Source organism: Lytechinus pictus, chromosome 7 (assembly GCF_037042905.1).
Source record: "Lytechinus pictus isolate F3 Inbred chromosome 7, Lp3.0, whole genome shotgun sequence".
Taxonomy (NCBI): Eukaryota; Metazoa; Echinodermata; class Echinoidea; order Temnopleuroida; family Toxopneustidae; genus Lytechinus; species Lytechinus pictus.
In genome coordinates, this window is record NC_087251.1 from 36,463,243 (window position 1) to 36,579,271 (window position 116,029).

The following is a 116,029-nucleotide window of genomic DNA, read 5'->3' on the forward strand; positions in this document are numbered from 1 at the left end:
AACCGGTAATGTATGATTGCCCTAAGTAGTTTATTATGGTCTGCTTTGAGTTCAAGGCATACAAAATTAGAAGGATGAGGCAATGTAAGGTACTGAGGGTTTATTTCTGATTCGTCCAATGCCGATTCGTCCAATTGCCTACTGGTCTACTATCATATGGTCTACCATCAGTTCATCCACTATCCACATGGTCTCATTGCCAACTCACCATTTTGTCTGATAACCAGTTGGTCCAATAGCCATTTAGTTCATTTGGTCTAATTGGACTAAGTGTTAATTGTGCAAAATGAATGAAAATTAAATGGATATTAGACCAACTGGTTATAAGACGAAATGGTCATAGACGAAATGGTGATTAGACGAAGTGATTGGACCAAATGGTTTGTAGACGAACTGTTGATGGACGGAATGGCATTAGACTAAATGAAAGTAGACCATGTGGTGAGTGGACAAGTTGGCAGTAGACGAATTGGCAGTTTACCAATGCTGAGCATGCCCCAAACTTTACTAACCTTGCCTGACATATCAAGTGTTTGTGATGACAATGTGGATTTTCCCCGAGTAACATTGTCACAAGGATTGTGATTAGGCAGTGTGCAGGTAATGCTTGCAAAAACTCTGTGAATGGCACTGCTCCTCTCTACCTCTTGAAAGAACCGAGCCATTATCAATAGGTCTTTGTTTCACAAAGAGTGAAGTGTGACTTAGAGTCATTCTTAAATGCCGATGCATACCTACGTAACATGCAATCTTATTGACTAATAAGGAGAAGCGTGCGTCCTCTAGTTAAGATTTGACCAATCGACGATGCGTTTTATACCCGCACACAACTGGGAATTTACATGAGACTCATACATGTAAGTCACACCTAAATCTTTGTGAAACACTCCCCAGATTATTATGACGTAAGTTACATAGCAGTCCGCTAGCAAACATGCAAATGGAAAAGTCAGTATTTTTCAAAGACCTATACTGTTAACCTTGGATCCAACAATGGAGTTTTCATCACTTGTTTGGGGATGGTTGAAAGAACTGCTAACCAACAAATGATGTGTTAGGAAACGGTTCTATTTAAGGACCTTCTCCTCCTCTTACACCATTGCTTTCACACTCTCGTAATCCATCGGCTTTGTACCTTGCTTCCTCTGCCTGGAGTAGCAGATCTCTTAAAGGTTCCATTTCAAGAAAACAGGTTGTATGAAGTAGCAGATCTCTTTCAGGTTCATGTTGAAGGGAAAAATACTGTAAATCGACATGTTTTTCTTTTCTTTCGCTTCAAGTTCATATTCACAATCTTATAAAAATACAGAAACACAGATAAATAGCAGAAACACCCACTAAAAGGATAGAAACAATTGGAAAAAGAAATACTTATAAAGTAGTATTAAAAATCATTCAAAATGCTTTCAAAATAAAGTCAAGAGTACAACAGAATCATAATACAAGAATGAGAGGAGATATCAAATGAGTCACATTGCAATATATTTGAAACATGATAATGGTAAACTAAAATTAGTAAATGTTCACTTAAAGTCTATTTGATGAATAGAATTGCATAGTCATATTTTGTATCATGATTATCAATTGCTGGTATTGAATCTAATTTCATAAATCTACAAATCATAAATATATCGCAAGTTGATAAAAGAAACGCATTATTAACTCAAGTTTTTTGTGGAGCTACTTTATGGATTTCTAAGTAGTATATGACAAAATATATAATTCATTGCGTGTTGTGTCATCGTATTAAGCTGATTCAAGATTCTTTTAATCCATATCACTATTTGGAAAAATGAAAACTTATATGTAGGCCTATTTGATGTATTGCCAATGCTCTGTGTGCATGCATCTAATTCTTAATCCTGGAGGAGTGAATTAAGTATGATCGATGAATCAAATACTTCACTCCTACAAAATAAAACACACAAACACCCCCACCCTGTCACGCTAATTTGCACATTTTTTTTTTATATTAGTACTACTCTAACATAATTATTTCTGTCTTATTGGACTAAAAACAATTGAAAATTACCTACATTTATTTTACATATAACTAACTTATGAAGCAATGACCACTGATATGAATTCCCTTTCCATGATTTACCCTTGTTTTGTCAATGAAAAGACTTTACTACATTAAAAAAAATTTTGGAGTTCATTCAAATCTATGGCATTTTCCGCTAACCACAATCCGGGCCAGAAGTTAATGGCATAATTACCTGTGCAGACATTAAGTGGTATTTATTGGCTTCCCACTGATCTAGTTCCTAAATTAACAGTAGATGCCATGACCAATATCAACTACAAATTTGACATTCTGGTGTTATATTTTGTTACTTATTCCAGTCAAAAGTTTATGTTAATGGGTTTTCCCTATATTGTTATATATTTTCCATGAGAATAGACTGAGTATGGTTACCTATTTATAGATGCAAGAGTCATGAAATTGACTCTAAAAGTGTGATCTTCTTACTGGAAAGAGAGAAGTTTTTCATACTCTGATGTTGTATAAAAAAAATGAGAATCTGAGATTTCTTTGTAACATTCCTATGGAATAGTTTACTCTTAATTTCTAGTGATTTCAATAAATCCAGAGTGGCTGTCGGTGAATAGTGTCCAACCAAATATTGGATCTTGAGTCCCAGGGACCTATTTTTAGATTTCAAAGGATTTGAATTCAAATCAGCAATGTTAAAAAACATATCTAAGGGTCGGCTTGGTCAATGTTCACAGCAGCTGTGGATTAATTTTAAATCCTTGTCAATTAGAGTGTAATAATTCTGTAGGATTTACATGTACCTTAATTAGTGCTAAGCAGAAACTATGGCATATAAAGCATTAATCCATTAATAATAAATTTTGTAGGGAACTTTGCATTGCATTACCATGAAGAAGGCCTTATCAATTTCTTGTGTCTGTTATCTAAAATGAAACCTGGGTAAAAGTTTTATCAGACCTTGATTAAGTAAGATGCATTGTCATCATCTAGCTAGACTAGCTCAGATAAGTAAAGTATTGTAGAGTTTCCTCACTTGTCATCATGTCGCTTCCATTGCCATGGTAACATGATATTACAGGTGAAAGATCGTTCATGTCTTCTCTAATACCTCCAGGTTCCAGAATGATCCCAATGTGATATCCTTTAAACCTTTCTCTATTTTTACCTTTGCGATATTCTAATATTTTCAGAAATCATTTCTATTGTTCTTTTGCAATCATGGTTAAAGTGATGTTTACCAGATCTTTGTTTTTTATGATTTAAAGTAATTATAAAATACAATGAAATCAGTACATAAATATAAATATTAAAAAAATAACCTTCATTCCCTTCACCAATCAAGACATACAAATCACAATTGCATAAAGTTATATAGGATATGAATTTAATCGATTCATGTTTTTTTATAAAAAATGAAAATGCCTCTCTATAAGTAGTTGAAGTTGTCCAATTGACATACAATTTATAAAGACAGTCACCTTTACCTTGAAAAATTATCATCAATTATCAATCCTTCAACAAAAAGTAGAGAGAGAAAGATAAACAACTTCTGGCTAAAAAGATGGCAGACGTAGTGCTTGAGATAGTTGCCATTGCAGATTCAAGATTTAGATCTACATGGCCAGACAAGCAGACATTTTAAGGATTAAATATCTTGTTGGTAGACACCCTGGTATCAGCATCTCAGTATCATCTAATCCCAGATGAGTGATGTTTTCATGGTTAACTATCTCCACATCCAATCTAGTCTATTACTTGATGAAAGAAGGGTCTCATCTGGACTGGATCGTAGTTCAGTGTACCTGAACTCATCATGTTGTAGTTTTTAATTATGTTTTGTTATGAATTATAAAGAGCATTTCATAGAACATATAGTTAGAGTTTCTCACTGACAGCTGTTATAAGCTACTGAATCCTTGCATCTGATTGGCTCAGAGCACATTTTTGTGAAGATCACTGACAAGACTCTTCATGAAATGTACCAGTTTTAGGTTGGGATAGTTGGTTAAAATCTAAATAGTCATTAGCCATTATCTATCAATCTTTTTTTTAAAGGAGATTATTCAGCCGTCAAATTCACTCACGAAAATTGTTTCTTGAAAAAAATTGTCCTAGTTTCATTTTTAAAATAATTTAGGAAATTGATATAGTATTATTGATAGAAGTACAGCAGTGTAAGTAGAGCTAGGTTGTAGTAGTAGAAGTAGTAGTAGTAGTAGTAGAAGTAGTAGTAGTAGTAGTAGTAGTAGTAGTAGTAGTGGCGGTGATGGTGGTATTACACTCTAAAAACACCTCAAATGTTTTCCCAACCTTTTCAAATTGTTTATACCCAACCTTTCAGCGGAATCCAACATTCAAGTGTTGGGTCGAACTATTTAAAGGGGTAAATGCAACATTAAGAGGCTGTTCTCACTACGTTCCTAAAACTAGTTTACTGGGAACCGGTTCAGAAAGCCAGTTTGGAAGATTGCTTTGCTAGCGTTCTCACTTGATCACACGAAAGTGGTTTTCAAAATCACTTCACGTATAGCGCTCTTGTTGCTATGGAAACGCTCTCAGTGGGGAGACACGTTTCGCGCGAAATTCGAAACCGCAGCATAGGCATTCTACACCTGTCGTGTGGAGTAGCGCGCTCAAAATGTGCGAAGATCGCTTCCCGAGGAACGGTTGTGTCCTCACTTACGCTAAAACCACTTTTCCGATGCGAAGCGATCTTGAAAACTACATCGCGAGGTGGTCTTCCAAACTGGTTTGGAAGAGCGCTTCCAAGAGCGCTTCGACCGTTCTCACTTAGCGTTAAACTAGTTTCCACTAAACTAGTTTCCACTAAACTAGTTTAAGGAACTGAGTGAGAACAGCCTCTAAGACAAGGTTGTGATTCCTCCATGCTTTCAAATGTTGATTGAACATTTCATTTTTAGAGGGTAGTAGAAGTAGTAGTAGTAGTAGTAGTAGTAGTAGTAGTAGTAGTAGTAGTAGTAGTAGTAGTAGTAGTAGAAGTAGTAGCAGTAGTAAATGTACAAGTAGATGCAAATCTCGATTTAGAAGCAGTAGTTCAGTTGAAGTAGAAGTTGAAAGAGAGCTAGAAGTAGTACCAGTTATGATGTATTACTTCTGTCCTTCAATTTTGTTAAGTATCATTACTGTCAATGCATTTTTATTCCGATGTGATGGTCAAGAGATTCAAACCATGTAAGAATAGATACTCATCGTTTCTCATTGATTCCCTATGTCATGATTGCTAAGATGCGTGTCTCCATCAAGGCAGACATCCCTGCAGTGCATAATCCCTGATGAAAGCCTCTTCCATGGTGACCAAAATCCTGTACATTCCCAACAAATATTAGTGATGTGTTGTATGTTTAGCTCTATCCTTGTGTGTGACATTCAACATTTAATCTGAAGTGAGTTATTAGAGGGGTGTATATTGAAAAAAAATACCAAGAGATTTTTCAAATGAAAATATTTGGATTTGAAGATCCACTTGTAAGACAAGAAGGTATTCTCAATATTATGTTTTGTTTTATGAGTTTGTATTTGGTGATTATTTTCATTTTATTAAGGAGATATTTTCAGGGATTTTATAGTCAGTAATAATGGATAAATGAAATGCCATTTTTTTGTATGGCAATGCATGAGGGAAATCTCCCTTTATATTCTATTGTTTGTTTGTTTTATTTCCGTCATAAAAAAATACATAACAATATATATACATGTAAAGAGATACAAGAAGTAACATATACATACATAATGAAATAAATTCTAAACATTGATTTTAAAAAAGAAAAGAAAAAATTAATGATTGAAAACATGTTAAGAAAGTTAAAAGATCAAACTTAAGACAAAAGACTGCTGGATAACCCATATTCAGCTGCACACCAATTATATGTGCGGCTGGTCTTCCATGGGGACCAAATAAAAGAGAGAGAGAGAGTCATAGGGAGAGGAACATGAGAACAGGAAAAAAAGACAAAAGAGGGAAAGGAAGGAAGAAAGAAAAGAAAAGGTAGACAAAAGAAAGAAAGAAGGAAAGGAGAAAAAAAATCACTATCAGTTTATCACTATCATGATTTAGTGTGTTTTGTCCTCTTTCACTTTGCAATATAATGCTAAGAAATGTTAATTGATGACATTAATTGTACATTTGGGATGATGGGGGATGTGGGTCATTTGTATGTAACATAAATCTCTGCTTAGAATACAGTTAGAAATGTCCCTACTCTGTAAAACAGAATACAATTTCTGGTCAGAGATGGGGAGGGGGTGTATAATACTGCAAGGGGCTCCTCAGTTTTGCCTGATGTAAACATTGAGTGTTTGGAAGTTGTTATCACTGGTAATGCCATCATTGGCACACACATGTCTAGGCTGTCATGTTACCTCGTTCTTGACACGGGAGATCGTTGGTGGGAATTGACAAGTCCTCTATAACATTCATTCAATCATGTCCGCGCACAATCTTCCCACATACCCGAATGGAGCGTTGATGGAGGAGTTATTCAATTACTCTTGATGTCTTCTTGGAACGTTTATGTCGGGTAAAGGGTTACAAATTGATGCACTAACATCTTCAAATTCAATATAAGAAATGTCTTCCTGTATACAAGCATAACAAAGCACCGTGGAGGAGTTATTCAATTATGACCACAGTCATACCAAGGTAAGCAACTTCAGACTGAACAAAGCTGTTATATTATTTTGAATCGCACTTGATCAGGCGGTTTGGAGTCTGTTCTTTATGGTTACTATAGTGTTGCATTATTCTTCATGTCTACTTAAAAATACAGGTAGTATAGAAGAAGAAGCAGGTGCATAAGATAATTAAAGAAAAGTACATGAACCTGGATGCTATAAGTTCATATTCATGGTGTTCAGATTTAGTTTGGGGAAGAAACTATGCATTCTTCATACCACCCACATTTATAAGATAAAGAGAAACTGTTGATAATTGAGTCTCAGAATATGTTTTTTTTTTTGTGAAAAAAAAAAAATAGGTTGGTGGCGGGGTCATTGCAGATAGAAGATTAACTTTTATTCCAGGGGATTCTGAAAAACGGGGGAGGGGGAGTTGGGATGAGGAAGAGCTTTCGGTACTCCCCCCCCCCTCCCAACATAAAAATGTGCATTGGGAGAGGGGGGGTTTGGCTGGGTTGGGATGAGGAGGAGCTTTCGGTACTCCCCCCCTCCCAACATAAAAATGTGCATGGAGAGAGGGGAGGGGGGTGCCAAAAGCACCTCCTCATCCCAACCCACCCCTCTCCCCATGCACATTTTTATGTTTGATGCTCATGGACAATAGCAATATGTTAACAAATTAAAGAAAATGTCACATGTTTTGGGAGTCTGTTCTCCCAGTTCCATTTTAGAAGTCTTCCGTGCCACCTGCATTTTCTTTAAAAAATCTAGGATAGTCCCTAATCATTGAAATAATTGTGCAATTTCAATTTTTTTATTTTTTAAACCGAAACCCCCCCCCCCCCATACAATAGAATAACACACACACCAACAAAAAAAAATCTGTGACCCACTCTAAAAGCTGAAGCATGGGAACTGTCTTCAGTTAAAAAGGGAACCACATGCCCTGGACTTACCAAATACCCCTAAATACTTATCTTTGTTCATACTAGTAAAGACCTGTAGAAGGTGGAAAAAAAGGTTTCATACTGGAGCTAGCATGTTAAATGTGCAAGGTAGCCGAGATTTGACCTTGTTTTTCGCACCTTTATTCCTATGAAGCGTTTTGTACAGTTCCAGCCTAAAAGTGCAAGCCAACAATTTCATGTTCTCATTCAAACTACATATAAGTTGATTTCAATATCTAATAGAATTAGGTTACCCTCTCACACAACCTGAAAGTGCTCCCTGTTCGAACGTTGAGAGTTGTTTATCTGCCAGTACCCTGAGATGTAGGCTGCAAATGAATTGACTTGAATGTGTGTTATCATGACCATTATATCATTAAATTGCCTCTCGTGTTACATGTACTTTTCTTTCAATGTGTAAGGCTTGGGGTTAGTATGTAGGACAAAAAAAAATCAGTCTGTTCATTTTATATGGAACTATGGACAGGGTTCCTTTACCTGGGATGTTCTGTGGAGTGTTTCATTGGAACATATTTCACAACTAATGTTGTTTTGGGCATATCACATGCATGGAGTTCAGGAGCCTTTTACAGTTGTCAGTTAAAGTCACAGACTATTTCTTCATGAAATGATCCCCTGTTCTGTTCATAACACAAAATCCCTGCAAATTTTTTTAAAATCCAGATTGATAATACATTACCTGCTGGAAAGAGCACTGTGCCACACAGTGGGTTCACAGTGTGTTCACATAATGGATTATGTGAAAATGTGATCCACACTTTTAAAATAGCCAAATTTACAGTGTGGAGTTAATTTGATACTGTTTTGACCTCTGATGTATGAATTTTCACCATGTGTCTTAAAAGCATGTTCACATAGTGGACTATGTGAACATACATGTATGATCCACACTGTTAAAATGCTCAAATGTTACTGTGAAAATAGCATCACACTGGACACCTCTACAGTTTGAGTGTTCCCACAGTGTTCACATATTGGACTCCATGAATATGCCATTCCTGCTGTTAAAATGCTCAAATTTAACACAGTGTGGACACTCTACTGTGTGAGTGTTCACAGTGAGTTCACATATTGGACATAGGGGACTATGGGAAAATTCTATTCACTACATTAGAGTGCTCATGTTAACAGTGTGATAATGATTTACACTGTTAATATTGTTCAAATTTAACATTGTAAAGATAATTTCACACCCTGGACACCTCCACAGTGTGAGTGTACATAGTGTGTTCACATTGTAGATCATGTGCAGATGTGATTTACACTTAAAATGCTCAAATGTAATAGTGTGATTTTACACCATGTTCCACACTCTAAACACACTGTGGGACCCTCAAACAGAAACTGTGGGACATTGTTCTTTCCAGTGTGGTTATATCATGTACCAGTATTTTAGACTGGGGTGAAACTGAAATATTTTACTGCAGTCACACCGACAAAACTGACTCCCAACCGAACAATGATATACCATTTAAAATAGCTCAATAGCTTTAATCTATCTAGTCTGTTTTGTTGGTAATGTTTTAGCATGAAGTTTTGCAGTAGGGTGAATGAGTAGAATTGGAAGTTTTTTCTTCTATTTCATTAAGGAAAAAAAGGGTTGAGGTGGGGGTGGCGAGTTTGTATCAGACTTGACCTGCACTTCCGATGGCTTTGTCTTCTGGCTGATAGCGACAAGATGAGGATAGGTCCCGGTGATATTATCAAGCAGCTGTACATGCCAGACGCTTAGACTAGTGCCAAGGGACTTCATACTATATCATCCTAGCTGGTAGGCTTCTTCATGAAACTTTTGAAAGGACAGTGCTCTTGACCAGGAATACTTTCAAGAGCCTTTTCTATTCAATTTTTATGTGACAGATATCCCTTTGTAACAGAATCGGATTGGTCCACTGCTTTTGCAGCCAAGTGACAGATCTATAAAAAAATATATATATACTATATTTTCTCTTTTTACATGTACACTAAACAAATTGCAGTGTTCCAATGTGTATCATCCAAACAAGAAAAAAGGTCACTATGATTAAAAAAAAAAAACATGGAGCTAGCTCCATAAAAATACTAAGCATTTTGTTCATTTGGCTATTTCATTTTTCATCTAGCTTTTTAAAATCATAATCATATAATAAGTAGGCAGACAGTCATCAATCTGATTTTGACAGTGTTTGAGTTTTGAGATGTGTTTTGAAAGTTGCTTTGTTATTGAAAAATTATTGCATGTAACAACAAAGTTTGCAGGCAGATCTTAAATGAAAATAGTCTAAAATAAAATGTACTGGTATGTCTTACACATTGACCTATTTCACCATTTCATGAAACTAAAAATATTTCATGTTGATTTTGGAAAGGAGAATGAATCCTACCAAAGCATTTAGTTGTTGGGGAAAACAAATACTCATTCAACAGAAGGGTCTGTAATTTGAGACTATGAAAATTTCCACTCTGTCCATAGCACCTGTCAGTCAATCTGTGCTATTTACTACCACTGGAATGTGGCAAAGCAGTGAGCGCAATCATGGTAATACCAACTTCTAACCAATCATGTGAAGTGACAGAAAGAAAGAAATATGTGTATAGTCTTCTTCATCAGACCCTTTTTTTACTTACTTTCCACTTTGATAAAAATATATAATTTCAAAAAGATTTGATGCTATCAATCAACAATGCTTGGCCCATTTATCATTTTTCACTCCAAAATTTTGACATAAAATACCCAAATTTAATTTATTTGAATCATAGTTGTGTCTGTCTACCAAATTTGTAAAATTTTGCTTGCTAAAATTATCAAATGTTCATGCTTATTACTATGTAAGCTATTAGCTTTATGCGAGTCAAAATATAGTCAAACAAATGAATACCTGAGAATATAGGAAAGAAAATACAGCACAATGATTTTTTTTTCAAAATGACTTTATAGTATGCAGTTATGATGTTCATTTTTGCTAGTAATTACATGATTGAGAATTATGAGTAAAGGAGAAAAAAAATGATACCACTGTAAACAAAAGAATTTTTCTTTAAAACCTATCACACTGCACGTGTTTAGATCCCATTTCACACAGAAGCCATGAAAGTATCACATTTAGGATAAAAGGATGATTGATTATGACAAGAATCCATGAATTTGACAGATATGACACTCTAGAGTAAGCAAGTCTGGCCTTAAAATAGAAAGGTCACTCTTATAAAAAGATAGTAACAGTCCACATTCATACAGTTATTTTGTAATAGTGAGGTAGAAAACATTACACGTGTACGTCATGTTTAGTTTTTGTGAAAATCTGATTATGTTGGATATTCCATCTGGTTCTTTGTGACAAGAGGTTGGCGTCTCTAATGTGTGCCTACATGAATTCAAGTGATGATAAGATTTATCCATCTAACAATGACTTCCAATTTAAAAAAAATAAATGATCTTTATATTCACCAAATATTTTTATTGGATTCAGGTAGGAGGAATTTTTTTTCCATTGCGAAAATGAAGTTGAAAACTATACATGGAAGAATAGACAGTCAAATTGATAAACAGCTGGCAATTTTAGAATAGTAATGCAATGTAGTAATGTAAACTTCAGAACGGTTACATTTAAAGAGAGATCAATGTTTCAACAGGACATTGGTTAACATCTATCCGACTTCATACACGTAAAAGCAGAACCCACTATAATTTTATATTCTTCTAAAAACTTACAAATATGTTTTTCGTCCGTCGCAAGCATTTCAGTCCGTTGCCCAAACTTTCATTATCATTGTTTGGCAAATGTTTGTAAGATGGAATTTCATCTGAGTATGTGGGTGAAAATGCTGCTGTTGATGTTCTGAAAGATGAGAGGGGGTGGAATATATTTGATCTTCTTGATGACATAAGAGGGCCTGAGATGGAGAAGTTTGTAGGACAGCAATCCATAGACAGGAACATGAAATGAGTGAACAAAGTTGTGATGTTATAGAATATGACATTGGTCTAACAAAATACAGTTTATATTCACTTTGTCTATAAGCAGTTGGTCTGATTTTCAGATAGTGTTATACCACATGGCCTAAACCCATTGGCCCGAATTCACAAAGGTGGTTTTGAAAACCCACGGTTGAATCCATGGTTTATGCAGATTTCCTGTATAAATTACGCTTAATTTATCACGTATTGGGCGCGTGTATAAAAAATGTCCAATGCTGATGCGCGCTTTTGTCACAGTGCGCCAAATTGACGCCTGTTACCGTGGTTATCCACGCTATTTTATTCATGAGTCCACTGTTTTTATTCATGAGTCCACTCGTCGAACAGTGGACTCCTGAATAAAATAGCGTATCTAACCATGGTAACAGGCGTCAGTTTGGCGCACTGTGCCAAAAGCTCGCATCAGCATTGGACATTTTTTATACACACGCCCGATACGCGCTAAATTAAGTGTAATTTATACAGGAAATCTGCATAAACCATGGATTCAACCGTGGGTTTTCAAAACCACCTTTGTGAATTTGGGCCATTTTGTCTAATAGTCTCATAAACAGGTGGTCTAATTTCCACTTCATCTAATTCTTAATTTTTACTTTGTCAAAAAATGGTTCATAAACTGTTTTCATCTAGTTATAAAGACTAAGTTGTGTTAGACCAAGTAGATATTAGACAAAGTGGGTATGTCCTAACTAAGAATGAGATAAAATGGTAAATGGGCTTAAATGTTAAAGACAGTAGTTTGCAGCAAACAATTATTTTATGAGAAAGTCTTTTAAATCAAGGTTAATTGTCCAAATATTTTCATACATCTAGATCTGGTGCATTCATGTAAACTTGTCTTTTTAAAAATCATGAAATTTTAGCTCAACATCGATAATTCTGATGATCATTAACATAGGAAAGCATATGTGGAAATGTGTACTAATATCGCTTCGAAAAATATACCGACATTTGATGGAATCCCTTGCTTATTTTGCTCATTTCTCAGCAATTACGCATTTTCTTCCAGAGCTAGATTTGGCACATAATTTTCATTTATACATACAAACACTTTGGTGGTTATTTCATTGGATTCTGTTCAAACTCATTTTGAGATCGTTACCACAAATGGTATTTATCTTTAATCGCAATTAGACCAAATGGTAAGTAGATGAACTGGTTGTAAATGAACTTGGATGAGATCAAACAGAAAGTATAGATAAAATGGCCATAGACCAAGTAGCAATCTAACCAACAGACTACGCCCACTTAGTGATTTCTACCATTTAATGTATTTGATTCCAAATAAGTCTTGTACGAAACTTGTATTTGTGTTTGACGATGTAAGCTCTGAAAAAGTCCAAACTGTTTTAAATTGTTTATTTTTCACTTTCACACTGATCCATGCTTTTTATATTTTTACTTTTGTTTTCATATACTTTCAATCTTATTTTCAGTTGCTGACCCAGGGTAGGAACCATGGAATTGAATACTCTTACTACGTTCCAAATGGAGTAGGTCCAGATGAACCAGATTCCTATTCCTGGACCTATACCCCTTATTCTGACTGCTCCAGAGAATGCGGAGGGGGTAAGTTCTTATTCCTTCTCTCCAGTGTTGTAGCTAGATCATTTTATATGCTGGGCAAAATGTAAACAGCAAAGCATAACAAGCAAAGTGTACCGAGTGAAGCGCTCACCCCTTATTGCCAGGGGGGTCCAAGGTTTTAGGACTTCTAGAGATACTACAATCGTCAAATTGAGGGGTAAGTTTTGTAATTTTTCAAATGGCCCCATTGAGCTATTTTTCCCCAACTTTTTCAAGCAATTTAGAGGGAATTTGTGCCGGATAGCGACATTTTTTTTTACTACCAGTGCTGGGTGCAAATTAATAGCATGGGCTGGCCTGCCTGGCGTAGCCAAGCATAGCTTCAAAACTGCTTCTCTTTATTACATACTTTATTGACTCTACCCACATATACATGTAGTGAACCTGAATTATGAAAAAATTTGCATTATATGATGAAATATACTTGTTTGAATGCCACATAAAGAAGCATAAAGTATAAACATGTAAAGAAAAAAGTATGTTTAATCAATTAATCAAATGAAAATGAATCTGGGCGGTATCAACCCATGATAGGGATATGAACAATCTTGCAAAATGCCAAATAGCTTTAAATTTAGGTTCATTGCCATTACAGAGCTGAAAATAGCTAGAGTCAAATATAACACATATGTATTATTAAATCTATTACAAAGTTGTGAAATGTTAAATGTCATGCATAACCAACAGAATTGAAGAAAAGAGGAATTGAGCTTTAATAATAGTGATCTTGTCCGAGTTGAGTAAAAATAAAGAAGCGAAAAGAGCAATTCTTGTATGAGAGGCAAGCCACTGGGACTTTCAATTAAAAAGTTTAATGATTTAAGAATCCCATTAAGAACAATACAAAGTAGAAAGCTAAATGACTCTTTAGAAAAGTTTTAATTGAAATAATAGCAGTTAAAATAACTAACTTGAATTACAAAACACAATTCTGAATAATGAAATGGTAATAAGATCAGAAACCAGCTAGGAAAATTTTTCACTCAGGAGACTCAACTCCGAATATCTTTGCATCTTCTTGGCATTGAACTGCTGGTTTTATGAAGCCGATGACAGAGCTTTATTTTCGTTTAATGAGGAGTTGGTCATTTTATTCTCCCACCTGTGTTTTCTTTAGTAAACCGAGACCAGTCCTACCACTATGGTGGCACCCTACATCCAGGTGCGATGAAAAATTGACATGATGAGTCCAGAGAGGGTAGTTAGGTGGGCATTTTCTCCCATGACAGTTGCTCCTCCCTTGATTTCTGTGAACATGTAAGATGGGGGATGGGGTTGTCATAGGGTTTTTGGTTCAAAATAATGTAAGGATTAGGATTTAGGTTTGAAGTTAGGATTAATGTCTAATGTGTAGCTATTTAGGAGAAACAAATGTCATGGACCCCCTAGATAGGGATGGATGCATGCTTCCTGGGTCTATATATTTTGGCAGAAGATATTGGGGGAAAGGGAGATTGATTGATTTTTACAGAGGTGTGCCATTGAAACTGTCAAAACTTTTCTCTATTTGGGGGGGGGGGGCATATAGGGGGGGGGGGAGCCATTTTCAGTTGCTTCAGTGATGACATTGGTGAAATATCTATCCTGGATGGAAAAATTACAAATGACAAAAATTTTATCTTATTTTTAGGGTAATGTCAAACCGAACCCATCCTCTTACCTTTATGCTTAAACAATACCGCAAGCAATATTTCTTCAATATTTTTTCAAAAAAAGTCACTGATAAGTAGCTCAACCCATATTTACTGATACTGTGTGAGATGACACCAACTGGTGTGTTGGCTCAGTTGGTAGAGCGTCTGTCTCACAACCGGGAGGTCGGGGGTTCAAACCCCGGCCGCTTCAGACCAAAAGACGTTAAAAGATGGGAGTTGCTGCTACCCTGTTTGGCATTCAACAATTAAAGGGATAGAGCCTCGTTGATCTGGTGCTGCACAGCGGCTGCCGGGCCCATGATCAATTGGGCAAAACAAATTTTTGGATTATATCATTTCTGGTCTCTATTTCGAACAATAAAAAATATGGATCTTTTTTTAAAGATGGATGAATAACAATCTCTGCCCCTTTGAATATATGAAATATGAATGAAGCTGTCTCAGATCATGACTAAAAGTCCAAAATTCTTCAATGATTCTTTTGTATTAAAAAAAATTCTGATTGATACCAGTAAATGAAATGAAGAAGCAAAAGCTGTTACCTTTTACTTCAAAGAAGCAAATGATTGAAATCTATTAAAAGCTCAACGTTGTTCTTTACTTTGGATTTATCTGCCCCTCTAATACCAATGACATCGACTCCAAACTGACCAATGGCATGTCACATGTAATAACATAATAGTTCTTGTCAGCCTGGAGTCAAATTTCCAGTGTGACTGTAGTATATAAGATTAGTAATAAAATATATTTTGTGTACAAGTTTTCTCTGTATGAGGTTAAAAATACAGCTATGAAATAAAAATGGAAAATTTCTTCCCACAACCACCATCCTTGGTTGTAGACGTGTTTACAAGGATTCACCCTTCTTTTTTTAAGCAGACTCCTTGTGAGTAGCTTAAGACCTCAGGTGTGTTACACTTATCCCATAGGCATATCCACCTTAATGGGCATTTGATCTCCCGTAAACTTGAAGAGATTTATAGAGGTTATAGGTCAAATACTACCCAGGTTCCCCAGTGGCCCAATGGTAGACTCTCATGTCTGATGAAAGGCAAGTTGCCGAGGACAATGTTCTGAGCAGTTTAAAAAAGCACTTTCCTGTTTCTTTCTGATTTTTTTTTATTGACAAGTATGATTTTCTTTCAGTGATGAAGGCAGACAAAGTAACAAAAAATATGTGTTTGCCTCCATTTTGATTCTTCTCAGCTATTTGAACCATCTATCTACACTTTTTGTGAAATAGCACCCCAAAAATGGAATATATTTCACTACTATTCTTCTTTATTTATTTATTTATTTATTTATCTATTTATTATTTATTTATTTATCTGTCTATCTATTTACTTATTTATTTATTTATTTATTCATTCATTCATTTATTTATCTTACAAATTACACAAAACTCCTTATTTGATTTTTCTGAAAATTGGATACACAATCATTAAGCTTTGTTCCAAATATTTTTTTTTAAATTTTCTGTTAAACATTTGGTAAGGCCATAGAGCAGGAAATAATTTTTCAAGTTCATATTTATTGAAGAGTCTAGAGGCCCATTTCTAAAAACTTGTTATGGTAATAAATTTGCAATTAACTTTTCAAAGCTACCAAAATCCTTAAATTTGATTGGCTGATACTAAAATTGTTATAGGAATGGTGCATAAATTATTTGAACAAGTCTTTATGGAACAGGGCCTCAATTGGATTCTCATATGATGATTTGAAACTGTTCGCCTATATTTTTGATCAGGTTTCCAGACAAGGACAGTAACCTGTACACGTTCTGGTGACTTTGAAGCAGTACCGACCTACCTGTGTGACCCCGCCCTGAAACCAAGCAACAACAGGACGTGCAATGCAGAGGCCTGCCCTCCAGTGTAAGTTATTTCCCACTCTTAAAAATCAATCTCCAATGACTTTATTAAGAAATGGAAATATAGTGAAACCTGTCTGTAGTGACTAACCAAGTGAAATACCAAATGTGGCCCTTATGGGCAGGTGGCTGCTATTAACAGGTTCTTATTCACACAAAATTATCGTGTTAAACAAAGTTTAAATGTAGAATTCTTGGCGCAAGGATTTGATTCAGAGACAGATCATATAATTTAGGATAACTCTGTTTGTCTCTAACAGTTGGAATTAATATTGTTCTATCATTGTCAAAACCACATTTTCTCCTTACTTTTTCATTATTCATTTGTTGATTTCTTATTTGGTTTTGTTATTCTATAAATTACCTGACCCATAGCTTTTACAATAACCCATGACCTAGATTCCTTTATCCTTTTAAGATCCAAAATTCTTAGATCATATCCCCTAAATGTTTATCAGCTTGCTTTCAAAGTATCACCTCAATGTCATCTTCTTGTCAGCATTCTAGTTTTATATTCGTTTATTTTGTTGTCGTCTTTATCTCCAACTCATTTTTCTATATTTATGGTCATGTATATTTTTCACTGGATCATCCAAGTTTGTAATGTGCCATATGATGGGGGCCAGTGCATCGAAATAAAGATGTCGTAGCCCCTTTATAGGTTCGAACTTTGTAATACCAGCATCCTACACCCCCCGAAGTATACAAACTCCTCAAATCTTTTGAATCGCCTTGATAAAATGTTTATCCAGGAGTTACGTGTGACATTCCAGCCCGTCCCATCCTAAGGCTTGAAAACTGAAAATGTCAAAATATATCCTATTTTTGTCACCTTGTCTACAAACAACGGTGTTTATGTGGCTTATCTCGTTCATCAGTATCTAAACTTGGCATTCCATAGACGGGGATGATCTTGGTTAAACTGGACAGACATCCCTGGAAGCGTGGATTATGGAGCCAGTATCAAAATTGAAGTTGACATGAAATGATGTATATTTTTCATAATATTTTTTTTTTCATTTTTGGGCATACCATTGCACAGGTATGATGATTGTATTCATGGACAATGGATGAAACATTTCTACACCGATAATTTTTTGTTGTGGGATAGCTACCCTTCCATCTCATTGCTTATGAATTGTGTTCAGGAAAAAGACCATGTGAATGCATCAACATTATTTTATCATAATATTAAGATCATGTTTTTAATTGAAAACATTGCATTTATGCTATTTAATACTTTATAATAGAATGAGATCAAGAATCCAACCTTTTAAATGATCACATTGGAAATTTGTTTGTATGGTACAAAATATGCAAACACACCAATAAAATGAAATACAGGATGGAAAATGTATGTTGCAAATTTATTTTTCTATGAAAAAAATCAAAAAAAATCTTTTTAAATGACATCGAGCAATTTTAGTTCATTTCATTTAATATCCCTCATATTTTTCTACAGTAAATTCTTAAGGCTTATTTTTCAAAATATCATAAAAAATGTTTTTGTTTACTTTCTGTATATATTCAAAATACATAATACACTGAAATTCAGATTGTATAAATGATGTAGAAAACATTGGAATTGTTGTGTTTGAATATGTTGAATCAGAGTCTACATTATCCAAACTTGTCCAATATTCCACTGACTATTGCTCTGAGTTGATCAGATGACCACACTCTCAACTTGAACTTCAGGTGTGGGAACACATGCTCCAAACTCATTCTAGCTGAATGTCCGAACTATAGATAGACAAGTGACAATTCTATGTCAAGCGGAAAGGCTCAAATGATTTCCTGACATAAATCTACCGTGTCATGTTGGAGGATTCACAGGTAAACTGACAGCGGTAACAAATGTTCTCAGCTCTTGTATGATGCCCATCAAACTCACCATGACACATGGAAATGTATCTCCCCAACCATGGCATTGTTTTATAATTGATCAAATAAAAACAATGTGTAGATTTTGATGGAGTTTTACCTATCAGGTGCAACATCCATAATGAAAATTAATGAAGGAATTCATAAAACGATTAAGCCTCTAAGTTAGGGATGAATATTGGGGTTTTGAGGTCTATCATTGTTGTCTAAATTTTTACTTTTAGTTTATTTCCATAACGAGCCTAAAGAATATACTGCAGAATATTATAAGTGATTAAAGAAAATGAACTAAAATTGTCATATTTCAATTGAAATATAGCTAACTATCTAAAGAGACATTGCATAATTCAAAAGAAAAAAAAACAGAAAAATTTATTGAATGTTTTTAAAATCATAAGGTGATCTAAAATCTAACAAGGATTTTGGGGTCTAATTACTATGTGGTATATGTTTGTTTAATACCCAATATTTAGTGGGTATTGTCTAACTTCCAGTTCATCTAATTCTCACTTTATCTAGTTATTATTTTTTAACTTTTGTCAGATTAATTTTATTGGGTATTTTCTAATGCCAATTTAGTCTAATGCCCAGTTGGTGTTATTTCCACTTTTTGTACAAATAATTTTTTACTTTTTGTCAAATTTGATATTGATTCATAATCATTTCATCTAACCGTATAGATTAAGTGTATTTTGTCTAATACCCAAGTGGGTATTAGACAAAATAGGCATAGTCTAACTGGAAATTGGAAGAAATGGTAAATGGGCAAGTAGACCAGTTGGGTAGTAGACACATTGGTTGTAGACGAAATAGGATTAGACCATGTGGGAGGAGACCAAATGGAAAGTAGAAGAAGCAGGTGTACTTCAATCCTCAATTTACTGAAGTGTATGGCCCATATTCTGAACTTGGGTTTAAATTAAACCCTGGTTTAAAGTTGCGGTTTAACTATGGAGAGCCAATTGGAGCACAAATCCCTTACAGTACACATTCAATTTAGTAACTCATGTGGCACCCGAATCGTTCATAATTGTCTGGGAATGATAACTGAAGTATTTTTCTTCGTTATGAAAGCAAAATGAAACAAAATAGTAAACATAAAAAATATACGATATAAACAAAATTTTTGAATTTTTGGCTCCCCATAATTCTAGTACAGAGTTAGACCATGGCCTTAGTTAAACCTGACTTCAGAATACTGGCCTTTGGGTTTATCTCCACTCTCTTTAGCAATGTCAGGGTTAAAAATGGCAATCTTTCCTGACATTCCACATATGCATTCTTCATCAGTTTCTGTCTGGCTGTGTACTTGACATAATTTATTTGATGAGAATTAGCAATCTGTACCTGTAGAACAACTATTTACACAAAGTAATTGGTCCCACCTTTCAAACCGTGTCTGGTATCACTATTACAAGTTGAATGAGGAAAGCAGATTGACAAATAGTATCTGATATGTTCTCTAATGATTTCAACAAAGTATGAAACATATCGTAGCTTGCTTTGCATATACTGTTGACTCTTAGAAAGAAGGTGGCAGATTCAGACACAGTTATCCATGGGATTCTTTTAATTTTATAAATGTTGTACAATTTATATCTTTTTTGCACCTCTTTATTCTTTTGGTATCAAATATGAAAATTACATTAAAGTCACACATTGAATTCATGTTATTGTGCATGTGTGTTATTGATGTTCTTAAAAGCAATGGTTGTTTCAAGTTATAACACAACATTTTTGACCGATATTTACCTTTGTGGAAGATTTTTATTATTTATCTATGTACTGCGCTTTCCCCAAGATGGCCCAAACTGCTTACAAGAAGCATGATAAGAAAACGAAAAATGTAACAAATATAAGAGTGAAACTTTCAATCTTAAAACTCTGGATTGGAAAATAGAAATGTTTTAAGTGACTTTTCAAAATGAAGGGACAGATACTCTCCTGTATATTCCAATGTTCTTTCAGGTTAACTCGAACATAGCATGAAATGTGTATCATTTATGGCTAAGTTTGATGTAGAGAAGTTCCATTGTCATCATGATCAGCAAGAATTATGCATTCTGAAGTCTTGAATGTTAAAGGAAGAGATATATGGTATCTTATCAGGGGCTAAACGACATTTTCTTTCTTCTACAACAAACGCATCCAATTTGTAGCCATTTATATTTTGTCTCGCGGAAGGTGAGGTTTTTTCTGACATTGTGCGCATACCTGGGACTAAGTAGTGGGGTTAACTGGGGATGAATAGTAGAGCCTTATTGATTGACAGGAGACATGCACACAAACAAGTCTTATGCCATCTTGTCAACAGAAGTGTGAGTTTCAGACATGATATCGATGACCTCCGCCTATTCATGCAACGACGTCCGAGAATGAGAAGAAGTTTATTCATTAATGTTGTGCCTTGGATTCCTGTGTAAAAGTAGAATTGAAGATGATATTGGCTTAATTGTACAGCACAGTATCGTTACACTATTATTCTGATCGAATAATGAATGGAGCTAATTGTTACAAATATATTCCTCTATGCGATTATGAATATTCTAAAAGTAAAAGAAAGAAGAATCCCATTGTCACAGAGATTCAGTTTGAAGACAATAATACAGTATTATTTTTCATCATTGTTTTTAGCTAATGGTGAATGGAGCTTTTTGTTTACAAGACAATGATGATGAGTATATTTTCATAACAATGTTAGTAGATGGAACTATTCGTTGATAAGTTGCATTTATTGGCATAATTTTTTAATGAAAAATATCATATGATTTCTAATGAAAGTTTGTTGATACACATGCACTGTATGTTCTCATATTATCCACCTAGATAATAAAACTTACTGACAGCTATAATTTCATTTCACTATCATGTTATTATTTTTTTTTCAAAATGCCTTCAAACACAATATACCCCACCAAGAAAAAAATTATTTTAGAAAGGGGAAGGAAGTTTACGTCACAGCAACAAATCCTTTTTATTTCATTGCTGCAATGTATAAAACACATGTAAGATATACTTGGAGAGAATATGCTGATGTTCCAACAGACTTGATGAAAACTCAACATTTGTATGCATATATGTATTTTGTTATAATACCACTTTATTATTATCTTTTTTTTAAAGGAATGCACAATTGAATATTTGTTTCCTTCTTTGTGACATTTTTCTTTCTTTTAGATGGTACATCGGAGACTGGAGTCCATGTTCTCAATCATGTGACGAGGGTTCCCAGGTCAGGCAGGTCTACTGTAGTCAGCTGTTGGAGAACGGACGCAGGGAAGCAGTGGAGGAGGTGTACTGCCTAGCCATTCTAGGATACAAGCCTGAGTACCAGCAAGAATGCATTGTCCAGCAATGTCCACATTGGGTGGCTGGAGAGTGGTCAGAGGTGAGTAGTAGGCAGCGTAGGAAGTACATGAGGGAGACGGGCGATTTCGCCCTCATAAAAGCCCAAATAGCCCCTAAAATTCACCCAAAATGCATGCTTTGGGGCGACCATTCTTTCTAGAGTCTCCCCAAGATCTGTTCCAAAAAATATTCAATATTATTTAGAAAAATCAATATTCTAACTGGCAGAAGAATAATATTTGCTTTTACTGCACAATTACTTTTTACCCCTAAAAGTAGCCCTTCAAATAAAAGAAATATTCAATTGGAAGAGTAACTGCATTTGTTAGAAATCACACATATAAAAACAAGGAATATTGGTCAACAGATTGATATTTGTTAAATGGTCAAGGGCATCCCTTATTTCCATTTCAAAATAAATGAGCCACAAAATTGTCACAAAAGATACAATGTGTTCAAGTCCAGTAAATGAGGTTGAATGAAATAGTTCAATGGATAGATAAAATCAAACTAGGACAACAGATATAATTGAATGACTTTATAATTATAGCCTTTTCTTGATGTTTGCATTATTGGAATCGCCACTTGGTCAAGCTAGAGAAGATAAAAGACCATTACATTGAAAAAAAAAATTGATACAGAGGTTTCTATTTCCAATTTCATTGTTCATCTTGATTTTTTGATAAAAATTACTATTGACACATATCTGTACATGTATTTTGATACATGACTAGATTTTGATACATGAAAAATGCATTTTCCTTTAATATCTAGAAACATTCTAATGTTGTCCCGTGTATTTTGTTGATTATCATTTAAACTGCTGTATTAATTGAAAAGGTATTGCAGAGGAACTTGTGACAGGAAGGAAATTATGCTTGCACCATTTGCATTTCACGGTATTTGGGGTGGGGGACTTGGCCCACTTTTTCCTCAAGTACAGCTATACGTCCGATTTTGAAGAAAAGATCTTATTTCTGCATGAATATTTGTTTACTTGAAGTGTTGCCTCGTATAGATTAATATACATATGTCAATGGGTATGATATTGGCACAAGTTCATGTATTGTTCACTGTTTATTATTTCACATTGAGGACTAAAGGTATTTTCTACATTTGCCTCTCTCTACCCAGGTTTAGAAAGTGGGTACCTGGAAGGAAGGAATTCCTTGATGCTTGAAAACTTGATCATGGTAGCTTTGCTAAAGCCAGGATATGAGTATGAAGCTCTATAGGGAAAATTATATTAATCACAGATATAAATGTTGCATATTGTAATATCATATTCATTATTATTATAATTGGTAGTGTTCGGTAGAGTGTGGTGATGGTACTCAAGCGAGGCGGATCCACTGCATGGCGGATCTACCGGAGACAGACTCTTCCTGTGATGCCTATGATAGACCAGAAGAGGAACAAGAATGTAACCTAGGTCCTTGTGATGGAGTGGAATGGATGACATCAGAATGGACACCGGTATGTTAGTAGCAGTAGGAGCAGTAGTAGGAGTAGTAGTAGTAGTAGTAGTGGTAGTGGTAGTAGTAGTAGTAGTAGTAGTAGTAGGAGTAGTAGTGGTAGTAGTAGTAGTATAGTAGTAGGAGTAGTAGTAGTAGTAGTAGTAGTAGTAGTAGTGGTAGTGGTAGTGGTAGTGGTAGTAATAGTAGTAGTTGTACTGCTGGTAGTAGCTGGTCTAAATCATTCTTCATCAGAGTATTGATCCCTAATTGAATTGCAATTATTATAGAATGTCTACATTAAATATTCTTTGCTCCTTTTTTATGCGTAAAATATCTAAGATTCTAGTAATCTAGCAGTTTTGGTTTCATTGATAGTAACTTCCCACCAATCGATTAAAGCTTTAAGATGAGGGTGGGTTTTGATATTCACATTTCTCATAAAGCATTCTTATATTATAAATGCACATAATATGGGTGTTTCTTTCCTTATACACAATTCTAATTTCTTCACTATTTCACTGGGTATTTTTTCATTACTATAAGAATATAACAAAGCTGATGGCTATATATTCTAATGGCATTGTCAGTAGACTATATTGTTTAATTCTCTCAGCTCCAATTAGGTTTCCAAAACTTTGCAAATTGCTTTTCAGACCTTTAAGCCAAGGAAATATATTTTATCCTTTATCCTCATCTTCATCCTCAAATTACTATCACTCCCAAATCCTGCAATGCGCTTACCCTAAGCCCATGTCTTCAGAAAAAAATTGAAAGTCTTCATTCCTCTATTTCAATTTACAATATCATTATTGTTATCAATACTTTACCTTAATATTCCTCTTGCTTATATCTATGGCAGTGTGCAGGTCTGTGCGGTCTTGGTATCAAATCTCGTCAGCTCTTCTGCGCTACCAGGGCTGGTACTGTCTTTGATAAAGATCTTTGTGAGATGTCTGCCATGCCTGATATGACATCAGCTTGTCCTCTTCAAGAAGAGTGTGGACCTAGATGGATGGCTTCTCACTGGAGTGAGGTATGTAGATAAATTAATGCAGTTGTAATTCCTGTTTTATATTAAATGTGGAGTAATCGATAGAAGAATACTGCAATTCATTTTATATCAGTTATTTCATGAATAAATAGGTAATTCATAAGTAGGTTAAATTATGATAAAATTGTTGCTGAGGAATATTATCAGAAATTTATGGCTTCTAAAATCCTAATAGTTCGTTATTAAAAATATATGTAATAATAAATGAAAATAATTTAATAATTCCAAATGTGGTTTTGCAAAAATACCTTTCTTGAAAATATGTACTCTTATTCATTAATACAAAAGTATTTTTACGACTATTATTTTTAAAAATACTACTTTATCAAATCTGCATAGTTGTAAAAATTAGCAGGAGCTGAATAGAGTTGATAAAAGGAATAATGAATAATCAGTTAGAGTAATGTTCCCTTGCTTTATAGATAAATGAAGATAATTTAGGGGAAATAGGTGTCAACAGATGGAGCCATTTCACCTTTCAAAACAGATAAAATTTCAGTATCAACCACAAACCTGTCATTCATTCCTAATCCTTCACCTTCTTTCACAGTGTTCTGCTACGTGTGGTGGGGGCGTGCACTCTCGAATGGTGTTCTGTGCCGATGTAACCGAGGACTCCATGGTGCAGGTTGAGGATTCAGACTGCAACCCAATGACCAAGTTTGAGACAGAGGAGATGTGCAACACTGAACTGTGCTCTGATGACTATGTCTGGTTTTTAGGACCATGGGGGCAGGTGAGATGAAGAGATCAAAATTATGAATTTTACTTTGTCATTATCCTTGGTGGAAAAGGACACAGTGGTGTTTCACAGTGTGCTAATAATGGACAATGTGGACATGTGAATCAAACTGTTAAACTTGAGCATGCTAAGGGTGTGGAACATACTGTATTTCTATGCAGTCCACTATGTGAATACACTGAACACTCGCATAGTAGAAATTCCAGTTTGGAATTATCTTCACACTGTTTAATTTAATCTTCACATTTAATCTTCACATAATTTAATCTTCACATAGACAACTCTGTGAACACACTGTAAACACAATAAGAACACACTAAAGAAACCAGACACACTATACACACTAAAAACCCACTGTGAACACACTTAACACACTAAGAACACACTGAAGAAACTAGACACACTAAGAACACATTGTGAAGAAACTGGACACACTGAACACACTAAGAACACACTGTGGACACACTGTGAACACACTGTGAACACACTAAGAACTCATTGTGAAGAAACTGAACACACTAAGATCACCCTGTTAACACTCTGTGAACACTAAGAACACATTGTGAAGAAACTGGACACACTGAACACACTAAGATCACACTGTTGACACACTAAGAACACATTGTGAAGAAACTGGACACACTGAACACACTTAGATCACACTGTGAACGCACTGAACACACTAAGAACACATTGTGAAGAAACTGGACACACTGAACACACTAAGATCACACTGGACACACTTCGAACACACTGAACACATTGTGAAGAAACTGGACACACTGAACACACTAAGATCACACTGTTGACACACTGTGAACACACTAAGAACACATTGCTAAGAATACACTTTGAATTCACTAAGAACACACTGTGGACACACTTAATACACTGAACACACTGTAGAAATACCAAGAACACACTGTGAACACACCTTGACAATTTTCTGTCCAATAGGGGTTATATTCATTTTTATTACTTTTATCATTGTTATTGTTCTGTTTGATGATACCAGTTGATTGGTACCAATACCTGGAAGTTGAAAAGCAAAATGAATTGCTCTAAGCATTTTAGATTAGTAATCAGAGATGTGCAATTTCACCACTCCACCAGTGCCCCCATTATGAAATAATAATATTCAGTGATTTCTTGATATGCAAAGTTGTGAGTCATCTCTAGTTAAAGCCTCCATTTTACATCCTATCCAAGGGACATATATTTTTAATCCATAGTATCTGCATCTTCAATACAGTAGAGGCCTGCTCAAACATAAAGTGGATTCCAATTCAATCCAATCTATAGAGTATTTGTTTTAGCGCCTTTTCCTTGCAGTTACAAAGCGCTTTACAATTTTCTCCACTAGGTATCAGTCATCCATTTGCCTAGATTAATTTATTCATTGTCGATATATTTAAAATTATTATTTAGATGTAGGGTTTAAGTGGCACAGATAATTCTTGATGTCTTGCAAGGTTGTTTCAAAGAGACAAAATACTACAACTGATTTTAACGTGCATGCCTATGATAACCATCCAATATTGAAAATACTGGATGACATGAATATTTTGCCCCGCACACAAGATTATCATTGGTTAATAAATGATTGTGCGCATGAAGCTATTGTTACGTCACAATGAAATTGCATTGCGTAGTTGCCAGGAGGTGTGGTAAAGGAGCGTCATTTTATTGAATTCAAATGCTCTTGCACTATACGCTAGCGCATCTTAAATACAGCGATTTCTTTTTTTCAAATGACAATACTCAGGCGCCATGCTCATGATTTACAGGATTGCCGTTAATGATGGTTAGTAAAAACAATTTTTTTTGCTTCATTTCTTTATGTTTAGCTTTGTGAGGGTATCTTAATATAATGATAATATTGGATGACCAATTTTCGTGGGATGCATAGAAATATTGTTACTCGCTGAAGAACAATATTGGATTTGTCTCTGACTCATCCAATATTGTTCTTCAGCTCGTACAATATTTCTTCGCATCCCACTCAAGGCCATCCAATATTCCCTAAGTATGAGTTTGCCAAAAAGAGTTGGTAATGTGTATAGAATCTAACTTTTTACCCCTATTTTCAAGATACCATGATGTTGTTGATCCACGTAATCTTAACATTGTTAATTTTCTTTATAACAGTGCTCCAGACCATGCGGAGTAGGTTCCAGGACTCGAGTCCTAGTCTGTATGAAAGGAGAGATTCCCCAGATCCCGTCCCTGTGTGAGGACTCCATACGACCTGTCAGTGAAGAGCAATGCAACACTACACCGTGCACTACAGGTAAATAGGAACCTGTGTTAGCAGCTACCTCTCTACAGTAGCCACCTGTCTATAGTGACCACTGAAACTGACTCCTGTGTCCCGAATTTACAAAAGAGGTTTAAACCAGGAGGGGGGAAAAACTGTGGAGTAGATGCAAGTTTTATGTATGATTATGCTTAATTATTGGACCTTTCTCAGAGCACAGGCTAAATCAAGTTCAGTTGTGTAAATGATATCTGCAAAGTTCATGGTTCTGTACTTTCTCTTGGGGTGTTTCACAAAGGGTTCAGTGTGACTTAGAGTCATGCTTAAACGCCAGTGCATACATGTCATTCAACGCGTGGTCTGATTAATGGAAATGCTGTAGTGCGCGTCCCATGTACGTGATCTGGGGGGTGTTTCACAAAGATTTAAGTATGACTTAAGTCGCACTTAAATGCTGACACGTACAAGATATGCAACGCGCAATCTCATTGATCAATACGCAGTAGTGTGCGTCCTCTTTGCATGATGTGATGTCATGCCGTTTATACCGCACGCAAATAGACATTTAAGTGCGACTCTATGTCATACTTCAATCTTTGTGAAACACCTCGCTGATCAATGTGGTGATGCGCTATATACCGCATGCAACTGAAATTTAAATACGACTCTTAAGTTACACTTAAATCTTTGTGAAACACCCCCCTGGTTTAAACATTTTTTTAATATGGGCCATTTTGTGCATAAGAACCTGTTTATAGCAGTCACCTGTCTTTATAGGCCACTTTTTGTGTTTCCCATGGGTGGTTACTATAGACAGGTTTCACTGTAATCAAATCCTTATTTAACTACCTCAGATCATCTATTCTCATCCTATTTTGTTAAAGTTTGTTAATGTGATCAATGAAACATGAGCCTCGACCACAAAAGTTTTTATCAATGACAATAAAATACAGGGAAATAATACTTGCAACCTTATAGTAAACAACCTCAGTGACATAGTCTCATCCTATTTGTATTCAACATTTGTTAGTTTGATAAATGAAACATGGTCCTATTCAGCAAAAGTTGTTATCAATGACGGGATATGTAATCTTTGGTGTTGATTAGTTGAAAAGCATTTTTACTTTGGTAACTTCATTGAATGACAATTGCCAAGTCATTAATAGCAAGTTTTGTATAAAGGCGTCCAAGGCCGTGTTTCACTTGCCAGCAACCATTTACAAGCTACTGTAATAAGCCATTGAACTCCTTAATTCAATTGACCAGTCGCAAATATTTTTTACAGATGTCTGGCAATTGTTACTGATAACAAGATTATTTGAATAATAAAAAAAAAATGGTCCCAAGATATTGTTAAAAATTGTCTAGTTTGTATATTTCAGACCTTTTCTTATTATATATTATCTGAACTTGTTTCACACTCTTTATGAATGTACTTCATTCTATTTCTCCCACAAAAGCTTTCATACAAATCTAATGATTAAATATTTTTTCTTCTCTGTGTCACAAAGTTATGTATATATGAATGATGCATTAGAAATATATTTCTGGAAATTTATACTATATTTTAAATATTTGAACCATTAGGTTTAGATAGAGTGGCTATAATATTGCAATGCTTATTGAAACGTTTATAAATTTTTGTTGTTGTTAATCTCTTTTTTATCTCTCATAGGAGGGAACCGATCACGTAGAAAGAGAAAGAGAAAAAGGATTATTCTCAAAAAATCTTCACAGCCTTGAAAATTTCTTTCTCAAAGTTGATTTAAAAAAAAAATTATTTATAATTTTCAATATATGGAATTGGTTTTTGTGGTTTTGGTTGGTACCTTTTCCCTAACTCCCTGGTTGTGATTGTTGTTGAATTTTAATATTTTTTGAATTATTTGTTCAAAGAGCTTTACTTTTTTCCATCTATTTAATTTATTGTTAAAACTAAAAAATCAATCGTAGAGGGTATTCATGTACAATAATATTTGCATTTTCTATATTTTTAAACTTAAATAAAAAAAATATTTATTTTTTATTTCATTTTTGAGGTGATGGAGTGGGGGTCTTATGGAATTGATCATACGCTAAGTTTTTAATTATTTAGCAAAAATGGACATAATTTCACCTTGTAAATTCCTTTTGACTCTACGTTTATAAGGGAAATTTTGTGGCAACAAACTTCTATTCACATGACTACTAAATATGATCTACTCAAATAAAAAGGAATCAAAATAGGAATAATTATTTAGTATGTGTATCTTCAAAATAAAGAAGAATTAGTTGATAGAACTCATCAATAAAGTTCACCTCAATCATAATACTTTCTTTGCCTTGATGCATGAGAATTAAGATTCCCCCTTCTACTATTTGAAGTGTATTATATTATTTACATGTTTACACTTCTAATTATATAATCATCTTTTCCATTATGACAATATTTTAATATACATGTATATTCAAAGGTTATTATTAAACTTTGTGTGACTTCAAATATTCTAGACAAGAGAATAGATTACTCTATATTAGAGTAGATGTGGAATGTATATATTTTTGTTGTTCTGATTGTTCTGATCTGATTTAAAACAATGGAGCATGATTTAATTTTCATCAATAATAATATTTTTTTTCAGAGTATTTGGTGATCAAGAATATATGGTTCATTAGTATGCCGTTGAGTGCCAATGATATATTCTTGATTGTGAAACTTTAATTTAGTATAATGCGTGCCAAAATGAAAAAGAGTTCATTATTAGATTAATGTAAGCCTTTCAGTAGAAAATGAAATAAATTGAGCCATAATTTAATTCTGTTTACTTTTTCATCATCAGATCAAGTATCTCTCTTTTTAATATTGTTAATTACTCTCTGAAATGTCTCAATGTGAAATAGATGTGATTGTCACAATGGAAGAATTGGAAACAGTAGGAACATTGATAACAACAAAAGAAACTGAAGAAAATATATTCGCAACATCTGAGATGATGATCACAACTGAAGATGCAACTGAAGAAGTGATTATATCTACAGGAGAAACTGTGACCGTCTTCGAAGCTACAGATGTCGCAACTGAAGAAATCACTAAAGATGTGACAATTGAAGAAGAAGGAGAAGGTACTGCATTTGCCACAGATGTAGTGACTGTCAAAGGGGATGAAACAATGAGCTTTACAGAAGTTACAGAAGTTCCGGTGACAATCGAGATAGAGGTATTCGACCCTGAAACCACCACACCTACATCTAAGATGCTTCACGGTGAAACGGAAGGACTCATAACCAGTATGGCTAACCCTGAGATGGCCACAGTAATCAGTTCTGAAGCAATCCAAACAACACTGCCTGCTACATCAGGTATTCCTCTCACCACCTTGGCCAAAGTCCTCACCACAAATATACCCTACACCACGAGCACCAACAGCACCCAACTGCAGAAGAAGTCTGATCAATTAGATCTTAGTTCTGATGATTCTTTATCAGTTGAAGTTGTTTCATCTAAAAGTGAAATTTCTTCAATCAATGCGGTCGGTCCGTCATCATCTCGTGATGAAAATATCTTGAATGATGGTAAGATATGGAAGACAAATTAATAATGTTGCAGCAGCACTCGCACTGGTAGTTTTGCACCTAACACTGTAATGAACACTCCATTCGTGAGCAGAAACTAAAACTTACAGGTTATCAGCATGTTGGCTTTTAAGTCTCCTTTTTATGATTTGGGGAACAATTAATCATTCCACATTTTCTGATTTCTTATGCACAGACTATTTACTCACTTTTTCTTTTGTTTCATATCTTGTTTCATTTTTAAAACCTTAATACCTGCTAATTATTGAAAAAAATTATGTTTCAGGGGAGATTGATTTATTTGTATGAGGCTAGATTATTTTCTGGGTATAAGTTTAGCAAAACTAATTTGATGATTATTTTAATTCTTCATTTCTGTATGCAGACTTAGCAATAAGTGCTTTTATGAACGTGGTTGTAAAATTTTGAAGATTTTTTCTCCTCAATCAATTTAGAAAAAGAGAGGGAGGGGAAGAGAAATAGACTGGGAGAAAGAGAGAGAGGGAGAGGAGGGGATAGAAAGTTGTTATTTCTATTGACTCAGTCATTCTCTTTGCACATTTGTACACCTTTGTATGATATTTCTACGGTATTTGATCATCTTAATAATTAAGACACATTTACATTAGCTGTAAGCTATCAATCTACCTTTGGAGTTTTTTATTCTGATTTTGTCTTAATGGTTTATGGTCACAACTTATTATTTCTACAGTATTTGATCATTTTAATTATTAATACATGTAGCTGTAAGCTATCAATCTAATTCTTTGAGTCTTTTTATTTTTATTTTGTCTTAATGGTTAATGGTCACTTAATTCATATGCACTGATAATTTAAATGTATGTGTGTCATAATGGCCAGTGGTTCTTAATTTTTACTATCATTGACATACCAATTCTTATTTCTCTCACTTCAACTATAACATGTATATCAATCACTAGAATATAATTTTATCTCATTAACCATTCTTATTTAATTGACTTTAGTATTTTTCTTTTGATTATTTTATCTTGTATCAGATTTTTTCACCCAACATCTCCATTTCAGTCTCATGTCATATAATATTTTATTGCCCAGATACATATCAACAATTATGACTGATGTCATTTTATTTTATGTATTAGTTTTACATGTTAATATGTGTATATTTAGCTTTGGACTATTGCATGAATGAATCAAACTTATTTGAGTATTTAAGTACTATTTTCATTGCTGATATAAGCTATGTGATCTTTACAAATAAAGGAACTTGTAGATCCCTCATCAAAATTGTCCTAATATTTCATTGTATTTTGTGTTACATATCAAGAAAGTTCTTTTTAGATTCAAGGTTAGACTTAATTATCTTCTAAAATTTCACAAATTAATATGTTGTTTTCTTTTAAGATTATTCCAAAGTTTTATTTCGCATTTGAGAAAAATTATGTGATAATAATAAAAGAGTCACTAATCTCATTGAAGTAGTGAATATCTACTTTTAGATATATATGACAGGCAGCATTGATGATATAAAAAATTCATTGAATATTCCTGTTATGCCCTCTGAAATCAGGGCCCTGTCTTACAAATAGTTGTGATAAATCAATCTCAAATTGTGATTGATCCAAGCTTCCTATCTCTCATGTACACAATTCAAAATCAGTCTCAATTTGATTTTAATGTGTTACAACTCTCTGTTAAATGAGGCCCTGGGCCCCGTCTTACAAAGAGTTACAATTGATCCAATCAATCGTAACTCTATGAAAATCCATCAGTGTCATAATTTTTTCTACTGGAAATTTTCAAAATGTCGTTTGTAAACAAAGGAGAACATACCAAATTGTCAAGAAATCAATGAATTTATGGACATACATTCATATCTAGAATTTTTTTTGAACAAACATGCATTTTATATGTTGACATTGCTGGCCGCCCATAGTTGCAGTTGATCGGATCAATCGCAAATCGCAACTCTTTGTAAGATGGGGCCCTGCTGTTTTGTTGTTTTTATGTTACATTGTATTTTTAATGTACCATAAAAATGTTGTCTTGTCTTCCAGTATTATTGTTATTATACTTTCTGTACGTACATGTAAATGGCTGTCCTGTTCTCCCCCTTCAGACATTCTTGAAGAAACAGAAACTTCTGTGAGTTGTGAAGATAGTGAGTTTAGATGTTGTCCTGACGGCGTAACAGCCGCTTCAGGGCCGTTCATGGAAGGGTGTAGGTAAGTTAGTGGTTATAGGGGGGTACATTCCGTTGCAGCATTTATTGGCAAATGCAAGCGCCTACCTCCGCTTTCATTGTTATGTCATATCACCTCCACTGCATGCACTTTAATGAGGAAGTTAACCCCGACAATGAAGGTGTTTGAATAAAAAATGAAAATTATAGGCGAAGGTTTGATGAAAATCCGTGAAAGAATTAGAGAATTATGAATTTTATTCTTTTTTTTGGAGGGGGTCAAACCTTCCCATATGTCATGTGATATAAATTTTTTTAATTCCCATTTTTAACGGTATATGGTCACTAAAATATTTTTTAGCATAATCAGGTATGAAATGATGTATGATGATATAACAAATTCCCAAGTTTTCCGAGAAAATGGCAATTTATGGAATTAATTCCAATGGGGGAACTACTCACATGTAACGTCATAAAATCAAAACTTTAAACATTTTTATCTCTGTTAGTCTATGATGGATTTCACCGAATCTTCACCAATATGTTTCTTTGTTTTTTTGCTTTTATTTAAACCAACTTTATGTTGGGGTGAACTTTCCATTTAATAATCAAAGCTGGCTGTATGTTCACCATTATGCACATATATCGCTCATATCATGAAACTACAATTATCCCATTTTGACCCATCACATACTGCTACAGATGTAATATTCTGATAATCAACTTCATTGAATCGATGGTGTTTTAATCGTGATTTATTCCACTTTGGAACTTAGGAGGGAACTATATATTTCTTTCAAAGGGGGAAATCTTCAGAAAAATGGACTTATAATTGGCACAATATACTCATGCTTACATCTGTTTGTGTTTTTAGTTTGTCAATGGTGCAGGATTGGTTATTCGGGGCGTCTTGGTTGTGTGATTCTTTAAGAGTATTGCATTCTCAAATTTCTCATTTTCATTAACATCTTTCATTAATTACAACAACATTTCTCAAGTATAATCTTGACAGGATACTAGTTTAATTTGAGGAATCGATAAATGGATTTAATCCTATATTCATGATAGAAAAATTAATAAAATATAAGATAATGAATCTATCCTTCTTAAATCGTGCAAAAATCCATCACAATGAATCTAGCTTCACTTGAATGAAAAATTATTTCTGTTTTAAATATATTTCCTCTGTTGTATTTTTATTTCATATATCTGTGTTTATTTCTTATCTGACATTTGTGCAGTCGGTCAGTTCAGTTTTGTTGCTGTCATTTTCTATACACCCATGTTCATGTTTCATGTTCTCTTGTTTATTCCTAACCACACAATATTTAGCCAGAGATATAAAGAAAATTACCAAACTGAAAGTAAATCCCAATGCATGAAAATTCAATGTTTATAGTTTTCAGTTGTCCAATTTATCCACCTATGGTCTGAATTCACAGTGGGTTTTATCTTTAATGATTTCTCTCCAGTAATATGTTTCTTTTAAACTCTTTAAAATTGTGCTTACATTGATTTACATTTCCCTTTTTTGAATTCTGGCCAATGTGTTCATGTTTTGAATGTTGTTGTTTTGTTTGTATTGTAAACCCATATCATATTCTCTGCTGCTTCATCCTGCTGTATCTATACATGCATCTCATATGGAACATGTGTAAGTTTTTTTTCTCTTTAATCTTTATCATTTTCTTTGATCAATTTGAAGTAGCTTGGCACATTGAAGAAGGACTAAACATTACCTGTCCCAACAAAGAAAGTGCAGTGAATGATGATTTTGATGAATTTTAGTTCATTAATTGACAGTTTGAAACCTTTTTAATATAGCCTTTCATTAAAAAAAAACAATTATGTGTTGCTGTTTTTTTCTTCTTTTGGGGACATTTTCTGTGCTTCTTCATTATAAAGCTACCATAGAATTGTAAAAAAGAACACTTTGACTTAATATACTTTCCTGAAAACATGTAATAATAATTTCATTGCACCATTTTGGCAATCTTATTATTAGGTCTATTAATGAATAATAGATAGATAAACACAGGTCAATAGATATAACAGTCAAGTGAAATATGTTTTTATCTAATTTGTAAATTGATATATACACATATTAGAAAGCCAGAATGAGTTAAAAAGTTTTATTTTATTTCAAGTTTCATTGCTTCTCCATCATACTACAATAACTTCATTAAAAACTAAAAGCATTTCATTTAATGATGTCACAATCAGTCTAATTTGTCATGTTTTTAGAATAGTATGTTTAAGATCAGGAATTTTTTTCCAAATAAACATATTGATTTTTTTTTACTCTACAATTAATTCAATATTACAAGACAAATGAAATATTTGATAGATAATTGATAATAGCATTGTTTGTGGTGAATATTTGATGCAATTAAAAAAATTAAAAGTGAGTTGTTAAAGTTTATTTGGGAGATAATTGATCATGTTTATGGTGAATAAAATGGGGGAGGGAGGCGGGGTAATATTATAAGATTATAATTGATGCAATTACGAAACTAAGAGAAAGGGGGGGGGGCAGGAATTAAGGATAATATTTTTTGTTGTAGTATTCTTGTGGACTTAATTTTGATTTTCTACATTACAGAGACTGTGAGCAGACACTGTTCAAGTGTTGCCCCAATGGAATCACCCCGGCCAAGGGAGAAGACTACGCTGGCTGTGAGGAGCTCAAGGAGCTAGTAGGTGGAGAAGGGGAGAGTATCGGGTGTGACTTCACTGAGTTCAGCTGTTGCCCCGATGGTGAAACTGCTGCTGCCGGACCAAACTATGAAGGATGTGACATTGATCCCATCGAAGGTAATAATCACATTCATCTGTTAAGGCCCACTAATTGTGGATATTGTTTATATTTGTTCTTGAAATGGATAATAGTAATAATATTCAACATTTATATAGAGTTTGATATTAAAAAAAATGTGCTCCACACTATTACCATGGGATTCTGGTATTCATTCTCAACAGGAACTAATTAACTTACCCTGGGTGGAGGGTGGCAAATTTTAATTAATGCCTTGTCAATTAACACAAGGATTCGAACCCCGGACCTTTTGGTTTAAATTCCTTATACCTACCTTTGATCCACATGGTGGCAGCGGTGGGATAATGAACCTATGTCATCAAAATTAATGGTTGTATTTCATCTCTTTTTTTCTGTTGTTTCACTCTGTTTCTTTTGATAAATTAAATTTTGTTAAATTTGAATAATGAACATGGCTTATGCTTTTCTTCTCATGTATTAATCTTTCATTAAATTTCTTTATGTGTTTTACGTCATCAGAAAATGATTGAATATCATCTTTTTTTTTTCTTTGTCTCTTTGTTTATTTATTTTTTCTAAATTTACTTTATTTAGCTTTTTCATAGTGAATATTGTTTTTTTTTTATTCATGTTGTTATAATGACTGTTTATAATCTTTATCTTCTTGGTTTGACTTAATTTCTATTATATGAATTAAATGTGTTCAACTTTGAATAGTTAGCACAGCTTCATCTATTCTTCTCAAAATTGACTTATATTGATTTTCCTAATGTCTCTTTTACACTACCACTTCGCATCATCAGACCGTTGTTCTCTGAAGAGTGACCCTGGTACTTGCCGAGCTTGGATAGTCAAATACTACTTCGACTCCAACTATGGTCAGTGTATCCAATTCTGGTATGGAGGCTGCGGAGGTAACGTTAATCTCTTTGATACCTACGAAGAATGCAAGGAAGAATGTGTTGGTGATGACGAGCGACTCACACAAGAAGGTGAGTTGGATCGATAAGCCAGTTCGTAGTTCCGCTCTGCGCATGATCAGAAGATTCTGCGCATGATCAGAGGAAGGTCATTTGTACTAAAGTGACAGGGTGGTTTAAAATTGATGTCTTTGATGTCTTGATTATTCATATATTCTTTTGAATTGTGTTTTTCATTTGCATCCACAAAAACAACTATGCGTCCACGAAGGACTGGTATTTCACAGTTTCCCAAATACATTGTACAACATGCTATAATATGCATTCAAAGTAGAAATGCAACGAATACCTTCATACAGTGTTCATTGATGTGCTATTCTCCATCCTGCTATGTAAGGCATGCTTACGTAATATCTTGCTTTAAAATCTCCCTATCACAATGAAAGAAATGAAAGGTCATTTGACCAAAATTGTCCATGAAGTAACTACGAACTGGTCAATTTACTTTGACTGGGATCATTTACACCAAAATCAATTTTCAGTGGTTGTATTATGGCTGGGGTGTTACAATATAAGATTTTTGAGGGGAGCTCAGTAATTGCTGTATTTTAGAAATATGTCAATGGCGGGAACCTCATGTTGTCTACTTAAGCAGTCTGCTAATTCCTGTTGAAAACTCTATTACTTACTTACATTGATCTTTTCGGTAAAATTTGATTAATTTTTCTAACACAATGTTTTCATCATTATATCATGCAGAATTTTCAAGTTATGATTATAATTCATTAAGTATATCAGAGGTATAAGTTTATAGTAAAAAATCAAATATGTTAGAAGTGTTTAAAATGATATTAATTTTTATTGATAGGACATGATGTGCAAACCACAACAGGTATTTTTTCATCATTTTAAATGTGATCAATTTCGATGTGGTGGACATTTGATATAGAGAGATAAGAAATTACATCTTATATTCCCCTCAGACCTCTGTATTCTGCCAGCTGATCCTGGCCCATGCAAGGGCACATTCAGTAACTACTTCTATAATGACAGGACTGGCAGATGTGAGACCTTCAAGTATGGAGGCTGCCGTGGTAACAAGAACCGCTTCAGAACCGAGGCAGACTGTGAAATTGCTTGCGGAACATTCCACGATGGTATGTAACTGTAAACTCATCATAATTCCTTGGTGCAGTGATATGGGCTGGTTTCATAAAGACTTACTCCTGTGGTAACTTTGCCATTATGGTAACTACCATGAAAACCTTGACTGTGATTGGTTGCTGAGCCCTGTTACCATAGAAGTTGACATACTTGCAAAGTTACCATAGTAACTCTTTTTAAAATGAGTCCCACATTTATAAAGCTTAAATCATTGGCATAACTGTGGATAGTCCAACATGACACAATTATTTTCTCAATCTTGTCTTTTCAGCACTATTAAAAACTGTCTACCAGTGATAAATGCAATAATTTTTCTTTCCCATAAAAAAGTTGCGACTTTGGCCCTGTGACAGAAAAGTTTGCAATCAATCACAAAATGTCACTGGCCAATCAAGATCATTTTTTCCCCATTGATAACCAAAACATCTGTCAAACTGTTACGAATTTGTAATTGATCACAAATCTTTTATATTACAGGGTCCAGAAAATCCAATTAATAATGGAAGAGAACAATTTAGAGAGAGATGTTGTTTCAATTTGATACCATTTCTTCTCTTTTTTTACAAAGGACATTGTACAAATTTCCTGAAGAACAAATTATGACATTGATGGATTTCCATATACGTGGGGTTGATCGGATCAATCATAACTCTTTGAAAGACGGGGCCCTGTTGTATATTAACATCTACCATAGATAGTGATCTTGTTTATTTGTTTATTGGATAAATAAATAGATGGAATAGAATTATCAAAGTCGATTACTTCCAAATATATGACAGAATAATTAAGATCTGCTTTGAGTATCACACAGATGATATGGAAATATTAGCCACTTACGTCACATATTTTTGTTTTGCTTTTTGTGTATGGATGTATGTGTCTCTACAATACAAAACTAGTGAAACCTCAGGAAAACAGCTTTGCTCTAATATATGTGCATGTTTTTTAAATATATTTTTCAAACTCAAGCAATTGAATAATTCATTCCATTATCTGGCTATTTATACCCAGATTATATTGTCTATGATTCTGGCTAATAGGTACTCATTAGCATTATCATTAATTTGACCATTAAAAAAAGATATACATACATGGAAATGATATGAGAAAAGCAAGATGAGACATGACATGTGGGCCAAGGTTCACAAGGAGAAATTCTTCCCTTTTGCATGAGGTCTCCTTAAATGCTGCTTTGAGGGATAAAATTTCATATTTCCATTAGTATAATTAATATAAATAATCATATTTGTTTGTATTTAGATCCATGCAGTCTTCAGGCAGAGTATGGGGACTGCAGGGACTCTCACGTCAGGTGGTTCTTCAATGCCGACACTCGAATGTGTGAAGATTTTGAGTATTCTGGTTGCCGTGGTAACCAAAATCGGTTCATGGACAAGCAGTCGTGTGAGGAAGGATGCAATGCCAATCTTATAGACCATGTTGTGCCGATTACTAAGTATGGTAAGTCAAACTATTTTCAAAGCTTTATTTATGAATATGCTTGTATTTGCTTTAGAATTTAATATCATGTTTTACAAAAAGTGTTCCTTTATTTTGAAAAACTGACTAAATTATTTTGAAAACAGGTTGTACGCAAATTTAGGAGTGACAATTATTCCATGGCAACTCATATTCTAAAGATATCTTATGCACAAAGATGTTAAAAACAAGAAGGTAGATGAACAAAGAAGGTAGTTGAGAGAATAATACTGCATGTATTACTAACTTTGTTTCTGTTTCTGTTATGGTAACTCCTGTAGGAACTCAGCAGACAGCTATTCGCTGGTATGATTCCAAGCTAGTATATAGCCATTTCAAAGGTTATGTCTGATCAGATTTAGCTGATAGATGATCAGATATTGTGGCTCACCTTGTAGACAACAGAAATTACTCTTTGAGTCTTTTTATCAAATTGGAGACAATGGCATAGTTGGGATTCAAACTCACAACCTTGTAATTAAGAGTCTAATGCTCTAACCACTATACCACACCACCCGCGTGACTCAAAAGTGCTCTGCCGATTTAAAGATCACCAAATTATCAGCTTTTGATAAAAGAAAATGGTGTGTAACTAGTTTTCAACCTCTGTTCTTAATTACAGAGCAGTGTAGTGTAGCTGCAGATCCAGGAAACTGCTTTGCCTACTTCCCCATGTGGGCATATGATGTAACAGAAGGTAAATGCAAGGACTTTGTGTATGGTGGTTGTCAAGGCAACAACAACAAATTTGAGACTGAGCTGGCTTGCCAGGAAGCGTGTTATGTTGAAGGTATGGGATATTTTTTTATCACAATTTCAATTTTGGAATTTAAAAAAATGCAAAGAGAAATGGCTTTTTACACATTCACAATGCTGTAATAATTTGATGTGGCAATGTGAATATTTTGCCTTGAAGATGTGATTGTGAGATCTTAAATATGTTTTTAAAAATACATATTTTACAGGGGCGGATCCAGCTTTTTATAAAGGGGGGGGTTGGGGTGGTATGCGAGGGAGCGTAGCGACCGAGTCCAAGCGAGCGGAGCGAGCGAGGGGGGAGGGTGTGGGAGGGGGGTGTCCCCCCTCCCACAGTAGGGATTTAAAAAAATGGTTTTTTTTGGGGGGGGTTGCAACCCCCCCAACCCCCCCTCTAGATCCGCTTCTGTTTTAACACCTTACTATGAATCCTTTGCTAACCATAGAATCTCTGTTGATTAAGAAAAAATATGGTTATTATGTGACACTTTGTAAAGATATCATCAGCAATTTCAAATTTACATAATAATACAGTCAATATGGCATTTTCATAACCACCCACTCTTCTATACCATCTTCCCATTTTCCCGAACCTCACAACAACCAGGCAAGACACTTTGCGAGCGTCTGCGTGCCCTCCATGAGGCATCGGGGGTGCTTGACCAACCCCAGTGTAAGTTTGATGGTAGCTTTGAACCCCTCCAGTGCCCCCCTCGGAGCGGTGATTGTTGGTGTGTGACAGACCTTGGGGAAGAGATTGATGGCAGCAGAATCACCAGACAGCTTCACACACTCAGGCTTGACTGCTCAGGTATTCATTTATTTGTTTAATCTATTAAATTTCCAAATTAAAGAAATATTATAGAAAATACATATCAAACTTCCATCATTTTACTTTGTGGAGGTGTCATTAAAAGCAGAAGCTTTACATAGGTGACTCCTCTTATATACACACCCCAACCCTCTCCCATCTTGGGAAAAAAATATACATTTTGAGAGTAGTCATAAAAAAATCACCCACTAATGTGACTTTTCAATTGACGATTGTAAAAATATGAAGTTGCAAAAGTGAATTAGATGCAGTTTGAAAATAAATATAAAAACAAGCAAAGCTAAGCACACTTTAGATAATTGTATCATTAATGTTTTACTTTTGTTCCATTCATGATTATCCATGAACTTAAGAATTCAAGCCAAAATCATTGAAATTTTTTTTTGTCCAAGTGACTCTCTTGCAGTTCAAGTCATTGTTAAGGCTTGAAATCCGATGATTTTTTAAGAATTTGATATATTCAACTAGAAATATTATCAATAATATAAAGATATATAAAGAATGGATGAGAATTATGACTACTTTCATATCTACTGCTGATACCATACAACTTTATTTTGTTAGGATATATTTTTTATACACATCATTTCTTTGCCATATCTTTAATAGTTCTTCTAATACTCAGTTATAAATGATATACCTACCTTAAATACTCTTTGATATAAGTAAAATATAATGCGAGTGGAACATAAGTTACAGTACTACTACTGAGAGTAATGTTAATCAAAACTATAAAAGTGACAATGTTATTATTGATGATGGTGATAACAGTAAATATGTATTCATATACATTTTCAATTATAGTAATAAACATAACATATATATTATGAACTTTTGAAAATTTATGACCAATTTCATATCTACTACTGATATCATAATGATGTACCCTGCAAGTCATATGAGGAATAGAAGCTATCAATTGTAAATCCTTTATTTATTAGATACTATAGTAACAGTCAGACACCTGTGCTTCTCGGCCAATTAAAACCAAGGAAAGTTGCCTAATCTGGGGGGTGTTTCTCAAAGATTTAAGTATGACTTAGAGTCGCACTTAAACGCCTAGTTGAGTGCGGTATGAAAGGCTTGACAACAGTGGTCAGATTGTGCCATGAGGATGTGCACTACTTCGTATCAATCAATAAGATCGCGTGTTGCATATTTTAAAGCGTCGGCATTTGAGTGCGTTTCTTAGTCATACTTAAATCTTTGTGAAACACCCCCCCTTGAAAATCTTTAACCCAACAGATATTAATGAAACACCTCTCTCCTCAATGAAATCATTAATCCACCTTCCTTACACTCTATATGCATTCCCTAAATTCAGTCTATCCAGACAGCGCTGGCAACTCTCGGCCGACCATCAGAACGACCACTGTAGACATGGCTGAGCTGACCCTATGCCAGCAGGATCAGCGTACAGCTCAGGGTAGCTATGTTCCTCAATGCACCGAGAGTGGAGACTATGAACCCATGCAGTGTTATGGATCTAACAATGATTACTGTTGGTGTGTCAATGAGAACGGCGAGGAACTGGACTTCACCAGGACGCTCCCGGAACAGGATAGACCAAGCTGTCAAGGTAGGTGTCCTAGACATTTTGTATCTGAAAATGGGTTTGGGGATGAATAGAACTATATTTTCCTCAGGTTAGTTCCTCAAGGAGCAGTTATAAATTAGGGGTCATTTACTCTAGATATCTCATGCGACTTGATCTTCAACCAATCCAATTTGTGTCTTTATTGAGCTAGTATCTGTTTGTATGTTTGTTTTATAAAGCTGTTAGTACAGTTACAAACTACTTCACATGTGACCGGAACATGTTATTAGGTGCTATGCCAGCTCCAAAGGGATGTATCATTTACCGCAAAAAGGATCACCGGTCGTATGCTCAGTTTTTCGTAAGTTAAGGCCCTGTCACATTGTTCCGGGCAAGAGTTTTGGGTAAGTTGCGGGTTATTGCCCGCTACTCACGCACAACAAAGTTTTGAACTTGTCCAAAACTTTTCTGATTGCAAATCGGACTTGCGTTCGCTTCTTTGGGAAACTGCGCGTGAGATGCATGCGATATACTGTCAATGCGGGCGACATTCGGATAGCAAAAATAGTTACTTGCTTGCACGAAGCGATGTGACAGAGCCTTTACGTATGGATTTATGAAACACATTCCTTGGCTATAAATAAAAAGCATCAATTATAACCCGTAACTTTCCGACTTCTCTTACTCCTACAGGTATCCTAGACTCTGTATGCTTCACCACATACAGGATGATCAAAGAAGGTACCCAATCTTCAGAATACATGCCGCAGTGTACGCCTCAAGGTCTGTTTGCCAAGCTGCAGTGTCAGACAGAGAGAGGCTGTCTCTGTGTGAATGAATCCAGTGGGTCTGTCCTGTTTGCAGTGGATGTTGACCCTGAGATGGCCACACCTAGGTCCTGCGATGGGATAAGTACCAGAGGTGGGTAAAGGCCAATCTCCATGGCCCAAATTTACAAAGGTGGTTTTGAAAACCCACGGTTGAGTCCATGGTTTATGCAGATTTCCTGTATAAATTACGCTTATTTTACCGTGTATATTAAATAATGGCAAAAAGAAGCTGCTGAAAACTGCTTATCTAATAAAAGAGAGCCAATGGAGTAAATTAGAAAGTCAAAAGGGGCCTAAGCTTTCGATCCTAGCAGAATCTTCGTCGGAGGCAAAATAATGTCTAATGCTGATGCGCGCTATTGTCACAATGCGCCAAATTGACGCCTTTGCCATGGTTAAGTACGCTAATTTATTCATGAGTCCACTGTTTTGAATTAACGAGTCCACCCTTCAAACAGTGGACTCATGAATAAAATAGCGTATCTAACCCATGGTAACAGGCGTCAATTTGGCGCACTGTGACAAAAGCGCGCATCAGCATTGGAATTTTTTATACACGCGCCATATACGCGCTAAATTAAGCGTAACTTATACAGGAAATCTGCATAAACCATGGATTCAACCGTGGGTTTTCAAGACCACCTTTGTGAATTCGGGCCATATGTTTTCTCAGGCTATATACAGTCTCACCAAGGGAACTGACTCCATACTGACTGATTATAAGCCATTTGAAATAGCTTTGACTAGTCTGGGTTGGTTTTGTTGGTGTACCTGTTGTATTAGAAATAAGCAATATTGCAGGATCTCTTCTTGAATTGAAATGAATTGGTTTATATAAAAACAACATAAAACAGGCAACCCGAAGGTTGAAAATGTTCAGTTTACAAACATAAATCAAGAAATAATGTAATTATCCAAAGTTAGACACAATTCATGAATCAAGTGTAGTTTTACAAATTATTTCAATGCTAATAAAATGAAAGTTACTCCTGATAAAAGATTTTTTTACAATAAATGGATAATTCATCAGTTTTCCACTATCATTTTTGATTTATTAGAAAAATATAGAAATAGAGTGAATTAGATAATCAGAGAAATAGCAAAAATATGAATGGTCTGTTAAAGCAAACACAAATTATGTGATTGGTTTAATAAACAGAATATAAATGGAATAAGAATTTATAGAATATTTCAATTTGAGTGAATTAAGAACATGCTCATCAAATAAAAAGTTTTGAAAAAGCTGTATTCTGATTATTGGGTCAACCAGTGATAAGGGTGAAAGAGACAAAGTTGAGACTAATATGAAAACAAAGATTGCACATAACACTTGTATTGCTTATTCCCCCCCCCCCTCCCACTTTTTGCCTTCAGTCCTGACGATCTGTCAGATCCATCAACAGGAAAGCCTTGCTACGAGCGGCGAGGCTGAGAACCGTTACATCCCTGATTGCACCTCAGACGGTTCCTACGCACCTATCCAGTGTTATGAAGGCCAGGCAAGGTACTGCTGGTGTGTCAACGAAGCAGGAGAGGAGATACCAGGAACCAGAAGGAGGGGTGAAGAACCAGACTGCACAGTTGGTAAAAGATTCATTTTTAGTTTTGGTAAATCCCCTAAGAGTGAGTGTCACTATTCAAATTCTTTACTAGATCATCCGATTGTGTATATGCCCTCAAATGGATTGTGATGTTGAGGATGTACAGTATAATAGAAATGTGTTTCATTGAAAGAAATTTGTGATTTCGCGCAAAAAATGACCTACCCAATCAAAATTAAGTGTGTAAAGTTCTCAAGCATAGAATGAGCTAAAAATGTCAGGATATAGTGTTGTATGTACCTTTATAATATCAAATTACTGTATTTGTAAGGTAAGTGCTCAGAGGGCTATTTTGAAAAAAAAAAAATATTACTGAGAGAGGATGCCAGATATGAAACAATTAATGGCCTCTACACTCTTGTAAGATTGGAATGTCAGATGATACTGGAGTATAATTCACATTATTGTCCCATTACCAAAGCTTTTTACAGGCTTTAAAGGAGAAACTTTTCATCAGTGAAATTCTTCATAATTTATGTAAAAATATCTAAATTGGTCTACAATTTGACTGTTTTCTGTGCAAATTCTCAAAATTGGTAAGCAGTAGTGATCACCCCCAACTGTGAAGATTCCCTCGTGTGGTTGTAATCGTGAAGACATAAAGCTGAAATATGTTACTCGATATTTTGTTTATAAAAATTATCAATTTATTTTTTATGCAGAGACCGTAGAACCTACGGAAGCAGTGACCGAGAAGACCTCGGCAGCAGCGACACCAACCATAGCAAACACAGCATTAGAGGCGACGACCACCATCATCACCACCCAGGCATCTATCATCGATGTCAATGATGTAATTATCATAGGAGAAGAAGGGACGTTAGAGGGAGAGGAGGAGGTTTCAGAAGAGATACCGGAAGAGGAAGACTGTACTGATAGTTCAAATTGTCAAGGTCGGTTCCTGAACCAAATAATTTCAATTTATTTCTATATTTCCTTTATGAAATATAAAAATACATACATACGTGCAGAAAAATAGAAATATTAAGTTGATTAAAGCAATTTATTTGTGAGATATTATATGTGAATGAAAATAATGAGCCAGAAATATATTCAAATATGATTGGTACTGCTTAAGCATCTCACTTGGCTGATGGGAACTTTCAAAGCAATTGAAACTCATAGAATCCCGCCTTGAATTCCCTTGAATTCCTCTAGTAGACTGTTGGACAACATGTTATATAATTTTTAAAGAGATAAAAAAAATGTATATTTCAATTATTTTCATAAGAGTTTTTTTTAAGACCGATTTTTGGGCATCCTCACACTTCTTTAAAATCCTCCTTTCTCCATGCACCCAAGGTACTTCCTCAGCAAGCATAGGCCCAAGTCAATCCCCAATCTCTGCCACACCTGGAGACATGGTGGTTCTGACTTGTGAGGCAACGGGATCCCCACCCCCAACCATCTCATGGAGGAGATTTGATCAGGATGTCAGTGAGTTTGACGACCGGAGGTTCCAGATCGGCGAGGATGGGGTCTTAACCATCCTCCACGCCAAGGTCAGCGATTCAGGACCGTTCGTCTGTGTGGCTGATAATGGTGTCGGAGAACCAGATACAGCAAATTTTGAGATAACAGTTTCAGGTGAGAGAGAACAATGCTTGGTTGCAATCAACAAGTTCAATGTGTGTTTGAAAATGTGGTTATTTTTTCATAAAAAGAGATTTCAACAAGAAGAGAGAGTTAACTCACAACAATCTACATACTGTGTTTTCACCATTGTGAGTGCATTTATCTTTTTAAGGCCCGTATTCTCAAGAGGTTTCATTTTTAATATAGTACCAAACCATGGTTTATGCGAATTTGTTATATTATCGTGCTTCATTCAAGCATGAGTTTGGCACCCTTTGTGAAAAGGGTGTATTTATAAGTGTAACTATGTACACAAAATATATAGTCCATGGTTTTGTACCATGCTACAATTGAAACCTCTTTGGAAAAAAATGGGCCTAACTTTTTGTATTCTTTTCATAGTTATTATGAAGAATAGGTTTCATACATAGATAAATAGGATAAAAGCACATTCTGATATATTGGCTCTGTTTTTGCTGAAACTTCTTCATTCATTTCCTACTTTTTTTCTTCTCAGACCGTTCTCGACCTCCTAGGAGGCGTGGTGGACATCGCCAATCTCGCATTAAGGTCCGGGAAGGCAAGACCGTCAGCATGAACTGCAGAGCCAAGGGCAACCCTCTCCCAACCATCACCTGGGAGTTCCAAGGGTTAGAACTCTCCGACATTGAGAACAGGATCACTAAAGGAGATGGAGGACTACTCAGGATCAGTGATGTCAACCTAGCGGACATGGGCACCTACAAGTGTACTGCTAGGAACATGTATGGCATTATACAGATGAGAGTCTTTACTCTTATTGTAGAAGGTGAGATGGAATATAGTCAACCTTACCAAAGTCGAATCTGTTGGGACTGAAGAAAGAGTTTTGACCTCAAAAAATTCACAAGCGTTGAATATGAAGAGAAGATGACTTGGAAAGATGTTATGATTATTTGACTTTTTTTTTACTCTAATAGCCAAGATTGAGTGTATGTTTAGCAACAAATTGCACTTTCATTTCTTCTAAATTTGAATTTTTTATTTGATGGAAATTTGTTTAAGGGATAATTTCCAGGTAATCATGCGAGTGATGTCTTGTCCAAATCCCAGCCCTCCTTTAGCCTATGAAATCCCACCACCACAGCATGTCAAGGGAAAGGCGATCCCATATGTTAAATGTTGTGCATTGGCCACCATGATTTTGTTCTCTTGGACATTTGACATGTTTAGATCCAAGGTTTCCTCAATCCACTAACGATATCACTTTTTTCTTTCTTATTTCAGCTGAAGTTGCAATAGTGGATCCTCCCATCAGCCAACAAGTTACCGAGGGTGATACCGTCAACCTTCTTTGCGGAACCACAGGATCGCCTAAACCTAATGTTATGTGGAATCGTAATGATGCTCCTTTACCCAATACCAATCGATTCATCATAGGTTCAACTAATGATCTCACAATAAGAGGTAGGAGTTTTCTTTGTATCTGTTATGTAGAGGTGATCCCTATTTGAAGAAAAACAGTGTCCCACACTGTTTACAGTGTGGAACAAAGTATGGAGTGTGTTCACAGTGTGGCAGACAATGTGAGGTAACCTTTAGCCTGTTTGATTTAAGCATTTTAAAAGTGTGGATCACATTTTTCACCTTGTCCACTATTTGGACACACTGTGAACACTCAGTGTTGAGATGTTCATTGCATGAAATCATCACCACGCTTTAAAATTTTAGCATTTTAACTGTGAGTTGCATCATCACATAGTCCACTATGTGACCACACCATCAAATTTATCTCACACTGTGTACACAGTGCAAAAGTCAATTGGACACTGTGGACTTCACATAGTCCACTATTTGACCACACTGTAAAATTTACCTCACACTGTGTCCACTGTGTGACCACACTAAAATTTACCTCACACTGTCACTGTGTCCACTATGTGACCACACTTTAAAATTTACCTCACATTGTGTCCACTATGTGACCACTCTATGAAATTTACCTCACACTGTGTCCACTATGTCACCACACTATAAAATTTATCTCACACTGTGTACTCAGTGCAAAAGTCAATTTGACCCTGTTGACTACGTAGTTGTGTCCACAGTTTGAAATTAATTTTACAGTGTAAAATTCATAAATCACATCTTTCCATACTTCATTATGTGAACACACTGTCATTTCCAACAGCGTAATGTAGAGCAGTGACAGAGACTTCAGCTCTAAAACTAAAAATTGTCACTTTTTTTCTCTCCCATTTAGACATAAAACAAACAGATGCTGGTAAATACTCATGTACAGCAGCAAATGGAATCAGTACAAGAACAGCAAATGCAGTGATTTCTGTATCAGGTAAATCAATTTAGTTAATATTTATCATTAATAAGTTGGTATTGGTAGAATGAATTATAGAATATAATTTTTCAAGTTATAAACTTAATTTGCACATTTCTATTTTGAAAGTTGCATCAGAAGTCATTTATCAATATTTATTGTCAACTTCTCCACCATAATCATCACTGCCACCACCACATCAACATCATTACCATTATAATCATCACTGCTATCATCTCCATTATCATCATTACCACCATCAAAATCATCAACATCACCACCATCATTATCATCATCATTCATCACCATCATCACCACCACCATCATGTCTATTATCATCACCACTGCCATCATCTTCTCCATTAATCTTCATCATCCAAACCATCGTCGTCGTCATCACCAACATCATCTACCATAACCCTAAACACCATAATCACACTTTATACAACCAGAAACTTTACAGGTTGGAAGAAGTATAATCCCCTTCCCCCTTCTTTCTTTCCCCCCTTTACTCAGGTGCTGAGGTTGATCCAAATTGTCAAGACCAGCCACAGTACGTATCCTGTCAGCTCATTGTTATAGCAAAGCTTTGCTCGACGTATCCATACGGCAAGTTCTGTTGTAGAACATGTCGAGACAATGGCATGCTACCACTCACCACTGCTACGCCTTGAATGTATAAGGAGGAGCTGATTTTTACCATTTTGCCAACCAAGACCACTCCAGATATCTTCATATTTTTTAAAGGATTCTTATAATTTAGGTACCTCTTGTTTAATCTCAGTTATTATCCTAAGAGAAAAGTTTAAAAAACTTCTCATTTGAAAAGAAAGTTAAATTTTGTTATGTCCTTTATTTTTTGACTTGGTCAAGACCCCCCAAATTATTCATAATCTGAGGAGAATCAAATCATTTTATGTGAAATTTAAATTCCATCCATAATCTTTTACCATTTTATGTTCTTCGAAGTTGTGAGTCAGTAAATATTTTAAATGAAGAGCACAAATCATTTTGGATTTTAATGTTCTTAACAGTTTATTTCTTTTAAACTGTTTTTGTTTTTGTTTTTAATCACATTACACCAAGAAACAATATGAGGTACTTATCAATATATTGCAATATGAAATTATTTGTGGACGATTGTTAAAAACCAGTATGCCATTCACCATATTTGTGCTTCCAAATGTTTGGAAGTCATGGATCTGATTTTCTAACTTAATATTTTTCTATTCATAAAGGTTGGTAATATCTGACATTTACTAGAAGATTGTTAATAATCTCAGTGCTATAAGCTTACTGCACAACTTATGACCAGGGTCCTGTTAAAAAAAAAACTTATGATAAAATATAGCAGTGTAAATGCACTGAAATCATTCAATGTGATTGTGAACTAGTGATAGAAATTGTGCATTTGTTATTATAACAAGTCTTTGTGAAGCAGGGTCCTGTCTTGCCTGTGATTGGTATGCGACTGAAGGGGGGGGGGGGGTATATAAACAGGCATGAGACTTGATACTACATGTACATTAATGATTCGACTAATGTGTCTGATAGTTTTACAAGTATGAAATCATACCAATCCTGGGCCCCGTCTACAAAGAGTTACGATTGATCCGATCAATCTTAACTCTATGGAAATCCATCAGTGTCATAATTTTTTTCTACGAAAAAAATGCACAATGACCTTTGTATGCAGAGAGAAGCACAGTGAATTTTCAAGAAAACAATGAATGCATGAATGTACATGTACATCATAGAAAATATTTGGAAAAAACATGCATTTTATATGTTGACTTTGCTGGCTTTCCATAGTTGCGATTGATCGGATCAATCGTAACTCTTTGTAAGACGATGCCCTGGAAGTTGGGTGGATAGCCAATAATTGTTATGAAACTCACAAGCTGAAAGGACAGTATGTCACATCACCTCCTCCATTTAGTAGCAGTAAAAGGGGGAGCATTTCATGAAAGAAATGGTGATTTGTGGTTTCAAATTTGCTCTGAGCCAATCGTATGCAATGGTTTCGGTAGCTTGTAACTGTCAGTGAAAATCCCCAACAAAACTTGTTATGGATACTCCCCAAATATCAACAAAGGGATCTGATAATGACAAAATATGGAAGTAAAGGCGGTGTGAATGCAAGAATGCAATTCTTAAGATGAACCCCTCCATTGTCTTTCAGTTCCTCAACTCTTTCAGGCCTAGAAATCATTTTTTTTTTTTACATTTTGTAAGCACAATGGATTGTATATTTGAACAAAACATTCGCAAATGATCCTGAATATGCATTAGAAAACAACATAGTCCACTTATCTTGTCATGAAATATTTCAGCATATGTGCTTCTAGAATGATTTATGTTATACAATTTCGATTTTAAGATACAACATATTTATAAGCTTAATTTTAATATTAGTTTCACGACAGTCTTAGAAAGTTGATGTACATATATATTTTTGTGTTAATTGATTGTTGTGATTAGCCTTTGAGCCTCTTAAACATTTTTTTGTTTACATTTTTAATTTCTATTGGTAATTGTTTTGAAATTATTATGGCATAGCCCAATTCTTTTGTATATAACACCCGTGGTATTAATACTCCTTATTTATAAATATATATATTTCAGTGGGTGCTTTTTGTATGTTTCAACTTGTGTGTCTATGAGGTTAAATGTTGATATGTTATACATGATATTATCATTGTTTCTTAAAGTGATCATAAAGATTCATTCATTCAGTTATTGCAAATAAGTTGCAAAAAAAACTTTTCAAGGTTTACTCTGCATTTATTTTGTATTTTGGTAGTTTGTAGTTATATTTTGAGAGAAGAGTATCTTGTACTTTCCACAATGGTGCTAAATGATTTGCTGCATTTGTATATGCCAAAGTGTACTGCAACAGCAAATTATATACTACTATTTTACACATTACTTGGTTGTATTTGTGTAGTCATAAGCCTGACAATCTGCAGAGCATATAACTTTTTAATACTTTCATAGATTTGATGACCAAATGTAGATTAATCTTGAATTATGGTTAGACTTTGTATTCATTGATTGCAAGAGCATATTTTGTGGCTTGAATGTTTGTTTGGGGAGGTGGCTGTATAGAATTTCAAAAGAATTAAACAAATCAGTGTTAAAACTTCTCTAAAATGTAACTTCATAGCTGGAAAAAATGCATGAAATACATTCACAATATATTGTAAGTCGATATTTCAGCGTGTTTTTCTTTATACACAAATTTTTTAAGAATATGGGACCAACGTAAGGACATTTTTCACGCATCTTAAGTATATGTTTAAAAGTTTACGTGTTACCTACTGACTATGCATTTGTTCATTCTATTACATGTAGCTACTGGAATGTTATAGCAATAAGTGCACTTTACAAGACTGTATTGCTGCCTGAGGTGTACCTGATTTGTCAACATTTCAGCAACTTTATACCGTCATATGGATCTACTTTTTATGCATATGTACATTCATGCTGCACTTTGCTACAGGGATTTTTGAACTTATTTGTTTTTGTAACAAACACTGTTTATTACAACATTCTACATACAGTACATGTAATAATCCAAGCACCAACTTGATTTTGATGTAACAAAGCCCCCCAAAATTGTACATTATCAAGAAGAGAAGATCATCTGTATACATATACTGGCTAAGGGTATTGTTTATCGTCATCTATTTGCATGTAGCAATGGTCCCAAAATAGCACTACACTACCCACATTTTCAAATAAAACTTGATGTGTTCACTCATGATGCATATTCATCAAGTTAGATATCAAATTTTATTGTTTAATGTCATCAATTTACTCTTGCAATTGTTTGTCATGGAATCTAACAGGGTCCCATCTTACAAAGAGTTATATCTATGGAAATTCATATGTGTCATAATTTTTTCTACAGGAAATATACACAATGTCCTTTGAAAACAAAAGAGAAGCACAGTGAATTTACAAGAAAACAATGAATGCATGTATATACATAATAGAAAATATTTTGAACAGACATGCTTAATAGATGTTGATGTTGCTGGCCGTCCATAGTTGTGATTGATCGGATCAATCACAACTCTTTGTAAAATGGGAACCTGATCAAGTAGTTTGTTCTACTTTTTTTTTCTAAGAATTTATTTACAGCATAATTAATGTAAATACTCCCAAATTTACAGGAAGTCTGAGTCATTTTGTACTCACTTGCATGTATTATCAATTTGGAATATTCTGATTGAAAAGGTGCATTTATTTATATATTGTAAGTGAAATTATGAGCTATTTTTGGAGCTGGAGAAAAAAAAATCTTTGTTTATTGTGTAATTCAGTATCCACATCTTTTTATATTCTTGAATTAATTCAAAACAAGTATTTCTATATAAAGTAGATTTCTCTGTATGAGTTTTGAGGGGGAAAAAGTCCATATTTCACAACATACAAGTACATGAGAATTGTATATTTTTATGCTTTTTGTAATACTCCCTTTTTATGTATGGTTTTGTTTCAATATATCAGCCTACATCGGTATAAACTAATAACTGCCTTCCATAATGTATGCCTATTCTTACAAACTGATTGATTCTTTACTTGCATAACACAATATTTTTTTTTTCTGTACTGAAAGTATTTCCTCTTTTTCTTGAAAGTAACAACTAGAATAGGAATACATACATTTCTTCTTGATATCAAGTATATACTCAGTGTATCCAAGTAATACTGTTGCTAGTTTGCTACACACTTTTCCTGATAAGGGCCATTCTTGGTCACGTGTGTGACACAAATCATCAAAAAATCATGACTTAAATAAGCTACAAATCTAGTGATTTATAACTAATTATGATCACTTTAAAAGTTTAGTTTCATTTTGAAATTCACAGGAATTTACAAATGAAATTAAACTTTCTAAATCATGCTTCTGTGTGAAATCACACATGTGACCCACTTCTTTTGACCTCTGACCTTGAACCTGCATATTGGAGACAGCAAAAATTATTTTCAAATGATAGCTGACTAAACATGTTAATGTTATATAACCTTTGAATTACTAAATCTTTAAAAAATTTAGAGTCAAGTCAAGATTTGTCATAATTTTGGTCACACACGTGATCAAGAATGGCCCATAAAGCAATTATTTTACTGATGAGCATTTGCTGGTTTTAATTGACATGGACTGATGTTTGAAATTAATGCCGGGATATTACAGTCAACAGTTTTAATCGGGTTAGGATAAATATCCTCTTCAAATGGTGCTTGTAACTCAGAAAGTTTTAAGATTTATACATACTATGCAGGCCACGCTAAGAAAAAAGAAATGTTGATACATACTTACATGTAACTGTACAAATAAAAGGAAGTCAAATAACTGTAAGATTTACATATATATTTTATTATCTTTTCGTTCTGCCAATTTTTTAATACAAATTGCATCATGATGAAGATAAGACTTTATCTGAAACTTTTGTCCCATACACTTTTTATTCTTGTCAATCATCATCGTTAGGAACCTTACCAAAAGTCAGTGCTGCGCCTTCTAGCAAAAATACTGCTTCAATGGTGCTAAGCGTATAGAGGCTTACCTACATTCCCCATAATTATGTCTATTGTGAAATGTGAAGATTGCCACCGGAAAAAAAACATGTGGATGATTCCCGCCAAGAAGGCGTGGCTCTGACTTTTGGGAAGATGCCTCAGAAGGACCAAGTTTCTCAAAGTGGGCCAACATTTGAAAGACCAGAGTCTTCCATTTAATACTTTAAACACTTGTAAGTCAACAGAAATTTATTGACAATCTTGAGAATAAAAATTTGCATTTGTATAAACTTGATTTCACTTTGTTTTCTTGTTCTTGTGTTTCGCATATTTATCAATATTTTTTGGGGGTGATTCAAGCTTCTTTGATAAATGCTTTGCACTGAGCATCCTTCCATTTCAAGAAAAATACATTCATGTGAAACCCAATAAAACTTTAATAAAGCTACCTTCTCTGATACTGCAAATATATGAAATCTCCCTACATTATATTTATTCTGGACCTGAAATTTATGCCTCCATTATCGCCAGACTCGAGTGTGTTACACACCTTACTTCTCAAATTGTAAACTATTGACCTATGTGACCTCTGACATTGTGCCCCCAAAATTAAAAACAGATCAGTACAAGTGCTTTATTACATGAGCAAATTTTGGAGTTGATCATTCAAACGGTTACGCCCTTTCTTCATGACAGTTTCTTGACCTGGGACTATTGTTAACCCTATATCATCCTTAATACTAGTTTTTCCTAATCCTGGAATAGTGGTAGCCATTTGTGAGTGTTTATCACTGATTTGACAACAGCGCTGGCTCTGTTGCCCCTAGGGCACACATCGAGCCCATCCTTGGCTTGGCAGAGTTCTGTTCTCACAATAACTCTTAATCTTGGCATTTCACGCTAAACACTGCAATTGCCCAGCTAACCCTGGGCCACATAGTCCTGTACTAATGGTGGGCGAACAAAAATTAGTGAGAACAGAAAGAAGACTAAGCTTAACACTGAATTATAGTGGCACTATGTTGCCATTTAGCCCCCCCCCCCTCCATAGTATTGGGTTATGGAAATATTTGGATAGTGAGAAAAGGGTGTTAGTTGATTATGTGACCTTTGACCTCATGACCCCAAACTCTATCACTCACATTATCCAAGTGTAAAACTGGTCCCTCATATACTTATCTAGCTATCAATGTATGACCTATGTGATCTTTGACCTTGATACCCTGAAACTAATAAGATCACTGATCAATCCTATTGCATAGTTGGACCAAGTTTCTAGTTGATCTGGCAAACAGTCTTGAGTTCTAAAGTTCTTGAGTTATTGTGAGAGAGTGAAGACGGGATGGACGGACATAAGAACTCCGCTAACCAACTATAATGGGAAGCAGTATCACAAATAAATCTGGTGCTATGTTGGTGTAACACCATTTGATGCACATAAATATAATTGGCAATGCAATGGGACTTTACATAAATTTCTATAAGGCCCACCTAGTAGTAGTCAAGATCATGAAATGGCATTGGTGAAGTACAACTACAAGATATAAAATCTAATTTAGAAATATGCATGCTGATTAAGAAGACAAATCCAGCTTGTCTCCAAAAACAATGAAGGCTGATGCTCAACAAGACTTGTCAAAACAGACAAGTACACTTCATTGTCACTCCTGACTCCTTGACCTAATAATGCTTTTCACTGTTTCATCCATCCATTCCTCAAGAGTTGTTCATCTAGCTCCTGCAGATATTTATTAGCACCTTCCAATTGTTCGTCAACACTTCTGTAAGATCCATCTTCATTAATCCTGGCAATCCTACATTGGTTGTCAATGATTACGGCTTTCTTGACAATCTCTTTTTTCAGTCAGCCAGGGTGTTAGATCCTGGCAATCCTTGTAGCATTGATCATCAATGATTCTGATTTTCTTGACGATCTCTCTCTTCAGTCAGCCGCTTTGTAAGAGCGATCTGTCTCTCCAGCTCTTCTCTATTCTGCCGTTTTCTCTCTTGCCTTTCCAGGTCTTTGTAAATGCCTTCACGTAATTTCTGAAAAGGAAAAAATACTGTAAAACGTCAATAAAATCAATGCTACTGATGCTTCACATGGATGGGACGGTGACCCATTTTTACACAGGTGCATGTGAACTGAATGAGCACTCAATCTCGGACATAACCAATGTCAATCTTTGTTTATCCTTAAAAATTCTTAGCCTATAGAATATCAGAAATGGTATAAAATAAGACATTGTAAAAATCTTTGACAGAATAGGGTACCCATTAAAAAAGACATGATTAAAGTCGCTTGATTGCCGTCATACGTCAGCGCAGCTACAGCTGAGCGTACAATCATGCCAGCCAATCGATTGGCGTGTCCATACGCTCGGCTGTAGCTGACGGCAATCAAAGAAGAACCTGGCTGATCCCAATCTGTTTGTCATAAAAATTCGCTATTTTCCAGCATATTTTTCGGAAAGGTGGTGAGCTGATTGTATTTGATATAAATTTATCTTTATTATTTCTTCCTTTTTCCCTGTCAAAAAGCTAAATTTAGGAGTAATCAAGAAGGGTGCAAAAGCACACCCTTTCTAAATGTATGATATAGTTGAGCGGCGGTTGTTTGCTCCACCGTTACGAGCCCAACGGCTGTCATCTGATGGTCTGTGTAGGACAAAAAATCAGAAAATGTTGAAAAACTCCTCCAAAACAGCAAATTTATTAGTCTACTCTCCAATACATCATTCCACGAACAAGGTAATATGATATAACAATATATGCATGGGAGACAATCTCTGATATTGGAGACTTTTGTTTTGTGTGTGGATGATCATGAAAACATATTTTGTTTTGTGATTGTGTGTGTGGATGATCACGAAATTCGAAAACATAGATCTTAATTATTTCTGTAATTTGTAAACTCTGTAAGTCTGTTCTTGTGATGGGGTTGCCCCGGGAACCTCGACACGACGTCTTTAGACAGTGTCGAGGTCCTGAACGCTCCCACTCGTTCTCACCGGAGTGCACTGATGCACTAGATTAATCGCTAAATTACAAAAACATGGATGATAAAACGAAACCAAAAATACGACAGTTAGGACTGACCTTACCTAAACAAACTGAGTTCAAGATACGTTCTCCTTAAAATTACGAAAATTCGATGGAATCGTACAACAGAGGATCAATTTTCGGATTTCGTACGAATCGCCATGTTGAATTAAATGAAAAACATGTATGCGCATGCGCAACATGAATATTTATAAGATGTCGTCACTGTTAAGGTTAATGAATATGCATTACAAGAAGAGATAAGAAAACTTCGGTCGAATCACGAACTTGCTTTTCAAATAAATCGCGATTTAGGTATTTCAGTAATGGATATCAATCTTGCTTGCATTTAAGGACGTTCCACAGTTAAAGTAAAATCCATGTCATTTTCACCAAACTTTGCACATAGATACTTTAGAATCTTAATATTCGAAATATGCAAAAATTAATATAGGTCCATGTGCTTGATTTTTTGCTATAGAGCTTCAAAGTTCACCCAAATTGATGTTCTTAAGAATTGCGCATTCAAAAGAATTTGGCATTTTTAGACCGCCCAAGATTACTACAAGGAGTTTAAACCTCTATTACTCAGTCAAAATACATGAAAAAGTCATCAAATTTCGCAAGAGAGTTGATAATTATATCGTTAGAATGGAGAATCTATTCATTGTGCTATTTGTTTGCAATTTTAAGTTTAACAGCACTGTCAGTTCTTAAAAATGGCGTAAAAGATAACAAAATCCCAATCTAAAAAATGTAAAATTTCAGTAACAAACTACAAACGTACAATAAATGCTGCACTTTATTCAAAATCCATGTCATTTTCACCAAAATGTGCAGAATTGTAAAGGAAGGTTTACCTAAGACGTACAAACATAAAAAAATAGGGGTTCATGTGCTTGTTTTTAAACTATCAGCATATTTATTAGAGCAAATGTGCTTTTTAAAACACAAAAAATGCGCCGAATGCTTAGTATCTATGTGAAGAAAAAATCAAAACCACTCTACCATTTATTCAAACTCGGGGTAATATTCGTGATTCTTGGCAGCACTGCAAAGTAAAGTATTTTGAAATTGTAGAGAATATTTTTTTTTAATGGTCCATGGAATAATTCAATTTTTTAGCTTCATGAAATAATGCATCGGATCTGCAGTTAAAGTGCAGAAGATGAGAAAAATCATCTCATACCCGCAGCTAATTAATCACCTATTCATCCATTGTGACGTCAGCGCGCAGAGTGTAAACTATGCGCAGATCATAATGCGCACAAACATAACTGTGGAACGTCCTTAACATAGAAAAAAAAACATTATTTAAAGAAGAATTCATTTCATTAAAATTATATTTATCTCAATCTGTATATTATGAACAAACATGACTGCGTTTACAAAATACATTTTTTTTCAAATTAGAGATGTAATAAGTTAGAATCAAGGTCAATATTGAGTCGACATTGACGTCAGAAACGTAGCTCGCGTTGCAAATATGGAGGAACTTGAAGAAGAATTTGCAATAAAATTAAAGGTGCCTCAAAAACAGGCCCTGGAAGAGGCCCAGAGAGGAAACGACAGTCTCGTGATTCTCCCAACGGGTTACGGAAAGAGCACGTGCTTTGCCCTCCATCACAAACTAATGGAGAAAGTAATAAATCACAAAGAACCAGTTTAAACTGGACCAGTCTGACCAGTAGAATTTCAACTGGGAACTCGATCTGGAAATTGCAACATTGGTTACTTGTCTTACTGGTTCAGTGCTGCGCGTATATTTGTCCATATGAAATTAGACTGGATCAACTAAGCTAGACCAGTCAATTTAAAAAGTTACAAGTTGAAATTCCACTTGTCAAACTGATCTTGAATTACTAACTCGAAATTAAAGTGGTCTTATTATAATATTAGTCTACTGGAGTTTGTTACTGGTCACAATATTATTACTTGTGTCCTAATCTAGTAGTACTCAACTGGATTCCATACTGATCTTTCTTGGTCAAAATGCAACACGTCTTTTTTAATTATTTTTTAAAGAGATTGGGTGGTCCTTTTCAGGACCAACACTTGCCCAAGTAAAGAAAAATACGTCATGGCGTACGGTACCGTGAAGCTAATTCTAAATGAGATGGAATAGATGGTTCATAAATTAATCTTTCTGCTCTAATTTGAAATATAGGGCCTATTCTAAGTCTCTACACATACTTCTTCAGAATATTTTGCATTGTCACTCTAAAGTATGATTTATTGCTTTTAAAAAATGCAAATAACTAAACCACGTAAACAGCACCATCCAATTTTGTTAGTACTGGTCCAGTTGAAAATCAAGTGGCCCAATTTATAAATCTACTGGAGTCTACTAGATAAAATAAAATTATAGAGTACCAAAGTGATGACGTCACGAAATTTTTCTTCTTCGAATTTGAGTGATTTATAGGCCTAGTTTGGTAGGGCATGATGAAATACCTCCACATCCAAACATGGTGGGAATCGGTCCGTAGGCATATAGGCTGATAGGGGCTTTAAGACCTAATGAATCCCGTTACATTAGGCCATAAAATTAGGTATACATAATTAGCCCCATTGAAGTCAATAAATCATTGGACTGGTTCCTAGATTACAAAGGGGCAAATCATGTATTCATATTTCATGAGGTCATATCTAAGGTAAATTTCCAATTCGTCTACTGCCAACTCGTTCACTTCCCACATGGTCTACCTTAATTTAGTCTAATTAACATTCCATCTAAATTTCGCTCCAACCGTTTATTCCAATCATCACTTCGTCTTATCACCTGTTCGTTTATGACAATTTCCTCTCATAACCTTTTGGTCTAATATCCATTTTAGTTCCAATAATTTCAACCGATTAACACTTAGTCCAATTAGACCAAATGGTTAGGACTAAATGGTTATTGGACCAACTGGTTGTTAGACAAAATGGTGAGTGGACGAAATGGCAATTAGGCCATGTGGGTAGTAGACTGATGGCATACCAATGATAGTAGACGATTTGGTAACTGGACGAAATGGCTAGTAGACCAGTCCAAGTGAAAATAAACGACAAGGCACCATGGACCAATTCCCACCAAATTAGTGTTTCAGAGGGATTTCATCGTGCTCTACCAAAATACACATGGTATGAAAAATGCTCGTAAACATACAAACAATGGGAATTGATGTCACACTCAGTGGCGTACCGTGGGTCACGGCATTGGGGGGGGGGGGGGTCACCAGCAATTTTTGTTTAGTCAATTAGTGTGCGCGCAGGTATACTGACCTAATAAAGACATTTTAAGGACAACGCTACTGAGCGGAAAATTTGTTATATTCAGACCTAAAAGAGGGAGATTTTAAAGACTATATTTTAGGAATCTATGATGAGTATAAATCTCATCATAGTCATCTAATGCGAGTGCCAAGTGCTTGCTGATTTTGTTATAATTACATCTGAACACATGAAACACTTTTTGTAGTCATTGTAATCATGATTATCATATGCATCTCACTAATCAAATATTATGAGCACGAAGCGCGAGCTGAAAATTTAGATAATTCAGACCTGAAATGGGGCATTCTCAGGCTTGTTTGTAGGAATTCATTAAGACCATACGTATTTCACTGACCAAATGTGGCGAGCGAAAAGCGCGAGCTGAAAAATTTTTATATTCAGATCAGAAAAGGGGACATTTTAAGGACTGATTTTAGGACTTCATGGAGAGTAGACAGATCTCAACAATCCAATAATGAAAATCACGGATAGGAACTGTTTTATATTAAGACCATAACATGGGGAAATCACTTAAAGTGGTCATGAAAAAGAAGCATGTGTCACTAAATAAAACAATAATAACCCGAAGTGCGAGGAAATATGTTTGGTGTATATTGACTTGATAACAGGGGGGGGGGGATACAGGATTATATATCTCGTTAAATAATAATAGAGTTTTATTTTTTGTTATTTGTGACGTCATATATGCGAGCATTTCTCTTTCTTTTTAAAGCAGGTATTTCTGCATTTATTCAAAATTGCAAATTTATAACAATTATTTAAAATCAAACATACATAATGATCAAATTACAACGGTGACAATGTAGTTGGCGGTGGAAGCCAACAATTTTAGGGGGCACCACATTTTTTTGAAAAGCAAAAAAAAATGACAAGCAAAAAAAAGTTGAAGCAAAAAAAAAAAAGGTTATCAACAAAAAATTTAGGGGGGTTCGTAACCCCACCTAAAATTTAGGGGGGATACTCCCCCCGCCCCCACTTCCGCTGCCTATGGTTATAAGAAGATATAGACATAATTCATGTAAACAATAACAAATGAATTCAAATGCAGAGACCAGCTACCGTAAGCTGAATGCTTGAAAAAATAGCAGCCATATATGGCTCCACACTAACCCTTTTTTTCTACTGGTCCAACCTATTCATGTCGGACCAGTAGATACCCAGTTTTTCAATTTTTTACTGGTCCGAACCTAAAATCTACTGGTCCCAAAAAATAAAGAAAACATTAAAAAAAGGCGTGAGTTTATTTTGCTGTCCTTTCTTGTTACCCCCCCCCCCAAAAAAAAATGAAGGAATGAATGAATGAAAGACAAAAAGAAAGAAAGGAAGAAAGAATAAAAGAAAGGAAGGAAGGAAGAAAAAAGCAAAGGTAAAGAAAGGATAGATGTGAAGGAAGGAAAAAAAGAAAGAACTAAAGAAAGAAAGAAGGAAAGGAAGGAAAGAACAAAAATAAGAAAGAAAGAACGAAAGAAAAAAAGGAAGAAAGAAAGAAAGAAAGAAAGAAAAAAAAAGAAGGAAAGAAATGATGCAAGCAATAAAGAAAGAAAAAACAAAAGACAGAAAGTAATGAAAAAAGAAAAAGAAAGAAGGAAAGAAGCAATAAAACAAGAAAGAAAGGGTAAAAGGAGAGATGGAAAGAAGGAAAAAAGAAAGAATAAAAGAAACGAAGGAAGAAAAAAGTAAATAAAAAATGTGAAGGAAGGAAAAAAAAAACGAAAGAAGGAAAGGAAGGAAAGAAAGAACAAAAGAAAATAAGAATGAACGAAAGAAGGAAAGAAATGAAGCAAGCAATATAGAAAGAAAGAACAAAAGACAAAGTAATGAAAGAAAGAAGGAAAGAAGGAATAAAAAAAGAAAGAAAGGGTAAAAGGAGAGATGGAAAGAAGGAAAACAGAAAAAAAGGATTGAAAGAAGGAAGAAATCAAGAAAAGGGAAAATGATAGAAGATAAAAGGAATGTTGGGAAGGAATAAAGAAGGAAGGAAACAAGCAAGCAATATAAAAAATAAAAAAAAATGTAAAAGAATAAATGAAAGGAAGAACAAAAAAGAAAGACCAAACTTCAAAGAAAGAAAGGAAAGGAAGCAAGCAGTAAATAAAAGGAAGAAAGAAAAGGTAAAAGGATAGATTGAACAAAGGGGAAAAAGAAAGAACAAAAGACAAAGAAGAAAGGAAGGAATGAAAGAGAGAAAGGGCTGAAAGAAGGAATAAAAACAAGAAAGAGTAAAGAAAGGATGGATGGAATGAGGAAAGAAAGAAAGTAACAAAGAATGAAGGAAAGAAAGGGGAAAAGAAGGAAGGAAATGAAGAAAGAAAGAAGAGATAAATATAGGATGGATGGACTCAAGAATTAAAGAAAGAAGGAAATCAAAAAAGAAAGAAAAAGAAAGAGCATTAGAAATAGAGAAAAATATTAACAGGACAGAAAGAATGAAAGAACAAAAGACAAAGAAAAAGGGAAAATTAAAAAAGAAAGACAGTAAAAGAAGAGAGGGAAGAAACAAAGAAAGATTGAAAAGAAAGAAGGAAAGAAAGATTGAAAGAAAACAAAGGAAGAAAGCTAAAACTATCATCATAAATAAATTATCAGTTTCTTTTTGGCTCAATTAAAAAATACTAGTACTAGCTACGAAAGAAACCAAGTGTATCAACACACACACAAATGCATATGTGGGGCTATCATGTATTCAGACGATATCACTCGAAACCCGATCTCTTTGAACTAAAACAGAAGTGAAAATTTCTCCTTTTACTGCTTACAAATGACAGAGTTACCCCAATTTTGGCAAATTTTTAGGAAATATGGACATTATAAGAGCTTTTCATTAGTGTGAAATGTGAATTTTGACAGTTCTGTGAGAGATTTCTGCCAGAGGTTAGCCAAGCTTCGTTCGTGCAGCCAGTAGGAAATTTACCATGTGGGCTGTGTGGCTGGCTAGCCACGTGTACACTGTATGTTACCCTATCAAAAATTGCATGCGATTCATTCTGTGTGTGTTCTGTGTGTGAATGCCAGAATTTAACGGGAGGAAAATGGTTCGCAATTTGAGTCATGGAATATTTTTCATGTTTATGTTGGACTAGCGAATTTGACCATTTCTGAAAAAAGTTACTGGCCCAACAATAGTTTTTATTACTGTTTATGTCGGACCCATAAATCTTGCTATTTTTGGAAAAATTACTGGCCCGACAATGATATTTTTTACTGGTCATGTCGGACCAGTAAATCTTGCTATTTCTGAAAATCTACTGGTCCGACAGTGATTTTTACCGGTCTGGGACCGTTGGACCGGCGCTAGTGTCGAGCCCCTAAAATCAATTCAATAATGGTTTGTTAAAAACATGCCTCGCAGCCAAAGGCTGAATAATTATTTTGTACAACAATTTACAACAATTTACAACAATAGAATAATACTCAAATACAAACATGAAATGATATCAAATTACTAGTACTTCTTAATATAATACAAGGAAATAGATTATTTGCAAAGAATAGGCTTCATCATTTCAAGCGTCAATACAAACCACATAAAATAGGCTATCAAATTATCTTTTTACTCACAAGGTGTATCAATTGTTTTCGATTATGCATATTAAAAAAAATGTGCGACACCACGTGCATAATCTCTCTCGAAAAAAAAAAAGATGATAAAGAAACTAATTTAAATATAGAGACAATAGGTAGAAAAGTAAAGAAAAAAAGAATAAAAAAGAAAACGAAAGGGAAAAGAAAAGACAAGAAACGAAGAAAAAAGAGCAAAAGTCAAAAAGAAAAGAATGAAACAGTAAAGAAAGGAAAAGAAAATCAACTACGAAACGAAAAGTAGATGAACAAAATATGAAAATAATAAAAACAAAACGGAAAAGGGGATAAAAAATAAAGAAAGTGAAAAGAAATCACGAGGGAGAACTAAGAAATAATATTAGAACACGAGAAAAGAATGAAGAAAAAAATTACATGAAAAGAAGCTAATCGAATAAAAACAAAAGGCCGTTAAAATAGTGATTTATTCACTGGCTGCCACGCAGCCAAACCATCGAAAAAGAAATTACGCCACTAAGTTAGACTTATGAATATTCATATTACCCTTTCTCGCATGCCTCATACGATAGCCTTTTGTCAAAGACTTCTAGTATATTTCTATAGGATCCTCAGTGAATAAACAGGGTGAAATTAATAGGAAGAGCGTATTATAAACGTATTATAATCGATTATTATTTTATTTTTTGTTTTTATAAGGATTAGGCTATTATTTTTCTTTTGTTTTTGTTTTCTGCTAGCACGAAGATAAAAATCAATTTATCTCGTTGCCTCGTCAAAAGGCTATATCGATCCTCCATTGCCGCGAAATCAAATTTCGCGGCAAACGAAGACGTGAAGGAAGCTTGGACGTGGAAAATATCACGCCCAGGGCGGAATCTTCGTCAGATAGTACAAGCAACACAACTTTTACGATACACAGTACCCCATCCACAAACAGAAGGGTCAATTTTACTCTGTATATTAGCCCAATAGAAAAAAACAAGAATTTCAACAACGTTAATCCCATAGAAATAGCAAGAGCAATTAAATGCGCTTGTCCCAATCCAATTGACAATATTATCTCTCTCCCTCATTGCATTATTGTCAAGTGCAAAAACCAAAAGCAAATGACCGCTCTTCAACAAATAACCCAAATTGGCAACATCCCAGTAAAAATAGAAGAAAAGCGAGCCGGAGTGAAGGGCGTTATTCATGGGGTCTCTACAGCTATCTCAGAAGAGGAAATCAAGCAAGAGCTAAAGACCCAAGGAGTTTCTTTTGCAAAGAGAATTACTAAGAAAACAAAACAAAATGAAAATGGCCCCATCGAAGAGGTACCCCTCAAAAGTGTGATTCTAACATTCAATAAAACAAATCTACCCCAACAAGTAAACTTATGTTTTCAAATTTTCCCAGTTAAGATCTTTGTACCCCGTGCTTCAAGATGCTTCAAATGTCAACGGTTTGGCCACGGCATAGCTCAATGCAGAGCAAAGATACGTTGTGTAAGGTGCGGAGAAGCACATACTTTTGAGGAATGTCAAAAGAAAGAAGATAGGAAATGTATCAATTGCGGGGGCAGACATTCTGCAGCATACAATGGCTGCGCTGTGGCTAAAAAGGCACAGAAAATACAACACATAAAAGTAACTAAGAACATAACTTATGCTAACGCCGCAAAAATGCTCGCTAATGAAGAAAAAACAGCAGAAAATAACTTGACCACGCCTCATAATGTAGACTCTACTAACAAGCACCAAATTGATCCCCTTGTAGCTCAAACTAAATCCGCCCCTCCGATGGTCCGTCCAAAAGAACCCCTCCCCCAAAAGGCTGCACCACAAACAGAAGTACCAATGGATCTTAATTATGAACATACAAAAGAAGAACATAGATACGAGCCTAAAACGGAAGGTAATTTTTTAACAACAGCAGACAATGAACAGATTATAAATTTTATTACCTATCTTATATTCATTTTTGTGGAAGGAAAAACAAAGAATGAAGTTTTAGCTCTGGTGGAATCGGTAACTGGACGATTGCTAAGAAGTGGATCTACCCCTACCCCACAGGCAGAAGGAGGTAGCTAGTTCTTTTCTTATCATGGCGTCCCTAGCAATATTGCAGTGGAACGCACAGGGCCTACACTGCCATGGCAGTGAACTTATTAGATACCTAAGCAATCCTCACAATTTATTCTATCACATTATTTGCATACAAGAAACTTGGTTCGGGGAAGATCATATTTTTAACATTCCCAATTATACATGTATACCCAGGAACCGTATGAATCAAAATAGAGGAGGGTGTGCATTTTACATCCACAACACGGTCGACTACTTAACCCCTCATTTTGATAAGGAACATGAAATCCAACATATTAAAGTGTATTTTGGCGAGTCCCATATTGGCATAGTCAATTTTTACAATCCATGTAAAAAATTAAATGAAAATATTTTAAATAAATTACTAACTGTAGCCTGTGGTACTGATAGGTTTCTCATACTAGGAGATTTTAATTCCCATAACAGCCTTTGGGGCAGTGTGAAAAATGATCATAACGGACTTATCATAGAAGATTTCATTAATAAACACCATTTAGTTATATTAAACGATCTTTCAGGAACAAGACTTGATCCTCTCTCTGGAAAAATGTCCAATTTGGATCTTAGTTTAACTTCCCCAGCTTTATCGAACCGATGCTCCTGGGAGGTCCTCAACAATTCTTTTGGCAGTGATCATTTCCCTATATCGATAGAGCTTTTTATGGATATCTCTAAAGACAAGACACCGCACCTCGAAAAGATAATTCTACTCATAGGAAATTTTGGTCTTTCAAAAATACAAAATGGGCTGATTTCGCAAAGAAGTGTGAAGAATTGATGGATGAATTCATAAATTTTGAAAGTCCTCAAGAATTTTATACTTTTTTCATAAAAAGTCTTACAGATGTTATTCTTAAGACAGTTCCTTCTAACACAAAAACACAGCATAACCCTATTCCTTGGTGGACTCCCGAATGTACCAAAAGCATAAAAGCGAGGAATAGAGCTAAAAATAAACTAACAAGACATATATCTGTACAAAATCTTGCCTCTTTCAAGGAAAAAAAGGCAGAAGCACAAAAAATTCTACGTAAAACGAAAAAGGAATATTGGGATTTATTCTGCAAAAAACTCAACCGTTTCGTTCCCGAAGGCAAAATATGGGCAACAATCAAACGGATGAACGGCATAACTAGCAAGAAATCTAACAGAATGTCGGCACTTATTGAAAATAACAAGGTAATAACAAAAGATCCAGACAAATCAGAATTATTAGGTAATCATTTTCAGGAAATAGGATCATCTACCTTTCCAACAAAAAAACAATTACCCAACCTTGAATTTGAGATTTTTCAGGCACAATCTGAAGGTTTAGATCATGTAATAAATGAATCTTTCACAATTTTGGAACTAGAAAAGGTTCTCAAAACCTGCAAAAATTCAGCCCCAGGTAAAGACAACATCCCTTATATCGTTTATCAAAATCTTCCTCTTAAATCTAAAAAAGTTATGTTGAAAATAATGAACAAAATTTGGGACTCGGGAGATATACCACATGAAATGAAACATTCTACTCTCGTTCCGATTCTTAAGGAAAAGAAAGATCCTAAACTTGTCTCTTCATATAGACCTATAGCTCTTTCTTCGTGCTTCTCCAAAATATTTGAACGCATGGTTAAAGGAAGACTTGAATGGTACATTGAAAAACATCATATTTTGCCTCCCATAATCAGCGGCTTCCGAAAAAACCACAACACCACTGATAGTATTGTTGATTTGGAAAACACTATTCAAAAAACTATTAACAATGGAGAACATACTTTGGCTCTATTTTTAGACGTCGAAAAGGCGTACGATAGATTGTGGATAAAAGGTCTAATTTACAAATTATTGCAGTGTGGTATAAAGGGTAAAATGCTAACTTTTCTCTACAACTACCTTTCAAATAGAACATTTCAAGTTACAATTGGAAAGAGTGAATCAAAAATATATGTAATGCAAAACGGACTCCCACAAGGAAGTACTCTTAGTCCCATATTATATAATATCATGATGAGGGACATCCCTATCATCAATCCAGTCACCACATCTATATATGCAGATGATATAGCAGTCTGGATGTCCGGGAATCAATTAGATGTAACCTCAAACAAAATTCAAGAATATCTTAATAAATTACACGAATGGTTTAATAAATGGGGTTTCCGTCTCTCCTCTCATAAAACCGCTCTGGTTTTATTTACAAAAGCTCCCCAAAATAATTGCCCTGAGATAAAACTAGGAGAGAATCGTCTAACTTTCAACTCTGTTAAAAAGTTTTTAGGTGTCACTTTTGATCACCGACTTACATGGCATACCCATATCGAGGATATAGTGACAAGGTGTAAAAGGAAACTGAACATTCTCAGAAGCCTTACTGGAACATTATTTGGAAGCTCCTCCAAATCCCTCCTCATTGTTTATAGGGCAATAATAAGATCGCTAATGGATTATGGGTGCGAGGCTTATAATAGTGCATCCCAAACAATGAAAGCAAAATTAGATGCAATTCAATATCAAGCATTAAGGATTTGTGTTGGAGGGCTCCCTCTTACTTCACTAGAAGCCCTACAGGCTGAACTCGGGGAAATGCCCCTCGACCTGAGAAGAAGAGCACTCACAGATAAGTTCAGGACAAAGATTGAAACACATGAAGACCATCCAATTTTGCTTAATATAAAACCATGCTGGCAATTCGATTTATCCAAAACTCAAAAAAATAATAAACCTTTTGGAATCAGAGCAGAAAAAATAAACTATTCTGTAGAATCATATATATACGCTTTTCCTCCATGGCTTTTTCAACGCCCGAAGGTTTCAGTAGAACTGAACAAGGAATTAAATAAACATGACCATCCATTATACCAAAAACAAAAAAGCCTCAATCTTATTAACTCAAAATGGTCAAATCAACTCCATATTTACACAGATGGATCCAAAGAACCCGTCACTGGAGCCTGTGCTGCCTCCTTTTACGCTCCAGCTTTCCATTACTCCCAGTCTAAACGCCTCACTGATTATACTTCATCATATAGAGCTGAATTAGCAGCAATTATCTTAGCCCTCCACTGGTTAGAAAATCTTGATATATACGTAGGAGTAGTAATATTTAGTGACTCATTAAGCTCCCTCGTAGCAATATCAGAACAAAAAGAAGTACCTTTTGTCTCAGAAATTCTTACCCTACTAACAAATCTAACATATTTAGGCATAGATATAAACTTTGAATGGATCCCCAGCCACTGCGGTATTAGTGGGAACGAGATGGCGGACATGAAAGCAAAAAATGCATTGAAGAAAAAAATCGAAATCAACAACAAATTATCTTTAACAGAAATAAAACATCTCATTTTCAAAAGATACAATCTAGAATGGCAAAAAAGATGGAATGAATCCCACCGCCTACTCAAATTATACCATCCCACTGTTAATTCTCCATTTTTTTGTTCCCTAATTAGATTCCACGAAACCATTATCCACAGACTCCGTTTTGGCGTAATAGGATTGAACTACGATTTAAAAAGACTTAATATACACCCCACGGGACTTTGTGATACGTGTCAGCCTAAAAAATTTGAAACAGTTGAGCATTTCTTAATGGAATGTTCCAAATATATAATAGAGAGAGCCATGCTACTTACAGAAACAAATCTATCAACCCCCCAAAAAATAATGGATCTCTTAAAGAGTACTAAGGTAGAATCCCAATCTGCACTAGTCCGTTTCGTGCTCAGAACGAAACGACTATATAAATCTGAATGAGGGGAAAAAAAAAAAAAAAAAAAAAAAAAATATCCTCCTTTCTTTCCTTTTGCTAATTATCCGAGTTTTTTTTTTAATTTTGCGTTTTGTCAGGGGGACAGAAAGGAGATAAGAATGAAGAGAGAAGTTTCGTTGTTTATTTGTTGGTTTGTTTAGTTCTTTTTTCAAATTTTTGGTTTTGTCTTTGTTTTGTTTTTGTTTGTTTTTTGCACTTTCATCTCATACTTTAGTTTCGGTTTCCCGAAACCTGAAGTTTTATCAGGCCACAAATCCAGTTTTCTTTTGTTTTCTCTGTTGCAGCTTACTGTAGCAGAAGAATATCAAACGTGCTGCAAGAATCAGAACGCATACAAAAGAAAAATAAATAAAGAAAGAAAAGGAAGGGAAAGAAAAAGAAATAAAAAGAAAAAAGAGAAAAGAAAAGAAAAGAAAAGAAAAGAAAAGAAAAAAAGAAAAAGAAATAAAAAGAAAAAAGAGAAAAGAAAAGAAAAGAAAAAAAAGAAAAAGAATACAAAAAAGAGACAAAAGAAGAAAAATAAGAAGAAAAGAAAAAGAAAAAAATAGAAAAAAAAGAAAAGAAAAGAAAAGAAAAAAAAGAAAAAAGAAGACAAAAAAGAAAAGAAAAAAAAATAACATGAAAAGGAAAAAGAAGAAAAAAAAGAAGAAAATTATAGAAAAGAAAATGAAGGAAAAAGGAAAAAAATATTAAAAGAGAGAAGGAAAAAAAATTATAATAAGCTACTGAAAATGAACAAAAGCTGTGGCAAAAATAGTCAATCCTGACTGGTTGCCAACCAAGGAAAGAAGAAGAAGAAGAAGAAGCTTCCTGTACAAACGACTTTTAATGCACACCGGCAAAATTTTCCGACGTTTTTGCTTCGTTTTGGGAATTATTTCGAAGTTTTGAGGGCCGCCCATATTGCGGCTTAAGTTGTAAGTATGTATTGATTCCTTTGTAACAGTTTTGTGCAATTTTATGTATTTTTGATTGATTCCCGATGCTCATCTGGTTTGATCTGGTGAGCCGGGGTGAATCACAACGCAGCCCGAACACAGTACGTGTTCGGGCTGCCGCAGTAAGTGATGGGGATGCTGGAATATTTCAGTAAATAATTAATAAATTATTGAGTGGAACTGGACACATTCAAACGTCATGAACGACTAAGTTAGATCTCAAGACGTTAATCTCAAACTCAAACTTCAAAGTCATGGAGTTAGATAACTTAGCATACATACACAAAATCTCATGTATGGGACTGAGATTTTTGTAAATTTGAAACTTAGTCTCTTAAACTACCTTAATAATACAATCAAACAAGGAAAATGACATACCATTTGATCAGACTTTTTCTTGTAATGAACGCCAGCTATAATTGCACCTGCAGTAACAATAGACAAGCAAAGCGTTACTTTGGAAGCTGTTGACATGTTCAAATAAAATGTTTGTCGAGGTGTCAACTGTCTCAGGCTAAATCGCCAAATCCCCTAGATTTCGACGGTACCACTCGTCCTTCTCCCTGCCCGAGCTCCGGGGTACAATGATCTCAAAAGACTCACCGCACAACAAATTTCGCAGCGTCCTTTGCAACTTTGGAAACGGCTAATGTGGGACCGTTCATTATGTAAGATAGGGTACAAGTGATTTATATTTTTATAAATTTATATGTTATTACATTTAAGGTGTAAATTTGAAACTACGATGAATTATATATACTATTCATGACTTATTGAAATAGTTCAATTTGTATTATTTGAATACAATTCACAAGTGCTGAATCATTACAACTAAAAATCTACCTACACAAGAAATGGAATTTACCAGATACGAGAATTTGTCTCCCGAGAACGGTCGAGTGAAGGAAAACATTTTGATTAAGTAAGAATTTTAGTTAGAAATGTTTGATATTACATTTGAAAATTAAGCGAGATTTATATTCAATGATTTTCCGATTATAGTCCTTGTTATTTTTTAGTAGTATATGCTTGTTATGGAGACAATATGACTATGCTTGTGTTGTGATTATCGGGGTGATGAGTTTGGCCGTTGGCGCTGGCTGGCGTACGGTACGGTACTAGTCTTGAGGACTCCCATGATGATGTTTTATCAATCTGACATATACTTCTTATCATGATAAGAAGTATATGTCAGATTGATAAAACATCATCATGGGAGTCCTCAAGACTAGTACGGTACGGTACCGGTAGTGGCAGAGATTTCCCAGATGCAGAGTGCAAAATCTTGTAAACAGTCGGATCGGTGCAATGGCAATGACCAATATGCCTCTATAAAAATAAGTATAACCCAAACCTAAATTTAAAGTTCTACTTTACAATTTGACTAGTAGTTCTACATATATGCACCTGTACGTATTTTACCTGTAATTCCCCTTTACTTTAGTACAGCTGACTGTAGACAGGAATAACCATCGTTTCTGGGGATTTCCTTAACAATTCTGACATTTCACCATAATCATATGTATGGTGAGTGGAGCCAACGTAGTTCAGCGGAACAACCAAAATACAGAGACTGAAGCTTTTGGTCTAAGCTGACTGCTGTTGTTGATCCGCCCCTATCGCCGTTAGAGGAAGAAGTTCAGTGCACTGCAGTGGTGTGCACTGTGAATGGTGTGGACTTTAACTTGCATTTGCCATGTTTTTGTTGCAGTCATTCATCTACTTTTCAACTTTGACAATGTATCACTTTGATGTTTTACGCATTTTTAAACATTTTAGATTTCTAACCTTATTCAAATATATATTTTCACTTTTTTCAGAATATATTTGAAAATTTAGATGATTGAATTTTTGTAATTTTTATAGCTCTTCCTCTTCTATAAAGTTTAAATCTGTTTCATTTTTCCAAGCATTCTTTCTGTCTTTCTCCCCCCTTTCAATGTGTGCACTGGTCCCGGGGGGGGGGGGGGATATATTGCTGTACACACGCGTGACCAAAAAAATGTGTTTAAAGGGGTGTTTTTTTTTTCAGTTTTGGACGCGGTCCGCGCGTGGACTCGTTAAGGGTATCAAAAAAAAGGGTGGTTTTGAAAGACTGGTCAATGGTCATTCGAGGGGTCAGATGTATTTAGGGTATGTTTTTTTACCCAAAGCTTTTTTTTAAGACTAGTTCAACGTGTTTAGGGTATGTTTTTTTTTTCCAAGCCTTTCCCCGAGGTCATATTTTGGCGACAACTTGTTTAGGGGCCAAAATGTGTAAATAAAGCCCGCGAAAACTTGTTTAGGGGGTTATTTTGCGCACAGAGAAAAACTCGTTTAGGGGGTGTTTGGAAATTACTTGGTCACGCGTGTGTACAGCAATATATTTGAGCTCCTCAAAAAGCACAAGAGAGTGATTTTATGGAGCTCAATTGAGCTCTTGAAAAAATAAGGAATATGATTTGTAGAGCTACACCAAAATCTAAGTGTGAAGGCATGCATGCAGCACCACTGTAAGATCACTGTCATAAATAATCCTTAAATCAAATTAAGGGTTTTTTTATCAAGTACTATATGATCATATAGGCATTTCATTCAGGATGAATACTGAGTTTTTCTGTGAAAAGATACTAGAAATGGTAAGTCTTTTTTATGGAAATCAACTTCACTTTCATCAAAAGTTCCTCTGTCTTTTTATATCCATAGTTGTATTTGAATTTGATTAAGTTTACATTTATTCTGTAAGTTAATATATTTCAGTGATGTTTTATATATTATATATATACCATTAACTGAAAACTGTATGTGGATTCATCTATAGATGTGGGGATTTTCCCCGGGGGGGGCACTCGACCAAAAAAGTGGTAGGGGTGTGCCGCGGGCGAGGCAAAAAACGGGGGCCTTGGAGCGGGCTTATTATAAAAAGGAGGGTCCTCGGAACGGGCTTCGGAACTACAAATGTTTGTGAAAACGGGGGTCCTCGGAACGGATCTCCGTATCTCTGTGAGTGCGTATGCATCCCTATGGAACGGGCAATCGTGCATGACGCGACGCAGCTAGCGCGGCCTCCGCCGGGTGCGCTCGCGCTTAGGCGATGGTCGAAAAGCGCTCTAGAACGGCCGCTTTTCACCAAAATTGTAGCACATTAATGCGACCGGAATGGCGTAACGAAAAATATGCGAAGCTTTGGAGCGGATTTCTTTCTTCTTTTTTCTCGATAAGAAGGAAATGCTATGCCTTGGAGCGGCTTTCTTTGTTCTTTTTCTCAATAAGACAAAAATGCTATGCCTTGGAACGGAAATTTGAGTGTAAAAATGGGGGTCCCCTCCCTCCGCGGCACATACCCACTATGCATTATATACTGAGTGCCCCCCCCCCCCCGGGGGATTTTCAGTAGGTTGAGCAATGTGCTTTCAAGGAGAAAGAGTTGAGATAAGAAGATGCTTTTATTTTGATGTTTAAAATGAAATACCCTCATAATTTTTTTTCTCATCTTCATGAATTATACCCATTGTACTTTCAAATAGATATATCTAGTCCTCGGACAAGTTTTTGTGTTCAGCTGAGCCTCCAAGAAAGATCAAGATGGCTGCTGGAGCAGTAGTCGTTCCTTCTATTATCCCACTAAGGATTCCAGTCCAGGGCAAGAGCAAGACAGACATTGACACCAACACATACATAGAGCTCAAAAGTAGTAAGTTTTTCTGTTTTGTTTTGTTTTTTGTTTTTTGTTTTGTTTTGTTTTTGTTTTTGTTTACTTGTGTATCCAAGTCCTCTTGAAGCGCATAGAGACATTTTATCATAGTGTGTGTTTAGCCCATAATCTATGTGCATATATTCTTCTGCACTGTTATTAAGAGCTCCTAAAGTAATGCTTGAAAAACAAGTAGTAGTAGTAGTATTAGTAGTAGAAATATCAGCAGCAGTAGGAGTAGAAGTAGACAACATAAATAGTGAGCTCTTAATGTTTTTAAGTGATGCATACTATTGCCCAAGCTTTAGCATGACTACGGTACCCTGATCAAGTGCTGAAGCATTGGCAAGGAATTACTTCTTATAGGTACCCATTTACTACACCTGGGTTGAGAGTTGCAGATGTAGATAAACATCCTTCTCTGGAAGGATTTGAACCATGGCCCTTGTGGTTCAAAGTCCAGACATCTATCCAATGATCCACAACACCTCTACTCTAGTATTATCATTATTATTAGTAGTAGTAGTAGTGGTAGTAGTGGTAGTACATGTAGTAGTAGTAGAGTAGTAGTAGTAGTAGTAGTAGTAGTAGTAGTAGTAGTAGTAGTAGTAGTAGTAGTAGTAGTCAGTGGCGTAACTATGGGGGGGGGGCATGGGGGGGCACGTGCCCCCCCAATCGGCTGGCCAAAAAAAAAAAAATAACGGGGAAGAGGAGAAAAAGAGGGATAAAGGAAGAGAAACGTAGTGGGAGTGAATAAATTATTGTTCATTATAATGTTATATTATAATTATGTTATGTTATAATATATAAGAAACATTATTTCATAAGTTTATTTTGCTCAGGCCTAGATGTCTTCATTGTTCCCGGTACTCGCATTGTCTGTTTAACGTTTTTAAGTCAATATACACCAAATATATTTCCTCGCACTTGGACCTATCATTGTTTTATGTAGTGACATATGGTTCTTTTTCATGACTACTTAAAGTGATTGCCCCATTTTAAGGTGTTAATATAAAACATTTCCTGTCCGTGCTTACGTTCGCACTAGTAGATTGGTGAGATATGTCTGCTCTTCATGAATTCCTAAAAATCAGTCCTTAAAATGTCCCTTTTTCTGATCTGAATATCAAAATTTTTCAGCTCGCGCTTTGCGCTCGCATCATTTGGTTAGTGAAATACGTATCGTATGGTCTTAGTGAATTCTTACAAACAGGCCTTAGAATGCCTCTCTTCAGGTCTGAATATCCTAAATTTTCAGCTCGCGTTTCGCGCTCGCAATATTTGATGAGTGAGATGCGTAGTATCATGATTACAATGACTACAAAAAGTGCTTCATGTGTTTAGATGTAGCAAAATCAGCAAGCGCTTTGCACTCGCATTAGATGACTATGGTGAGATATGTATACTCTTAATGGATTCCTAAAATATAGTCCTTAACATGTCCTTGTTTGGGGTCAATATTTACAAAAATTTCAGCTCGCGCTTCACGCTCGCATTGTTTGTTTAGCGAGACAGGTATGTATCATGATAACAAAAATTTACTTATAATGTCCTTTTTTGGTCTGCATATCAAACATTTTCAGCTCGCGCTTGCGCTCGCATTATTTGAGCAGTGACATACATATCCGTTTAATGGCACTGTCTTTAAAATGTTTCTATTAGGTCAGTATACCTGGCAACTGAGCGCGCTTCGCGCGCTCACTAAGTAACTCAAATGTTTTGCTGGTGCCCCCCCAATGCCGTGACTCACGGTACGCCACTGGTAGTAGTAGTAGTAGTAGTAGGAAGAAGAGGGGATTAAGATTTATATTGTAATTTGTATCATGAATAATATGAAAAATAATATACAATAAGTTGATTATGACAATATAATCTTTGGTTCATTCACAGCCACCCCAGATACAGACATCTTTTATACGATTGACGGAACCAAACCAGATCCATTCCAGACAATAGGACAGAGAACAACATTCATGTATCAGAGACCTTTCAGACTGACAGAGGGTAAGAGGACTGTCAAGGCCCTTGCAATGGCCAGGTTTGTTTCACTTTATATCATATCAAGTAAATATTTCACTGGGCTCAGGGCTAATATGCCCCTGAAGTGCCCCTAAGCATCCTGGAAAACTAATAAAAAAGAAAAAAAAAGAGCCCCTGACATTCATAGGCCCGTATTCTGAAGTCTGGTTTAAATTAAGCCCTGGTTTAAAGTTGTGGTTTAAGTATGGAGAGCCAATTGGAGCACAAATCCCTAACAATAAACATTCAATTTATTAACTCATATGACACCCAAATTGTTCATAATTGTCTGGGAATGATAACTGAAGTATTTTCTTCATTATGAAAGCAAAAGGAAACAAAATATTAAACATAAGAAATAGAATATAAACTTAATTTTTTATTTCTTTTCTTGGCTTCCCATAATTTTAGTACAGAGTTAGACTGTGGTCTAAGTTGTCTAAGTTAAACCTTAAACTGTTACAAAGGAGCAAAGTTTAGCTGGTGAGCTCATAAGGTAGTTCAGAAAGTTCTTAATTCATTTTTCACCTGTATCCTAATATTTTTGCAAGAATGATCCAAATGTCTTCCTGATAAGCTGTTTTATTGATTGATAATGTTCCTGTCTCACTAGAAATTGTTTTTCAATTAGATTAATTCAATGAACAAAAAAAAATGATGTAGTAGGAAATGCATGAAAGAGACAGATTTCGCCATCATCACAGCCCAAATTGCGCCTAAATTTCCCCTAAATGGAACTCTCTGGGACGACCATAATTTCTATAGAATCCGGCCAATATCTGCCATAAACAATTTTCAAGAACATTTGCATGTAGAAAATAATTATTTTACATATCAGAATAATGATGTTTGCACAAGTGTACTGCATAATGGTCATTGTACAAAAAGGTAGCTCTTGCAACTAATAGAAATGGCCTTCAAAACCAGCATTCATTCCTTATGTAAAAAAAAAATAGCCCCTAAGGGCTAAGTAATTAAGATTATTTCCTACCCTGGTATATTGATACTTATGTTGATGATATTCTGCAACAGGACCTGTTGTCCTTTTTGTTGCTGCTTTTTATATGATCTTATCAACCTGTTTTTGTGCATATCTTTAATAGGGATCAGACGAGAGAAAGTTTTGTAGTGAGCAAGACTTTCTTTGTGGAGTGGGTAAGAGAAGAACCTGATGACACTGATGATGAGAGTCTGCTGGAGGCAGAAGCTAGGAACCAAAGCCCTGGACTCAAGGTCGGTGACATGACATTGTAATATTTGAAACCCAATAAAACACATTTGAAAAGAAAATAAATGGAACATGTTAACAATTGTTATATTGATATGGAAATTACAAATTTGTCTTGCAAAAAAACTTAACTATTATTGAACCATTTCCATCAGTTTCCATTGATGTAAAGTATTGAGATTTTAATAAAGCACTCCATTATTGTGTAATCCGAAAAAAATGAAATATTTGGTAATTCAAGTAATAAAATACAAAAGAAATAGTGGGGGACATCAGGGGAGAGTTTTATCAACATTTATCATCTGACAAGGTGTAAGATCTGACAATTTTCTGTGATTTTGATTAAGGTGGTTGAGAAGCACTGTTAATATGGTAACTGTTGGTTAAAACAGGACTTGTCGGACAAGTTCTTTCATGAATATCTCTCATTTGCATATATTACCCATACTGTGCCTTTGACTATGGTGTGAAAACAAAACTTTGACATTTCAAATCATTCTTATTTTACATCTGACTTTGATGAAATTTTCAGCATTGTGCGTGTTTGGTATTTCTCTAATCAACTCTTTGTTGGGTGAACGCCCCTTTTATAGGGAGAAATATTGCATTCTTTATTTGCACTTGGGTAGTTCCACGGTTACAGAGTGACATTCAGAACAATTTTTTGCATTCAAACAAAGATATCACCCATATTTGAATAGTTATTTGCAAAGAAATGGTACCTGACAGTAGTTGCTGAAGCCCACTTTTCAAAATAACAACATTTGTTATTTTGATCCACTGAATTAATGAGATATGAATATTCATAAACATGGTTACGGAGTGACGCAAAAATGGACATGCATATTTGAGGAGAAAACTTATTGCTCAAACTCTGTGAATTTTAAATTGATATCATAATTTTGATTTATTGATTGGATTCTATGTTCTAGCCTTATGCTGCATTACATTAAAAAATTGGTGTATTATTTCATTAATTACTACTTAAAACGTAAACCCATACTAGGTTACGGAGTGACATCAGAAATATCCACTCACTGGCAACGTAAAATGAACTTATATTTTAAAATGATGACCTGCAGATTAACCAAAAGAAAATTTTACAAAACAAGCAATAGTTTTCTGTTAATTTGAAATTAAGTAAAAAACAATATATGTAGTCCCATGTATAGAGTTTCTTGTATGGTTTGGATTCACCTATAAGGAGATGCGTAAGAAAAAAGAATTGTGGCTAATTATGTTCCCCTTTTGTATTTATGAAATTCCATATGAGTTTTGATAGAAAAAGTTGATCCAGATTTGAAATATAGCCAATATAAATTTTTGGAAAATGTCCACTTTTAATTGGAATTGCCCACTTGCCCCCATGGAAACAGATTGTACTGATGTCATATTTTTGTAGATATTTCATTTTGCTGTACCTTTAATAACAGTGATTAATTGATATTCTGATATACCTGCAGCTTACAGCCTCCAAGACAACCACTGCTCTCCTAAAGAAAGTAGTTGAAGCAGAGACCAGAAGACCTGACTCAGTGAAGGGATCTAACTACAGGAAACCCACAGTAGGAACCCGCTTCATGGAAAATAGGATGGGCACAAAGAAACCCAGCGTCTCTAGAGGTCAAAAGGTTGGGCAAGGAAAGGTAATTCAATTCTTTCTCAAATTTGAATATTTTGTTGATTGATACATGACTCTATTAAAAAACAATATTAAGGAATCCATCAAATCGAGAACAGCACAAAAAATGTAATAGTTTAACTTAAGAATGTTTACAAGGCAAAAAACAGATTATCAATGATATCTAAGACTTGTCCTCATTGATTGATAATATAAAAAGTGAGAAAATCAAGACCTGATTGAAAATAAACATTTTAGCCAGTATTCTCAAAAGAGGTTCCAATTGTACCATGGTACAAACCCATGGTTTATGCAGATTTCACAAGTTATGGTGCTTCAAATTGGCACCTTTTGTAGAAAGCATGCATTTATGACACTTTTCTTTGTATATGCGATGAAATAAGCCTAATTATGTACACAAATCTGCATAGTCCATGGTTGTATACTACCGTGCAATTGAAACCACTTTCAGGAATATGTCCCTTTATCAGCATGAGTCATCAAAAAATTGTATGCTTTATTGGTTTCTACAAATTATTGTATATTATGATGAATAATATTTTAATTTCTTACAGAAAACCCCTGATCCTGCAAGTGAGGATGACAAAAAGAAGAGTAAGAAGATACCAGAGAACTTTACTCAAGCAAACAGATTACAGAGACAAACAGATTTCTTAAAGTAAGTATAGGGTGTGTTCAATGTCGATTTTCAAATTTAAATAGCAACATGAATCATGATTGAAAACTCAATTACAAAACACAGATCACAAACTATCAACGGTGCACTGTTCAGTGTTGAAAATATAAAGCTGATTATGTGTCTATCTTCTTTAAATTCGCTTTCATTGGCACAGCATGATTGCGCAGTTTGGCCCATTACATTATATCCCTGTTTTGTAATTGAGTTTTCAATCATGATTCATGTTGCTGTTTGAATTTGAAAATCGATATTGAACACACCTATAGACTGTAACTCTGAAAAAATAATGGTATTCAGTTCAACGCATACCTATCCTTGTATTCTACTGATTCATCCGGTATGCAGGGTATTCAATTGATAACTGATGGAAGCTTTGTAAGAAAAAATATTTTGCGTTCAATCCTAATATGAAAACACGTATGTTCTCAAGTATCTGGTCAGAGAGGGTGTGACTATACCATGTATACATACATGATCAATCTCTATCTATTATGATCCTTGATCGAAATGCTCGATCGCGGAGGCATTGGTTGGTTTTATAATATGCAAAACTGATTACAATGACTTATTTATTATGTTAATTTTAAACTTGTGTACCCGCATACACCATGTACATGTAGTGTCTGATCAGAGGGGGTGTGGCTATCCTTTACCATGTTTACATGATCAAGCACTGTGAATCCACGTGTCTGATCAGGGAGGGCATGGCTCCTTCATGCATGATGAATTGTATTGTACCTGCACATGCATTATCAATCTATATCCATTATTCATGTTTTTATACTCGACTGAAGTGCTCGATAGGGAAGGCTTGGGCCGATTTTACAATATGCGTAACCAATAACATTTATTTTGTTTGATATGTAAATTTCAACTTGTCTATCGGCATACACCAATTACATGCAGTATCCGATCGGAAGGGGAGTGGCTATTTCATGAATGATCAATGTATACTACTGTATACGCCCGTCCAGAGTAGTTTATTGTTACACTCCTAAAATGCTGAATTAAGAATAACTCTTGTTAAAAGCATTCTACACATTTTTTTCGCTTTAAAAAACCGTATAGGTATAATTATTTGGCTTGTTCTCTCATGATCTTAATTTGTGCGCCAAAATAATCATCCTGGAATTTCAATGACATTTTTATGCTGGCAGATAATGCTTAGTAACGAATTCTTTATTTATTTTTAACCATACTCATTGAAATGCTTGATTGGACAATGGATTGAATTCTCAATGTACAATGACAATTTAATTGATCCACTGAACATGTTGATTACATCATTCAGTTAATAGGAAACCATTCTATCGTATTTTTTTGTATCGTCTTATTATCTTGTTAATCACTGTAAACAGCCATCCCAAGAATTAGATGATTCCCCCTCCCTTTAATGTATTGGGTTGAATTTACAATATGCATAGTCATTGCATTGATTTGTTTAACATGTTAATTACATCTTGTTCCCCGCATACACCATGCACATGTAGTGTCTGATCAAAGGGGGAGTGGCTATTCCATGCATGATCAACGTATACCTAAACAAGTACTACTACGCCTGGAATTTAGATTATTTCATTGGTAATTGACATGATGGATGTGAGCTTTATAAAATTTCTTATTATTTTGCAAATCAGTCCTAATATGAAAACACGCAGGTACCCAAGTACTGTATAAGGTGTAATTTTCGCGGGGGTTTTATTTTCGCGGATTTCGTGAATTGCCGATCGGCCGCGAATTTAACAACACGCGAAAATATTGACACACTTCTTAGTCAGTGCCAATGTCCCCAGCAGCAAAGCTTTGCTATTGAAAACATACTGTATAGTGAGAAAATGGAGATATGCACCTCTATATGTACAAAAAATAAGGCTTAGAAAGTACAGTTAGTGATTCAAAAAGTTAGCTAGAATTTCACTTTTTTTAATTTCTCAAACAAAATCAGAGCCTAAAGTATTTTCTAACATTATTTCATCAATATCTATACACTCACTGTAATATTAAAATGTATTTTCCATGAAATAATTTGATTTTATTGTCATCTGATTGACTCTATACACACGTATTGGCAGCTATTTGCATACTCATTAATATTCATAAGTCACATGACCAGAGCTTTTAAAGGTGAAGATTCTGTTCACAAAATTCCAAATTTTTGCACTTTTACCATCTTTTTGAAAAATTAATAGAACAAAACACCAATTCTAAAGATTGCTTAACCCTATAAATTACAGATCAAACTGTGGCATGATGAATTTTCAGATTTAAAGGTAAAAAAAATTGAAATTTCAACCACTTTTTTCCACATTTTGTAACTGTTTTTACAGGGACATATTTATGTACAAAACACACATCAGCATGGAAACTTTGAGGAGTAGAAATATGCACGTGATTTGCACTAGATTTACTTATTTTAAGTGCTGTGGAAATATTTTCTACATCTTCCGATCGCGAATTTAACAACCCGCGGAAATGTCGGGACCCCGCGATTCGCGAAAAATTCTGTACGCGTAAATAACAGCTTCTACAGTATCTGGTCAGAGTGGGCGGGGTTATATACATGCATGATCAATCTCTATCATGACATAAGACTTGAATGTTCAATAGGGGAATGGACGGGTTGATTTCACACTGTGTATACCAATTATATTGATTTGTTAAATAAGCTAAACTCAATTTGTATGCCTATACACACATGTACATGCGCTGCCTGATCAGAGGAGGCGTGGCTATTCCATGCATAATTGACGCCCCTTTATGTTGAATACACGCGCGACTGATCGGGTATTCAAGGCTGATTGATAAGCGCTTTTGAAACAAACTTCATTATTCCCCAGGACAGGCCCATGCGCATAATTATCCATATTTATTACACTTGCACACATACATCCACGTATCTGATCAGGGAGGGCGTGGCTATTCAACTTTAGGCCTACTGCGTTAATACATGGAGTTAATGGAGTGATTTACCATGCCAATAGTAATACACATTAGATCTTTTATTATTAATACAGATCCGTAGGCATATTTTGGGTTTGCTCTTTATTCATTTATATGTAATCATTCATTATTTATATGTAATTATTTCAACTCTTGTATATACGTTCTTAGGTGGCAGAGCTCTGCCGTAGTGCTTCCTATATTGTATATGCTGACCAAGATGGGTCTTGTTATTTTTGTAGACATATTTTTCATTTATATTAACTGCACATCAGCACCACAGTTACACATGAATATACACACAATCACTATCACACGCACCTTCACCACAAGGACGCTCGCAGTATATCCCTTACATAATCGCCAGTACTTTACATTATATCAATTTTGATGGATTCACTCTCTTTTATTCCTGATAATTTAATAGAAAATTCACACAACAGTAAATATTACACACCTCAAGAATTTAATAACATATTTAATAATAATCATGATGATATTTCTCTTTTACATGCAAATTTAAGAAGTCTGAATAGAAACTTCGAATATTTTGAAAATCTCTTACACACGTTAAACAATTTTCAATTTTCTGTTATTGGTATTAGCGAGACATGGTTACACGAAAATTCCCCAGATTTGTTTAATTTACCAGATTATAAGCTGATTAGGGCAGACCGCAAAGGGAAAAGAGGCGGAGGGGTAGCCTTCTATATTGCCGAAAAACTGAAATTTAAGATCCGTTCCGACGTGAAACTTTTACATGCTGAATCTTTGTTTATTGAAATTGAAAACACAGAATTTAAAAATGTCGTCATAGGTTTAATTTATAGACCACCAGGTTTTAATTTTGATTCATTTTATGAGGAAACAGAGCAATATCTCCATATAATAAGTAATGAAAATAAAAACTGTTTTATTATTGGTGATTTTAATATCAATTTCTTACCCTCAATCGACAATAATAAATCAAACAATTTCATGAAACTAATGTACTCATTCGGCTTCAATTCATTCATAAATAATCCCACTAGAATCAACCAAAATTCATCAACTCAAATTGACAACATTTTTTCCAACGTACATAACATGAACAACAAAATGATAGGAGGAATTCTATGCTCTGAAGTTTCAGACCACTTACCAATATTTCTAACTTGTGATTTAAAACTACCACACCTCAAAACATTTAACCAACATACATATAGAAGAGAATCTAAACGTAATATTGAATTATTGAAACAAGACTTAACAATTGAGGAATGGGAGGATGTCTATAATGAAGTTGGAGCAAACACATCTTATAATCGCTTCAGTCAGACCGCAGGTCCCTATGCTAATGAGCAAAAAGGCCAGATTCATCCAAATCATCTCGTGGCTGAATCCTCCTCCTTGCAAAATCTCGTGATTCGTGAGATTTTCTTTCTCTAAGAATTTACCTGTTTTAACCTCAAGTTAAATGAAATATTATTGCACCATCAGATAGAGTAAATGTTACTCTTCCATATTGGTCATTTATTTTGTATACAATATTTTGTTAAATAAGTAAATTTCTGGCCTGAAAATGTGCCTCAAAACTGAATTTTCTTCCTCTGTTTACTTTTGCAAATTGTGCAAAACTTTTTATTTTGAGCCTCAATGATATCTATATCACCATAAAGCTGAACTTCTGTACTTTCTCACAATGCCACTCTTGATATGCGGCACCTTTTAATCGGGTCAAGATCACACTTTTCCCACCAAGGTACAAGACGAGATTTCTGAAATTTTGTACTTGCATGAAATCCAGAGTTCTGATTGGCTGGATAAGGTTCACAGAACAACAGGCGCGGGGTATTTGAGGAGATTACCACATGGGAAGTGTGACCTTCCCATGAACACAGGCACTGGAACCGTTGGAATTTGCCAATGGGTGGTCTCTTTGACCAATCAGAGTGCAGTATTCTTGTTTTCAAGCTGCTTTATGTACTTGGCAAATGAAAAGTGTGATCTTGACCCGATTAAACCAATTCTAATTTTGAAACCTATATCATTTTAAAGCATACATATTCAGCTTTATCATGATTTAAAAATTATTTGGGCTCAAACAAAAATAAAGTGTGAAAATAGCAGCTTTTGTCAGGTGAAAATAATTATTTTGTAGCATATTTTAGATCAAAATTTTAACCTATATTACAAAATCTTTGAATAAATTCAAACACATGACCTGAAAGAATGATTCTTCTTCTTTACAATGATACCAAATTCATGAAATTCGATGCACAATTAGAGCAGCAATGACCGAATGAAAAGAGGTGTTTTGGTCCGCATCAAGCTCATTAAATATGCAAAACATATCAAGTCATGAATATCACTTGGATGAAAGAAGCCACTTTCTTGGGACCTGCCGTCTGACTGGCTTTAATGATAAATTACAACATTATTACGATAAGAATATCCCCATAGGTAGAATGAAAAATAATCGAAAAAAGACCCCCAAACATCCCTGGATAACAAAAGGTATTTTGAAATCAATACATACACGTAATCGCCTTTACAAGTCACATTTACACAAACCGTCCGAAGCTAACTTAAAAACATATAAAGTATATCGAAACAAATTGACAAAATTAATTCGTATATCACGTAAAATGTATTACGCTAATAGAATAAAGAATGCCAGTTCAAACACTAATGCAACTTGGAAAATCATTAAAGAGGTAATGGGAACAAAGACAGATTCCCCTCCTACTGATGATATGACTCTTAACGGTTTTAAAATTGACTCTTCCCTTCAAGCAAATTCATTTAATTCATTTTTCACAAATATCGGACCCGAACTTTCAAGCAAAATTAATAGCCCTAATGCGCGTTTTACCGACTATCTCCCCGAACCTAATCCACACTCTTATATTTTTCAACCCTACGGACCCAACTGAAATTATCAATATTACACGGTCTCTTAACAGTTCAAAATCGCATGGACATGATAGAATTAGTATGACTCTTTTAAAAGAAATAATTCACCCACTTGCTAATCCTCTTAGTAACATTTTTAATAAATCATTATCACAAGGAGTTTTTCCTGACTTATTCAAAATCGCCAAAGTCAATCCAATTTTCAAAAAAGACAATCCTCATGAAATTAATAATTATCGCCCCATTTCTCTTCTCCCAACTATATCAAAAATCTTAGAAAAATAGTATATAACAGACTTTATAAATTCATCAGCAAACACAATCTGCTAAATTCTAATCAATATGGCTTTAGGAAAAATTACTCAACAAACTTGGCTTTAATCCAAATCTATGATAAAATTACAAACGCCATTGCTAATAAAGAACATGTCATTGGCATATTTTGTGACCTTAGTAAGGCATTTGATACACTTAATCACGACATTCTACTCTCAAAACTTAATTATTATGGCGTACGAGGTCAATCCCTCCTTTGGTTTAAAGATTACTTAAGAAATCGAAAACAATACGTCGCATTTAATGGTTATGACTCTGACTCACTTTTAGTTCGTTGTGGTGTCCCTCAAGGCTCCATATTAGGCCCACTATTATTTTTACTATATATCAATGACATTATTAATACATCATCCATTTTATCTTTTGTATTATTCGCTGACGACACAAATATTTTTTTTTCTCATACAAATCCTACTTCGTTATACAATATTTTAAATCATGAAATAAACAAAGTATCACAGTGGTTCAAAGCTAACAAATTATCTTTGAACACACAAAAAACTCACTACATATATTTTAAACATCACTCTCATATTTCTAACACTCAATTTCACCTACAGATTGACGGCAAGTCATTAGAACGGAAAACTCACTCTAAATTTTTAGGGGTTATCATAGATGAAGCTTTATCTTGGAATGAGCATCTGCACCATATTACAATGCGTATTTCGAGAAGCATTGGAATTATTTCTAAGTTAAAATTTATTTTGCCTCTTAAAACTTTATTCCTATTGTACAATTCCTTAGTACTCCCGTATATTACTTATTGTAACGTTGTTTGGGCTAATTGTGGCTCAACAAAGCTGACTTCTATTTTCAAATTACAAAAGAGAGTTATTCGCATTTGTACAGGATCTCATTACTTGGCTCACTCTGATCCATTATTTTTCAAACAGAAAACACTAAAAGTTGCCGACTTGTATACTCTTCAAGTAGCTATCATTATGTTTAAGTATATTAATAACCTACTCCCTTCGTCTTTTGATGATATGTTTAAGTTCAATAGTTCTGTCCATACCTACCCAACTCGTACATCTGGAAACTTTCATCTCACAAACCCCAGACTGTTAATTACCTCTAAATCAATTCGACATCATGGTCCAGACATTTGGAATAATCTTGCAGAAAATATTAAATCTTGTTCCACTTTATACTCTTTAAAATCAACTGTTAAAAGAAATATCATTCGATCTTATTCATCCCAACCTTCAAATTAATCCTCATTTACCACTATAAATTAAATAAAAAATATAAATTATACATACAGCTATCTTCTGCACCCGTACCACCTGCATTGCACCCACTTGTTCAGTAATTATACCAATCATAGTCACGAACCCTTTTTATGAGGCCGCCATCAATTACAAGCTTAACCGCTCACGATGGCGGTCTCCTGCGTTCATTAAATTTTGTTAATGTTCCTTTTTTATCATCAAAATGTGAAGTATATGCCCACACCATTTTTTTTCCTTCAAATTATGTATTATGTTTATATTGTATGCATTATGAATTATTTTGTATATTACAAACAATGTAAATATTTATGATAATGTATTGTGAACGCAGAAATAAAAATAAAACAAACAAACAAACAAACTAACTTGTACATTTAACCATGAAATATAATTGTTCAAGCTTGTTCACGTCTGAATCATTTACTAAAACGGATACCACTTTCTTAATGAACAAAATTTATGAGGGCACATGCTTTCCAGGGCAGAAAGGTAAAACTATGTATGTATCTGCACCAAGTTATGCCTTTGTAATCTCAGTTTATAGCAATGCTGGTTTAACCTCAGGTATAGTGATTTGATAAAATAAGCACCAAAAGAAGAAACAACTTTTTCATCCCAATTGATATATAATGATAATAATAAGTCAAATTACTTAGAGCAGCTACTGTTTACTCTACTACTCTTAATACAGGGAATCATATATGCCATCAAATGAGAATACTAATGTTGGCCCTGCGTCGGCTGAGGTTGAAATAAACAAAATCCATCAACTACATGAATTGATATTTACATAGTTTTATCATGAATTCATGAATAGTCCTGTGATTAATTTCTTACTTCATTGTTTATTAGTCGGGTGTCAATTTACATTTATTTTCAAATTTCGTACTAATGTTGTTTGCTATGATTGAACTTAGAATAAGAAAGAAAGTGAAAGTACAAGTACAATCGCCTTATTATTATAAGGATAGCTCTTTTAAGAGCTTGGAAATAACTCACAAAAGAATGCAAACCATCTTTTTCAGGACAATCACAAATTGATATATCATAAACCCTTTGTTACAATTTCCCCTTTTCATTATTTTTGTTGTTCCTTCTTCCAGATGCATCTTTTGTTTCGCCGACCGTCCAGCCGACCCCTTTGCGCGTTTTTGTATTTCGTGTGGATCACCTGTTCCTGCCCTCCCGAATGCCAGGCTGCCCCCTCCAGAGCCTGCTCAGGTAAGGCCTGGTATCAATCAGGGTTGATAGTCACTTGGTCTACAAACAGTTGGTGTGCATCTCAGAGAGTCGAATACCACAAGGGCTAAAAATATTTGGCCTACTATCCACTTCCGATCAAAGCTCCACTTATCTACACTGTTAGAAATCTATCCTTAAAATAAAAGAAGTTCCTGCAGCAGAGTCTCATCTTACATAAAATTGTTATTTGGTGTATGTAATCTTACAATTTCCTTTAATAAAACACCCTTTGCCCCTTTTTAAACAGACCTGTTCTGTTAAATTGCAGAAAAATTCCTGTTTTATGAATTTACAGAATGATTCTGTTATCGCTTTCTGCAAAATCTTTTTTTTGTGTGAAATCACATTTTTTTTTTAACAGGGTAGTCCTATTAACTAATGGCATACTATGCAGTGTATCCCAGATAAAACAAAACCAATAATTATTGATTAGTATCATAACTTTTTTTTCACAAATACAATAGACAAATGACCTATCATTGTAAAGCTTCAAATCTCCTCTTTCGCCTGGTATAACTCATATGATTCCTCATTCACACATGAGTGAGCAAAACAATTTGATAAAGTAGTTGTAGATAAATTTGACATGGACAAGACTAGGATTCAATTTCTGGCATGGCACTTTATTCACAAGGCAAGGTAGTTAATCTACATGGCTCTTTTTATCAGAGGAATGAAAATGATTGGTTCCATCACTTTTTTAAATTTTGTTTTGCCTTTATTTGACAGCTTGGTATGTGCGTTGGATGTCATTCTATGATACCTCTGAATGTCTCCAAGTGTTTGGTATGTGAGATGGACGTACCACCACAACTCGTACCACAAGCATCAGTCAAATTGCAGGTAAGAGTTCTGAATATGAGAATTATTATCATATGGTTAAAGTGATCATTTCACTCTGATCTGTTTTTTTTTTCTAATTCTCATTTTGGTTCCTGACTTATAGTGTATCTACACGAACTATTTTAAAACTTTGGAGACGTAAACCAACGTTTGAAAATGAATGAGGGTTGGTTTAAATGGCCTTTTATATAGAGCGAATCTTTACTACAACACATAACACGTATGACCTACATACAGTGAGTATAATTAACCCTGTATGTACAGTGTAGCTAATTATAATGCATACAAGTTACATGTACACGCAACAGAAACAGTCAAAACAGCCAACAGACTCTTTGAATTTGACAAGCTTATGCAATTCACTGTTCATGTCTGCTATGTTTACTATGTTTTCTCAATCTTGTTTTGTGAATTCTCTTGGTAGGACAAGCTCGTATGCAATGAATGCGGCACAGGTAACCCTGCTAATATGCTATACTGTGTGACATGTGAGCACCCATTGACTGGAGCTAATAAACATCTAAAGGTATGTATGATTTAAACATAAATAACAGTTGTGGTAATGGTCAAAATGAGTTTGAACGGAATCCAATAGGAAGACTATCCAAGTGTTTGTATGTATAAATGAACATTATTTGCCAAATAGTCCTTGTAGAATATGTGTAGTTGCTGTGAAATAAGCAAAAGAAGCATGTTATTCCAGCTTGGTGTCCGGGTTTTTTTTTTCTAAGTGAAAATAATACATTGTCCCACATGTGCATAACTGTGTTGGCGAACTTCTGTGTCATTGCTTTCATGATGTTGCTAAACAGAGGTATATGTTTATGTAGAAAATCAAAATCTACATAATGATTAATGATGTCACTTAGTGAGGTTACCAATTTTATTTATAAATATTATCCTCACCATAAACATTTTATGCAAAAACCAAGTCTACCCAAACAACAAAAAGTGAATATTAGTAAAACTATTCTTTTAAATTCTGAACTCTTTCAGCCAACATACAGTCAATTCGCTGCACCCCCAGAGCCAGGTAAAAGGGGACGTCTTCTGTGCTGCAGCAAATGTGGGCGTGTCAACAATAGTGATGCCAGATACTGTGATTGGTGTGGTGCAAAGGTTCGTTCAACATATGGTATTATGATGTGACTTATTCAATTTATATGGTTGTTTAATATACAGTAACCTCAAAAAGTTGATTTGAATAAATAGAGAAAAATCCAACAAGCACAACACTGAAAATTTCATCAAAATCAGATGAAAAATAAGAAAGTAATGACATTTTAAAGTTTGGCTTAATTTCACAAAACAGTGATACAACGAGTAATTCCTCCCTGAACATGTAGAATTAGCATTGTTTAATACTATATGGTTCAGTCAAGTTGGTCCTTATTGTCAAATCTATAAAAAATGAAATATTGTATGATTCAAACAATAAAAAACAAAAAGAAATAGTGAGTGATGGACATTATCGACTGACTCACTTAGTTGTGCATATCACTGTTTTGTGAAAAATAAGCGAAACTTTAAAAATGTCATAACTTTCTTATTTTACATCCGATTTTGATGAAATTTTCAGCACTATGCTAGTTTGATTTTTCTCTATTTATTCAAGTCAGCATTTTCCTGAGGTGGACTTGACCTTTAATTTTCCATATTCCTTTCCACAAATACTGAAAATTACAACTTGGTGGAAAACTTCATTGAAAAATGTGGAAAATAACATCTATTCTACACTTCTTAAGTTGTAAAAGTGGTGTGATAATTGTGACATACTCATTCAAAACATGTTACTGGTATTCAGTTCCAATTACTGATTTACTTTATAACTCGGCACAAAGAAAATATATACCAGTGAGTTTCACTGACTAATTTCCTCTTGGCCAATCATATGCAAGGATTGGTAGTAGCTTATAACAATGGTCGTTGGAAATAACTGACTACTTGTTTCATGAAATGCTCATCTCATATTTTTTTTTTATTACAGCCTGCTCCCACCACATCATTGATGACATGTTCTAGATGTAAGGCAGCCAATCAAGCGTACTCATCATTTTGCCATTCATGTGGAGTATTGATAGAACCACCCGTTAGGAATGATGCAAGAAACAATGGAATCACTGTAGGAGGAAAACATACTTCACAGGTATTAAAGAGTCTTGGGAATTTTAATGAATGAAAATGCAGATTTTATCTGGATTTGTTAATCCCCCCCCCCCATGAAATTCTGTGAAGCAGTGGTATCGAAATCCGGTGACCTGGGTTTGATTCCCTCATGATGCTCTACTGCCCTTTTTTCTCATTACCAGGTCCCACACAGAAAAACTTATACCAGCTTTTTGCTTGCTTACAAACACTCATGCCTTCTTAGCAATAGGGTGAAAAAACCCAGCAAATCATAACCAGATTAAAGTCTTTACTAATAAACGAAAAGATACTTTAAAAACTTTATCAGCGGCACTCAGTGCATTCAAGAGATTAATCCTACCAGTGCAGCTCAGTTCTTGCTAAAGAAAAGTATTTGCCATGGCTGGGATTTGAGGCCATGACCCTCTGTTTCAAAGTCCTGAGATTAATCCACTGGTCAACAACACTTCATCAAGTGCTATGCATATTTGCATGTTATTATTATATTTAATTTTTGTTTCTTTTCCCAGGTAGTAGACCAAAACGGTGAACCATCCTGGGTTCCCATGACAGTCCCCAAGAAGGAGCCTCCTAAGGTCTCTGTCTCCACTATGACGGCAGGAATCTTCTACCCATCCAACAAGGAGCTGATCAAGAAAGACCAGGAGCAGCAGGAGGCAAAGGCCAAGCAGGATGCCATGAGTGACCGCAAAGTGACCCTTACAGCGGTCAGTCCAGGCAAAGGTAAGCATCACTCAGATGCATGTTTAGTAATGTCTAGAAATGATTGCAATCTCATCTAGAATGTGAATTGTGACCTTGTCTAGGATACTTGCACTTTCATCTAGAATGATTGCAATCTTGTATAAAATGATTGCAATCTTGTCTAAAATGATTGCAATCTTGTCTAGAATGATTACAATCTCATCTAGAAAGATGCAATCTCATCTAGAATTAGTGTAATCTCATTTAGAATGATTGGAATCTCTGTTTTAAATCTGATGAGGTTGAGGTTTATTCATAGTTGTGGGGAAAGTAAAAAAAAAAATAGTGTTGTTTATCTGATTATAAGGCTGGTATTACTGAAAATGTTAATGTCTCTATGTATACTATTATTAATATTACCATAAATAGTATACTTTTGAATTTGTTGTAATTTTATTTTCCAATCTTGTGAGATCTTTTCATCTTTTGCCTTTTTTTGTGTAGGTTACTGGAGGCAACAAATGGACCATATATGTGGTCATCTCAAAGCACATGCACAGAATAATACAGACTTCAGAAACCAGATTGGAGAACCACGGATGGGAAAGGTATGGAAGATGGAATGACAGTTAAGTTTGTAGAGAGCGAGGGCCTGCCCTCTGATAAGGCATTAATAATGATAATATTTTGCTTTTAGGTAGTGTCTGAAGACAATAAAGACAATGTATGACTGAAAAGCATGGTAGAATTCCCTTTTGCATGCAGTATATTATGCATCACCGCATTGGTCAGGTAATGATCAAAAGGGCGCAAGACTTCATAGGAACTTCATAGTAACATCAATATCATGCTTTAGATACCATGTGCCTGTTGGATGTTTCAGCATGAATCTATAAAGTCATACTTAACTCTTTGTGATGCATCCCTCAGTACAAATAAACAGTAACATCTACTTCTTTTTTATTTTTAACCTTTGTTTAAACCGACTACTAGGAATGAAATTACTTACGTTGTAAGTCAGCAACTATTGTACTGATCGCCTGATCGTCCTCTATCAGGAACTTCCTGATGAAAAAAATAATGTTTTATCGAAGGTTTCAAATGCATCTACTTTTATTAAGAACCATTTTTGTGGCTCTAACCCGTCTTCCATTATGTACAGCTAGTGACAGCTGCTGTGCATGAAGATGGCTATGAGCTTAGTCTGACTGTATGCTTTGCACTGAGAGGATCTAAGGATGCTATGACAGGCAAACCTCTGGGAATTACCAAGTCAGCACTGCTGAGTGATGTAACAGAGGGAAGGAGAAACAGCATAAATAGTCCTGGTAAGATTTGATATCCATATTATTCCATTCAAATAAAACAATGCATTTAAGGTACATAATAGTACTATAACTCTGTATATACATGTAGAATACTTATAAACATGGATTAAAAAGAACAAAAACACATTAATACACTAAAGCCTGTCTCCCACCTTTGCATTTTAAGCTGTGTATCGCTGTGTAAGCCAAAAGCAGCCATAATAAATAAATAGTATAGGATTTATGTAGTGCACATATCCACCTTGTTTGGTGCTCAAGGCGCTCCTATATTACCCTAGCTATATGCTAGTCTACAGATTCCGGTGCTCACAGCTTTTTGAGGGATTAATACCTGCCGGTACCCATTTACCTCATCTGGGTTGAGTGCAGCACAATGTGGGTGGATTTTCTTGCTGAAGAATGACATGCCATGGCTGGGAATCGAACCCACGTCCCTTGAAAGACAAGAGTCTTAACCACAAGAACGTGACACCCACACATACTACCCAGCAATATATTTGCTTGCAATTAACTTTTTGCCTTGAGCTTGTTGGAATTCATATAGAGTTGCCTGCAGTGAAGTAAGTTGATGTGAGCTAAAGCGGGACAAATATTATTAAATCAACTAGTCTTGCTTTGCGTTGGACTGCATAAGCTGCTCGCTGTTGCTCCTCGTTGCTTTTCCTTGTGCTTTCTTGCTCGCATTTGCTTGTTGCTACTCAATATTGGTCGTATTGATTTAGGTTGTGTTCATTTACAGATGTTTAAAAAAAATTCTAACTACCAAGCTAGAACAAAGTGCCTCTGCATTAGTCTGTGTATTGACCATGCATGAGCTTGTTTCATTGCATTGTGTTGCTTTTTGCTGGGCAGCTGAACACAAGCCCAAAATGCAAATGTGAGAGCAAGGCTTTAAGCAAGTAAAAGAAACAGGATAATCTAAATTTAGTTTCAATTTTTGACTTATCCATTGCTAAGGATTTGCTCTTCATAAATTTCATTAATATAACATCACCCCCCTCCCTCCCTAACAGTGAATATATGAAAGGAACTTATTAGCACCCCCCCCAAAAAAAACAAAATAGACGTAAAATAAAAAGAATGATAACAGTAATAATATTTTTAACAGACATTGTTCAATCATGGTATGTAACATTGTGTTATGTAAGAGTACTGAAGTTATTTGTGTTGACTTATTTAAAGTATGTTTGCTCCCTTTTTTCTTACAGTAACTCAAGAAAAGTTTTCAAATAACACCAAGGAATCATCGTCTAAGAAAGACTCTCCAAAGAAGAAAACAATCAAGAAGAAACCTGTCAATGATAAACTTACAGTAAGTAGCGTCTATTCCATGTGTGAAATATGTATGTGATAGTAGTAATATGTGTGTAGAAGTAATTGGTTCAAATGAAGCCACTGTCATATTCTTTTTTGTCACAATTTGAAATTGACTTACATTGGTTGCAAATGGTCCCCTTCATTTAACAGTGACATCTAATTTTTTTGCCTTTTAGGTACATGTAGCTAGATTTTTTATACAATTTTAAACAAATATTTTTGTTTAAACTCGACATTCATTATGTAGTTTTTGTCTCGCCTGCATAGCATTGTGAGACTATAGGCGCTGCTTTTCTGACGGCAGCTGCTGCGGCTGCGTCTTCATTGTTGAAATCTTAAGTAAGGTTAATTTTTGTTAAATGTCATCATAACTTGGAAAGCATATGGATCTATTTCTCTGAAAGTATTTGGATAGAGTTAATGCATGAGTTTCATGAAACATGATTAAGGTCAGTAAAACTACAATATATAGCATATTGATGATAAGTTTGAAGTGTTTTGATACAAGCTTTTTATATTCTTGTTACACCATGGCCAAAACATTTATTTTAATATTTAGCCTCCATAATGTTGATTTGCCTTTTGACTTTGATGGGGAGTACTTTTATTTATTTACACCAACCATATGATAGAGATTTGATATCATTTTTATTCAATAGATATTTTTTTCATATCCCGCTCAGTGAGACCAAAACAGCTCTTTTTTATTTTGTGCTTCCATACCGTTGCATTACTGGCTCACTTAAATGTTGAGGAATTTTCATTTTCTATACTCCAGCCTTATGACAAAGATTTATTGCGAGAAGTTGGTCCCAAGGGAGATGGAGATAAAGAAGAGGTTAAGAGATTGCTTGATGAGGTAAGCACTCCTTAATCTTAAGTATTATATATCAGGGCCATGTCCATTTTCCCAATATATATTATAAATTCTAATGATGTAAGCTACTCAAGTCCTCTATCCAGCTGACAACAAATTTTTATTGATTTTTTTTTTTAATTGATTTTTTTTTTAATGTGAGAAAAAAGGGCCCGGGTTGCGAAGAGCTACCAATGAGTAGGATTGTATCTTATTTAGGAGGATTTTTAAGGGGAAAGTGACACTTAATATCATTTTTTCCCCCAGAAATTTGATTTTTAAAACTTGTAAGAATCATAATTTTTTACAAAATTTTAAAGGAAAATAGGATTTTAGGCCTGGAAAAGAGGATAAAAATAAATAAAGAAAATTCTTTTTTCACAATTAAGGTTGGCAGCTCTGTTTGTGTGTAATATGCTGCATATATTTCTCTATGGCCCACATTCACATAGGTTGTTTTGATTTGTACCATGGTACAAATCCATGGTTTATGCAGATTTTGTGTACATGATTATGCTTATCCAATCGTGTAAGTTGAGAAAAGTCCAATTATGAATGCGCACTTTTTTTGGAAAAAGGTGATTATTATTCATGTTTGAATGAAGCACAATCACACTAAAAATCTGGATAGTCCATGGTTTTGTACCATGGTACAATTGAAACCGCCTTTGTTCCTTGACTCGTCATTCTACACGATGCTGCAGGGATTTGCAAACTAGATTTTGGGGTCAATTGAAGTAATTTTTAAGGTAAATTAAATACAACCAGCCTGAAAGAAGTACAAATAAAATTATCATTTAATGTCATCCTTATTTGTATATATTTAGCAGCAACTTATTCAGATCATTGTTGCAAAATTACATTCAGACCATCACAAATTTTAATTATGTATAGAATTGTAGAATTTCAGATACGTCCAGAGAAGGCATCATGGAAGAAAATTTTCCAAATGGGCAGGCTTGATAAAAAATGTTGAAAAAGCTGTGTTGTTTATCATATTTTTCCTTTTGTTTGATTGTAGTTGAAAGATGGCTATAATTTGTTAAATGCTTGTCAGAAAGATGCAAGAAAATTTGAATAGAGCTACATGGACCAACTATTCATGTTCCGAAAATATCATAGTAAGAAAAGAACTAAAATGTGACATGAATGCCTTGTTGAATCACGCTATCTAAGATATGTGTAATGCTGCCTCATTAAAGAACAAGCGTCATTGAGAAAAATGCAATTTAATACTTTGAAGTATTCTACATAGAAGAGTATTCGCTGCCATACGTTGCTATCCACCTTCCAAAGTGATAGGCATAGATTTGGGGACCTCATGATTCATGTATCTACATGTAGTATAATTTTATTATATCTTGTTGAATGGCATTCATAATTTCTGTTTTTTATATTGACATGTTTTGATGTAAGCCATTTCATTTCCATGACTGGATAACCCATTTTTTTTATTTGAGTTATGTGTCTGGTGTATTTAATCTATGAAAAAGTGTAAGCACTTTTATTAATTCCATTAATTGTAAATTATAATTGTAATTTTTTGCTTTTGAATGCCAACTTGTTTAGTGTGTGAGGGTGTTTGTGTGTGCAAGTGCTCAACTTAATTCTTTTTTTACTGTTCATGTTCCTGTCATAGATATTTCTTTAAAAAAATTGAATACACACAAGCTTGTATGGATATTAAATGAAGTATTCATTTGATTATAATGTCAATATTGCCTTAAAGTCTTAATGTGTAGGAGGACATTATATCTTTTCAGTTGTATAACACAAAAAGTGATAAATTTCTGAGAGTTTCCTTTTTGAGTTAATTATTTTTAATGGACATGGGGGTGTTTCATAGAGATTTAAGTATGACTTAAAAGCCAAGTTGCATTCGTTATAAAAGGCATGACCGCATTGGTCAAATCATGCTTAAGAAGACACGCACTACTGCATATCAATCAATAAGATTGCGTGTTAATACATATCATATACACATACAAGCATTTAAGTGTGACTCTACTCTAAGTCATACGCCAATCTTTGTGAAACACCTCCAGGTGAAAAAATGTATTTTACGATAAGAGAAATTAATAAGTTGATAGATGAAAACTGCGGAGAGGGTATAATTTACAGTCTTTTCTAAATAAAGTTATTTTTTACACATGGCAGGACAAAACTGTGCACAAAAACCTTGGCAACTTTGTTTGTCAATGAAATATTAAAGGGTTAAAAGACATGTTGCAGGTACTAAGGATATAACTTTCATTTTGCTACCAGGCGAGCAATATCTCTGGAACAATCAAATTCTCTTTCTAGATGATAACTAGTGAAGAATAATCTGTCCACAACTGTGCAATGAAACCTATGGCATCGTAATGAAATTGATATTATTTCTTGAGATCTGCTGCAAGGTCTGCCGCACAATTTTAGTCCAAATTGAGATTAGAAGCTTACAATGTGCATTTATTGGCATAAGTGATGCGGTATTCCTGTGTATGAACAATATGAAAATTGTTGATTGGCTTTGTCAGATTGTCGCATCATATTCGAATGAGGATTTACAGTACTACCAATACTGCCTAATTTGCCTCGTGTTTTAAGTCTGCACACATGTATTTGTGTGATTCTAGTAAAAGAAGACACACAATGACCACAAACTTTACAACTGCAATACAGATATTCATTAAAAATCTTGAGTCAAAATGGTGAAATGATATTGAATTTCATGCATTTCATATATGAGCCCCAAAATGCAGCCTCTCTCATCCAGATCGTGTGTAACACAATGAGTGCACAGGCATGGGGCACCATTATGTTTATATTCCAAAATTGACAGGCTGTAATTTTTCGTCAGAAATTCATAGATTATGATCAAATTTTTGATGAGATTTTTTTGCACACTGAGCTCGAGAATATACATAACAATACAAACTGTTCAATTTTATGTGCACGGACATGAGACTCCACTATGTAGCTGAGCTTTTTGTAGTTGGCATGAGTTATCACTTGAGAGTATAATTTTCATAAATTATGTATGCCATTGAACCAGATAGTTGAACTCCATCTTCCTCGGCTATCCTGCCTGTGACTTTGATGCTCCAAACTTTATATAGTGCCCTCTAGGGGGCAATAAAGGCACACTTCAATCACTTGCCTGTGTCAATCACACCTGCAAGCCATCAGGCGCAGGTCGGGTCACAGTTCAAAGGTCAAGTTGTATATTGAGCATGACTGGGGCCAGAGACGGGAGGGTGAGAATCAATGAAAAATTGCATGTTAAGGGATTAAAGGGGGACTCTTTTTATTATGCCATTAATTCCATTGACCAAAAAATTATAATGAGATCAAGGTGAAATACCAGTTGATTGTGTTTCATGAAGAGGTTTGTCAGTGATTTTTCACTGACTAAATTTGCTCTCGGCCAATCAGAATCAAGGACTTGTAGTAGCTTATAACAATATTTGTTTCATAAAATGCTCCCCATGAGCTGCCATGGATTGTCATATGATTTCATCTTGACATTGATTGTATGGGGATAGAACTAGAGGGAATTAGATGTTTTGAATAGTTTATTTAGTAAATTTTGAACAGATCGAAAATATAAGGCTCACATGAAAGCAACCAAAAAATGTTCTCATTTGGTGATATAAATTTTTCTTCTTTTTTTCCTTTTTAATAGTAGATGACTGTAATCTTAATTTATCATTACATTAGATATTGGAAGAAAATAATTGTTGACATTGATTATAGTAGAATGAAACTGAAGGGAATGAAGTGTTTGAAGAGTTTATAGAACAGATTGAATACATGTATGCGACCCAAGCATGTCCCTCATTTGGTGATTTCTTTATTACTGAATTGATGCTCGTAATCTAAATTTATAGTTTTATTCATAAGTGGAAGAAAATATTTGTTTCTACGATTTCCCCAAAATCTAATTATTCCAGTGGATGGACTTATTTTATGTTTTTGGCCATGCATCCTGGACTTTCCCCTTTGTGTTACATCACCCAAATCTAATCATAGTGCACTATCGGTATTAGAATTGTCATAACTTAAGAAATATTTGATATACTTGTATCCATACAAAATTACACTTTTTCTGAAAGGAAATTTCCTGAGGATTGCAAAAATGGCATTAAGAATGAAGAAGGGTGAACTGCTCACATCTTCAAAATGACATTAAGGGCAAATTTGATATGATTTTGATCTGCAAAATAAATTAAATTTTGAATATTCAAAACAAAGTCTTTTACTTTAAATTTCTGTCAAATCTTTAAAAATAAAGGCCAAGTCCACCCCAGAAAAATGATGATTTGAATGAATAGAGAAAAATCAAACTAGCAAAACGCAAAAAAATCATCAAAATCGGATGTAAAATAAGAAAGTTATGACAATTTAAAGTTTCGCTTAATTTCACAAAACAGTTATATGCAGATCTCAGTGACATGCAAATGAGTCAGTCGATGATGTCCATCACTCACTATTTCTTTTGTTTTTTTATTAGAAAGTCAAAAAGGGGGCCTAAGCTTTCGATCCTAGCAGAATCTTCGTCGGAGGTCATTTTGCCTCCGACATAGATTCTGCTAGGATCGAAAGCTTAGGCCCCCTTTTTGACTTTCTAATTTACTCCATTGGCTCTCTTTTATTAGATAAGCAGTTTTCAGCAGCTTCTTTTTGCCATTGTTTTTTTATTGTTTGAATTATACAATATTTCATTTTTTACAGATTTGACAATAAGGACCAACTTGACTGAACCATATAGTATTAAAACAATGCTAATTCCATGTGTTCAGGGAGGAATTAATCTTTGTTTCACTTGACAATGAGGAGAAAATTAGAATATTTCATATTTTATGTAATGAAATACAAAAGAAATATTGAGTGGATGACGTCATCAGTCTTCTCATTTGCATACCGACCATGATGTGCATATAACTGTTTTGTGAAATTAAGCGAAACTTCAAAATGCCAATGTTACTTTCTTATTTTACATCCGATTTTGATGAAATTTTCAGTGTTATGCTTGTTGGATTTTTCTCTTTTTATTCAAATCAACTAATGGTTGGGGTGGACCTGTCCTTTAATGATTCTACATGTATGATCGTATAGAGGTGTATTTAGCCGTAAAATGACACCAAAAGCTCATCATCAACCAAACTTTAATGCATGACAAGCATGTTTAATACTAGCAAGAAAATATATAATGTCACTTTTTAAAAATGTTTACCGTTTTCACCACCTTTCAATTACCTTTTTTTCTTTCTTAGGTAAAGTAAAAAATGGCATCAATTACCACTTTATCCAAATTTGAATAATATTACAATGTTGTAATATAAAGAAACATACCTCACCCCCAAAAATCATCATAATAACAATGATGATAATAATTCTGCTATACTTACATTTGATTTGATCTCTTTTGCAAATATGCGATTGAATCATTGAAGTTTAGAATCAACTTCAGTTTCCTGCAAAACTCTCTAAATGCATGAACCATATTCCGGCTGCATTTGACATGGATCTCTCTAGAGATCATCATCCCCCGTGGCAAAGAAATCAAAGTGATATGAATAGACACATAGCCACAGAAAATAGAATACCAGGGGAGCATTCCATGAAACAAATATTCACTGATTTTTGTTATAAGCTACTGAAATCCTTGCATCTGATTGGCTGAGAGCAGGTTAGTCAGTGCAAATCACTGATAAGATGCTTCATGAAACACTCTTTGGAGACAAAACAAAGCTGGCGTTAGAGAGCTGCGTCATTCAATGAAAAGACATCAAAAGAAATATTGAATATACCGACTCGTCAATTTAGGTCTGTCTGCATTGCTGGTTTTACCATCACCAGCTTTTTGTGGACTATGTTAGAGATAACGCAGACAAAAAATGGGGGAATCGTATGAAACATCTGTCCTCCATGGAGAATAAGAAGTTTGATTGTAACATGTAAGCGTAATAATGTTTCTGTCACACTGAAAGCCGGCGGTATACTTTGTAGTGAGATGCATGCATTGAAATCTGTTTAGGAGGCACAGATTCAGAGAGAAGACTGTCTGTGTGTAGGAATGATACAAGTATGCATGTTTATGATATGAATATGATGGAATAAGCAGGCAGATGACTGCTCGGACAACTGATCTATCTTGAGATTTGGGGCCTCTGAAATTTACTATGTTTGTGAATTTTGTAAAGTCTACTTTTGTAGGTCATTTAGTAGTAAGTAACATTTCTGTTTGATACTGTATATAAAGTTATTTTGATGGTTCCGTTCCGTTAAAGTTAATATTAATTTTATGAAAGGGGAGGGGCAAACTGACCAACCCTTTGTTGTCTCTTATTTACTAGTCTTAATACATACATTTTGAGATAACCATCAATAATACAGAGTATCTCAAATGTGTTTGAGAGGAAAATACTTGTTTTGCAAAGTTGGTAAAATAATTAGTGTGAATATTACAAGACTATAGTACACTGCTCAGAATGCTGCATTATGCTGGCCAGATATGAGTAGCTGAGGACTTGTGGTGTTACCATAATAAGAAACTTTTAGAACCAGATTCGGACCAAACTTTCTCTGCACATAGCTTGTATTCTAAACTACAAGAATGTGTTGCAGGTCAATGAAGACTAGGATATATTATTTGTTTTAAATGCATATAAATTAGTTATGCACTTCTGCATTATATAATGAAATTTATGTTCCCCCACTTTCATACTTCTGCTTATTTTCATTGAAGAGTTCTTAATTTATTTGATTTAGCTACCTTGCATCCTGACTTATGAATGTGAATAATCAAATTTATTTGATCTTTTATTATAAATTGAATGAATTATACAGAAATAACATGCAATGTTTGGACCTAAATAAAAAATTCTGATGTATTGACCAGCCTTTATTATTGAGAAACACCAAAATACATGTAACTCTAGGCCTTAGCTTTAATAGCAATAGTAACTAATTCCGTAAGAAGACCTTTTCAGTACTGCCCCTTTTAAAGTTCATATTTTAGGTTGTGGAACGGGAGTAGTTACCAGGTCAAAGAAAGAAATCTAGATTAAAGTGTCTTGACCCAACTCATTATTCAAGTTTAACATAAAGGATGCTAGTTCAGTAACCAAGACTGGAGAAGTCAACCCACTAAGTGTAATCACTTTTATATTGTTAGCGTAAAAGAGATTGATGCATTAGCCCAAGGCAGTTGTATTTATAGTACAATTGCATTCTTGATCTAGAATAAATGGATCAATGGGCTTAGTGCAACTGAATAGTACAGATGTTATAACTCTTAAAAGATGTATTGGAATGAAGTAGGAGAATAATGAATTGTTATTTTTTCGTAAGAAAGGTTTTTTAGTCAGTTTCTTTATTGATGTAATTCATCTTCTGGTCTCAGAATTTGAATCACGAAGAACTTAATCGATATGACCATGAACTGTTTCACTTCTTTTCTCATGTGTGTTCGCAGTGATTGTATAGGATTTTTCTATACCATACGATGGGGGTGGTGTATAGTACTTTAAAGATATTTAAAACTTGTTCACAAATTTCAGGTGACTTGAGAGTCGAGTAAAGCCGACTATCCATCAGGAATTCCATTATTATAATTAAATACTTCATGTTTTTTTTTTTAAATCTTTATCTGAAGTTATAATGATTTCTTGTTTCATTGCCTTCCTCTCATTTTTCTCCTCCTCTATCCTTTCTTCTCTTATCTTCTCTCTCTACCCCTTCTCTCCCACATTCTCTCTTGCTCTATTTACTGTTCCTCTTTCTGTCTCTTTTCGGTCTGTTTTCTTTTCCCTTTCTCTCTCTTTATTTTCTCATATGCCTCTATCTGACCGTCTCTATCTTTGTCTCGCTGTTGCTCTGTATCTCTCTCTCCTCCCCTCTCTCTCTGTCCCTCCATCTCTCCCCCTGTCTCCCTCTCCTCTTGCTCTGTCTCTGTCCATCTCTGTCTCTCTTTCTCTCTCCCTCCATCTTTATTTACTACAGGGGGCTGATCCGAACAGTGAGAATGCTGACGGTGTCCCTGTGTTAACCATCACTGTGCTCAACAAACACTTTGAATGCATACCAGCTCTTGTGTTTCACGGTGCTGATGTGCACAAGAAAGTAGGGCAGTAAGTCTATATTAATGTATATCCTTTTATGACTACATCTTTACTAAATAATTTGAAAGGGAGAGTAGAAAAGTGAACATTATTTCCTTTAAAATTCAGTCAGCACATCCATAATATGCTACTTGACTTACCTCAAGGTTGAACAATTCACAAAACAAATTTTTAATGAATAAAGACCAAGTAGGACAAAAAACTAAACTCTGGGTCATTTTATGATGGCTTTTATAATTTAATGGATTTGCATTAATTTAAAAAAGCAGAATAGTGTAAAAGCCTACCAGAGGACCCCCAAAGAAATAAATAATATACTACAATAATAAATAAATAAATATTAATGAATGTCTGAATGTCAAGCCATTCTATTCTTCTGCCATGCTAGTTGACTTTGAAAAGTTTGTAGCTGTCTACCAGCCTTCAATTTTTCTTGTGATTTGATTTTCAGAAAAGGAAACACCGCCCTCCACGAAGCCGTGCAGCTGGGATACGATGGAAAGCAGGGCGTGGTCACTCTCCTTAACAACGGAGCCAGTGCGAAGGTAAAGAACAACCGTGATGAGACGCCAGCAGCAATGGCTACACGGCTCGGCAACGAGAGCATCATCAACATCTTCACGTCTATCGCAGGGCAGGGCATGCTAGATAGGATCAAGAAACAAGCCTTGGGAAAGACTAAGACGTTTGGTGAGGATGATTTCTGATCAACTTGTTCAAGAATATCTGATTTTTTTTATTGGTGAACAATATCTTTCTTGCTTCGTGTAAGGAGTATGCAAGTACAATAACCCGTTGGAAGAAATACAGTGTCACACACTGTGGTTACTGTGTGTTCACATAGTGGACTATGCAAACACAGTGATATGCACACCGTAAAAATTCTGGACTTTTACAGTATGGAGATAATTTCTCTACAGTGTGAGCATTTACAGTGTGTTCATCTAGTGGATTATGTGGAAAGGAGATTTACACTGAAAATGCTCATATTCAATAATGTGAAAGTGATTTCACACTGTAGACCCCTTTACAGTGTGATGTTCACCCCTTTACAGTGTGATGTTCACTGTGTATTCTCATAGTTGACTATGAAAAAGGGATTGATGTTTTTAAAATATTGAAATTCAACAGTGTGGAGATGATTTCACACTGTGGACACGTACAGTGTGAGTGTTCACACTGTCTTCACACAGTGGACTATGTGAAGATGTGACTCACTATGTGAAAATGCTCAAATCTAACAGTGTGGAATAATTTCACACTCTAGAAACTTCTACAGTATGAGTTTTCCCCACACTGTTCACATATTGGACTCTATGAAGATGCCATTCCTGCTGTCAAAATGCTCAAATATGACACAGTGTGGAGGTGATTACACACTGTGGACACTTCTACAGTGTGAGTGTCTATAGTGTGTTCTTGTAGTGGAGTATGTGAAAAGTAACTCACACTGTTAAAATATTCAAACTAAACAGTGTGAAGGGACTGTGTTCCACACTGCAAACACCGTGAGACACACTGTGGGGTATTGTGTTCTTACCAGCTTGGCATGTTTAAATGTCTTTTGACTTACCAATAAGTCTTTCAATTTGAATCCATCTTGACACCCCAGCCATGACACACTTCTTTCACTAACATTCAACAAGTAAAGCCATGATATGATAATGACAACCAAAACAAGATGAAATACATAATGAAAATGAATAAACCACCTTTTATTATTTGAATCCCACATATTACCCTCCACCCTCCTTACCACAAGTGTATATCAAAAGTCTCCCTAAATTGACACTTGTAACTGTTAATGCAATTTTGTGTAATTTGCGTGGATATGTGATAATATTGGCCCCACTCATTTCATATTCAATGTGAATACTTTTTTTTAAAATCAGTTTTAACCCCAAACCTCTGTATTCACCCGTAACCAACCAAAGCACAGGATTTCAGTAGCTTATAACAGTGAAACGGCCCAGTTATCAAGAGGCAAATAATGCCAACATATATTACTTGTAGTTTGTGTTCTTGGTAAGATCAGTACTATTGTTATTATTATTATTGTTTATTTGGCATTTCAAACAAACAGAACCATAGAATGATGACATTACAAAGTATGACAGAATTTTAGAAAGGACTCCCCCGCTGCAGGCCAGGAGTTGCCTGGAAGAAAAAAAAGAGTAAAATTTCTGTAACCCGCAAGTCATTCGTATATCACCCACAATGATGATATTTTATATGCTCATCAGTTTGAAGAAATTTGAAATAAAATATTTGACTGAAATTGCTTTTGAATAATTCTTATCAGTGTTTCAGACTATTGTACTGTATTGTAATGGCACATTCTGCAGTTTTCATAATTGTGCATTTCTTTGACCATTGACTGTATTACTTTCATAGAAACTCTTAGACTGATTTTCTGATTGAATTGACTGATAGAGATAAAAAGTGTGCTATTGAAGAATATTACCCAATATAATATTACCCAATTACCCAATTCAACTTTTCCTTTGATACACATGAAATGGTGAACAAGTATGTAGGTTATGCAGTTACTAGAGAAGTTTAATGTTGAACGATCTTAATAGTTCGATACTTGAGGAATAAACTACAAGTTTTAATGCAATATTTCTACATAGAATTGCAGTTGTTACATGTAAACTCGTCGGCTTTGCATTTGGGGCTTTTGGCAAGTAAATTGTACCTTTGCAGCATGCAACTTGTGAGATAAAACAACAGTTCTAATTATTATAATTGTACAGGGTGGATTTTGTGACTTCTTGCTTACTACTATTGTGCAGATAACTATGCTTTACAATGTTATGTAAATAATGTATTTTTTTATTTTTTAAACTGTAGCTTTGTATTCCTAAATCCAAACCTTGAATGTTATTTAATCTTTATACTGTGCAATCTTACAATAGATTATTCATGGCTGATGTAATTGATAACCAAAAAATTTGTAAGTCTTTTCAAAATGAAATAAATTTGAATGAAAAAAATGTGATGTATTTGGTCCTATATTCTGAAATCTGAGTTTGTGATTGATTGCACTAGGAGTTGTGGAGCGTCGTGGCCCAGTGGTTTAGTCTCCGGACTTTGAAACAGAGGGTCGTGGGTTCAAATCCCGGCCATGGAGTAATTTCCTTCAGCAAGGAATTCATCCACAGTGTGCTGCACTCGACCCCGGTGTACCGGCAGGAAGTAATTCCTCAAAAAGCTGTGTGCACCGAACAGGTAGCCTAGCTTAGCCGGGTAATAATAATAGCATGGCCCGCTGGGAGAACAGTTTTTAGAACTGAAGTGGCTACCCTGGGTAAATATACCGTTATTATTATTATTATTATGATCACTCCTGAAAATTACCCACAAAACCATTTGCTAAGCCGTATGTTATGGGCTCTGATCTGTGCAAGTTATCCATTACATACACTGTGGGAGATGTACGCCTGTTCTTTCATAGTAAATGGAAAATCTGTGATTTCACTTTTCCTAAACCATCTTATCCCTTTAACCACTCCATGATCCTACTGCTATACTCTAGACGACATCTCAGAGCAAAAAGGGTGTTAAAACTTTAACCTCGAAGCAAAAGTAATGCCATTCTGGCTCTCAAAATGGGATGTTTGCATTCTTCCTAACCCATCTCGTCCCTTGTAACCATTCATGTTGAAGACATCATCTCCTGAGAGCAAAAAGGGCCTATTCCTTCACTTTACATAGAAGTACCATCCTTCTGGCTGTCAAAATGGGAATGTTTCCATTCTTCTTTAACCATCTCATCTCTTAGCCCATTTCCTGCTCCTACCGCCATATTGAATACACCACCTCCTTGAAGCAAGAAGGGCATTAACCTGTCACTTCACACAGTAATACTGTCCTTTTGTCCTCAAATGGGGGAATGTTTCTGTTCCCCCTAAACCATTTTGTCCCTTTAAATTCTCCACAATCTAACTGCCATACTGAAGATGTCATCTCAGAGCAAAAAGGATGTTAAACATTCACTATACACGAGAATAATTATCGCCTTTCTGGCTCTCAAGTGGGAATGTTTCCATTCTTCCAAAACCGTTTCATCCCTTAAACCATTTTGTGATCCTACCGCCATACTGAAGACATCATCCCCTTGGAGCTAGAAGGGCCTTAACCCTTCACTCCACACAGAAGTACCGTCCTTCTGGCTCTCGAAAAGGGGACGTTTTGATCTGTCTCTGAACATCTCTGTCAAGATGAAATATTTGAGATGAGTTTAGATGCAAGAGATGCAAGCCATGCATGCAGAGTTATTAGGTCAGTGTTTATATCCTGCTTCCTATGTATCCTTTAAAGGAAAAATAGTGGTTTGAAGCAGTATCCCGAAACCAAATTATTTTGCCTATGATAATACACGTATGCAACTTTTAAATAGTGCTTATTGTGATTTTTCTATGTGCTGCATGATATTACCCTGATCAGGCGCTCAATATCACCTGGATGGGGATTGATAATGTTTCATACAAGATGTTAACATTTCAATAGCTTGTTTGCAAGTTCCAACTTACAATTGATATTAATTTTTCACCCAGGTACCATAAATGTCTTTCTAGCAATATCACTCATTTTTAATATGCAGTTGCACAATGGCATCAATCCTTTTCTCCGTGAATTAGCATGTGACAGGAAGCATTTCTTGTACTTGCTTTTCAGAAATTGTTTTCTCATATCAGAATGGGAGTAGTAATATCACAAAACATTTATTTATATGAGGTCGTCCCATTCAGTTCATTGATCTCGGTTGCCGTTTTCCTCCATTCTAATGGTATTACAATTTATTTTACCTCATCTGAGCTCCGTGAGGTTTTGCAATCAATCGCTAGATGGCCATGGCCAATTAATATCATTGTTGCATGTGCATTTTGTTCAAGACACTAACCAAGAACCAATCATTGTCGTTCTTTCATAAATTTGCTATATCCATCGTTTTATTCACGTGGAGCTCGAATTGTCGTCCCCTTACTACCCCGATCGCTGTCAAATAGCATGTTCGTGGCAACGTCTTGACCGATTTCACCACATTTCCTTTAAACGTGCAAAAGGCATTTCTAGTTAGAGGCAATATTTGATTTGTGTCATGTGATGACAGCGATATGTTTTCATAACACGTTATGTTGCGTTAGAATAATGTTGACATCAGATTGAATTTAATATTGACAATCAGTATGGACTATACCTTACGAGTCGAACTGAAGGTGACTATACGTACGCCAAGGTTACATCAAGATAATGCCTTTGATCAAGATTATGATGGAGGTCATTACAATTTCTTCCTAAAGCTTAAAGCGATCGTAAATTATTTTCAATCAGAATAATAAATATCTTGCATTATGTATCAAATGCATTATTAAAGTTTGCTCTTTCAAGGACTTTAAAGAACAATTTGAATCACTTTACTGTCTGTTTTTATGGTTTGTCGCTTTTTCAAAAAAAAATGCAATCTTCAAAATGAAGAGCTTGTTGTAATATTCTTTTGACCACATCATGGCCTTCTTTACATACCCCTTTCATAAACCCAATACAACATATCCTCCAATTAGCCGCCTTAAAGAGTAATGCGGATAATTCAAAAAATTCACAAACTCCGAAAATTATCCGCATTATTTTTACGAGCGCCCGTCCTAAAAAAGCCGGATAATCGTCATGACAACTGGACACGCCCCCTCCGATGCGGTTGTGTTGGAAAAGGGTGACCTTGTGACCGCACCATGGCAATTATCCGCATTATTTGGAAATACGTTCATAAACTCAAAATCTTGTCCCGATGCTGCTATTATGCGGATAATAGCAGCATCAGAATAATGCGGATAACTCTTGTCCTCCTCTGATTTTACGACCAAATTATGCTGCTATGAGCCGCATAATTGGGTTTTATTGGGTTTATGAAAGGGGTATAACAGGAGGATACAATTATTAGCCAGTTTTCGCAATTGCAACGGGGACAGATTCTACGACATGGTAAATATATTGGAAATGCCGTCAAATCACACTGGACACCTTAGAGATCTTTGCCGAAAATTGGTGAATGGGGAGAACATATCGTCCTAAGATTCGGAGCTGACTAAAAATTGCAAATAGCTCGGTCATTTGTCTAGAGACCAGGACGACGCTGATGTTTTGATTCACCGATTTTCGACAAAGACTGCTTTATCATGAAGGGATGTTGACAATAGATTTTCCATCTTCCAGAAAGCGCCTGCGTAGCGTTGTGAAAACTCACTATTTGGGCTTAGAAACTGAGTTATTGTCCAGATAACATTGTTCATTCAGTAGGAATCGGGGCTATTCGTCCATTCCTAGGCATTTTAGTATTTGATAAATTTATTAATTATTCATGTGATCAAGAATTTGTGCTTAGAATCATTCGGTTGTCAGGGGAGTATTTCATCAACATTGCTTCCGACAGGTCTTTCATTTAACGCTCCCATGTAAACAAAATTGTTAAGTTCGTAGGAACTTGCTATACAACATTTGTCAATATCATATGATTTTTACATTTTTTGTCATTAGATAAATATATACATTATATTAAGTATTCATTGAAAAATGTTGGAGATCCCACCCGCCATTTATTTTTAAAAACTTTTTTGCTTTCAATTTTACAACCAACCAAGGACGTTGCAAGGTAGGACACCTGCAGTCATGGTAAGAGGTGGGGTTAGGCTGAACTTTTTGCGATCCCGTGGTTGAAAGAGAAGAGGCATTTAGGTATGTCGGTAAAAAGCACCGTCCACATTGACCCGCCATCTCGTCAATGGGATGAAAGCTCTCCTGACTCCACTTCGAAAGGCAGTGGACAGCATGCAGCATTATCATGGAGATGTTCTTGGGAGGAGTTGCATCAATTGGTCGTGCACCGGCTGCGCGCAACGATTCGAACCGAGCTTGCGCGCACTGTGTAAAGTCACGACGAAATACCGGCAATGCGAACGGAGCCTTCAGCCTTCCACCCACCGGCATCGTGTAGCCAACATGTATCCATTTTCGCCACTGCGATTTGGGCTTGTGTTTCAATTCCTGGCGGACCGGCAGAGAGAAACGAACTTGGGATTGAATTCCGCTCGGGTCAATTGTTGCTTGAAACGCCAGGGATATTATTAGCCCTTGATACGTTCCTCCAGCCACGTTTTTTCCCACTGTAGGGTTGCCGTCCATTTTTTAAGCCCCATTTTCTCAACCTTTTTTCTTCTTCTTCATGTATCATTCTCAGTCTTCTTGATGGCACGGAGTTTGTCATATGAATAGCCTCGGGCCTATATCATGAACTTCACGTTGTATGGATACAGATCTGTTCACGAAAGAACTGATTCAATATCAACCTTGAAATTATGCCCTTAGGAAATGAATAATGGGGGGGGGGGGCAAAAACAATGTGAGGAGAAAGTAATGCGAATAAAGGAGCGTATAGGAAATATCACACCATGAATATTATTCTTTTCAAGAAAATATTTTGTTTTTCTTCGTCATATAGAAGTTTTACGATTAATTTAATTTATAGCTAAATAATCAATGTTATATATACATTAAGTAATGACTCGAAGAATAGGCCTACCATTTCCCTTTCTTGCTTTGAAAATCTCCAACGGTCACGAAACAGATGCAAAGAGGGAGCAAGAAGCAAGTATTGAACTTTTTTAAGAGCGTGATAATTGAAAAGGGGGTAAAGGAGATGCCTTGCTCGGACTGCGAAGGGGTCTTTTCCATCTTTGTGTTTTGCTATCGTCACTATACCAACAAAACGGGGTCCCGTTGAGACCCACCCCTTTAAAGAACGGGTAGTCGAAGTAGAGAAATCGCAAAGTGTTCCAGAATTAACCAGAGACTGTGTATTCATATACCTACCATTATCCCTTCTCAAAATTCATTAGGGACTTGACCAAGCTCCCTCCTCCTCTCCCCGTCTCTCTCTTTACATCTCTCTCGCATTTTTCATCAGTTTCTATAATGTAGGTTTTTCCCGCGCCTGCTACTCCTCTCCTTATGTACACTGCCTTTGAAAAGCCAATAGAAACTCAAAGTTCGAACACTTTTAAGGCAATAAATCGTTTAAAAGACATGTATTGGAATAAACCTCAATAGGGGAAAAGGGTCATCCTCATTGCATGCTTAATATTTCGAGAGGTGCACCATGATGCATTCAATTTACAGCTCATCTGAGCTTGATAAACTTTGATGTTTTTTTTTACATGGTTTAAACTGAGAATGTGGAACTGATAAGCAATACCCGTGATTTATACCGAATATTTGAACCTATACTGGGATGTTGTTTCACCTCTGTGACATGGAGTAAAGCCTAAGAACCATGGAATGTTCTGCCATACAATGCTACAGTGGTAAATGTATGATCTCTTAGCATCCGTTTGTTATTGCTGACTGAAGCACTATACAGGTGTGCTCGTGGGATCAAGGAGGATTAGGGCTCCAAGCCTTACAAAACACACCGGCAATCTCAGGTAAGACGTGCCGAAAAGGCGCGAAACAAGCCAAGCATAAAACATCAAAGAGGTGACCGTCTGCTTCGCGCATTCACTTTCAATGTATCAGTGACAAAACGTATATTGCTTTACAGATTCATTTCATTTTGTGTGTTCATGTTTATGTATGAAATTTCGTTTAGGGGAGAACTAAAGCACCGACGGCACCCGGTCATTAACGGCGGTTCGTGTGGGGTTTTTAACGCTCTGGAGACCCTACAAATTAAAAGTTATCGAGTTTTACTTCAATCACTGTTGAATTGATGCGCTTCTTTATTGATCTAGTTAAATATACATGTGCCACTGCCGTAACATGTGTATTACATCGTTACCGATGGAGTGTAGTTGTCAATATGTCAGGCAAGGTTATCAATTCCTTGGTTAGAGAAAATATACGAAAGTTGAATTGCTGAGATTAGAAAGTGTCTTCTCATCACGGAAGCTAATTTTCTGTTTAAGCTATTTTTAAAACAATATTATCGTTATGATTGAACCCCCCCAAAAAAACGTTATCATGGATATGTTTTTTTAATTATTATTATCGATATAAAAGAGACATAATTTTGCATCTCAGATATATAGCCTACATTGAAGGCACGCTTTTATAGAAAAAAAACCATGGAAATGATTCGTCAGGTGTACCAAACAAAACGAATCCAACCTCTTTCAACTTCGAAGAAAATCGTTAAATTGAAGCAATTCATCCTAAAACCAAATCAATTTCGTTAAGTAGCTTTCCCGCGAAGAGTATTTTCCATTTTGACCACGACGTATCGAAGAGGACGCGTCAATAGGAGTTCGAGTGGTAGAAGATAGTTAGTGTAGCTCTTCAGGACAATTCTTCAGAAGGTACCGCCTGGGTCATAACAGCTCTTGGAAATCACTTGAACGGTTTTTATAATAAAGCCGACCGACTGAATTGCAGTGGGCACTTGAGACGAGGAATACTCGGAGAGGGTATAAACGCGCGAATTCGTCGTACCACGAAAGGAGTAAATCGAAGCGATCGGTGTGCAGGCCCACTGCACGGCTTAGTAAGTGTATAACTATCTTATATAGCAAAAAACAAATCATACTGTGTATGAATCAGATAATGGAGGGGTGTAGTAAAATGCTTCAGACTGAGAAATGCAGAATAATGCAGCCAATCTCGACGGTATCATCAGAAGAAACTACTCTTTGGAAACTAGTGGTAAGAAGGTTGATTTGCAGTGTTTCATATCACTTCGGGGTTGGGGTCTTCGCCGAAATACTATGGTAAGATAAGATTTGAGATTCTATTGATATTTTGGTTAATAACCTTTTTTCTGAGGAATCACATACATTTTTTCAGACGTCATCATAAATATGTTTATATTTTACTTTACATTTACATGATTAAGCGCCAGTTAATGTGCCATGATATGACCTTTACTTTTCCTCGATGCTCTTATGAAAATGGGAATGTACGATTGCGTTAATTGAGGCGATTTCGACAACCATTTTTACGCTGACAAAAAGAAAGTGGTGGTGGTGCATTATATTCTGTATTCCCGACAAATAATACTGGCGTTCATATATATACCTCATTTAAATAAATAACTGCTAATTTGAGTGAGGAAACTGGGTGAATGATTGGAAAATTGCCATCCCGACTGAAGGATTAAATTGTTTTGTATAATTATTTTTATCTTCGTCTAGAATAAGTTTACACAATTCAAAAATGGTCTCCGTTGCACAAAACCTACAAGTGATGTCGAATTTATAATCAGTGACAATTGCCATGGTGACATATTTGTTTGACAGCAAATCCAAACAATTAGAATCATTTATTAATTTAATGCTACCATTTTATAAAAATTTACCAATGTGCCCTGGTAAACATATCTCACACTAACTTCAAATTCACAAGTCGGTTAGTTGTTCAGTTTTAATGTTGAATTGAATTTCGAATTGAATTGATTTTACTTTTTAACCAAATCTCAGTGTCAAATACATTTAAAATTTAGTGGTACATCCCGTTTAAAAAACATTTATTTTAACATAAAAACAAATGCTTATCGAGATTAACCATGAATAATCATATTTTAAACAATAATTTTAACTAAATCACAATATTTGCGCATCAAATTCAGAGCTCTCCCTACCTCGACGGAGAAGATTAATTAGATAAGTCACACCAAATACACGATTATACAAGACCGAATGAAACTACATTTTCTAACATCAAAATATATCCCAATATTCATATGGTTGAGATTAGATAAATGTGATGGTACAGGTTCATGGATGAACTCTAAGGCATAAACATGATAAATGTTTCTTTTATGACCACTGACGGTAAGAGTGGATATCGCACTGATTTCAAACTTGTTCGCAAATAGTTTGCAACTCAAGATGTTACTAATTTTTTGCAGAGACGTCTCCGCGACGTCTCCTGAAAATACAGATTCGATCGTCAAGACTGTTTGGAGATTGCTTCCAGTCTCTACAGCGACCTCATCGGTTACGCAGATTATTTTGTTTCAGAGACGTCGCGAAGGCGTCGCCGCAAGTCCAGGAGAGGTCTCAGAGACTTCACTTCGACAGAAGAGACGTCTCCAAGCCGTTGCCGTGACTTACAAGCAGGTAGACCTCTCGATTAGTCTCTTGGAAGTTGTGCTTAAGCGAGAGCGAAAATCTTTTTTTCTTTTTTTTTGTCGCTGACACGTCTCAGATGTTATTTGCCGAAAAGGACGGGCCGTTGCGGCGACGCCACCGTTGCTATACGGCCTTCACCCTAGCTGTCAACCCATGGAGCAAATCAAAGCAATGGCATATAATTAAAACTCTGTAGATGTTCCTACATTATAAATCATTCTATTCATAGAGAAGGAACGTGACTGTGTTCAGATTTCTGAAGAAGGTTAATGACCTCAAGGTGTACGATCTTTCAGTACAGTAGAGGTTGTACATGTATTCACATTCCGCACTAAATCCAAAGAAAATGGACCTCTTAGCTAGCACAATGTGCAAAATATATATACACTGCCAACATTTAAAAACTTAAATTTTTAATTATTATATATATTTTTGCCTTGTATTACGAAGTTGATTAATTGTACAGTTCTTTATTCTCAAGTTTGTTGCTGCTATTGTTGTCATTGTTGACTAAACTTTGGTAGTTTTCATATTTATTTCAATGTATTCAAATGAAATAATGAATGATGAATAATCTTATTCCCAATTTTCGACCCTCCGTATGAATTTGCGGCATTTGAGGTGTATTTGCACCAAATCGTCTTTAAAACATTATT

The 116,029-nt window shown here is 35.1% G+C and overlaps 2 protein-coding genes across 3 annotated transcripts; both read left to right on the plus strand.

Moving 5' to 3' along the window:
* Nucleotides 1–12,828: 12,828 nt before the first annotated feature.
* LOC129264440 (papilin-like) lies at nt 12,829–52,052 on the plus strand. Its single transcript, XM_064101499.1, has 24 exons — nt 12,829–13,129; nt 16,550–16,676; nt 21,734–21,944; nt 23,213–23,380; nt 24,221–24,394; nt 24,963–25,148; nt 27,303–27,444; nt 30,292–30,963; nt 33,065–33,170; nt 35,730–35,941; nt 36,707–36,895; nt 37,807–37,980; nt 39,248–39,448; nt 40,089–40,256; nt 40,830–41,033; nt 42,379–42,633; nt 43,285–43,512; nt 44,796–45,005; nt 45,685–45,915; nt 46,325–46,609; nt 47,115–47,405; nt 47,864–48,043; nt 48,840–48,929; nt 49,428–52,052. The coding sequence occupies exons 1-24, from the start codon at nt 12,829–12,831 to the stop codon at nt 49,583–49,585; spliced, it is 5,163 nt and encodes a 1,720-aa protein (XP_063957569.1). The 3' UTR covers nt 49,586–52,052.
* Nucleotides 52,053–71,684: 19,632 nt separating this feature from the next.
* Nucleotides 71,685–107,209, plus strand: LOC129264244 (double zinc ribbon and ankyrin repeat-containing protein 1-like). Of its 2 annotated transcripts, none has more exons than XM_064102597.1 (18): nt 71,685–71,758; nt 74,587–74,753; nt 76,644–76,791; nt 77,876–78,005; nt 79,464–79,646; nt 80,197–80,300; nt 88,831–88,948; nt 89,699–89,812; nt 90,237–90,338; nt 90,809–90,931; nt 91,800–91,958; nt 92,470–92,683; nt 93,149–93,252; nt 93,807–93,972; nt 95,181–95,284; nt 96,068–96,148; nt 104,135–104,262; nt 104,705–107,209. In XM_064102597.1, the coding sequence occupies exons 2-18, from the start codon at nt 74,645–74,647 to the stop codon at nt 104,958–104,960; spliced, it is 2,343 nt and encodes a 780-aa protein (XP_063958667.1). In that variant the 5' UTR covers nt 71,685–71,758; nt 74,587–74,644; the 3' UTR covers nt 104,961–107,209. The 2 variants fall into 2 exon arrangements, with proteins under 2 accessions (XP_063958667.1, XP_063958666.1); XM_064102596.1 differs by lacking the exon at nt 71,685–71,758 and adding an exon at nt 71,905–72,002.
* Nucleotides 107,210–116,029: the final 8,820 nt, after the last annotated feature.

Coding starts and splice junctions, on each gene's coding strand:
- LOC129264440 (XM_064101499.1), top strand. CDS start 12,829: ATGTATTTGATTCCAAATAAGTCTTGTACGAAACTTGTATTTGTGTTT. Junction 23,381..24,220: donor TGACATCAGAATGGACACCG/GTATGTTAGTAG, acceptor TATCTATGGCAG/TGTGCAGGTCTGTGCGGTCT. Junction 41,034..42,378: donor ACTCAGGCTTGACTGCTCAG/GTATTCATTTAT, acceptor CCCTAAATTCAG/TCTATCCAGACAGCGCTGGC.
- LOC129264244 (XM_064102597.1), top strand. CDS start 74,645: ATGGCTGCTGGAGCAGTAGTCGTTCCTTCTATTATCCCACTAAGGATT. Junction 80,301..88,830: donor AGACAAACAGATTTCTTAAA/GTAAGTATAGGG, acceptor TCCTTCTTCCAG/ATGCATCTTTTGTTTCGCCG. Junction 88,949..89,698: donor CCCCTCCAGAGCCTGCTCAG/GTAAGGCCTGGT, acceptor TTTATTTGACAG/CTTGGTATGTGCGTTGGATG.